The sequence below is a fragment of the Artemia franciscana genome, chromosome 4 (assembly GCF_032884065.1).
Source record: "Artemia franciscana chromosome 4, ASM3288406v1, whole genome shotgun sequence".
NCBI lineage: Eukaryota > Metazoa > Arthropoda > Branchiopoda > Anostraca > Artemiidae > Artemia > Artemia franciscana.
The window spans coordinates 15634619-15778797 of NC_088866.1; the positions used below are offsets into that span (position 1 = coordinate 15634619).

General features: G+C 35.6%; 2 protein-coding genes and 1 long non-coding RNA gene across 8 annotated transcripts; 2 read left to right on the forward strand and 1 right to left on the reverse strand.

Moving 5' to 3' along the window:
• Window positions 1-2713: 2713 nt before the first annotated feature.
• LOC136026048 (small integral membrane protein 14-like) lies at window positions 2714-31649 on the forward strand. 2 transcript variants are annotated; one of them, XM_065702223.1, is made up of 4 exons: window positions 2714-2855; window positions 11622-11714; window positions 18740-18931; window positions 27781-31649. In XM_065702223.1, the coding sequence occupies exons 2-4, from the start codon at window positions 11628-11630 to the stop codon at window positions 27820-27822; spliced, it is 321 nt and encodes a 106-aa protein (XP_065558295.1). In that variant the 5' UTR covers window positions 2714-2855; window positions 11622-11627; the 3' UTR covers window positions 27823-31649. The 2 variants fall into 2 exon arrangements, with proteins under 2 accessions (XP_065558295.1, XP_065558296.1); XM_065702224.1 differs by having other exon boundaries at window positions 2724-2775.
• A 20025-nt stretch (window positions 31650-51674) lies between these two features.
• LOC136026049 (uncharacterized) lies at window positions 51675-110536 on the forward strand. Of its 5 annotated transcripts, none has more exons than XM_065702228.1 (6): window positions 51727-51901; window positions 72701-72848; window positions 81236-81378; window positions 85673-85804; window positions 100589-104164; window positions 107183-110536. In XM_065702228.1, the coding sequence occupies exons 3-6, from the start codon at window positions 81288-81290 to the stop codon at window positions 107566-107568; spliced, it is 4185 nt and encodes a 1394-aa protein (XP_065558300.1). In that variant the 5' UTR covers window positions 51727-51901; window positions 72701-72848; window positions 81236-81287; the 3' UTR covers window positions 107569-110536. The 5 variants fall into 5 exon arrangements, with proteins under 5 accessions (XP_065558301.1, XP_065558300.1, XP_065558297.1 ...); XM_065702226.1 differs by having other exon boundaries at window positions 51860-51943; XM_065702229.1 differs by lacking the exon at window positions 72701-72848 and having other exon boundaries at window positions 51675-51901.
• Window positions 79452-100239, reverse strand: LOC136026052 (uncharacterized). Its single transcript, XR_010617193.1, has 2 exons — window positions 100098-100239; window positions 79452-79784 (listed from the first exon to the last, which is right to left on the reverse strand). It is a non-coding gene; the product is annotated as an uncharacterized LOC136026052 (long non-coding RNA).
• Window positions 110537-144179: the final 33643 nt, after the last annotated feature.

Sequence of the window (144179 nt, forward strand, 5' to 3'; positions counted from 1 at the left end):
TCCGCAGTCCCTCGCTCTTTACGCTAAAGTTTGACTCTTTGCCACAATTCCACTTTTTAAAACAACTAAAAACTTTAGCGTAAAGAGCGTGGGACTGCGGAGGGGACAACCCATTTCATATACGGAGTAATTTCTGTTCGTTTTAAGTTTAATGTCGCTCCTTACTTTCAGTTAAAAAAACTAGTTTTTTTATTTAATTTCTGAACGTTTTTGATTTAATGCATGCTTGATTTTGGCTCTCCGCACATAAATTATTGAAATGAAATTAGTATATTAATTTTTTTTTGGCTAAATGGCTTTCTCTTAGTTTTGATCAGACGATTTTGAGAAATAAGGGGTGGGGAAGGAGGCCTAGCTGCCCTCCAATTTTTCGGTTACTTAAAAAGGCTACTAGAACTTTTAATATTCAACGAACGTTTTTATTAGTAAAAAATATACGTAACTTAAGAATTAACTTACGTAACAAACTTTTATATTCTTATATTTTTATTATGTGTACGAGGGGGTTTGTACCCTCGTTAATACCTCGCTCTTTACACTAAATCGTAAGTTTTGTTCCAATTCTTTAAGAATGACCCCTGAATCAAATAGGCCGTAGAATAAATAGTTGAAATCACTAAAAATATTTTAGCATAAAGAGCGAGGTATTTATCTCCTCCTAAATACCTCGCTCTTTATGCTTAAGTATTTTTAGAACCCTTCATATGCGTAATAATCTCTGTTTGTTTTAAATTTCAATGCTATTCCTTACTTTCATTTGAAAAAACGTTTTCATGTTTATTTTTTCATTGTTTTTTTTTTTATAGTAATGCTAGAAAATCCTGCGCCCTTTTCATTGAATTTTTTCCCCCATGGCATATTTCTCCAATGAAAGATCCTCCCACATAGCCCCTCCCTCAACCCTACCCCCAAAACCAAAAAATCCCCCTGAAAACGTCTGTACACTTCCCAATAACCATTATTATATGTAAACACTGGTTGAAATTTGTAACTTGCAACCCCTCCCCCAGGGACTGTGGGGGAGTAAGTCATCCCCAAAAACAAAGTTATTAAGATTTTCGACTATGCCAAACAAAATGGCTATCTCAAAATTTTGATCCGTTGACTTTGGGAAAAAAATGAGCGTGGGAGGGGGCCTAGATGCCCTCCAATTTTTTTGGTCACTTAAAAAGGGCACTAGAACTTTTCATTTCCGTTAGAATGAACCTTCTTGCGACATTCTAGGACCACTTGGTCGATACGATGACCCCTGGGGAAAAAACAACAAAAAAAACAAACAAATAAACACGCACCCGTGATTTGTCTTCTGGCAAAAAATGCAAAATTCCACATTTTTGTAGATAGGAGCTTGAAACTTCTACAGTAGGGTTCTCTGATACGCTGAATCTGATGGTGTCATTTTCGTTAAGATCCTACGACTTTTAGGGGGTGTTTCCCCCTATTTTCCTAAATAAGGCAAATTTTCTCAGGCTCGTAACTTTTGATGGCTAAGACTAAACTTGATGAAACTTATATATTTAAAATCAGCATTAAAATGCGATTCTTTTGATGTAGCTATTTATATCAAAATTTAATTTTTTAGAGTTTTGGTTACTATTGAGCCGGATCGCTCCTTACTGGATTCGCTCCTTGAATATTTGAAAAAATATTCATCAAAGAACTGAAAACACGGAGCCTCCAAAAAAAATTAGAGTTCTATCCTTTATTCATGGCTTCTAAACAAAACAAAAAATCAACCACGATTAACTTTTAAACAACCAGTTAAAGAAGAGCAAGCAAACGGTAATTGCTATTATTGACTATGTAAAACTTATAAGTAGACAAGATGTTGGTTCTTGACCCACTGTAGAAAGGCCTCACACATTCAACAACAAATCCATAAATTATGGTAATTTTTTAGAGCTAATTATTGTACTTAGTAAAATGACTTTACACTAATAGATCTTCTAAACTTGATCGCTTGGAAAAGTGAAGGATCGTTTCTGAGAAGAAAGCTGAAATAAAAGAATATAAAAAGATGAGTGAAGCACTGAACCAAAGATGATTTATTACATTGCTAATGAGCAACAAAGGACCCTCTCTGCAGTTTCTCAAAGTCGGCGGAGACCGATACAGCTAAACACGCTCTTCCTCCATCCCAGCCTTTTCAAAGCCTCCCTCTTTAGACCTTCTCAAGAAGTTTCTGTTCCTTGCAATATACTACCACCCATGTCAGTTTCCGTTTTTCTCTAGACAGTTGGCTAATAGGAAAATCTTTAAAAATCAGTCATCCGAAATCGACAGAACGCGAAACGTCTTAGCTTCCCAAAAAGGTAGTTACCCGTCCTAAACTTCAGCTTTAAATTAACCCCATACGGTACATGATGACGATCTTTACTTTTAACGTAAATAATGGCATCCAGATATACCTTTATATTTCGTATCAATCCTGACCTTCTTTGGAATACAATAACATAATCAATAAAATTATCTGTTTTACCATGATGTAAATATCATTTTAACTTATGGGCTACTTAAGAGTCTGGTTCTGATGAATTCTTGTTGTTAGTATTTATCATTAGTTAAATGGCGAAATGTATTGTTTTGCTGAACTAACAATCGACCGTGTAAGGAAGAGAACTGGGGTTTTGTTTTTCCTCTAAAGATTCACATTAATTCAACTGAAAAACGGGAATATGGACTAAACTGTTGTTTATTTTTGCTGCAACGCTGTACATTACGTCAATATCATCAATATTTGTGTGATTCATTGAAGGAAAAGTAAATAGGATATAGGTAACAAAACTAGTAATAGTTTTGGAAGACGAACTTTGCGTAAACATTTAGAAACTATAATAGGCCACTCTTTCATACTGGTATGTAATATTGGTCTAGATTTTTTCGTATTCTCAACTTATTCGTTAGTAAAATAGTAGACTACTCCTACACAACAAGAAATGCTAGGCTAGTAAAAAAAGAGACATTTTTAGATTACTGATTTCAAAAAGTAGGCTATTTATATTCACAATTGAATTGTCCTCACTTTAGCAAAGCAAAGTTTCCTCAGGTTGATAACAATAGAATCCAATTTAATAAATAGGTTTTTCACCACAAGCAACATAACTATGAAACATATTACCTGGGCTTAGGTACATCTAGGACAATCATTTGGGGGAAGGGGGAGGGGGACTAAAAAGGGACCCACCATAAAAGTAATACCTTGTACCATCTTCTCCAATTCTTGGTCAATTGTCCTTTTATCTGAACAATTGTTCAGAGTCATGAAACTATTTGTTTCTAAACTATTAGGCTACAGATTTGTGATTTCAAATATCTGATCAATGAAAATGGAAATGATTGCAATTCTATATGTATAAATACAGGATATTTGGGCTGGAATAACTCCATAATGGTGATTTTGTGGTAGTTTTGCAAGAGAGAAAAGATGTTCCAAAAATCAAAATGCATCTATTAACAATAGTTTCATGAACCTAAACAATTGTTCAGGTAATAGGAACATTGACCCAATTTTCTAGACCTAAATGATATTATTGCTGCTACTACTAACAACTCACCACAGCACCTAGCTGCCTGAGGCCAACACAGCTACACATGCTCCTCTTCCACCCCAATCTATATAAAGCCTCACTCTTAACACCCTCCAGGAAGTCCCCATATCCTTTAAACATTTCTTTATGACATCCTCCCATCCTAGAAAAGGACAACCTGCTTGTCCTAGATGGTTAGCTGAAAAGGACAATCTTTTCATCCTTCATTCTCAGAACATACTCTAGGCATCTGAACCTTTCGCTCATCATAGTCCTGAAAAATAGGATTGAACCACATTTTTTGTACAGTATACTGTGTGAAATATGGTCAATCATCCAGGTACCCTGAACAATTTATAGGCAATATCTCAGGAAAACATCTAGAAATCTTCATCCACTTTTCAGAGCACCCATGCTTCATAGCCATATTTGACCATTGTCATCTTTATACCTTCCATTATTCTAATCTAGGTTTGCAGACTTATGTTCCTATTCTTCCAAAAAAATTTAACTATGAAAAACATCCTGAGCCTTGACCATTCTTCTTTTAACATCTTCACTGCTCACACTGTCTGTACTAATAATACTACCAAGGTAAGTGAAGCCACCCACCTGATCAATCTTTTTTTTATCCAACATCACCTTTTAATTTTCACTTATTCCTAGCCTTAGTGACTTAGTCTTTTTAATATTAATTTTCAAACCTATTCTAGCACCCTGAACTTACAAAACCTCTAAAGGCTCATTTATTTTGCTCACACTTTCATCTAGGATGCTTAAAACATCAGCATAATCTAAGCCCAGGGGAGTTTTTCCTCCTAATTTGATTCCATGATCTCCTGGTGCCTTTCCTGTACTCCTTAAGACAAAGTCCATCAAAATGACCCATAGAAAGAGGGATAGCACACAACCCCGTTTAAATCCTGATTTAATACAAAGCCAGCTACTAACCTCATTTCCTTCCTTAACTGCAGCAGTTTTATGCTTGTACATAGCACTAATCACCTTGTTGTATTTGTCTGGTATATCATGCAAGGATAAGACCTTTGCTAAAGCTCTTTTATCAATAGAATTAAATGCTTGCTCATAATCTATAAAACTATGACCAAAGATGTTTTACAACTAAGGCACTTCTAAAGCTGCACTGTCCTCTCTCAAAACTTTGTCTATAGCATCTCTCAGTCCACCATTTCTAACCTCAGAGCCACCATATTAAAAACTCATTTATCAAACTATCAGCACCTGGAGCTCTATTATTATTTTTTAATCCTTTTAGTACTGTTGCTAATTCTTCCTCACAAAAACAAATTTTCCTTCACATCCAATGCATTGTAAAATTTTTCATTTTCCTCTATATCTTCTCCTGCAACTATATCTATCTTTAACACATTCTCAAAACATTCTGTCCATCTCTCTTCAACTCTTTCTTTATCCCTAATTGTGGTCTTGTTCCTATCTTTAACTGGGACATGTCTGAATTGACTGCTCCCTCTCAATTTATTAACATGCCAGTACAATATTTTACCATTATGCCATCTAGCTGCATCTTCCAGGTCTCCAATAATTTTATCCATGGCCTTCACTTCACACCTCTTTAGTTCATATTTTAATCCTTTCTCTACCTTCTTTACATTCCTTTTGTTTTCATATAATCTATCAGTCATATAATTCTTGTACAAGCCCCTTCCTTTCCCTATTACAGATAAATATTTTTTGCTGATTTTCCCAGCTGCAGTCTTAACTTTTTTTGTACCATGTCAACTTATGGGCCATTTTATGACCAAACACAGTATTGGTTATAACTATATTGTTAAACCTGTAAAATTGCAGAAGTGTATAGCCATTACTGTTTTCTATTATATTTCCTTATGTCCAGTGACCTGGTTTATGTTGGAGTTCAGAGAGGATGCTGTTATTAGTTTTGCCCTGGGTGTCACAAATTCTAGGAATGACCCTGATTGTGGTATCTCATCTGTAAACAAATTTATTCTTAAAATAGTTGACTTACAATATTTTCACCAGAACCAGTATTTAGATTCTAGAATCATTCCTACTACTTTAGCCTGTTATAGAATAGGGAAAGACTGTTGCCTTCTCTATCAATAAAGATGATGTAGCTGCCTTAGAATCCATTCAACAAAAGGTCACAAAATGTATAGAAGGGTGTAAAGGTCTGGAATATCCAGCAAGATTAAAAACCTAAGTTACCTTCACTATTTTATAGAAGACAAAGGGGAGACATGATTTTGACTAGACACCCTATAGAGGACTAGAGACCACTCATTGAAATTGTTGTGGAAGAGAGCCCAGGCAGATACAGCAAACCACTGCTTCTCCAATTGAATTGTCTCATTCTAAAATCCTTTAACTCATGAGATGGTAACAGCCATACCTTCAATGCATTAAAATCTGGAGTTGATTGTGAATGCCTGAATCAAGCATGGAAAACAAAATGGGATGCTGCAAATTGGTATCATTGTCATTGCTCACTAGCAACATCACAGGATTTACCTTAGTTGCTGGACAATGCGATTTAAAGTAGTTAGTTGTAGGTCAATGGTGGAGAAAGGATTAGTTTTCCAGTCACAAAAACCCATGTGGGGTAGTAATCCTACATTGAAGTCTGAAGTCTCCTACTATTGCTGTTTTTTGATGAATGATCTTAAATAAAAATTTCTGTTGTGAATTCCTTATCTTCTTGGTTACTGTTAGGGTTGTAAAAGGAGTATTTTGTCAGTGTTTCTATATCTTTAAGACTTGTTTCAAATTCAACTACATCAGCTTCATTAGGGTAATTTTTTGGTATTAAGAACATATATATATATATATATATATATATATATATATATATATATATATATATATATATATATATATATATATATATATATATACATATATATATATATATATATATATATATATATATATACATATATATATATATATATATTGAACAGTTTAGGTCCTAAGACACTACCCTGCAGGACACCACTAGTGACTCCACATCTCTCAAAGAGGATTGATTCTCCTTTGCTAGTAAAAAGCCTCTCTCTCTCTCTCTCTCTCTGTGTGATCTATCAGTAAGAAAAGCCAAGATCCAGCCCACAAGGTTCAGATAAATTCCACATGAGATGAGTCTTATTTTCAGGTGCAGATGTGGAACTTTGTTCAATGCTTTTGCCAGGTCAAGCAGCAGGATATGCACAGGTCAATCAGGTCTATTGTTACTTCATAAGCCTCCAGAAAGTTGGTTTCTACTAACCTTCCGAGTTGAAATCCATGTTGACTGGGTGATAGTATTCTATTAAGTTTAAGATGCTTCATGACAGAGCCATTTACCAATCTTTCCAGCATTTTTCCAACAACAGAAGCTATACTTATGGGACAGCAGTTTTCTGCTCTGGCTTTATTTCTCTTTTTGACCAAGGGGTGACAAATGCTGTTTTTAATCTGTTGGCACTTCCTTGGTACATTGAGAAACTTTGAATAACTGGGAGAGTGGCTCAGGTATGGTTTCAGCAATTTCTTTTAGAAGATGCACGCTATAGAGCTGATCAGAATCCCTCCCTGTTAGACCTTGTCATTTTGCGTGATACTGATTCCCTCATTCGTAATGATTATTTACTGCCAATTGCTAGTAGTGACCACCTAGTTATTCTGTCTGTGTTGTCCCTAAATAGTCGTCCTCAACCTAAATTTCGTCCTCAGACTTTCACCAACTATGAGGCAATACAGCAGGAACTTTCATCTGCAAACTGGTCAATGCTTATCACCAGTGACATCAATGAGTCATGGCTAAATTTCAAAAAAACTCTTCTTGCTCTTGAAAAGAAACATTTCAGGGTTATTTTTAGGAAACAGCCCAAAACACTTCCCTTCCTCACTAAGGAAGTTAAGAAGCTGATTAACCAGAAATCTAGAGCTTGGAAACGGTATATGAAGAAGAGGAACCAGGAGACCCTGTCATTTTATAAGGCAGTACGGAATTGTGTAACAGATTCTGTAAAAAAACTGAAATCTGCCTATGAGGAAAATTTGGCTTCTGAGATCAAGTTAAACCCAAAATCTTTTTGGAGACATGTCTCTTCTAAAAACCCAAATCATCATACTATTCCTGACCTTGTTGACCACAGTGTATTACACTCATCTCCAATAGAAAAGGCTGACATTCTAAATGCACAATTTGCTTCTGCCTTTACCCAAAATTCAGGCACCTCCTCACCAGATCCTCCATTGTATGAAGTGCTTTTCCCTATGCCTGATCTGTCAGTAGATGAATTAATGGTTTTCAATAGCCTTGAGAAGCTTGATGTAAATAAGTCAAAGGGACCAGACAGTGTTCATCCACATCTTCTTAGGGAGTGTCGAAAAGCTCTCAGCTACCCCCTGTGCATGCTGTTCTGGTTATCTCTTCAAAATGGGGAACTACCGCATGATTGGAAAACATCTTATATAACCCCGATCCATAAAAAGGGACCAAGAGACTCAGCAGAGAATTACCATCCCATAAGCATCACCTCTGCAGTTGTTAAGGTGCTTGAGAGATATGTTAATAAAGCTCTAATTGAACATCTTGAGGTCAATAATATCCTTTCCACATCACAACATGGTTTCAGATCTGGTAGATCTGTGGACACTAACCTTATCCAAACATATGAATTAGTGACTACACTGCTTGATGAGGGTTTTCCTGTCGACATGATTCTTCTTGATCTGTCCAAAGCATTCGACAAAGTTTGTCATGAATTCCTCATAATCAAATTGAGGGCTGCAGGTGTCAATGAAGGTGTTGTACAGTGGATTATGGGCTTCCTTTCTGAAAGATCACAGAGTGTCAGAGTTTTTGATTTGCAAGGAACTCCTCATTTCTCTTCTCCCACAACTGTATTAAGTGGCGTGCCCCAGGGCACTATTCTTGGACCAACACTTTTCAACTTCTTTATTAACGAATTACCCAACCTTCTTTCAAATCTTATTACCCTTTACGCTGATGACTCAAAACTAGTTGGAAAAGCGGCAACTCCCTCTGACCAGCAATAAATTCAAACAGATCTTGATAGTCTAGTAAGATGGGCTAACATGTGGCTTCTGACTTTCAATGTTGACAAATGCCATGTAATTCATTTTGGCAAAAATAACAAGCATCATAAGTATTTCCTTCAAGACAACTTCCTTTCTGCTGTTTCTGATGAAAGAGATCTTGGGGTTATTGTAGATCACCAATTAAAGTTTAGCAGCCATGCTAAGTCTGTTTCATCTTCTGCAAATAAAACCCTCGGTATCATAAAAAGAACCATCTCCAGCCGACACCCTAGAGTTCTTATGAAGTTATATAAGGCGCTTGTACGTCCACGCCTGGAGGTTGGAATGTCATTGGCAGCCCCTTTCTTCAAAAAAGATAGGAAGTTGCTTGAGGATGTCCAGCGTCGTGCCACTAAGATGGTTACCAACATGAATAAATTTCTATACGAAGAAAGACTACGTCGTTTGAAGCTGCCAACGCTGACATACCGACGGAAAAGGGGTGACATTATTTTAACCAAAAAAATCCTCTCTAAAAATACCCTTCCCGGTCTCTTTGCACAGCCCTTGCATTCTGGTACTAGAGGACATTCTTTGAAGCTCTCCATGCAGCGTTCCACGAGTAGACATAGAAGCCACTTCTTCAGCCAAAGAATCATCAATATGTGGAACCAGCTCTCTGAAGAAACAGTTTCTGCTACTTCAATTGACATGTTCAAGTCCCACCTTGATAGGGAATGGCTCTGCCAGGAGTTCCTTTACAATTGGGAAGCTGCAGAGTCCTCCACAAGAGTCTAATCTAACAGCCACAATCTACACCAAACGAATTCTTTTTTTTCTCATGGAGCATCACAAGGGTGGATAATCCTTATATCGCTCCAAGCTGCGATTTAAGGTAATTTAAGGTAACCTATCTGGCCCAACTGATTTGTTGAAATCTAGGAATTCAAGTCGTTTTAGGATGTTCAAACTATGGATCTCAATAGGCTCCATTGGATGGTAGATTAGTGTGAGTTCAATAGTGGGTATTTTTACTGTGGAGTTCATATCTTTCTGTCCATATGTGTACTTTCTTGGTCAAGGTGGGTTTTTTGGAGGCAGATAGCAGTGTATTTTCCTTCCATTCATTAAACATGTCATGGATGGTACAATATTAGTAAATATGAAACATTGAGACTTTGCAAATGTATATTGAAAGTGTTTCAGTCTTGAGTTTTAGCATACTAGAAGTCAAATTTCAGATCTCCAGATAGAAAGCAATAAGAATTGAAAAAGAAGCCCAAATGTAGTCTTTCAGTATCTTTCAGTAAGCTTTTATCAAAAATGTTCCTTTAATCATTTACAAAAAAAAAAAACGAAACAACAGAATAGTATAATTTGGTAAAAAATATCTCTTTTTCTTTTTCTGTATTTGTATGGCATGGATTACAAGAAGTATGCACTATTTAGTTTGTCCACTCTCTAGCTAATTTTCAGTAGCATATCTTTGAACAAAGACCTCTTGCTTATTTTTTCATGCATCTTTACTCCCAAGTTTCATTTTTCATGGCACAATAAGCAAAAAGGTTGAAATTTTGAAGATGCAAAACTTTATTTTTGCTTTTATGATAAAACTGATGAAGAAATGCAGCAGAATTTTCAGTATAATAATCTGCAATATTTAATTTACAGTGAAATGACTTCACTCTCCAGCCAATGCCCATCTCAACTTGCAAAATTATTTTAGTGTCTTTGTTTGTTATAAAAAGAATAAATATTCTTGTGAGTTACTATTTTCCATTTTTTCCCTTTTTTAGTTCCAACTAAAAACATGCAGGAATTACAAAACTCAAGTTTAATATGCATCTTGGATTATGTTTGAGTAAAAAATTGTGGATATTCTTTCTGATTATTGAAAAATTTCTTCAAAGTTAAGAGTTTGTTTGTGTCAATTTTTTTCAAGCTGTTCTGTTTGTTGCTAAGGAATGTGTATGATGGATAAAAAAAAATCTAAAAACGATAATAAATTATGATTGAAGATTGTCTGATTTCTATTGACAGCTTGTTCATTTCCATGGTAGGCTACTTTCATTTATTTTTTTTTGTCCCATATCTTGGGAAATAATAGTTTTTATGCAATTTTTAAATTTCTCTAATAAGAATATCTAATTTGCAAGTTAATTTGTAAAAGAAATTTAAATTTGCAATGCTCAAATTGCAGATTGTTGACTAAACTTGATTTCATTTGGAAAATTTAGAAATTCATGTTTTATTTATTAATTTTTTTTATCCAAAGTGAATGTTGGTTTGCAATTGATTAGTCCAATTTTTTCTGTAAGTCATTTTTTTCTGGTTTAAATGATTACTTTAGTTTATTTGTGCCTTGTTTTCATATATATATACATATATATATATATATAAATATATATATATATATATATATATATATATATATATATATATATATATATATATATATATATATATATATATATATATATATATATATATATATATGTGTGTATATATATATATATATATATATATATATATATATATATATATATATATATATATATATATATATATATATATATATATATATATATATATATATATATTTTTCCTCTTTTATTTTTCCATCTTAACACTCTAAAGAAGGGATTAACATCTGCTACTGCTTACTGGCAGCATTCTTGTGTTGTTTTTTTTTTTTTGTTTTTTTTTCTCCAAACACTAAATTTTTGGTTATAATGCCTCTTTTGCATTACACTTTACTGTAAAGATGTTGCTATCATTGTAAAATCACATTACAAGGTTTTCAAGAAATCAAGCATAAATTTTGCACCATCAACATATTTGGCTCAAAAATTAGCCAATTTCTGGTTTCTTTCAAAACTCATAATATTAGGTGCATAAAAAACCTCATAATTTGGATGCAGATGTATGTATCACTGAGTGTATGTATGTACGACAGTTTGATTCACTGAGAACCAAGCATTATGAATAGCTATCTAAATGTTATTTTTTCTTGTTGGATTTGAAGCATATTTATTGATTTATTCTTTAGCTTATTGTATTCTTTTATAGGTTAAAATGGATCCAAGTGGAGGCCCAGGAGGCTATGATCCTTGTGAATGTGTGTGGAGCCATGAAATGGCAATGAGGAGGCTTATCAATATGGTATGTTCACAAGCTGTTTAATTTTGTCTTAACATTGGTCCTACTTAATTTTCTCTGCAAGAAGGTAATAGTTAAGAGAAAGAGTCCCAAAAACCGAATAACAATTGCAGGAGTAAACTTGACACATTGCAAACACAAATGAACCAAATAGCGGAGATAATCCTGTATTTAATGATATAACTCAATACGTATATTTAGCACTTGGTCACACTAAAAAACAATGATCTTGTATTGTTTAATTTTAGCCTCTAGGCAAATACTTCATCACATCATCAACTAAAGCATTACAGTATTACATATGCTGTAAAGGATTACATATATTAGCAAAAAGAAGGCTACTAAAGCATCTGATACCAAGGTAGCATTTTTTTTCTGTAATCTTAAATCTTCTTCTTCAGAATCACTAATTGATACTTCATTATTAAGTTTTTTTTACTGAAAATGTCATTTTTGGGGACTGGTGATATATATATACTAACAGGCCACCTTCCTTTTTATTGCCTCTCTCTGCTTGCTTGGCCTTTTGCCCCTCACAGAAAAGCTTGGGCCTTTGGCTCTTGAGCACTTTTTATCATGTCATGCATGCTTTGCTTGAATATTCAGCCCTTGCGTGCTGTCATTTTCTAGTCTTAACAAAAAAGATCCTAATACCTAGAACAATATGTCTATGTGTATATGTTTCTCTTAGTATCTTAATATTTTTTCTGCATATGACAATCATATTTATAAAACTAGGGAGGTAATAAATTATGTACTTAAACCCGTTTCTTGGTCTAGTTCTGTTCCTATGATCATTGATGACAAAGCTGTGGAGGTTGAGCTTAATGTTCAAGAAACATTCACTTCATTTTCACTAATATTGGTATGAATACTGCTCCTAGATCTACTGTGTCTTCATCTAAACCGATTTTAGATCTTATCATGGGCCACCTGGCTTTAAGTCCATGTTTTTAGAGGTGGTATCAGTAAGTGAAGTTACTTAGATTGTTACTTAGATTGTTAATGCCTTAAAAATCTTATCTTGGAGCACCTGGCTTTATCTCCATGTTTTTAGAGCTGGTATCAGTAAGCGAAGTTACTTAGATTGTTAATGCCTTAAAAACTCGTCGTTTGGCCCAGGCTCCATTCCTACTAAGATAGTTAAATCCATTTAATAATATTGCTTCTAATAAAACTTGTTTATCTTTCATTTGAATGTGTTCCAAATGCCCCGAACCTTAGTCAGGTTGTTGTTTTATCTAGAGGTGGACCAAAAAATAACCCAGCAGACTATCAACCAATTTCAATGTTATGAATATATAGTAAAATCTTTGAAAAGGCTCTGCAATCTCATCCCATTTCAGTTCTAATTTCTAAGTATTTTCAGTGTGGTTTCTAAAAGAAGAAGAATATGAATCATGAATAGGATTCGTATTCTTCGAATATGAATCTGATTTCTGAATCAGTGCTTTGGTCAAAGCTAGGAAATTTGTTGGTTAGAGTAATTCTGTGGTTTGATGTTAACCATCTCACGCTAAATTTTCTTTAAGTCAAGATTTTCATTTTCTCATGTGTTTTTCAGACTCCTCGGTTATCTGAAATTCACCTGTCAAATGGGACTATCGGTATATCTAAAGATCAGAAAGTTCGTTTGTTTTTGCATTCTTATTTATGAAAACCTGTCTTTCAAATGTCACATTGATTTAATTAAAATGAAGATATTCAGGAGTCTTGGCATTTTAAGAAAGCTTAAAACACAATTTTCCTGGATCAAATTTGAAAGTCCCTTTTAACTGCATGATCGAATTTTGTTTTTAAATGTCCAAAAATACGAATATCAACTATGCCTTCTCTTTTAAAGTCGCTTTCTATAGCTTACAATAAAGCTAGAAACCTCGTTCAGGAAACTAATCATTCAGGAGTTATCCATTTACTTGATCTTGGATCACTATGCATTCTTTAATGTGTATGTTTCACTTTTTTCAGCTTTAGTGTGATCCCCCTGCTTCTAGGTATTCCGCCGTGTTTTACCTCTGATCAAAATAATTATCTTCTTCGCAATACAAAAATCATAATTCAATGTCTCTTTGCTCCTTCTGTAAGGTCAGGTTCTAATCCTGTAGTGGCAAGTCATGTTGTGTGGAATATGATGCTGAAATCAGTCACTCTTGATGCTCAAAGGTGCCATTCTTTTAAGTTGTTTTTAAGTATTTTTTCATTCAAAGATAACATATGTTTAGCCAGGGTTTCAAACAAACAATGGAATCAATGACCCATGCACCTACAAAGGAAGTTGGAGGGGGGGTCATGATATTTCAGAGAGGGACAAAAAATACAAATAGTCAATTAATGCAGAAAATTTCAGAAACTTTGGGTTGGGGGGGGGAGGGTGTAAGACCCCCTCTTTACTGGTGTGCGTCTGATTAAGACTTGCCTATATAAGTCAAAAAGATTTTTATGGCACTTGGTATTAACCAAGTGACATATAGCAATCACAAATTCTGTCAGTCTGTCGTTCTGTCAGTCCCGGTTTTGCTACTTTAGGCACTTCCAGGTAAGCTAGGGCGGTGAAATTTGGCAGGCCTATCAGGGACCGGACCAGATTAAAGTAGAAATAGTAGTTTTTCCGATCTGACCATCTGGGGGGGGGAGTGGGAGGCCCGTTAATTCGGAAAAATAGGAAAATTGAAGTATTTTTAACTTACGAATGGTTGATCAGATCTTAATGAAATTAGATGTTTGGAAGGATATCGCGTCTCAGAGCTGTTATTTTAAATACAGACCAGATCTGGTGACATTTGGGGGTTGGGTTGGGAGGGAGAAACCTAAAACTTGGAAAACACTTAGAGTGGAGGGATCGGGATGAAACTTGGGAGGGGATAAGCACAAGTCCTAGATACATGATGGACATAACCGGAACGAATCCGCTCTCTTTGGGGTAGTTGGAGGGGGGGTTAATTCTGAAAAATTAGAAAAAATGAGGTATTTTTAACTTATGAACGGGTAATCGAGTCTCAATGAAATTTGATATTTAGAAGGATATTGTGTCTCAGAGCTCTTATTTTGAATCCCAGCCGGATCTGGTGACAGTGGGGTTGGGGGGTTGGGAGGGGGAAACCTAAAATCTTGGAAACACTTAGAGTGGAGGGATGAAACTTGGTGGGAAAAATAATCACAAGTCCTAGATACATGATTGACATAACCGGAACGTATCCGCTCTCTTTGGGGTAGTTGGGGGGGGGGGTTAATTCTGAAAAATTAGAAAAAATGAGGTATTTTTAACTTATGAACGGGTAATCGGATCTCAATGAAACTTGATATTTAGAAGGATATCGTGTCTCAGAGCTCTTATTTTAAATCCCGACCGGATTTCCCGAGGGATAGGGATGAAACTTGGTGGGAAAAATAAGCACAATTCCCAGATACATGATTGACATAACCGGAACGGATCCACTCTCTTTGGGGTAGTTGGGGGGGGGGGTTAATTCTGAAAAATTAGAAAAAATGAGGTATTTTTAACTTACGAATGGGTGATCGGATCTCAATGAAATTTGATATTTAAAAGGATATCGTGTCTCAAAGTTCTTATTTTAAGTCCTGACTGGACCTGGTGACATTGGGGGGAGTTTGGGGTGGGGGAACCTAAAATCATGGAACACGCTTAGATTGGAGGGATCGGGAAGGAACTTGGTGGGAAAAATAAGCAGAAGTCTTAGATACGTGATTTACATAATTGGAACGGACCCACTCTATTTGGGGGGGGGGGAGTTAATTCTGAAAAATAAGAAAAAATGACGTATTTTTAACTTATAAAGGAGTGATCGGATGTTCATAAAACTTCATATTTAGAAGGACCTTGTGACTCAGATCTCTTATTTTAAATCTCAATCGGATCCAGCGTAATTGGGGGAGGGGTAGTTGAGGGGAACCGGAAATCTTAGAAAATACTTAAAGCGGTGAGACCAGGATGAAACTGGATGGGATGAATAAGAACCTGTCTAAGACACGTGACTGACATAATCGGACCAGATCTGCTCTCTTTGGTGGAGTTGGGGGGGGGTTAATTCTGAAAAAGTAGAAAAAATGAGGTATTTTTAACTTACGAACGGGTGATCGGATCTCAATGAAATGTGATATTTAGAAGGATATCTTGTCTCAAAGCTCTTATTTTAAGTCAAGAACGGACCTGGTGACGTTGGGGGGAGTTTGGGATGGGGGAACCTAAAATCATGGAAAACGCTTAGATTGGAGGGATCGGGAAGGAACTTGGTGGGAAAAATAAGCAAAAGTCTTAGATACGTGATTTACATAATTGGAACTGATCCACTCTATTTGGGGGGGGGGAGTTAATTCTGAAAAATAAGAAAAAATGACGTATTTTTAACTTACGAAGGAGTGATCGGATCTTCATAAAACTTCATATTTAGAAGGACCTCTTGACTCAGATCTCTTATTTTGAATCTCAACCGGATCCAGCGTAATTGGGGGGGGGGGTAGTTGAGGGGAACCGGAAATCTTAGAAAATGCTTAAAGCGGTGAGACCAGGATGAAACTTGGTGGGAAAAATAAACACAAGTCCTAGATACATGATTGACATAAACGGAACGGATCTGCTCTCTTTGGTGGAGTTGGGGAGGGGGGGGGTAATTTTGAAAATTGAGGTATTTTTAACTTACGAAAGGGTGACCAGATCTATATGAAATTTGATATTTAGAAGGGTCTTGGGCTTTAAAGCTCTAATTTTAAATCACGACCAGATCCTGTGACATTAGGGGGATTTGGAGGGGGAAATCGGAATTCTTGGAAAACGTGAAAATTGGGGTATTTTATTTTACGAATAGGTGATCGGATCTTAATGAAATTTGATATTTAGAAGGAATTCATGTCTCAGAGCTCTTATTTCAAATCCCGACCAGATCTTTTGACATTGGGGGGAGTTGGAGGGGGAAATATTGGAAAACACTTGGAGTGGAGGAATCGGGATGAAGCTTGGTGGATAGAATAAGCAAATGTCCTTGATACGTGATTGACGGAACCGTACTGGATTCGCTCTCTTTGGGGGAGTTGGGGAGAGGGGTTCATTGATTTGGCGAGTTTGGTGCTTCTGCACGTGCTAGGACCATGAAAATTGGTGGGCGTGTCAGGGAGCTGCACAAATTGACTTGATAAAGTCGTTTCCAAGATTCGACCATCTAGGGGGCTAAAGGAGAGAAAAAATTGGAAAGAATTAGGTATTTATAACATGCGAGTGGGTGATCGGATCTTAATGAATTTTGATATTTGTAAGGACATCGTGACTCAGAGCTCTTATTTTAAATCCTGACCGGCATTAAGCCTCTTATTTTCCTTTTAATCAATCTATTGATTCATAGAATTTTGCTAGAGCTCATACCATATGATCTCTTGGCTCCTAGCTCTTTGCCTCGTCACAAGTGCCATAAGCTCTTAGCTCTTTTTGAAATTATGTGAATGATAACTAAGTAGAATCATTATGGTTACTTCACCGTTAATATGTTTCGATTTGTCTGATATCTTTTCTCATGAACTCAAAAGAAATAATTTTCTCGTAGCCATATAGGTAAGACACATGAAAACATGAATCATTTCTGTTGTTATTAAGACGCTGAGATTCGCGAGAGTGGTAAGAAGGACATTTTGAGAATCTATTTCTCAAATAAACTTCAATTTCACGCTTAGGGAATATAAGCTAAGAAAAGTGGTTTTTATTATTATTATTTTTTTACGAAAATACAAAGGGTACGGTATTTTCAAATCTAGGGGTCAATTGGCATCCCTGGTAAGTGACGAGGCTGGAAAATCTTATTCTGATGCTGGGTCGCTTATAATAAATGTCATGACTTCAATGACTTGATTTGACTTATTGACAAAATAAAAAACAATACATACACCTATTCCCGTACTGCCAACATGCCAGAGGCTATAAACGGCCAATACGGGGATTGGAGAAATCAATCATTTGATAAAAATATCTAAAAAAAATGGACAAAAATATCATCAAACAAAAATATCTTTTTTTCTATTATCCATTAAGCAGAAAAACTAAACAAATAAACAAAAACTAAACAACAAGAAATTTAAGCGTTTTTTTTTCATCTACTCAATAAGATATTTTAAATTATTTTTTTTCAGAATGAGATTAATGAAATCAATTCTTCTATATATTTGGGCAATATAAGAATATTCCACACATGCAAGGAAATAAATCACTTCACAAGATTATCGCATATACCTTATCGCATAGAAGAAGAGAGGGGGTTTTACAAGCGATAAGAATAGAACCAAACCAAAAATAAAAATTTTCATAGTGTGAGTAAATTATTAAGACAAAGTAAATATCAATGTATAGTTAAGTGGTACGATGTGTTGTGATTTTGTCAGTAATTCTTAGGAAAATCATTTGGTGTGTATTTTGGGAAATGTATGAATAGGTAATGTTGAAAGTGTTACTTCACAGATGCTATTCGAATTTTAGACTGTCTACTAGTAGGTAGGAGAGGTAAGCAAGTATGGACGTCTGCGGCTTTGTGTCTGAAGTACAGAAAATTTTAATATTTTGACGGTTTTACAAGTGATACACCCGGTTTTTCATATAATTCCCTCTTTTTACGTTTTTTTTTTCAGATTTGTTTCGGTACTGAATTGTTTGACGGACAATTGTTTTAATTAAAGGACCGTGTTCCAGATTGCCTGGCACTTAGGATGATTTTGACGAAGTGAGGGTGTCAGGAAATGTATACTTTGACAGAAAAGTTGATTTTAAATAGTCTAGGAACTCTTCTTGAGGAAAAACAATAATTGAGTTTTGAAACCAGCTGCTAAAATTATTTCAGGTTTAGCCATGACGGAGATATTGACTGGAAGCTTTAAGCATCTCAGGATATTCAACTCTCTCGGACCTAGAAATTTATTTAGGAGGAAGTCGAAACCAGCGGAAAAGGCTACTGATTTGTTTTTTGTTCTCGTTTCTTGTACTTATGTGTAACATATTATCTCACGATCGGCAACTTATTATCCTGTTTTTGTAGCTTCGTGATTCACAGTCTGCGTGCACTGATACTGAATGTTTTGATAGCCTTCCATTGCAAAGACCACCTTCCGAAACCAGTGATACAGGCTTTATGGGGATCATTTGTGTATGGCTTCTGCTCGCTTTGGCCTTGTTCTTTGCTCGTCCTCGTCGACAACCCGAACAACAAAAGGAATCAGATGATACTCAGGTTAGTTTTTGTCTATTCTTGCATACATAGGTGGGTGTCCCCCCCCCCGACGACATGAGAAATTTTTTCCCAAATTATAGAAAATGTAAATGATCGATTTGTAAAAATTCAGTTGTCTGGGTTTCAAATTCCTCCTACCTCATTTGGAAACTATAGGTTATATCACTATATTAGCTCTATGACTATCTACCTTGGTTCTACTGCCCCAGCAATGATGCATGGACGGTTAATAGACAGACATATCTATTAACAAATGAACTAACCTCCTTTTTATACAATACTAATAAGGGAGGAATTAATGCCAGGCTTTTCTTCTCACTCAATTGGACTATCTGTCTTGGCTTTTTCTACAATTAGCCATGGCTTGATGCCCACAACTATTCCATTTTAATTCAAAAATCCACTTTCTAAGCCCGGTATCTATGATGAGAACGATATACTAAGCGCCTTGGTGGAATTTTTGAGAACAATTTTTAAGCACACATTTTAGTAAAGAGGTGCCAAACAAAAGAGGCGATTTGATGTGCACTCAGTATGTATAGCATGAAAGAGTGGCTAAGAAAATTTTACATCTCCTCAGGATGCACAAAGACTGTCATTAGCGTAGTTTTACCATATAGGAGGGAGGGAAGGGGCACTTATAAAGTTGGGCAGCCCAATTTAAGGTAGAATGAAACAATAAAAGACAGCCTAGAATCTTAATATATTCCCTTGTAGGCAACTAAATCAGGATGGGACATAGGAGGAGGGATCACCTGTGTGCTATCTTTAGGTGGTTATTTGGAAATCCGAGCATGCTTGTAAGCGAAATTATGAATGGGTGCACGCAAACAGTCTATCTAATTAGTAATGAAACTATTAAAAATGACAACCGAATACATCAGAAATTTTAATCTATATTAGCTGAAACTAGTCCTCCTGAAGTCAATTTGATACTAAATTGATCATAAAGATGGAAATACCAGTAGAAGTTCCAACCGTTTAACTTGTTTAGCCTCCAAGTCACGCTGTTTTGTGTTCATAACTGTAAGTGAAGCATTCTTCTTTCAAGGTAAATTTCACCTTGAAGAGAGGAACAAAGAACTTACGAGGTTGTTGATTACTCGAACGCATGTCATCGATCTATTTGAAACTGATCTAGCGCATAGTGTGATGAATCTTTGTTCAAAGATAAAGGAGCCAGAATACAAACAGACTCTATTTTCTCTAGAATATGAGCATCAAATCCTTTACTATATGGAACAAATTCTCTATAATATTTTTCTAATCTTTGACTCTTGATTAATACAAAGTGTACTATTTTTAGGTATTTTTGATGAAGAGCTTTTGAACGGTAAAACACAAACTGCAATCACAATCAGAGAAATGTGCTCAGTTTTAAAAATTGTCAAGAAATGTACTTGCTTGGCACTATAGTTTCCTTCCCTCTGAAATAATCCTTCTTCCCTGTTCTTTAAAAATGCTGGTTATGTTCGCATATGATTCGAGGTGTAGACTTTGGACGACTTAGTGCGTTATTCTTCATTAAACAACTTAAGAAACTCATTAAACAACTTATGAAATGTACTTGCTTAGCACTTTAGTTTCCTCTCCTTGAAATAAACCTCTTTCCCTGTTCCTTTAAAATTTCATTAATGTACACGTATGATTCGAGGCATAAACTTTGGACGACTTAGTGAGTTAGTGGGTCGATTCTGCTTATTTTTATATGTATGATTTTTAAATCTATAATATACTAAATTTTCACAAAAATTATCATACTAGGATTTACGTTCAGCTCAAAGCTAGGTTAATGTTTATGCAATAATTTAGTTGATAGTTGTTCGTATAATTTCAAATTGAATCCACTCTGAGGTTCTAAAATTGTTTTTGCTACTCTTTTTATAGTCTGTTGAGATCTTCATATCGCTACCTCTTTGTTTTTTGTTGTGAGATTTGATATGCTATTTTCACACATTCGTACTTTTAAGGTTACCAGACAAAAATAGCCGAGTGAGTATACTTGAAATCTTAATTAGTGATTGAGGTAGATATAGGGGTCAGGTATAAGCTGTTATTTGTAATTTAAGCTTGATATCTTTTTGAAATTCAATTCCAACCCTTAACTTATTCTGTTCCTCATATGAAAATTGGTATGACGAAATTACTTATATGCTATAAAAAATGAATTATTTTCTAATGAAAGTAAAGAGTTACACTAAAACTTAAAACGAAAAGGAATTAATCCGTATATGTGTGGGCCACCCCCACCTCAACCTCCTGCTTTTCCTGCTAAAGTTGTAAAACGCTTCTCATTTAAGTTGAAGGGTCTTGTGTTTGTGTAGTCGTTCTTGGAAAACTGGAACAAAAAGTTTAGCCGTAGCGTAAAGAGCGGGAGCTTGAAGAGGGGAAAGCCCCCCTCGAGTAAGTAACAATTTTTGTGCTTTGTAAGTTTAACGTCGCTTTTTACTTCCATTAAGAAACGTTAATTTTTAATAGAATAACCAGGGTTACCCAAAATGCAAAGAGGGCTTAACGCTCCTTACATCTCACTCTTTAAATCAAAGTGTAACTTGTGCACAGCAGTGCTTCGAGGAAAATGGCTCGTATGTGTATTTGCTTTCTGAAGCAGAGAATATAATTGTTCAAAATAAAGAATATATATATATATATATATATATATATATATATATATATATATATATATATATATATATATATATATATATATATATATATAGAAATAACCAATGCAACAACACAAACACAGAAATAAACACACACCATAAGAAAAATAAAATTAAACCATATAAACAAAAAAGAAAGACAGAAGGAGAAAGGAAGACTGTTTTCCTACTTTAGTAATTAATATAGATGAGTACTTGAACGAGGCCTTAACCCTACTCATCCATCCAATTACATAGGTCAAAGAGCATAACCGTACACAATCAACCGTAAAGAATAATCCATGGACAGGCAGTCGTGTCGTAAGTAAGTATAAGTAGTCATATACCAAATATTAAAACAATAAAAAAGACAAATAATTCAAAGGTGACAACCCAACACAAGGGCTCATCAGGAGAATACACACTTTCCTATAGGATTTGGGCTCTTTGTGAAAGTGGAGGAGGCTGCTAAGCTCTCCTTTAACCCCCAACTTTTATATTCGAATTTAATGTTCGTATAATAATGCTTCAAGAATGATAACACTGGATAACAGCCAAAAAATCGCAAGGGGTTTCTAAACTGATTTAAACTAATTTTGGTGTTCTGAGTCCGAATATCACATTCATTTTGCTCTATCAGGTCAATTTTTGGAGATACAGCCATAGACCTACCTGACCAGCTATACATGTGCTAATAACAGGTTTTTGTGTTCAATCATATTTTCCTTGAAGAATATATGGAATTACAACATTATTTTGTTTCTCTAAAGTAGCTGCGTACGTGCATGCGTGATTGCAATGTTATTTAATTAACCCTTAGCCGATCAAATTGGTTCTAAATTTAATTGCCTGACTCTAACCTGCGTTTTTCTGGGCTTTTTTTTCACTTGATTGATATGATTTCCGTGCGACGGTCAAGCAGGAATATTCCTAACGTTTTCTTCTATATCTGCAGAGATTACACGCTGTCAGTGGACAGAAGGAACATCACAGGATTTGCAAGGCGCGCCTACGAGGCTTACTTTGAAGTCAAACTGGGTGATGTGTGTGGAATACCTCCGGCGGTGGACGAAGGGCGCGAAAACTTCACTGAGGGTTGGGATTCCGATGGATTGAAGTGAGCCGTTAGACCATGCTTTGGGTTACTACTTCTGTGCCATAATACTACTGGCGTCAACCGGAAGAATCGACACAGCCTCCAGTACCGTGACCTTCCATATGCCAGCCATCCAGTTGCTCACTGTGAAGAAATTCCTGTACCAGTGTTCACAGAGTTTCCTGACAGCAAAGACAAGGCCACTAGTGGAGATGAGGGAAGATATACAGAAGAGGAGCATAAAGCACAAGATGATTTGTAGCTGTTTTCACAATGTGAGCTTTATGATCTGGTTTAGGATCTCAGCTTGTTGTTGACTTCCTCCGAACTGTTGGCCTCCAGACTCATAGAGAAAAATTTACTTGGTGAGAACGCGCGTATCACTTTCTTTCGTAGAAGTCATGAGGAGTATACGGGCTACTTCCATCAGGAGGAAGACCTCCTGTACTGCCGAAAATTTTGTCGGTCTTCTTGGTCAACTCGGGGCTCCTCAATACGATCCGAAAGATTGGTTACTGTTCATTGACAGCAACAAGCACTCTTTGACGTTTGCGCTCCTCCACAACGGGAACCAGTTCCTCAATCCCTCTTTTGCACTTTATAATTCTCAAAGAAAAATGTGAAGCAGTGAAGTACGTGCTTGACAAAATCCAGTATGAACAGCACCAATGGATCATCTGCATCGACTTCAAGACGGTCAACATTCTACTTGGTCTGCAGTCTAGGTTCACAAATTACTCATGCCTTATTTGTATGTAGGACAGTCAAGACAAATCCCTGCACTATGTAAAGAAAGAGTGGCTGGTGCCAGAGTAGTTACTATCTGGGGCAAGAAATATGATCAACGAACCTCATATTGACAGGGAGAAGATATTGATCCCATCGCTACACATGAAGCTTAGATTGATGAAGCAGTTCACCTGTACTCTACAATAAGGATGGGAGGTGCTTCAACTACCTGTGCCGAACCTTTCCTCGAATGACCATTGAGAAATTGAAGCCGCGTGGAAATCGGTTATGCAGGTGGTGAACAACTTCCTGGGGAACACGAATTCACTGCCGTTATTACGTCGTCATTGTAGCGTTGCCACTGAGGTGGAGCGCAAGATCAGGACTGTCTAGTGGATAGTCTAAAACTTTCCAGCCGAAACTGTTCGATAAATTCCGGTTCTGACCTGCAGTGTGAGGTCTTCCATTGTCATGAAAAGGAAAATTCACTTTGTCAGCATGCCATTGTTTCGCTCTGTGGAGCTTTCTGAGGATTTGGCAGCATGTTTCTGCATTGATAGTGGTTCGTCTTTGCATGTAGTCGAACAACAAAACACCACGCATATTCCAAAACACCAATGCCATGTGTCTGTGCTGGGACAGACTCAGTTCGGCCTATAACTTTACAAGGGAGTGTGTCTATTTCCATTCCATGTTCCGTTGCCTCGATTTGGGCGTGATATGCGAGATCCATTTTACGTCTCCAGTTCAACCGGTTGCCACCTAAGTGGTGACGGTTACAATGATGATGACGACGTTAAAATGGCAATGAACTTTTGGTTATCGGAGCAGGCGACAGAGTTTTATGAAGAGGATACTTAAAAATTAATTGAGAGGTATGATAAGTGTTTGTAAAAACTTGGTAACTATGCAGAAAAGTAGAGTAAAGCATGTACTTTCTGAAATGTAAATTTACTTTTTAAAATAATGTTTCGTTGTGTACTTATGTTCAAACGGATTTCGTTTAAAAAACACCCCTCGTATATTGTCTATGAAAATTTCCTTTCAATTTTCCTGTTTAAAATTGGTTGTATAGTTTTTATGAAGCTGACTATTTAAAAGTTGAAACTTTCCTATTGTGCATAGAGTAGTCATTACAATTTTTCTATGGAGAGGGGCAAAAGCGAAAAAAAAAAACTAAGAAGGACCTAATATACAAAGCAATTTTTTACCAGTTACAATTAATTTCCCCATTTAAAAAAAATGTTTTACTGATTTCTGAACTTAGGGAGCTGTGGTTTTTCTAGCCTGCTCTCAAGTAAGCTCGTAAAATGACCGACTAAGTAAAATATACATTAGCTATACTTGGTTTTATGGAACCTACTAAAGGACACTTATATTGCACGATGGATATGTGTACATGAAGCTTGTTGCTAGGAATTACATTGGACAAAAGCATTTCTCCTTTTTGTACTTTTTGTTTTTACTTCATTGGAAACTCCCAGGGCTGATTCCCTAAGTCTCGCCCTTTACTCTAAAGTCTTGGAAGTTCTTTAGAAAATACTGCTCATTCAAATTGAAAAGGCCTTGTATTTTAGCAGTTTTTCTTAAAGAATTGAAACAAAAATCTAAAATATTTGGCGCAAAGAATAAGGGACAAGGTAAGGGCGACACCCCTCACACACGGAATAATTTTGTTTGTTTCAAGTTTTAATGCTGCTCCTTACTTTCAATTGAAAAGAACTTTTTTTTAAAATTTAATTCCTGGCATTTTCTTCAAATTGTACCAGGAAATCCCCCACCCCCTTTTAAAATTTCCCCGGAAGCTTTTTTTATTAATGACGATTCTCCCCTTGGAAAATCTCCCTGCTGAAAATATCTCTTGAAAAATTTTCGGGAGTGGGAGGGGGCTCCTGCTATTGGGCCCACTCGCCTCTTGCTTACAGTTTGTTACCATGAACTGTTTGAATAATTCTAAATAATTGAATACATTTTTATCGTTTTTCCGTTAAAACAAATTGTTCTGGAAAAATATGTATTCATGCCAGACAAAATTGTTTAATGTTCTCAAACAGATGGAAAGAATATATTATTTGGATTTTCTTATTTTTTGTGTTTCATTGTTTTGTTTCAATAAAAAAAAAGATTTATCGTTATGAAGCTGTAAGATAATACGAAGTTTGGCTAGTGAATTTTTCTGGCAAGAGTTTGAATGTTACAAATTTCATTTCCCTATTTTCACTTGAAAACAGGCTTATGTAATGTAATCCTGTTTTGTTTACAGTTTCAGATCCAAATTGTTCTATGAATAACATTCAATTTTGACGGTATTTTATCGGAAGTAATTAAATGTGAAGAGGAGAAACAATTATTTATGACATTTAATATGCTACAGTTGGTATTCGAAATATTTATATAAATTAATTGTACTAAATTGTTATTGAATATTACTACTAGTTACAAAATCATTGTGGCAACTAATCGCGTGCAGCTAACACAGCTTGGGGCTAAGCCAAGAAAATTAAATCTTTAAATCTTTTTATTAAAATATAAATTTCTTTGACAATGATCGTAAAAATCCATTTTTAACTCGTTTTGAAGAGGGTAGAATCAAGATGGAAGTTTTTCTGAGCAGACAAAAGTATTTGCGACCTTCCATGAAATAGGTAGGTGTACCTGGTAAACCAGTCGAAATGCATAGTTGCCTGATTTTTTCAGGCAAATTTGAAATGGCATTTCTCTGCCCTCGTGTAAACTCCTTTTTCTGTGGTCATTTCAAAGCATTTAGATCTTTCCTGTCTGTGCAATATTGCGTGTAAGGGATCTTTGATCGGCTTTTTGACAGTTTTATGTGAATAATGCTTGGGTTTGTTTCTTCAGCATTAATTAAGCGTCGTAGTTGTTGACTCCTTGAATCTTTTAAAATAGTACTTCTGAAGAAGAAATCTTTTCTTAAGATAAATGATGTCACATCCCTTAAAAAAGGTCTCAAGAAACGCTGTTCCTGCTTAAAAACCCAATCAGTGTCATTACTTTTCAAAGAGCTACATGTGAACAAATTAATGCTTCACCTCCTCCTACCCCCCCCCCAAAAAAAAAAATATTATTGTTTTCGATTTGTTTACTGCTAAAAGCAATTTGATTCCAGAAACATTTTTTAAACTCCATATGCGCATCAGAAACCCGCAATTTGTGATTACCACAAGTATCCAGCTCTTCTTTCCTGTTTTTGGACGATTGTACGATTTTATTGTGACTACCTCTTGCTTAGTTCGTGCTTACTAGTTACTCTTGATGATGAAGAGGAAAGCAAATACTTGTTAGCTACAAATATATATTAGAAATCAATACAAGGTTTAGTCCAACACCAATATGGACCTGGTGCTTACTTTGCTTGCTTTCTAAAGCGGCTTTCCATCCGATAGCAGAAACATGGTTCGAATCAGTGGCGGATTCATTCCCCCCCCCCGTCGCGTTGGTGGATTTGTGTTTGTGACCGCTTGCTCTGATTTGGGTTGGGACAAAAGTTTTTTTTTTGTAATTGGTTTTTATTAGTTGAATTTTTAATTATTAAGACTGGCTCTTTTTGAAACAAGGTTTTAGTTAAGTTTGAAACAAGGTTTTAGTCACTTTGCGCGGTCTCTGTTAGATTATACTAATGTCGCATACCACCAAAAAGTATTAAATTGAATTTAGGTTTCTCAAGCGAATCTGCCCGTATTACCACAAAAGCAAACTGTGAGGTGAAAATCTTCATTTCGTAATAACAAGGAGGGGTAATTTAACATCTTAACTTCTTTTTCACAAAAGCAAACTGTGAGGTGAAAATCTTCATTTCGTAATAACAAGGAGGAGTAATTTAAAATCTTAACTTCTTTATGCTGTTGAAATGATATTTCAGGATTGATCTGTCACAAAGAGGATGAAAAGCAAAATATTTACTTCTTTTTACTGTCAAAAATTCGTTTTCGAGTCTTGCTATGGCACTGGGACGAAAAATTGATATCTTTATTTATTTTTTTTTGTCTGTCTTTCTTGGTTTTTTGATTTGTTTTTTGCGAAGCGGGGTGGTTTTTATAACATTGCTGTTTTTAAAGGGATTTTTATGATAAAAAAGTAAATGTGTGAGAGTTGCAATATCTTGTGACTGTCCTCATATTGTCCCTCTAGTTCCGACTGAATTTGCTTCTTATTATTGCATTGAAAAATTGGAATTTTGCCCAAAACTTGCTCTCCCACTCCCCAAAAATCAAATTCCCAAGTTTCAACATTAGCGACCTTGAATTCTGCTTGAAGATCGGAAACTCTAGCTCAAATATTCAACTTTTGTCTCGTGGCTATATTTTGTATAAATTTGATGGTCACTGTTTTTTAATGTTTATTGATGCATTTTTTTTCAGGGAAATGGACCGAGCCCACCTCCACCTCCGATGGTTAACTAGAAGTCGTTTCATCTAGTGGCAAACCAGTCTTTCCTTTGTGTTGTCGGAACGTGGTGATTAATTATAAAAAGAAAAAAAATGTATTGCCTTTGATAATAGTACCTTTAAGTTATATGGTCGATTATTATTTTATTTTTATTTTACTACAGCTATATTCCATCTCAAACAAGTCATCTTTCCTTATTGTAATGTATACCAGTTTAGGTAATTTGTGATTAGTCAAAAATGACTTTGAACAGGCATTGATATCTAGCTGTGCATGAGTGTGAATTGAGCGGAACAATTTTAAAACGTCATCTGTTATTTCATATATAGATGGCGATAAAAGTGTTTATGTAAAAAAAAAGTCTTTCTTACCCCCATTGATGTTGAGAAAGATAAGAACGTATGGTGTCCAACAAAGAGGCTCCTAGATTTTAAATAACGTATAAAAAAATAAAATTGTCTTATGAATCTGGAGATAGTGTCAGTTGTTAGCCTCTCCGAATCCCTAACACACTTCCAACTATAAGTGCTTTATCCATTGTTGTCGGCCCTACTGTATTGATTGGTTGTGTCTGAAAATCACCCAATGTGTTATTCTTGTTTGACACATAGTGTTTGTAATAATTTTCTATTCAGTCTTATGAATGGCTGAATGGAAAAAAGGCTGTTGTCGTTCAGTTTTCTAATAGCACTTGTTCAAATTCAGTTTTGCTGTGAATGTGCCTTTATCTTTGGGGGTCGAGCTATAGGCAATTGAGAACTTTAGTAACATATGCCAAAGAGTATGGGTCACTTACAGGAGTAGAAACTGGGGCTAGTGTCGACAAAAAAGCTGTCACTGCCATGTAGCGTTTGGCGACACTCGACATGTTCTCAAGCTGTACTAAGAAAATTAATTGTTTTTATTACACTGAAAAATGCCAGGTGTCGCCATATACTTTTTTGTCGACACTAGCGCCAGTTTCTACCCTTATAAATTACTTGTACTCTTTGACATATGCTTCAACCTTGAATTCTACTAAATGGTTGAATGCTGCGTTTTATTAGTTAGGATTCCTCATTTCTAACTGAGGATCAGCATTTGATCTTGTAAATAATTTGATTCAGTAAACTGATCTGTTGATATCTCTGTCATTTCTTTGCTGTGGTAAGACTTATAGTTCGGTGATTTTAGAGTTTGAGGGTGATTCATAGAAAGTTGCTCCCAAACGGGAAGAAATAATGGATTCTACGTTGGATAGAGGGGGGGGGGCTAAATTTGGATCAGTTTGGGCTAACTAGAAATAATTAGGTGACGCTGTTAGAGATGGAAAATTAATAGACCATATTAGTTTTAACTTGAAAGCATAGTATTTGAAAAGTAGGTACTGAAATCCGCATGAACCATTAATGCCTCAATGGTTTCAACTTAAATTGTAATAATTTTAAAGAATTTAAATTTTGCAAGTTGCTTTTTGGATGATTTACATACAAATTATCTTCAGTTATGTTTTGTATTTCAAAGCTATTAAAGGGAGGTCTTTATCCTTAAAGGAATCTTGAAATTGTACGTTGAATTAAAGCATACTGAAGCACTTATTATATGTGGATGATCACCTCTGCAAAGTAGATAGATATAAAGTGCTATGCATTGAATATGAATTGCATCAGTGTATAGCATTGAAATGTTATGCACTGAATTCTATTTTTTGCAATTCAGTGGTGGCGGAGGGGAGTAATGTTGGATTAAAAGTACCTATTTTTATAATTATACTATTTTTAAGTTGCGGCTTTTTCATTTAGTAGTTTGTTATTTTAGGTTGTGATTAGAGCATTGGCAGAGCCATTCCAACCCGTATTGTATCATTTTCTTTTGTTCTAATTCAGTGTCCCGGCACAATTTAAGTCTAGCTACAAATATAAACGGGTGTATTAGCGTAACTAGCTGGAGTCCTTAGGGCTAGGGGCTAATTTAAAAAGAATGGGCTACACAATCAGTAAAATCAGCATATGTGATGTCTGTTCAAAATTATAAACATTTTCATCTCTTTCTTGTGTATAGAAAGTTAATTTAACTAATGATAAGTCCATATAAGATCTAAAACATAAAATACGAAAATGTCACTGCTCGTTTTCTTTGATAAAAAAAAAGTTTTTTTTTATTTCCTGAAACAATGGATATTAAACCCGAAGTTGGAAATCATCCTTGAGTATTATCGCTCTCCAAACTCCTTATTATCATGTGGTAAAGGAAAATTTTACCTTAAAGTGCCATTTTTAGTAGCAAAAGCATCATTGTAAAGTAGCGTTTCCTACCTTTTTTTTTTCGAAAACTTCCATTAATTTAGTAAATAAACTATGCTGAATTCAAATGATTTTTTTTTTTCAAATGAATAATCTAATGGTTATAATCATTTTGCAATTCTTGATTATTTTTTTTTTTTGATTTTTTATTTAATAAGGTAGAGGCAAAAATTGTTAAAAATTTGACCCCAGAATTTCTAGAAGACAGGGAGGGGGCGCTAACCAAGATTCTACCCCAGACTCAACAGAGACCAGGGCCGCCACTAGGACAATTGTAGGCTATCAAGTTTTATTAAGCGTTTATTTCAATATTCTACCCAAGAAAAAATTACATTGTATTTTAAGTGATTTTTTCCACTTTTTTCATTTTTCTTTAATTTTTTCAAAATTTTGCGCACTTAATCAACTGATGTATACTCAGGCCTGAACCCAATAGCTGAGCAAGGGCAGAGAGGGGAGAGCTCAAAGAAGATTAGTATGCATACGTATAGTATGTATGAGTGTGGGGTATGGGCAGACTATGCCCACTCCTGGGATTTCAATTTTTATTACAGAGTATAAAAACAAACATAATAAGGAAAAATCTGTTTACACTAATACTTGGTCGCCATCATAATTTTGCTGAAAATAGGGTGGGGAACAACACTTCATTTTAAATTTTTTTTTTTGGTTTTTGTCCTTATTTGTAAGGTGTTATTTTCTTATAATCTCTATTAAAGTTTATGTTCTACAATTGTTATGGAGAAGAAGATAGTTGTTTTTTCAGTATATGCAATTTCCTTGGTTTTGTCTAATTTTTTTTTTTTTTACTGGTTTGAACATTAGTTTTCCCTCTAACCGTATCATTTTGTTTTAGCATATGAATCTGAGTCAAATGGCTTTGATGTGTTTTATAAACAGGAAAAAACGTAAAGGATGTTGGTTTGTTCCAAGTTAGCTGTAGATTCATTAAGTTTAATAAGAGGTGAATTGAAGTGACATCTCTAAATTAATTTGCATCTTCAAGGAATTAAGGTAAATCACTTCCAGACACTTTTGTGCTGGCAACTATATATACTCCAGAGTTTCCCAAAATCATTCTTTGTAGATTTGAACCCCATATTCTAAAAATGGTGCATAGTAACTAGATAACAATGCTGTAAACGAATAATTCCAGTAATATTCTATATTAATAAAGTACTAAATATAATCGCGTCATTGTACGTCCATATATCTTTTGTTTTCAATTTTAGAATCTAACTATTAACATTATTATTATTCGGTTTCAAATGCTAATGGTTTTTCTAATTCAGAATCTGTATAGCTAATTATTATATTTCTTATTGTATCAACTTGGGTAAAATAAGCAATTTCTTCTTGACCAGGCTTTTACAAGTATTAAATAGTTTAATCTATGGTTGTGTTTCAGATGATAATCTTTTTTTTTTTTTTTACTGCGTGTGTTTTACATTTTTTTTTTTTCTGTCTCTAAGGTACTATTTATCCTAATGTGATTTATTTTTCGCACATGATTTTGGATTTTATATATACGGGATTGAATAAATTAATGTTTCGGTGAATAGGTCAAGTTTGTTGTTAGTGTTGGAAACGTTAAGTAGGTAAAATTTCAGGGTATATTACTCGACTTAGTACATAGGGAAGCCGAGAAAGTATATAGGAAAGCTGGAGGACTGAAATAAGGTCGGAACTGACCGTAAGATTATGTTAATGCTTTTTTTATCTGCATGTAAAATCATGTTTTTGCAACATATAAGTAAAATTTCCCAACAAAAACAGTGATGAATGTTGAGTGAGCGGTTTTTTTTTTGTCGCCAACCGATCAGCAGTAAGGAAACGAAACTTAAATTCTTGAACTCAATAATTTGAGATAATTTTAATGAAGGGTGCTAGTTTGGGGGAGTGGCAGTTGTACTTACTAAATTATATTGTCGCCCCCCCCCCCCATAGATTTTGAAAAATAACTTACGCCATTTTCATTGAAAAAATAAAAGAAGAGCAAAATTGCCCTCCTAGATTTTGAAAAAGGTTTGTTATGGTATTTTGTTAGAAAAAGACCAAAAAATCCTTGCCTTGTTGCCTACCGTTCTGTGAACTGACGCCCCTGATTGTGACCTCTTTACTTACTTGACTTAAGGCTCCTGCCGCATGATATGTAGCGTAGAGAGTGTAGTAACTTTGCTCCTCCAGGTGGACCGCTCTGCTGCCATGAGGGGGCCTCGTCAGCAACAATGTCGGCCATGTTGAGAAACTTCTCTAGACTCTGCTTCCACCTGGCCTGAGATCTACCCCTCGAATACAATCAACCATATCAAGAGCTGGCTTTGACATCTGAATAACTTCCGTGGTTCGGCCGCCCAGTTCTACGTCTATGGAGCCATCACTTGGAATCACGGAGCCAAGATAGGTGAAATTAGTGACAACTTCAACATGGGCTTCACAAGTTGTAATGAATCCCGCGGGCCTGTCCGGACTTGGCTGTTCAACTGCGATAATATTTGTTGTTTTGCCAATTTACTTTTAAATCCGACTTTTACAGCTTCTTCCTGCAGGACATTCAGAGCAGCTGTGGTGTGGTACGGATAACATGCGCAAGGTCATCTGTGAAGTCAACGTCGATCAGGACTCGATCTCCAAATTATAGGCTAGAGGACTATCGATCGGTTTTCCGAGTCATGACGTGGTCTACGACGCAATTGAACAATTCTGAGACGACAGCAAACCCTTGTCGCATATCAGTTTTGATGGTAAATGACGAGCTCAGCCCCCCCATTCACTTCAATGCAGCTCTCGATTTCCTCTTATAGCTTCTCAAAGGGTAGACAATATTTGGCCGGTAGTTGGAAGAAACGGATCAGGGACAGACAAGGATATTCAGATGAAAGGATTTTGGTCATGCGAGGCAGTTACTATGCTATTCATCGCAATCAATTTTGTGCAGGGGGTTGCAAGCCCAACCGATGGATTTGATTAGAGCTAGGTTAAACTTTGTATTACAATCCTTTGGTTGGGCTCCGTCCGCCTCACGAGGTTTAGTCCACCTTTATAATTGAGTGTTTGGGTAGGAAAAATTCCATATCCAGAGGCACGTGGTCAGCAGATAAAATCTGCCTCATCCCGGAGAACTCCACTCACCTCCGATCTCTGGTTCTGTGCTTGTGATCTCTTGTTTAAATTAAATTAGATAAGCTAGTGCAACAGACAAGTAAATTCCAAGTCATAGTAATCTATCTAAAATAACTTGGACTCTGCACAAATGTTTTCATAATTTTCATAAATTTGCTGTTTTTAACGTGAGTATTACTTAGCGTTTCGGAAAACTTTTTTTCTATTACTCGATACCACTGATACCAGCAAGCTTAGCGTGAGCTACTAACGCCAATAAGCATGTTCGGATAATTCTGTTGTTATTATGTAGCATAAGCTACTTAAATTAATAATTTAGACAAATATATGATTGGTCCGTTAAATATAATTAACCAATCAGAAACAAGCTATGCTCTTAGGGTCTTACGTAAACCAGATTGGTATACCTACTCAGCCAATGTGGAATCATTATAGCTCTTCTGGCATTGAATAAAATTATGCTAACTATAAGATATTGCTGAAAAATGTATTTCTTGATTATATATAGCCCAAAGAGCATGAGAAAATTACTAGAGTGGAAGCTGGCGCTAGTGTCGATAAACTCCGGCCAACCCTATCTAACATTTAGCGTTTCTTGGCATCTTTCCGTGTAATTAATGAGGCGGAAGATGTGATTAGTATAGTTTGGCAAAATTAGCGCAGCAACAAGTGTCTGATGTCAGTTACAGAAAAAAAAATCATAGTTAGGAAGCTTGAGAATGCCAAGAAACGGCAAATGATAGAGGATGTTGGTGATTTTTGTTGTTGTTGAAACCAGCGCTAGTTGACACAACCTGTATTTTATTTTGAAAAAGTTAAATACAGCCTGGACAAATTGACTCTCTTCCAAAAAACTGTTTTACTTCTAGTTTCAAAAATTCAATCTGTTAAATTTCACTTCGGTTTTTCATCACCAACATCAATTAAGAGAATTTAGGTGAACATGTTCCGCTTACATGACGTTTGAAAAAAAAACGAAGAGAAAAAAAAACATACGTCCTCCATTCTTTGGTCGATCTTTCAAAAGAAAAGAAAATTTTACCACACAACCCTAGACTCGGCAATAAGCTGGTAGCCCCCCGATCACTTTTGACTCTTAAAAAGGGAGCTAGAAGTTTCAATTTCTAATCAAATGAGCCTCCTCCAAAGTTTATACAGCCACCCCTTCCGGAAAAACCTTATATTTTAACACTGTGCAACAAGCATAACTTATAGACCTTGTCCTGGTGGCCAGGGGGGTAGTCAACGAGATTTATACCAGCTTTAAAAATATGCAAACTTTAACAAAAATGTGCAAATTTCGATAATTTAGAAATAGAGATTCAACTGAGGTTTAAATTACATTAAAAGGCTTATTTATTCAACAAGATTTATCTATTTTGAGTTTAGGCTATAAGCTTTAAATAAATGGTATATAAATGAGGTAATAGATGATAATGAATGAATGAATGAAAGAACTTTATTACCCGTAAAGGTATAAAAAACACGAAGTACGGAGCATTATAAATACACAAAAACGATAAACAGCGAAAAAAATTCAAATTAACAAAAGACAACATGGACTAATTAATCAGTATCAATATGGAAAAAAGGCTGCAGAAGGTCGTAAACGTGAATAAAGTTGATAGTCTTTTTTATATAATCATCTCTGGAAGACCGAATCCGAGAAGGCACATCTATTAAACCAAATCGAGCAATTATTTTTCTGTTTCGGTGCCATCTAGGAAGCCGGAGGAGGAATTTGCAATATCTGAAATAAGCCGCACGTAGAGTATAGTGATCTTTCTTACGAAACAGATGAGCCATGCCTGATAAAAACAAAAGCACAGGGGCGCAATAAACGTAATAAATTATGCACAAACCGTTGCGATTGTAACGGCTTTGTTTGGGGATATTTTGCCGTAAGCGGCGTGTAAGTTTTTCACGGCTTGATTCGCTAGGGATGAACTGGTACTGGAAAGTGTTGGGCCGTAACACAGACAAAGCCAACCAACTAAAGAAGAACATGGTAGAACCGCAGTCCCAACAACGAATGGAGCGACTGCATAAGGGCTATTAAAACAAATAAACTCGCATTTACACTCGCATTGCAATATAGTAAAATTGGGAAGCCATCTACGGCGAGTCCGGGCAACAAGAAGAACGTTGTCTGCATATGCAACAGAATCGTAAACAAGAGCTAAGAGCTCATATGGCAATTGTGACGAGGTTGGAAGAGCCAAGAGTTCATATGGCCTGAGCTCTAGCAAAATTCCAAGAATCAATAGATTGATTTAAAAGGGAAATCACAGGCTTAATGTTGGTCGGGATTTAAAATAAGAGCTCTGAGACACAAAGTCCTTCTAAATATCAAAATTTATTAAGATCCGATCACCCACTCGTAAGTTGAGAATACCTCATTTTTTTCTAATTTTTCCTCTCCTTTCAACCCCCCCCCCCCTCGATGGTCGAATCGGAGAAAACAACTTTATCAAGTCAATTTGTGCAGGTCCCTGACACGCCTACAGATTTTCATCGTCCTAGCACATCCAGAAGCACCAAACTCGCCAAAGCACTGGAATCCCCCCTAACTCCCCCAAAGAGAGCGGATCCAGTCCAGTTACGTCAATCACGTATCTACGACATTTGGTTATTCTACACACCAAGTTTCATCTCGATCTCTCCCCTCTAAGCTTTTTCTAAGATTTCTGGTTTCCCCCTCCAACTCCCCCTAACGTCACTGGATCTGGTGGAGATCTAGCATAAGAGCTCTAAGACATGAGTTCCTTCTAAATTTCAAATTTCATTAAGATCTGATCACCCGTTCTTAAGTTAAAAATACCTAATTTTTCTAATTTTTTCGAATTAACACCCCCTCCACCGACTCCCCCAAACAGAGTGGATCCTTTCCAATTATGTCAATCACGTATCTAGAACTTGTGCTTATTCTTCCTGTCAAATTTCATCCCGATCTCTCCACTCTAAGTGTTTTCCAGGATTTCCGGTTTCCAATATTTCTGTTTCCCCCTCCAACCCCCTATGTCCCTCGATCCGATATGAAATGAAAATGGAGCATCTGAGACATAAGATCTTTCTATATATCAAGTTTCATTAAGATCCGACCACCCATTCGTAAGATAAAGAAACCTCAATTTTCACGTTATCCAAGATTTCCAGTTTACCCATCCAACTCCCCCCAATGTGACCAGATCTGGTCGTGATTTAAAATAAGAGCTCTGAAGCATAAGATCCTTCTAAATATCAAATTTCATTAAGATCTGATCCCCGTTCGTAAGTTACAAATTCCTCACATTTTCCAATTTTTTCCAAGTACCCCCTCCTCTCAACTCCCCCAAAGAGATCGGATCCGTACCGGTTGTGTCAGTCACTTATTTTGGACCTGTGCTTATTCTTCCCACCAAGTTTCATCCTGATCTATCCACTCTAAGTGTTTTTCAAGATTTCTAGTCCCCCCAACGACACTGGATCCGGTCGAGAATTAAAATAAGAGATCTGAGTTACGAGGTCCTTCTAAATATGAAGTTTCATCAAGATCCGATCACTCCTTCAAAAGCAAAAAATACCTAATTTTTTCTAATTTTTCAGAATTAACCCTTCCCCCAACTCTCCCAATGAGAGCGGATCTGTTTCGGTTATGTTAATCACGTGCTTAGGATTTGTGCTTATTTTTTCCACCAAGTTTCATCCCGATCCCTCCACTTTAAGCCTTTTCCAAGATTTTCGGTCACCCCCAACTCCCCTCCCCCCATGACACTCGATCCGGTTGGAATTTACTAATAAGAGATCTGAGTTACGAGGTTATTCTAAATATGAAATTGCATTAAGATCTGATCAATCCTTCGTAAGTAAAAAATACATCATTTTTTCTAATTTTTCAGAATTAACCTTCCCCCCAACCTCTCCAAAGAGAGTGGATCCGTTCCAGTTGTGTCAATCACGTATCTAAGACTTGTGCTTAGTGTTTCCACCAAGTTTCATCCCGATCCCTCCACTCTAAGCGTTTTACAAGATTTTAGGTTTCCCCTGCAACTCCCCCCAATCTCACCGGATCTGATCGGGATTTAAAATAAGAGCTCTAAGGCACGATATCCTTCTAGATATCAAATTTCGTTAAGATCCAATCACCTGTTCGTAAGTTAAAATACCTAATTTTTTGAATTAAGGCACGATGCAAGCATACATTTAAATATACTAGGAGACAACACGACACCTTGCCGAACTCCCTTATTAATTTTTACCGGATCAGATATTTGGCCATTCCAGGTAGCTTTAATTTTAGACTTTGAATACCAAAAGGAGAATAAACATAATACAGAAGGATTAACGCCTGAAGACGCGAGGGAAAATAGAGGCTGAGAGTGCACAATATTGTCGAAAGCCCGAGAAATGTCAACAGTAAGACAGTATACAGAAATTTTAGTTTTTACGGTATCTTTCATGAGTCGGCTTAAAACATGATGTGCATGGGAGCAACCAAAACTTTTCCGAAAACCAGACTGAAAAGGCGTGAAATCAAAATTCGACTCAATTTCTGGTAGTAACAAATGTTCAAGCAACTTACTTAAAAAACACGATACTGTAATGGGACGATAATTTACACATGACGTGGGGTCCTTGCCTCGCTTTTGAATAGACGTTACACGGCCACAAAGGAAACTATCAGGAACAAGCGACTGTGCTAAACAAGACTGGAAAAATATTTGTAGATAGTTAAGTAGAGCACGTGATCCAGGTTCGATTTTGAACAGCCTCTGTTATGAATATACGTAAATAGGAGGCTTTTATCTCCGACATGATATCTGCTAGGAAGTGATTCTAGCAAGAGGGTTGACCTATCACAGGTACCAAGAATGTCACAGTTAAGGTCACCAGCTAAAACCCAATTTAGGTCTTTTAAACGTAGACTTTCGAGTAGAGATTTCAAACTGGAGGAACATTTAGCGAAAGATGCGAACGATGCTATAGAACGTCGACCTCAAGGTAAGTAAATGTTTATAAAGGCAGTACTATCACATTGAATTGCTAAGATGTTATCATCACAATGAATCACAGAGGGCTTTGATGGGGACCGGAGGAAAATTGCTAGACCACCGGAAGGGCGGCCTCTAGTTTTCTTGGCCTCTTGCGAAAAAAATAGTGGACAGAAGATCACTTTAGGCTAGAAACGTTTGATTTGGTCAAAAGATGTTCTTGCAAGAACACTATGTCATGGACTAATAATTCATTAATTAACAAGTCTTTGTCTTTTGTGCCGTTAATATTGAGAGAAGCAAAACTTAAAATAGTGGATTGGTTTATTTTGGAGCAGAATTCAGAGCGCGTTTCATCACTGGGAAATTCAGACTATAGGCAATTCTGGGCAATTTATTTCGGAGCCTCTAAGCAAAGATTGTTTTTAGTATTGGAATGGCATCCAGAATATTTAGAGCACTTCATCTCATTCGGGGCACATGGGCAGTGAGCTAACGAATGATGGATACTTTGGCATCTAAGACACGGTCTGGACAGTTTTTTGTATTCCGATATTTTAAAAGACTCGTGAACCAAGCGCAGACCTGTAGATTTTACTGCAGCAGAATCAAGGAACTCAAAACGGAATGTATGAGAAGAGCCGATCTGGGTGGCCTCAACAAGACCAAGAATAGAGGCGATGAGTATATTGCTACAAACACGCGGGAAGGCCCTAATTACTCCAAGAGGCTTACGATCGATCACTTTAGCAAGAATATTTGGATAGCTCGCAACAGCAGATGCAGCAAGAGAATTGGCGGAAACTTTATTCCGCGTGACAACAACCCATCTTTTCCTTACCGGATCGGACTTTACCGACATAATTCCGTCATGTCCGGTGAAAGAATTAAGCTTTTCCTTGCGAGAAACGGGGTCTCTTATTTCTGGAGGCGGATATATAAGAACGACGGCGTACGAGGGTTTGCAATTGGTAGCCTTACTATCTGAGACCAAAGAACTATTTATAGACGTTGCTTGACTATTGAGGTGAGCAAGCGATTTTAGCTGATCAAGGCACTGGTTGACTTTGGCGGTAAGGATAGAATAAGCTAACACGGGAATACTAGGGACTTCAAAGGTGGATTTGGTCACGAACTCTGGAATATCAATATTTTATGCAGAGCATCGAGAAAGATTAGCGATAATGTCCGATGATGAACTATTTTTAGCACTGGGTCCCAAACGACGAGGCATAGGCTCTTCTGGCAAGCAATTGCTATATAAAAGTTTCTTAGCTCCAAGAACGTCTTCATACGGGAAAAAATCACTAGCGTATTTCACAATCGACTGATGGTCTAACCCCTCATCGAGATGGTGCTGAACAAAGTTCAAAACTGGGCAATAACAAAGCGTACTGGTATTCCAATTGTCCATGATATGGAAATTTCACTCACGACGCGGCATCAGTCCAAAAACAATTAAGCCAAAAAAAAAAAAAAATATCTACAGAGAAGTTCTCGATAAACACAATTATGAAATGATCCGTACTGGCTATTTATTCTCCACACTGGAGAATAAATAATAACTTATCTTTGAGTGAGGCAAGTAATCCAAGTGTTTCAATGCACGACTCAGATGATAGTAGTGCTGAATACTAACTCAGAGCCACGATCCATAAATAATCCTTAAGCCCTAATTGCATATAAGTTTAAAAATTTATCTTACAAGTTTCGATTACAAGTTCAAAAGTATTTCACTCGTTATTTGTTCCGAACAGGTACAGAGTTAATCCGATTTAAATTCAATTAGTTGTTCACTGGTCAAATAACAAAAGAAAACTGATCTTTTTCTTTTTGATAAATGGCGTAATCTTTCCGCTTCCTTCAAAAAATGAACTAAACTTTCAACATTTGTTCAATTTCGTGAAAAATGAAAACTAACCCTGTTCTGGTAGTGGCGTATATAGAGATCTGTGTTCCTGTGAGAAATTTTACATTGAAAGAACCGTCAACAGTTAGGAGAAAGGCTAAATGAAAAACGTTTGCATATTTCTTAAAGCTAATATACTTTCAACAGATCCCTAAAGTCTAATAGGAAAAATGACGATTCTGCTTTAATGTTCACCGGTAGTTTGTTTACCACAATATTTTATGGAGGCTATAGAAGATAAAAAACACATACATAGAGACCTCGCTTTAAAAAGAGGTACTGGTATATTTTTGAACAAATAAATTTTCAAATGTAGATAAATCCATTTAAGGTGTTACGTCGAAGGTACATTTTTGTAAATCCTGTTTATAATAATTTAGTAAAAAGAGATTCAGCTGACGTCCCTTTTCTTTAAAACAAGATCATTTATCTGTCTTAATACATATCAGATCAATAGACAGGCTACAGTTGTTGCTAGGTAAACAGTTCTTGTCAAATCTAATCTTTGAACTTTTTTAGGGGGGGGGTGGGGGGTGGGGGAGGGGAGATAATTTTTTTTTCATATAATTTACCTTGGAAGAAAGTAATGCATCACTTGATACCTTTTTTATGTTCTTTTCAAATGTAATAATCACTTCTGGGGCAAATTGGATTTTGAGGCATTAATGGAACCCCAAAAGCTAATTTATTACCTTTTCAGTAGGTTTTAGATTATGATGTAAAGTTAAAAAATTTATTAAAAACTGATTAGATATAAACATTACTTTTAATCGGCCCTTAAACAACTCTATATGATGTTTCAATGCCCTCGTAGCAACAAAGAAATAAAAAGAGAACACATCAAGGCTCCTCATGTGAAAAATATGATTTTCCTTGTTTTTGAAGCTGGCGGGTATAAGTTTTCTGCTTAGGGTTTTCAACAATGGTGGTTTTCGAAGCTGGGGGGGGGTGGGTATAAGTTTCCTGCTTAAGGTTTTCAACAATTCTATATAATATTTCAGTGCCCTGGTAGCAACAAAGAAATAAAAAAAGAAAACATCAGGGTTCCTCATGTGAAAAATTGGATTTTCCTTATTATCGAAGTTGGGGGGGGGGTAAAAGTTTCCTGCTCAGGGTTTTCAACAACTCCATATGATTTTTCAGTGCCCTGGTAGCAACAAAGAAATAAAAAGAGGACACATCAGGGCTCCTCATGTGAAATATATGATTTTCCTTGTTGTTAAAGCTGGGAGGGGGGAATAAGTTTCCTGCTTATGGTTTTCAACAACTGTATATGTTGATTCAATGCCCTGGTAGCACCAAAGAAATAAAAAGAGAACACATCAGGGCTCCTCATGTGAAAAATGTGATTTTCCTTATTGTCGAAGTTGGGGGGTATAAGCTTCCTGCTTAAGGTTTCCAACAACTCCATATGATGTTTCAGTGCCCTGGTAGCAACAAAGAAATAAAAAGAGGACACATCAGGGCTCCTCATGTGAAAAATGTGATTTTCCTTGCTGTCGAAGCTGGGGGGGTATAAGTTTCCTGCTTAGGGTTTTCAACAATGGTGGTTGTCGAAGCTGGGGGGGGGTATAAGCTTCCTGCCTAGGGTTTTCAACAACTCTATATGATGTTTCAGTGCCCTAGTAGCAACAAAGAAATAAAAAGAGAGCACATCAGGGCTCCTCGTGTGAAAAATATGATTTTCCTTATTGTCGAAGTTGGGGGGTATAAGTTTCCTGATTTTGGTTTTCGACAATGGTGATTCCAATGATGTACTTTTCGTTTTTCTGCGACACCGCTTTCGAGGTGTTTTGGCCTCTTTTCAGAAATTCCTGCAAATTTGTTTCCATGTATTCGCGTCATGCGTTGATATTAATTGTGGGATGTTTATTTTATTTTAGACGTTTAATGCCATGAAAAGTAATCAAGAAGACATGCACTCTCTTGTATCCAAAAATGAACTGTACACTAAAAAATAAACGTTTACACAACGTACCGTTTCAAGGAAGTCCATTAATCGCAATAAATAGTACACAATCTTAATCAAACAGCTCGTGGTAACGAACTGTGTAGTTAGGAGCGACCCGGCTCAATAGTAAACGAAAGTCTAAAAAACGGAATTTTTACTGAAAATCACACCATCGCATTCAGTGTATCAGAGAACCACACTGTGGAAATTTCAAGCTCCTATCTACAAAAATGTGGAACTTCGTATTTTTTGCCTGATCACGGGTGCGTGTTTATTTGTTTATTTTCTTTTCCCAGGGGTGATCGTATCGACCAAGTAGTCATAGGATTTCGCGAAAGGGCTAATTGATGAAAATTAAAAGTTCTAGTGCCCTTTTTAAGTGACCAAGAAAATTGGAGGGCACCTAGGCCCCCTCCCATGCTCATTTTTTTCCAAAGTCAATGGATCAAAATTTTGAGATACCCATTTTGTTCAGCATAGTCGAAAAAACATAATGAGATGTCTTTGGGGACGACCTACTCCCCCATAGTTCTCGGGGGATGGGGCTGCAAGTTACAAACTTTGACCAGTGTTTACATACAGTAATCGTTATTGGGAAGTGTACAGACGTTTTCAGGCGAATTTTTTGGTTGAGGGGGTGGGTTGAGGGGAGGGAGCTACGTTGAAAGATCTTTACTTGGAGGATTTTGTCATGGGAAAGAGAAATTCCATGAAGGGGGCGCAGGATTCTAGCATTATTAAAAAAATCAATGAAAATATAAATATGAAAAAGTTTTTCAACTCAAAGTAAGGAGCAGCATTAAAACTTAAAACGAACAGAAATTATTACGCATATGAGGAGCTCATCTCCTCCTAAATACCTCGCTCTTTCTGCTAAAGTAATTTTAGTAATTTCAACCATTTATTCTATGGCCTTTGTGATTCTGGGGTCATTCATAAAGAATTGGGACATAATGTAAGCTTTAGTGTAAAGAGCGAGATATTGACGAGGGGGCAAACCCCCTCATGTATGTAATAAAAATATACAAATATAGAAATTCGTTGCGTAAGTTAATTTGTAATTTACGTAGATTTATTACTAACAAAACGTTCGTAAAAAAAAACTAAAAAGTTCTAGTTGCTTTAAAAAGTTACCAAAAATTGGAGGGAAAGTAGGCCTCCTCTCCCACCCCTTTTTCTCTAAATCGTCCGAACCAAAATATGAGAAAGTCATTTAGACAACAAAAAAAAAATAATATGCAAATTTCGTTTAAATTATTCATGTGCGGTGAGCCAAAATCAAAACACGCATTAATTTAAAAACGTCCAGGAATTAAATGAAAAAATAAGTTTTTTTTTCAACTGCATGTAAGGAGCAACATTAAAACTTCAAGCGAAATAGAAATTATTCCGTATATGAAAGGGGTTGTCTCCTCCTCAACGCCTCGCTCTTTACGCTAAAGTTCTTTTTAATTTTAAAAAGTAGAGTTGTGACAAAGAGTCAAATTTTAGCGTAAAGAGTGGGGCGTTGTGGAGGGGACAACCCCTTTCATATACGGAATAATTTATATTCGCTTGAAGTTTTAATGTTGCTCCTTAGTTGCAGTTAAAAAACATTGTTTTTTTTTATTTAATGTAGGTAAAAGCAAAACAATTCGAATACAGTGTTTAACGATTACAAGACAGAACTTAGCTATTTATTATCAAAACAAGAGCTAAGAGCTCATATGGCACTTGTGACGAGGTCGGAAGAGCCGAGAGCTCATATGGTACGAGGTCGGAAGAGCCAAGAGCTCATTTGGACGAGGTCGGAAGAGCCGAGAGCTCATATGGTACGAGGTCGGAAGAGCCAAGAGCCAAGAGCTCATTTGGCACTTGTGAGAAGGTCAGAACCTAAAGTTAAACTTTATAGTACAAGATCCTTCTAAATATCAAATTTCATTAAGATCTGGTCACCCTTTCGTAAGTTACAAATACCTCAATTTTCAAAATTACCTCCCCCCTCCCAATTCCACCAAAGAGAGCAGATCCGGTCCAGTTATGTCAGTCACGTATCTTAGAGAGGTTTCTATTCTTCCCATCCAGTTTCATCCTGATCTCACCGCTTTAAGTATTTTCTAAGATTTCCGGTCCCCCCAACTGCCCCCCCCCCAATTACGTTTGATCCGGTTGAGATTTAAAATAAGATATCAGAGTTACGAGGTCCTTCTAAATATGAAGTTTCATGAAGATCCGATCACTCCTTCGTAAGTTAAAAATACGTTATTTTCTTATTTTCAGAATTACCCCCCCCCGCAATTGAGCGGATCCGTTCCAATTATGTAAATTACGTATGCAAGACTTTTGCTTATTTTTCCAACCAAGTTTCATCCCAATCCTTCCAATCTAAGCGTTTCCCATCATTTTAGGTCTCCCAACCCTAAAATTCCCCCAATGTCACCAGATCCGGTCAGGATTTAAAATAAGAGCTTTGAGCCACGATATCCTTCTAAAAATCAAATTTCATGGAGATCCAATCACCCGTTCGTAAGTTAAAAATACCTCATTTTTTCTAATTTTTCAGAATTAACCCCCCCCCCCAACTACCCAAAAGAGAGTGGATCCGTTCCGTTTATGTCAATCATCTATCTAGGACTTGTGTTTATTTTTCCCACCATGTTTCATCCCGATCCCTCCACTCTAAGTGTTTTCCAAGTTTTAGGTTCCCCCTCCCAACTCCCCGCCCCCATTACCAGATCTGGTCGGGATTTAAAATAAGAGCTCTAAGACACGATATCCTTCTAAACATCAAATTTCATTGAGATCCGATCACCCGTTCGTAAGTTGAAAATACCTCATTTTTCTAATTTTTAAGACTTACTCCCCCCCCCCCAACTACCCCAAAGAGAACAAATAAGTTCCGATTATGTCAATCATGTATCTGGGACTTGCGCTTATTTTTCCCATCAAGTTTCATCCCGATCCCTCTACTCTAAGTGTTTTCCAAGATTTTAGGTTCCCCCCTCCAACTCCCCCCAATGTCATCAGACCCAGTCGGGATTTAAAATAAGAGCTCTGAGACACAATATCATTCCAAACATCAAATTTCATTAAGATCCAATCACCCGCTCATAAGTTAAAAATACTTCATTTTTTCTATTTTTTCCGAATTAACCGGCCCCTACTCCCCCCCCCAGATGGTCAAATCGGGAAAACGACTATTTCTAATTTAATCTGGTCCGGTCCCTGATACGCTTGCCAAATTTCATCGTCCTAGCTTACCTGGAAGTGCCTAAAGTAGCAAAACCGGGACTTTAGGTTTCCCCCCTCCGACTCCCCCCAATGTCATTAGATCCGGTCGGGATTTAAAATAAGAGCTCTAAGACACAATATCATTCCAAACATCAAATTTCATTAAGATCCAAATACCCGCTGATAAGTTAAAAATACTTCATTTTTTCTATTTTTTGCGAATTAACCGGGCCCCCACTCCCCTCCAGATGGTCAAATCGGGAAAACGACTATTTCTAATTTAATCTGGTCCGGTCCCTGATACGCTTGCCAAATTTCATCGTCCTAGCTTACCTGGAAGTGCCTAAAGTAGCAAAACCGGGACCGACAGACAGACCGACAGACAGACCGACAGACCGACAGACCGACAGAATTGGCGACTGCTATATGTCACTTGGTTAATACCAAGTGCCATAAAAAGAGAGACAAAATCAATCGATAGCCAATATCACCTTTTCATCTTCACGTATTTGACAACCAAAGATGTTTGACAACTAAGGCACTTCTCAATTATTAACTTAAGAGTGAAAATTATGTCAACACATCCGATACCTTTTCTATATCCGCACTGTTCTTCTCTTAAAACTTTGTCACACCAAAAGCCTGGCTTGCGAGGGTGTGCTACTAACAAAAAAGAAAAAAGTTGAAGAAAAAAACAAAATAGATTTAGTTGTAGATTAGTTATCATTTAGCGGTCCTCTAATCAAACATTGGCCTTATAAATAATAGCCTACAATTATGATAACGCATATGTAAACTTGATACGGAAGGATAAACATTTATTACCCGCGACTTAAAGTTGCAAGTGTTGCTCCACCACTCTGACCCATAGGTCAAAGTTGCTGCCACTTCACAGGACTTTGCCACTGGAGGTCCATTTTTTCAGACTATGGTTCAAAGCATAAGAGGAGTAATTTGGGCACCTTAATGAGACTTGTGAATATACTAAACAGATTTGCCTTGCTGAAAGCCCAATGGGAAGTCTTGCCAACAGACGGCTGTTTTCACAAGACACGGGCTTGCTAATCCTATTGAACACTAATGCAGTCGTAGCAAGAGTCAACCGCTCGCCGTGGAATAGATATATGCCTTATTAATTATGTTGTTCTACATTTTTTTTTTCTCAAGCCGGATTTAACCACTACTGCACAACAGTCAGACGAATCCAACCGTATTTAAACTACCTAGATTCAGCATTTGGAAGCTTAAATAGATCTTGGACAGATACTCTTTGTACCTTGTTACAGTGTTATAATATTTCCTATTCAGTGGAAAAAGGTACTCTTAAAAAAAGCCCGAAATGAAAGGATATTTCCCTATTTAAAGAATCCATCTGGGCTTTTCAGAATCAGGCTCTTAAAATTTTTAGAAAGCCATTTTGTTCAACTTAGTTGGAAGACCCGAAATTTGTCTTTGAGGACGACATCCCCCCCACAGCCCTCAAGGCAAGGATTGTAAATTGTGCCCTGGGGTCATATAACGTTTTTTTTAGAAAACGTGATCATATAAACATCAAGGGGCTCATTGGTGATCAGAAGATCTAGTGCCCTTTTTAAGAGCCACAGTGATCGGAAGGTAGCCCCCCCATAGACCTGTCTTATTTTCCCGAAATGTATCTAATAGAAATTTTGAGACAAACATTGTGTTGCGAGAGCAACACTTTGGTTTTGTCGTGTTTTTTTTTTTTGTTCCTAGCACCCCGATTTCAGCTTATTCCTAGAAAGTGGTAAGGGTCTAACCTCTGCGGTTTTTACGAAAAGTGTGGATCTTAGGCCGGATTGATGAATATGACTTTACATTTTGGAAAGCTTCGTAGAACTCTTGCCTGAGGCCAAAAAGGATGGTTTTTGCTTGTCCTTGAGCCAGAGCCTATAGTGTGTGAAGTGAAGAGGAGTTGTATAGCCTATGTCAGAGAGGACTATCTGAAGTTATGCAGCCAAGCTTTCGTTTCATCAAACCATGTTTCTGCTTTCGAGTGGAAAGCTCCGTTCTAGCAGGCAAGCAGGCAGGCACCACTTTCAAATTGAAGATGGACTAAAATCTATAAGTGTTAAATATATGCGACAGTTACCCTGCCCCCACAGCCAATATATCTTCTTTGAGTGATAAATAGAAAAATTTAGAGAAGCAAAAAAGCGGCATTTTCCCACGGGTCCGAAAGTGCTGCCGTGATTTCGGCTGAGTTTATCATTCGGTTTTTCGCACTTGGGATTGCGGTAGAGAAATGGTATCAGATGTGCCTCTTAAACTTTAAAAGTTCTCTCATTGCTAAAGAAATTAGAGTTTATCCTTTGCTCCTTTCTAAGTGATGACGTTAGAAAGTTGGCCTACGGCAAAAAAGTCAACTTTTGAACTAAGACAGATAGATTTTTTTTTTCGACGGCAGTCGATAGCTTTTGATGAGCTGATTAAAGTATATGTCATCCATTTTTTTGTACAAAAATTCCTTCATGAGATATACCAGTTTGAAAGTTTAAAGGGGTTGACAACTTCAGTAGTAAGGTACACACTGAAACCAAAAATAGGCCGATACCAATTGTGAGACATATAGGGGAGTTGTAAGCAACAGTCGGCTGTTAGCTCATAATCATCCTCGGCAATGAGGGGTTCGCAACTCTTACTAGTTTCATTTGGTTTCATCGCCACATTAACATTTTGAGATTTTTGCAAATGAGCCTGCAACGCCTAAAAAAATCACTACCTAGGATGTAAGGCAATGTGGTAATACGAGAAATCGCAGAAAAGAGGGTTAGTTTACAGCCAGTAAAAAAAAAAATGTTTTGCTGAAAGCAAAATGTTTTGCCCAACCTTTGCTCATCTATCCTCAGTACAAAAAAGGTATATACCTCTAAAAAAAAAAAAAAAAAAAAAAAAAAAAAAAAAATCAAATCTACTAGAAACTGAATCACCTTCTTAGGGACCGAATAAATAGAAAAGATTTTGAATGGGCAGATCTAACTTTCATTAAAAAATTTGTTATGCATAAGACCATTTTAATAGCTAATCTTTGTCCAGGATTTAAGGTATCGTAATTATCATTTGTTTGTGGAACATCTATCAATGGAATAAAACCAAACACTGAAACCAAACATAGGACGATACAGAAATGGTATCAGGTGCACCTCTTAAACTTTAAAAGTTCTCTTATTGATAAAAGAAATTAGAGTTTATCCTTTGCTCCTTTCTAAGTGATGACGTTAGAAACTTGGCCTACGGCAATAAAGTCTAATTTTGAACTAAGACAGATAAATTTTTTCGTTCGGTGGCAGTCGATAGCTCTTGATGAGCTGATCAAAGTATATGTCATCCATTTTTTGGAAGAAAAATTCCTTCATGAGATATACCAGTTTGAAAGTTTAAAGAGGTTGACAACTTCAGTAGTAAGGTGCACACTAAAACCAAAAACAGGCCGATACTAATTTAGAGATATATAGCGGAATTTTAAGCAATAGTCGGCTGTTAGCTCATAATCATTTTCAGCGATGAGGGGCTTGCAACTTTTGCGAGTTGGTATACCTAGTATTTATTTTAAGATCCTTACAGATTAACAGCTTTAGCGTTTAATCGAAGCGAGGAAACAAAACAAAAGTGTTGCTCTCGCAACACTTTACTCGGTGAAGCCGAACAAAGGTTGCTGCAACACCTCACGTTGCCCATGCAACGTAGATCTAGTTTTATTTAAAATAGTCCGAATATCATATAGCAAGGCTTTTGGGGTTGATAAGAACCATTAGAGCCTGGGGGTGAGGTTTGTAAGTTATGCTGCAGGGGCATTTAAGGTTGTTTAATTTTAGAGGAGCTCATTTAGTTGAATTTGGAAGAATATAATTTGCACTTATACTGAAAAAAATAAATTTTAAATGATTCCACTTTTATAATAAATGAAATATTATTACTGTTTTAAGGAATAAATATCAGGACATATCTATTAAACTGATAATGCACATTCAGTAAAGTTTTTTTTCAGTAAAGTGCAAATTATACTTAGACCTCGGGAAAACATAAGGGTTTGAGCCCTACTCGTGTTAATTTCTGCTCGTTTTGAGTTTGACTCTGTTATTTATTGTAATTTCTGTTCGTTTTGGGTTTCATTAATTTATCGACGCCGATTTGTGGTAGTTTTACGCTTGGTAGATTATTTGACTCTATTTTTGCTAATTTTTGGTTTAATGGAGTTCTTTACTTTTCTTTGAAAAACTTATTTTGAGGGACAAGTTTTTTGTAAATTCATTAAGAGAAACATGCAAATTACATTTATGCATCGATATACATCAAGAGAAGTATAAATATTACATTTAACTATCGATAATCGTTAAGACAAGCATAAAAACTATTTTATATATCAACATTTCTTAAGTGAAGTATAAGAATTACTTTTATGTATTGATATTCATTAAGAGAAGTAAAAATTACATTTAGTTATCGATGTTCATTAAGAAAAGTATAAAAATTACATTTATGCATCAATGTTCATTAAGAGAAGTATAAAAAGTATATTTAATAATCAATTATCGTTAAGAGAATTATATAAATTACATTTGTATATTGATATTCATTAAAAGAAGCATAAAAATTACATTTAAACGTGAATATCGTCGTGCTCGAAACAAAATCTTATACATGACCACTTTCACGAAAGTAAGCAATTTCACTCGGAAGAGGTACTCGGTGGGTCATGGATTTGTCCTGAAGACCCTTGATAACTGCTAGTGCCCATGGTTTGCGGTGAAGTTAAATAGCAATAACAGCGAAAATTAATGTTTTTTTTATTTTAAGGCTACATTTTTAACATTCACAACTCTCTTGCGTATCAATCAGTTCGTGGTAACGAACTGCAAGCAAGGAGCGACCCAGCTCAATAGTAACCGAACCTCTAAAAGACGGAATTTTCATACCAGTAGATATATCAAAGCATTGAAATTCTTATGCTGATTTTAAATGTGTAAGTTTCATTAAGTTTAGTCTTACCCATCAAAGGTTACGAGCCTGAGAAAATTTGCCTGATCTTCAAAAAAAGCGGAAAACAGCCCCTAAAAGTCATTTATCCTTAATGGAAATCACGGTATGTTGTAAAGGTTTCAAGCTCCTATCTAAAAAATGTGAAATTTTGTATTTTCTTTCAGAAGAAAGATCAGGGATGCGTCTTCATTTGTTTGTTTGTGCTTTCCTCCTAGGGGTGATCGTATCGACCCAGTGGTCCTAGAAAATCGTGAGAGGACTCATTAGAACGGAAATTAAAAGTTCAAATACCTTTTTTGAGTGACCAAAAAACCGGAAGGCAACTAGGCCCCCTCTCACACCCTTTTTTCAAAATGAACCGATCAAAGTTTTGAGAGAGCCATTTTGTTCAGCATAGTTGAAAGGTTGAGTAACTATGTCTTTGGAGGGATCACGGCCCCCCACAACCAATTGGGAAAGGTCTTGCAAGTTACAAAGTTTGTCCATTGTTTACATATAGTATTTGTTATAGTATGCATAATATTTTCGGTGGGGGTGGTGATTTTCTGCTTGTGCATTTTCCACGGGGATAATTTTACATGGAGATGGCAATTTCAAGGGGTAGATTTTTCAGGGGAAATTTTACACTAGGGGTATTTGCCATAATTCCTATACGAAATTCTTTTTATGCAATGTTTTCTCATTACCGCCTCAATTTTACGCGTGGAGATGTTAAGGGTAATTGTCCGGGGTAAATTTTCACCAGGATTGAATTGTCTAGAGAATAGATATGTGGGGAGGACAGATTTGTCCGTGGAAGAGTAGCCAGATTTTATGGTATTACTAAAAAACGATCGGAAATTAAGTAAATAAAAATCAAGTTTTTTCAACTGAAAGTAAGGAGCAGCATTAAAACTTAAAACGAACAGAAATCATTACGTATATAAGGAGGGTCGCTCCTCATCAACACCTCGCTCGTTACGCTCTAGTTTGAATTCAGTCCCAATCCTTTGATACCCGAAACACTGTTCGTTTAATTTGAACAATAAGAAGCTTTTTTTAAAGTATTCATAAACCTTAGCGTAAAGAGTGAGGTTTTGAAGAGGAGCAACCCCCTCATATCCGTAATAATTTGTGCTTGTTTTAAGTTTTAATCCTGCTGCTTACTTTCAGTTGGAATTTTTTTTTTTTATTTTAATAGTCAATAAAGAGCAGCAAGACTTGAGACGATACTACGGCTGAAGGAAAACGAACGATGCTCACAACAAAATAAATACTTTCCATTACATTGAAATTTACGCAAGAAATTATAAAACATATCACCGAATATTAATTATTAACTCGAATTAGTGGCAATTTAAAAGCACAACTGGTTTTGTAAGTTGTTTTGAAGGTCTTTGCCCTGTCAAATATTTAAGTAATTACGCCCGGAATATCTCAAATGTTACATGAAATTGATACCAGAAATGGCACCCTTGCTTCACTTAAAGCAATTTGGGGCCTGATTGATAATTCTACTAATATACAATTATTAATATCTAAAGATGTTAATTTTATCTGAATTTGGACATAGTTGCAATGCCTAAGGATTGTAGTTGATGCCCTTGAGAAAGCCGTCTTACTTTTCGCATCATTTGCTCTGTCGCTCCTTTGAGAGGCTGATAGTTGACGGTAAGATGTTTAGGTGATATTTGGATACCTCTCATCATCGTCGTGAGTATTTTACCAGACCAGTATTTTTGCTCAAGAAGAGGTATTGCAGAAAAATACAATTAATAGCAATGGTGGATTTAGGGAGAGGGGCCCCGCCCCAAGATTTTTCAAGATTCCACCCTCATTCCTTGTTCTTTTTTTCTTTGCTCTTTTTTAGAGTAAATTGGTCAATTATTGACACCTTTCTCGAATTGCTCCTCCTCCAAGGTTTTGCTCATTGGCGCCTTTGTCAAATTGGGCCTCCCCAAGATTTTGCTCTAGATCCATCCCTGGTTAATATGCAAGTAGGTAGTTTTGTTAAATGACTCAATCAATCTATCAATTTATTTAAAGAAAACAGTGAAATAGTTACAAAGCTTTAAACCCCCCACAAAAGCTCTTCGGCCTGTGAGAGTGGGAGACTAAACATTATATTAAATAATAGCACTTAAATCAAACAAAAGGACCAGAAAAAAATTAAACAACAACAACAAAAAATACCATGCCAATCAAAATAAGCGGATTAAACAAATTGAAAAGGAAAGATAGAAGGAAAAAAAAGAAGGGAGTAGAGATCTAATTCTCTAGGCATAGGAGAGGGTCTGTTAGCTATTTATTAGATTGATCATAAGAATGACATAGCCGAATTTTAATAGGTAGGGAATTCTCATATAAAGGCACAACATAAAACTGGATTAAATCGACCTTATGGTTTTAGTTTTATGAATGAAAATATCCATGTCATTTCTAAGAGAAAAAGAAACACAGGATTCCATTCGTAGCTCAGAATTTAGAAGATATGAAGACTCCCATTCAGAACTAAGCACTATAATAATAAAAGAGAGCACTTAAGTATTATATCGCCAACACTAATCCTAATGAAAAATACCAAAGCATGAGGGAAATATAATACTTTAGAAAAAATTTGGGATATGCATTTGCACATTAAAGGGCGACCTAACCTAGCGCGCCCTCCTAGTGTGCAAATATATAACCCAAATTATATAAATCCAATGAAACATGTCACACACCACCGGTTTTCTACTGAACGTAAGCTAATTGTTTCTTTATACAGACAGATAAAACCGGTCCGTTCTCGAGTTTTACTCAGCGTAAACTTGAGTGTTGGCGGCACAATACATAAGTACCCAAAAGAGTACTATCGCCTGATTTTCATTCAAAACTGTTTCTAGATATAATAGTAGCTACCAAAACAAACATGTCTCAGTTCCCCCTATCCTGCCAAAATGGGCACAAAAAGTTCTAGCCTATATACAAAACTCTACTTTTTTTTCAATTAGCGTTATTTTTCCTGTGAACCTATTGTTGATGAGAAATAAGCACACAATGCAAATCAACAGAAAAACGAAGTTTTATTTATGACCTAAGGCTCTATCTGGTCCTGTTTGGGGGGGGGGGGCACACACGATAGCAACCACTATATTTGGAAATAATCTTGAATGGTGAATCGAACGGTACTGCTCCTTTGCCCCTATAGGGTTTAGTCAAAACGGAAAAAACTGTAAAGAAGAACAAGAGGATATTTGGAGCCAGTGAGACAAAGAAGAATAAATGTGCTGATATTTTTTTGTGTTTGGTATCTGGTTGTTTGGCGATTTTTTTCCTCAGGACTTTCATCCCTGTAGTTTTGACTCTCTATTTACTTTTTTGCACTGAGGATGATCGAGCAGAGCTCTCGAACAAAATACCTGCATATTTATCCTCTCTTTTTTTAATTCACTGGAAATATTTAGTTTTTTCTTCTTCACAATTTTATTCATTTTGTGAATCTCTATAAAAATTATTTATGGAGTTTAGTTCTGACTCCATAAATCACTCTGCATGATTGCCAACGGTTCCAATAAATCGCCAAATACCAAACAGTTCGTGGTAACGAACTGTAGTAAGGAGCCACCCGGCTCAATAGTAACCGAAACTCTAAAAATGGGATTTTGATATCCATAGTTGCATCAAAAGAATCGCATTTTAATGCTGATTTTAAATATATAAAGTTTCATCAAGATTAGTCTTACCCATCAAAAGTTACGAGCCTGAAAAAATTTGCCTCATTTAAGAAAATAGGGGGAAACACGCCCTACGATCTTAATGAAAATCACACCTTCTGATTCAGCGTATAAGAGAACCCTGCTTTAGAAGTTTCGAGCCCCTATCTACCAAAATGTGGAATTTCGCATTTTTTGCCAGAAGATAAATCTCAGATGCGTCTTTATTTGTTGTTTTTTTTTTTCCAGGGGTGATCATATCGACTCAGTGGTCCTAGAATGTCACAAAAGAGCTCATTCTAACGGAGATTAAAAGTTCTAGTGCCCTTTTTCAGTGACCAAAAAATTGGACGGCACCTAGACCCCCTCCCACGCTCATTTTTTCCCCAAGTCACCGGATCAAAATTCTGAGATAGCCATTTTATTCATCATAGTCGAAAAACCTAATAACTATGTCTTTGGGGACGACTTACTTCCCCGCAATCCCCGTGGGATGGGCTGCAAGTTACAAACTTTGACCTGTGTTTACATAGAGTAATGGCTACTGGGAAGTGTACAGACGTTTTCAGGGGGATTTTTTTGGCTGGGGGGGGGAGAGTTGAGGGGAGGGGTTACGTGGGAGGATCATTCTATGGAGGAACTTCTCATGGGGGAAGAGACTTTCGATTGAGGGGGCACAGGATTTTCTAGCATTATTTAAAAAAACAATGAAAAGATAAATATGAAAAGTTTTTTCTACTGAAAGTGAGGAGCAGCATTAAAACTGAAGACGAACAGACATTATAACGCATATGAGGGGCTTACCTCCTCGTAATACCTCGCTCTTTACGCTATAGAATTTTTAGTAATTACAACTACTTATTCTACGGCCTTTGTGATTCAAGGGTCATTCTTAAGGAATTGGGACAAAATTTAAGCTTTAGTGTAAAGAGCGAGGTATCGACGAGGGGTGAGCCCCTCATATACGCAATAAAAACATACGAATACAGAAGTTCGCTACGTAAGTTAATTCGTAAGTTACGTATATTTTTTACTTCTGAAAACGTTCGTAAAAAATTTAAAGTTAATGCCTCTTTAAGTAATCAAAAAATTGGAGGGCAACTAGGCCTCCCCCCTCACTCCTTTTTTCTCAAAATCTTCCGATTAAAACTATGAAAAAACCATTTAGCCAAAAAAAATTAATATGCAAATTTCGTTTTAATTATTAATGTGCGGAGAGCCAAGATCAAAACATGCGTTAATTCAAAAACGCCCAGAAATTAAACAAAAAAAAAACAAGTTTTTTAAATGAAAGTAAGGAGCGACATTAAAACTTTAAACGAACAGAAATTACTCCGTATATGAAAGGGGATTTTCCTCCTCAGCGCCCCGCTCTTTACGCTAAATTTTTTACTGTTTTAAAAAGTAGAGCTAAGAGAAAGAGTCAAACTTTAGCGTAAAGAGCGGGGCGTTGAGGAGGAAAAGCCCCTTTCATATACGGAGTAATTTCTGTTCGTTTTAAGTTTTAATGTCGCTCCTTACTTTCATTTAAAAAACTTGTTTTTTAACAAGTCTAATAATCAAGTTCATGTCCTTTTCTGGACTAAATAATGTAACAACGAAAGTTTTCCATTCATTTGAAATAAGTGAGTAGGTTCCACTGTGTCCCAGCCCCCTCTTTGACCCTGCTTTCTCTATTCCCAAACATACTTCTAGTTTCACATCGACTCTATCTCTGCTGGGTAGAGAGCTGTGTCTCTTCCCTTATCTTCTTCGTCCATTTCTTTCTCTTCTCCTCTCTTACATTGCTCGTCTTTACAGTCTCTCTGCATTGATCTCTCTCATACTGAATGAATGCATTTATTACCCATCAATTATAAAATAGATGGATTGCAACAAAAGACAAAAATAAACGCGAAATGCTTTTTCCTCTGACAACAACAAAGAAAAGTACCAAACACAACAACCAAGAGTATATACCAACTACTGTTGCAAAATAAAAGCCCAAGGATTGAATTCAATGACAAATTATAATGAGTAATCTGTGCTACGATTGCTTCATCTAGATTCGTACTGTCATACCAAGGCAAAACTTATCTGTTGCTTGTCCAAGGTGGTAAGCGCAATAGAAAATTTATGCATTTACAGTAGACAGAGTATATTTTTAGGTCTGTCTGTACTCCAAGGTATAAACAGTAGGGCAAAACCATAGAATCCTTCAAATAGGCCAACAGACGACACGCGAAGTTCCAATTTTTCATCACTAACTGACGGAATGTAAACGAATCCGTCTTTTAAAAGTGATAAAGTAGTAAGCACTACGTCTCAAATATTGACCGTCCAATAGGAAGGCCCTGGTATATGATTTTATCCATGAGCTCAATATCATAAACACCAAGATTAATGCTTTGGACAGCATTAGTTTCGATTTAAACATCAGAATTTCGTGTCTTCCAGCGTTAAAATGAAGTCCAACATCAGCATGCTCTTGTACTTGGATAAAGTTATTTTGTTGCCACCGTTTTAAGTGGCTCAGGCCACAATATCCGCATGACCAATCAAATAAAAAACGATAACAATCAGAATAAGTGGCGTAACACTTATCCGTCACTTGGAAAGAGTTTTATCGTGGCACTTGTGTCAGTAATATTTAAATAGGCATACATTTTTTGGGGTAATCATTTACTTTCCGGCCAAACTTTACTTTCATTAAACTTTCAGGATAAGAAGACGAAATCAAGGGGACCTTATCAAGGACACTTAATCTCGAAAGCAAAACGTTTCCAATGTTGATTCTTCGCTTAAAAATATCAGAATACAGACACTTCAAATAAAATTTCAAGACTGAAAGAACCTTACTTAAGATCAGATATTAAGAAACCCAATCTGGCTTGATTCATGACGTCTTCTTTCTGATTAATTAAAAAAACTAGTTTTTTTAACTGAAAGTAAGGAGCGACATTAAAACTAAAAACCTACTACTGCTCCTTAAAACTAAAATTACTCCGTATATGAAATGGATTGTTCCCTCCGCAATCCCTCGCTCTTTACGCTAAAGTTTTTAATTGTTTTAAAAAGTAGAATTGTGGCAAAGAGTCAAACTTTAGCGTAAAGAGCGAGGGATTGCGGAGGGGACAATCCATTTCACATACGGAGTAATTTTAGTTCGTTTTAAGTTTTAATGTCGCTCCTTACTTTCAGTTAAAAAAAAAACTAGTTTTTTTATTTAATTTCTGAACGTTTTTGAATCAATGCATGTTTGATATTGGCTCTCCGTACATAAATTATTAAAATGAAATTTGAATATTAATCCTTTTTTTTGACTAAATGGCTTTCTCTAAGTTTTGATCAGACGATTTTGAGAAATAAGGGGTAGGGAAGGAGGCCTAGTTGCCCTCCAATTTTTCGGTTACTTAAAAAGGCAACTAGAACTTTCAATTTTTAACGAACATTTTTATTAGTAAAAAATATACGTAACTTAAGAATTAACTTACGTAACAAACTTTTATATTCTTATATTTTTGATTATATATATGAGGGGGTTTGTCCCCTCGTTAATACCTCGCTCTTCACACTAAATCTTAAGTTTTGTCCCAATTGCTTAAGAATGACCCCTGAATCAGAAAGGTCGTAGAATAAATAGTTGAAATTACTAAAAATACTTTAGCATAAAGAGCGAAGTATTTATCTCCTCCTAAATACCTCGCTCTTTATGCTAAAGTGTTTTTAGAACCATTCATATGCGTAATAGTCTCTGTTCGTTTTAAGTTTTAATGCTACTCCTTAGTTTCAATTGAAAAAAAACTTTTTCATGTTTATTTTTTCATTGTTTTATTTAGTAATACTAATAGTAATAGTAATAGTAATACTAGAAAATCCTGTGCCCTTTTTATTGAATTTCTCTTCCCCCATGAAATATTCCTCCAAGGAAAGATCCTCCCACATAGCCCCCTCCCGTTAACCCCACACCCAAACCAAAATATCCCCATGAAACGTCGGTACACTTCCCAATAACCATTACTGTATGTAAACATTGGTCAGAGTTTGTAACTTGCAGCCCTCCCCCAGGGACTGTAGGGGAGTAAGTCATCCCCAAAGACATAGTTACTATGGTTTTCGACTATGCGGAACAAAATGGCTATCTCAAAATTTTGATCCGTTGACTTTGGGAAAAAATGAGCGTGGGAGGGGGCTTAGGTGCCCTCCAATTTTTTGGTCACTTAAAAAGGGCACTAGAACTTTTCATTTCCGTTATAATGAGCCCTCTTGCAACACTCTAGGACCACTTGGTCGATACGATGACCCCTGGAAAAAAACAAACAAACAAATAAACACGCTCCCGTGACCTGTCTTCTGGCAAAAAATACGAAATTCCACATTTTTGTAGATTGGACCTTGAAATTTTCGCTATAGGGTTCTCTGATACTCTGAATGCGATGGTGTGATTTTCGTTAAGATCCAATGACTTTTAGAGGGTGTTTCCCCCTATTTTCCAAAATAAGGCAAATTTTCTCAGGCTCGTAACTTTTGATGACAATGATTAAATTTGATGAAACTTATATATTCGAAATCAGCATAAAAATCCGATTCTTTTGATATATCTTTTAGCATCGAACTTCCGTTTTTTTAGAGTTTCGTTTACTATTGAGCCGGGTCGCTCCTTACTACAGTTCGTTACCATGAACTTTTTGATATTGAATGAAAAAAAGTCTTTTTTAATTGAAAATAAGGAGCAAAATTAAAACTTAAAACGAATAGGAATTATTCCGTACATGAGGGTGGCTGCCCCTTCCTCACTCCTTATGCAAAAGCCTTGAAGTTCTATAAAAACGCTTCTCGTACACATTCAACGGCCCTTGTGTTTTAGCAGGTTTTTTTTTTAAGAATTGCGACAAAAATTCAAACTTTAGCGTAAAGAGGGAATGTCGAGGAAGGGGCAGCACTCCTCATATATGGAAGAGTTTCTGTTCGTTGTAATTTTTAGTGGTACCCACTCCTTACTTTCAATTAAAAAACTTGTTTCTTTTTAATTTCTGACCGTTTTTCAAATTTTGCTAGTAAATTCCTTTCTCTTCTCTCCCATATAAAGTTTTCTCCGGAAAATTCCTCAGAAGCCTTCCTCCCCACGAAAAAGTCTTCCCGTGGGAAATCCCCCAGAAGAAAATTTCCCCGTAAAAATAGTAGATTTCCCGATAAAACTTCTATGTAAATAATGAAAAAAAAATGTATTACAAAGCGTATTACGCATAGCCCTTTTCCCAAGGGCAGTAGGGATCTTTTCATCCCTTGAGGGCAGAGGCATATTTATTGGACCTTTTAACTATGCTAAATCAAACCGTTATCTCAAAATTTTTAGCTGGATGTCTTTGAGGTAAAAGTGGTGTGTGTGTGTGAGGGGGGGGATAGTTACTCTCCAGTTTTTTGTCACGTAAAAGGCCACTAGAACTTTTAATTTAAGTTAGAATGAACCCTCTCTGGATCTTCTAGAGGCATTGGCTCGATTTGATCACCCCTGGGAAAAAACAAAACAAACGAATAAACACGTTTCTGCGATCTTTCTTCTGGCAAAAAAAAATATAGATATTTATCAATAGGAGCTTGAAATCTCTGCATTGGGGTTCTCTGTATGTTGGGTTTGATGGTTTGATTTTTATTAACATCACTCTTCTCTGTAAGGTAGTTTCTCCCCTTTTTTGAAAATCATACAAGTTTTCTCAGGCTCGTAGCTTTTGATGCGTAACATTTAACGCTATGAATTTCTCTATATTTAGAATCAACATAAAAACCAGTTCTTCTGACTTATTTAATTGTTTTCAAAATTCTTTTTTTAATAGTTTTGGCTACTATCTATCCGAGGCGTTCCTTAATTGTAGTTCGTTAGCACGACATCTTTGAACAAATTCTGAGGACTCTGATTTTACTTCATATACATTTTTATCTTTTTCCTTTTTTTCCAAAAAGTGGTCTAAACCACTTTGATGAGGTTGTCATCAAAGTTCACTCTTCAACGTTCTATTTGACAGTGAGTTGAAAGGTCTTAGCACTTTGATGAAGCAAAAACAAGGTCAAGTCTCCCTCCATCTTCATCTGCATAAAATTCCAGAGTAAAAATATCATTAAATATTTATTGTACAAATTCACTGTTATTAATCAGAAATGACTGGATAATACACTTTGTCCAACATTTAAATTACAATCCAACATTTTAAATCTTAGGCAGGAAAACTGAAAAAATAGGTTATTCCTTTCTTAATCAGTATCAAAATTACAACAATTTTTTGAAGCTGCATATAATTTTTGCCTGGGACCAAAAAGAATGGTTTTCCCTAGTGGGTAAGGGCGAGCCTACAGTGTGTGAGTTGAAGCGGCGTTTTATAGTCTGTGTCAGAGACACAGTACAGATATCTAGATATCTGTACTGTGGTCAGGGAGGATAGTGTGAATTTCTGCAGCCAAGCTTTCGTCTGATGAAGCTATGTTTCTGCTTTCGACTAGAAAGCTTCGTTCTGGTAGGCAAGCACCAGATTCAAATCGAAGTTGGAATAAAGTCGAAAAGTGCTGTTAATGTGTGATGGTTCTCCCTTTGCTCCTTTCTTAGTAGTGATATTAAACAGTTGGCCCCCGGAAAGAAAATATACTTTGCAACGCTGATCAATTATCCTTGATGAGCAGATCAAATTATGTGACTTCCTTTTTTTTATACAAAAAATCAAACCCGTGGTACACTATTTTAAAATAGTTGAGGGGCTGCCAACTTCAGTGCTGTGATACATATTAGAAAAAAAAAAAATCTGGTTTGAATATTGGGACGACGGAGGAACTTGTAAATAATAATTGTGTGTTATGCCTCGGTCATCTTGGCCATGAGGAGTTTGTATCTTTACCTAGTTGGTGTACCTATTATATGCTTGTGATGCACTTGAGGGTGTGAGTCGGTTTCAGAAAATTCTGAGTGCGATACTGAAACGGTGGTGAAGCTCAATATAAAAGACCTTTCACCAAAACGCTCCGAAACCGCATCAAGGTCTACTGAAAAAAACTAGAAAATCTTATAAAGCTACGAATAATATTGACAAAAGAGTTAAAAATGTTATTGAAATCATTAGTCCAGAAGACAAGAACCGTTGTGACATTCGTAATGTTGTGAGAAGAGAAGTTAACTATAAAGGTCCATCAAAGACACCGGCTACTGCATATACTAGTGACTATTATCAACTTTCGTTCCCTCATAGTGAAGATCCCGTCTCGCCGTACGTCCTACGAGCACATGATGTTTTATTGCCAGGTGAATAGGGACACTACAGTCATGTACATCATATCCTCTGCGTATAGTTGCATGGAATATCCATGGTGTAAAAAATAAGATAGACCATATATTGCAAGAATTACATGATTGTGGATATTATTGCTTTAATTGAGATGTGAAACAGTGAAGATTCAGTACCAAATTTCAGAGGTTATTCAGTAGAAAAAGTTACTAGAAAAGCGGCTGGAAATATGAGATATTATGGTGGTATTTTAGTGTTAATTAAGCAGGGTTGTTTACAAATAATTTATGTATTCCTAGCAATTCAAAAAACCTTGTATGGGTTCAAATTCCTATTAAAAAGGGCAAAATATTGATGCTTTGACTGGTATATATAGCTCTTCAGTACAGCTCATATAGTAATGAATCAACATGGGATCTGCTTGAGGAAGAGATAAGACATTTATGTTGTCGATATGAAAATGATTATTTTTTAGTTGTGGGGGATTTTAACGCTTATATTGGGTTGTGTAATTGAATGAATGAAGCTTCTTTTGTAGGAACGCCAGATTTGATACCTGATATTTATAAGACATCTAGAAGTAGCAAGAACTTTAAAAGAAAGGTTAATTTTTGCGGTAGGAGGCTTCTATAGCTATGCTCTGATAGTACTCTTGTGGTTATAAATGGACGATTTGGTAAGGATGCAGAGGTGGGTGAGTTTATTTGTCTGTCTGAAAAAAACACAAGTATAATTGATTGTATATTGGTTGGGCTCGAGCATGTAAAATACACAATGTGCGTTGAAGTTCTAAGTATCATAGGGTCAGATCATTTTCCAGTGGAGGTTAAACTAAGCCTTATAACGGGAATAATGGGAAAAATAAATGGTGTAAAGAAGAGTAATGACAATTATAAAAAAAAAATGTTTATTATTAGAACCCTTTAATGACCGAGTGGAGTGACGAGGTGTTGGAGGTATTGGGAAATGAACTTTTAAGGCCTGAGGCAATCGAATGGCTTGACGTTATGTGCAAATCCTCAATGGATATCGATACGACTCTGAGTGAATTGGGTTCAGTTATTTATAATTGTGCTCAAAAGTCTGAAAGGTTAGATAAGAAAATAAATGTAAATTTCTTTGACAATGAGTGTAAAGTTACGAAAAATTATTTAGAAAATTTACTAGAGGCGGTTAAAAATTACTTTTCATCTGAGGAAAACCATGAATTACTGTTGAGATTTAAAGAAAAAAGAAGCGAATATAAAAGGTTGATAAAAAGAAAAGAGTGGCAGAAGGTTAGAGAAGAACAGAAGGAGCTTGAGCAAGCTTTTAATCTAGGTAATACGAAAGATTTCTGGCCAAAAACGAAATCAAATGATAATAAAAGAAAAGCCCTATCAGATATTCCAGCGGCCGATACTTGGTCAAGTTATTTAGAGATTATAGAAGGGGGATTATGTGAAGATTATATGAAAATGGGAGCGATTTTGTTTGTTCCCCATGAGAGAAAAGGATTACGATTTGGTAAGAGAAGTTTCGTCAGAAGAAATTAGGAAAGTTGTCAGGAATATGACAGGAAGGTCTGGACCCAGAAAAGATGGAATACCAGCAGTTTTGTTAAAGAGATCACTTAATGTGATATTACCTGTGTTAGTTTACATGTTTAATAGAATTATTAGTGATGGAGTATGGCCTTCTACATGGAGGACATGGAGGACATCGTACCTATATTTAAAGGGGGAAGTGCCAGGGATCATGAGATTTATAGGTTGATAGCCTTAGCTCCTATACTTAGCAGAATCTTAGAGAAAATTTTAGACAGCCAGTTAAACAATTGGCTAGAGTGTATTGGAGCTATGAAAAAAGAACCGGGAGGTTTTAGAAAAGGTTATAGTACTACGGATAGAGTGTTTATTTTAACTAGATTAATTGAAAAGAATAGATCAGGAAAAAATAAGTTATATGTTGCATTTTTGGACTTAAAAAAAGCGTAATAGAGTTCTGCACAAAAAAAGCCTACATTATGTGGGGCAACCTACTTGTTTTATTTCTTTGGTTGTAAATATGTATTTTGAAACTAGTGCAACAGTAAGAGTACGTGGGTCGGGTATTTCGAGGTCTTTTAAAGTTAAGAAAGGAGTAAAGCAGGGAAACGCCTTGTCACCTCGACTTTTTGGTCTTTTTATTAATGATATTGTTGAATTTTTAGCCAAAAAATGGGCTGCTCCAACAGTGAGATTAGGTAATAGAAACTTCTCAGTGTTGTTTTTTTGCGGATGACATTGCTCTTGTGGCGAATTCGGCATATAATTTACAGAAGCTCCTGGATTTAACGGATGATTATCTAAAGATGAAGTGCCTGCAGGTAAATGTTCTGAAAACAAAAATGATTACATTTAAGAAGAGGAATGATAAATGTGAAAGTAAATTTTGGTTTAAGGGGGAGGAGATACAAGTTGTGGATAAAATTAAGTATCTTGGATAGATTTTTCAATGTAATGGAAGATGAAATTCTCATATAAAGGAAACGTTAAACCGGGGAAAAGCAGCAATGTTTACAATTTTCCGGAATAATGTAATGAGAATAAAAAAAATTGTCGTTACATAAAAGGGTCTTTTTATCGAGAATAATGCCCATTCTACATTACGAAGCAGAGATTTGGAGGTATAAGAGAGCGGCTGAGATAGAGAGTATTCAATTAGGGTACTTTAAGATATTGTTTAGGCTGCATAGAACAACTCATTCCCAGTTTTTAAATGGCGATCTAGACATATGGCCACTAATAAATTATAGACTAGTCTCAATGACTAAACTTTGGTTGAAAGTCGTCCTGTTACCGAGTGACAGGTTGCTTAAGGCTGCTCATGAAGATTTACTCTCGCAGGGAAAAAAACATCATGGCCAACTAAAAATAAAAGACATTTTAGACAAAACAGGGTTTTCCTTTGTTTAGAATGAAGGTAGAGGACCAATGGATATAAATACAAATTTGGAGAATGAGATTAAAATAGTACTAGAGAATCAAATGGTTCAAAAATGGAGTGAGGGGATAGAAAAATCAGAAACATTAAAGTTTTATAAGGATGCTAAGGTGATTTATGGCCAGGAGTTCTACTTTAAGCTGAATTTACCAGCTAGATATTTGACGTTTTGGATGCAGCTGAGAGCTAACTGCCTGCCAATAAGTGGAAGATTTATAAGATGTTCTAAAGAAAGATGTTCCAATGAAGACAGATATACTTGACCGCTTTGCAGAGTTTAAGAGGATTATTTAGTGCATTGCTTAAGCCGGTGCCTAGGGCTCTCTATGATAAGGGAAGGGATATTTAGAAATAATAAGTTAATACTTCTAGGTGTCTTAAATAGTATGTCGCCTCAGTTTATTTGTAGAGTAGCAAGGTATCTGGAAATCTTGTTAAATAAATAAATAAAAAATATCAGTATAATGTAAATGTAACGTTTTATTTATGTCTTTATCCGAGTGTTAAGCGCTCTTTTCAAGGAATTTTTTTTTCAAGTATTAAGTACTAGTATTAGGTTATTGCAGTGCAGTGTTTCATTTAAGCGTTTTATGATGATCACTGATCAAAGTTTATGTTATTTGTGTCTTTCTTTTATGTTATTGTACTATGTTCATGGCTGTATTTGGCTTAAAAATACACTTATCTATCTATCTATCTATTGTATTTTATTCACCGTCTTCTGAAGACCTGCCATAATCTATCTTATGCAGTGTGATCGTCGTCATTATTCAAATCATCAGTCATGTTTACTTTTCCTTTTTGACAAAAAAGTTTAGCCCATGTTTGAATCAATGGCGACAAAAAAAAATCTAAGCTTGATGAATGTGACCAATCTTCCGTCCTGTTCAAGATAGAAAAAGAGGCAAATAAGGTGAAAGTGTTGCAATTGGAAATGCAGAGAGACAAAATCTAGGAAAGCAATTGCTGTATTGATTCGTGATGCCCAAAATTGGCCCATTGTTATTTTATTTCTCTCTAATTGTTTAGTAGCTTGAATACATTGAGATGCTCTCTCTTTGCCTATAGGCCTTCCACCTAAAAGTCTAGTCCAATCTGTTAAAACGACATTTTTGGCCGAGTTTTATGTGTTATATGGAGATGCAGCAAATCTTCGAAGTGTCTTTTGGTTTCATTGAGGTCTATCCAACCCTTTCTTCATGCCCTGTAAGCTACAAGCTTATCGAAGAGGAAAAATTTTTCGATCTTTGTCTGGTGTCGAAACTAATACGGCCAAAACTAGTTTCAATTTCTTTTTTGCATATGAGCCACCTATCCAAGAAGCTTACGTATATCATTTTACATCAGATAGGAGAAGCGAAATTTAAGGATAGTTTTTGTGCATCCCGGCTCTTTTAGTATTATGGCCTGGAATATCAAAAACATTCGAAGTCAATCAACTGAGTCAAACAAAAGAATTACTAAGTCTGACCGGAAAATATTTCTCTGCATGTGTTTCTCCTTGTGCCAATAGCTTACGTATGTAAAGCGTCGAAGGAAAATCGTTGATCTTGTTTTCGGATGTACCGATATTTAGGAGAAAAAAAAATGTTTTGGCATTCTTAAATAACACTTAAACTACCTGTATGTTACCGTGAATGTTTGCCCTCCCCAAACATTCACAGATATATTGGCTGGATCTTTCAGTCGTTCAGGGACATTACGGGTGTGCTGTTTTGAAATTTTGAGGAATATACTATCTTTCGATTTATCTCCCTACACATCGTGAATAGATTCAAAGTTAAACTTTGGCTAATAATTGCGAAGCTTTTTAAACAGATCAGAAACGCATTTTGGCTTGTCTTCACATTCCCTTCCTCTAAACATAAACAATTAAGTCTCTTTGCCTCCTCCCTTTAAAACTGGAAAGTTTTTGCCCGATCCCCACAATTCTCGGGATATTGCTGATATGGCATTTTGATAACACATATAAATTTCAATTCATCTCTGTCCATCCGCCCAAGTCAAAACTTGAGGTCCCATTGGCCCCAAAACACCCCTGGAAAATTCAAATCGACCCCCCTAAGCTGTTCCTGACATGGCGTGGGTACACTATTTTATTAAACCTGGTATAAGGATTTTATTTTCTATCTAAATGGCATGTTCAATTTCAATTGATTCTAGTCCAAAAGGTAAATTATGTTCCTTTCCTCCCAAGGACTTACATCTGCTAGTTTCAAACTCCTTGAGTTTTTTCTATCATTCTCTCCCAGTAGTGGTGCATAGATGGGTCCGGATTGAACGTTTGATGCTCTAAAGATTAAAACCTAAACCTCACTAGAATATTACAGAGGGAACATACAGCCTATATTAAAACAGAAGCAAAATTTATATATTTAGGTCATGTTACGCATGAAAAGAATTTTGAAATACTCGTTGTATTGACATGATTTTTTGTATAAAGGCCCTTGAGGATGATAAATTATTATTAGTATTCATCCAGCGCTTAAATTGTAATGAGTAAGCGAAGTAGGCCTAAACATGTATATACTTTTGAATTCATAATCTGTTAGATTTATAAAGCCTTACCTTTAGTTTTTTCTTTAAGGTTTACAAAAAATCAATTTTTGTACGAAATATATAAATGTGCTATACTTACTTCCTAGTTCAATCACCAGTGATAAACTAAGCCGTGTTTGAAATTACTTCTGAGCACTTAGTTCTGATCAAACAATCCCATCGGAGGGGCTAAGAATTTTAATTCTGATTTGAAAGTTAACGGGGGATAATTATATTCTGCTTATATAGAGGGAGGATTAATATCTGCATCAAAAAACGAATCAAAATTGCTAAACTGATTTATTTTGATCTCTGAGAAGTTAGTGTAGATATAGATTTCAGCTCAAGGATACTGTTTGAGATATAAATGTACATTTATAGTTTCTGAGGAAATTAATAAAGTCGAATAAATTTTAAGCGATATTACGGCGGTACAGTCGTAAACGGTTTTAGCTGGTTCAGAAGTTTATAACTGATTCAAAAGTACTTAAATAATTTATTTTGAATTGTGAAAAGTTAATCTAGATATATCTTTTAGCTCAAGGATGCCTTTTGAGACATGAAGGTACATGTTTCGGAAAAACTGATACTTAAGCTTCTTAAATGTTCTAAAGAAATTAGTGAAGTCGAATAAATTTTAAGCAATATTACGACGGTACTATGAGGGACATGAAAAAAGTCACAAACGTTTTTAACAGGTTCAGAAGTGTATAACTGATTCAAAAGTGATTAACTGGTTTATTTTCGACTGGATAATTTTCAACGGATTCAAAAGCGCTTAAATGATTTATTTTGAACTTTGAGAAGTTAATCTAGATACAAGTTTTAGCTCAAGGATACCTTTTGAGAAATTAAGGTACATTTCGTAGAAAAACTTATACCTAAGCTTCTTAAATATTCTAAAGAAATTGATAAAGTCGAACAAATTTTAAGCAATATTATGGCTGTACTATGAGGGAAATGGTACAAGTCGTAAACGTTTTTAAATGGTTCAAAAGTTTATAAATGACTCAAAAGTGATTAACTGGCTTATTTTCGACTCTGAGAAGTTACTGGAGATGCAGGTTTTAGCTCATGGATATCATTTGAGAGATGAAGGTATATTTTTCTTAAACTGAAATAAGCTTCTTAAAAAAACTCTAATGAAATTAATTAAGTCGAATAAATTTTAAGCAATGTTATATTTTAAGCAATGTTACAAGCAATGCTGAGGGAAATGATACAAGTCCCAGACGTTTTTAACCAGTTCAAAGGTGTATAACTGGTCCAAAAAGTGGTTAAATGGTCTATTTTGAGCTCTTAGAAGTTACTGGAAATATTGGTTTTAGCTCAAGGATACCTTTTGAGACATATGGTACATTTTTCTGAAAACTGAAACCTAAGCTTCTTAAAACGTTGTAATGAAATTCATAAAGACGAAGAAATTTTAAGCAATGTTATGTCGATATTATGAGGGAATGAACACAAGTCCCAAACGTTTTTAACTGGTTCAGAAGTGCATCCGGTTCACAAGCGCTTCACCGGTTTATTCTGAACTCTGAGATAAATAGTTTTCTGACTTAAGTCATATTGGATATACACTTTAGCTCTAGGATACCGATTGAGATATGTAGATAAATTTTTTCTGAAAACTGAAACCCAAGCTTTTAATGAGATTAATAGTTTTTGTTTTTTCTAGTGGTACAACTACTGCGACTACTACTTCTAATACTACTTGTACTACTACTACTGCTACTTCTTCTTCTTTTAAATATTGTTAAATACTATTTTCTCTCTATGCATTCAATTTTGTTTCGTTTTTATAGATGATGAGAGTGACATAAATGAATATTAAAACATTTTTCTTATTCTAGGTCAATGAAAATTAAACATCACCGAAAGACAATGGAGAGATAAGGAAAGAATTGTGTTGAAATGATATAATAAAGCCTTATGAAAAGTGTTGTCTGGTGTTGGGGTATGCATGTGTCATAGTTTCTTACTGTGTATAAAAAAAACTAATAAAAAAAGCCCTATTGCATACAAAAAATTCAGCTAGTAGGCAAATCCTGAGTGTCTTAGTTGCTGACTGAACGTTAAAAATTTAATGAAAGCAGTTCTGACTACAATAAGCTCGGGTAGTTGACAAATTCCGAGTGTTTTAGTTGCTGGCTGTGTACAAATGATAAAGCACTTCTGACTACAACAAACTCAGCTACTTGGTAAATTCCAAGTCTTTTAATTGGTAACTAAGTATCAAAAAATTAATAAAAAAAAGCAATTTTGCATAGAAAAAGCTCAACTAATAGGTGAATTTTGACCGTCTTCCTTGCTGACTGAGCATCAAAAATTTAATAAAAGCACTTTTGACTAAAATAAACTCAGGTAGTTGATAAATTCTGAGCGTTTTAGTTGCCAGCTGTTTTAACAAAAAATCAATAAAACCACTTTTGACTACAACAAACTCAGCTACTTAGTAAATTCTAATTCTTTTAATTGGTGACTGAGTATCAAAAACTCAACTAATAGGTGAATTCTGACCGTCTTCCTTGCTGACTGAGCATCAAAAATTCAATAAAAGCACTTTTGACTAAAATAAACTCAGGTAGTTGATAAATCCTGAACGTTTTAGTTGCCAGCTGAGCTACCAAAAAATCAATAAAACCACTTTTTACTACAACAAACTCAGCTACTTAGTAAATTCCAATTCTTTTAATTGGTGACTGAGTATCGAAAAATAATAAGAAATTACTTTTGCATAGAACAAACTCACCTAATAGATAAATCTTGAGTGTCTTAGTTGCTGACTGATCACTGAAAGTTTAATAAAAGCCCTGTTGACTTCAATAAGCTAAGGTAGTTGATAAATTCCGAGTGTTTTAGTTGCTGGTAGAGTACCAAAAACATTAGTAAAAGTGCTTTTGACTACAACAAACTCAGCTAATATTTAAATTTCGAGTGTTTTAGCTACCAACAGTGTAAAAATGGCCCTTTTGAGTGCAACAAACTCAACGACTTGGTAAATTCCGAGTCTTTTAATTGGTAACTGAGTATCAAAAACAATAATAAAAGCACCTTTGACTTCAATAAAATCAGCTACTAGGTAATTTCTGAGTGTCTTAGCTGCTGACTAAGCATAAAAAATTTAAAAAAAAGTACTTTTGACTACAGTAAACTCAGGAAGTGGATAAATTTTCAGTGTTTTGGCTTCTGGCTGAGTACCAAAATAATTAATAAAAGCACTTTTGACAAAAGCACTTTGCAATAAATCAGCTAGTTGGTAAATACCGATTATTTAATTTGTGACTGATTATCAAATAATTAAATAAAAGCTCTTTTGCATAGAGCAAACTCAGCTAGTAAGTAAATTCTGAGTGTCTTAGATGCTTACTGAGCATCAAAAATTTAATAATAGCACATTTGATTACAACAAATGAAGGAAATTGATAAATTCCTAGCGTTTTAGTTGCTGAGAGAGTACCAAAAAATAAATAAGAGCACTTTTGACAACAAAATTAGCTACTTGGTACAGTTAATTGGTCTTTTAATTGGTCACTGAGTATAAAAAAAAAATCATAAAAAGCCCTTTTGGGTAAAACAAACTCAGCTAGTAGGCTAATTCTGAGTGTCTTAGTTGCTGACTGAGCATCGAAAATTTAATAAAAGCACTTCTGACTACAAAAAAGTCAGGTAGTTGATAAATTCTCCAAAGTTTTACACTTTGGCTGAGTACCAAAAAACTAATAAAAGCACTTTTGACCAATTAAAAGCAGTCTTTTAATTGGTGAATGAGCATCTTTTGACTGCAAAAACTCAGCTAATTGGTGAATTCCCAGTGTTTCGCAACGTTGTTGCCGGAATTTAGCCATCAGCTGAGTTCGTTGTATGCAAAAGTGATTTTATTTAATTTTCGATACCCGGCCAGCAACTAAAACACTCAGAATTTATCAACTACCTGAGTTTGTTGTAGTCAAAAGTACTTTTTCAAATTTTTTGATACTCGGTTAGTAACTATGACACAGCACTAGTATGCAAAAGTTTTTTTTTTTAACCCAGTCACAAAGTAAAAGACTCAGAATTTACCAAATAGCAGAGTTTGTTGTATCCAAAAGTGCTATTATTAAATATTTGATATGCTTTCGGTAACTAAAACACTCGGAATTTACCAGCTAGCTGAGTTTGTTGTAGTCAAAAGTATTGTTATTAATTTTTTTGGTACTCTTCCAGCAACTAAAACACTCGGAATATAAAATCTCCCTCAGTTTATTGTTGTCAAAGCTGCTTTTATTTAATTGTTGTGGCTCAGTCAGAAACTAAGACACTCAGAATTTACCTACTAGATGAGTTTTTTCTCTGCAAAAGTGTTTTTTTATTAATTTTGATTCCCAGTCACCAATTAAAATACTTGAAATTTAACAAGTAGCTGAGTTTATTGTAGTCAAAATTGCATTTATTGTCTTTTTTGGTGTTCAGCCAGCAACTAAAACACTCGAAATTTGTCCACTAACTGAGTTTATCGTAGTCAACACTACTTTTATAAAATTTTGATCCTCAATCAGCAGCTAAGACACTCGAAATTTGCTTGCTATATGAGTTGGTTGCATGCAAAAGTGCTTTTTTAAATTAATTTTGACACTCTGTCGCCAGTCAAAAAAACATGGAATTTACCAATTAGCTGAGTTTGTTGTTGTCAAAAGTGGTTTTATTTTTTTTTTGTACCCAGCCAGCAACTAAAGCCCTCGAAATTTATCAGCTATCTGAGTTTATTTTACTTAAAAGTGATTTTATTGAATTTTTTGGCACTCAGTCAGCAGCTATGATACATGCATACCTCAACATTAAGCAATACTTTTTATAAGACTTTATTATATCATTTCAACACAAATTCTTTTCTTATCCGTCCTTGGTCTTTTTTGTGATGATGAATCTTCATTTACCTCGAATAAAAAAACGTTTTGATATTAATTTAGGTTTCTATCATCATCTATGAAACTGAGAGGGAACTGAATACATTGAGAGAAAATAATATTTAACAGTATAAAAAAAGTAGTAGCAGTAGTAGTAGTAGTAGTAGTAGTAGTAGTAGCAGTAGTAGTAGTAGTAGTAGTAGTAGTAGTAGTAGTAGTAGTAGTAGTAGTAGTAGTAGTAGTAGTAGCAGCAGTAGTGGTAGCAATAGTAGTAGTAGGATTAGTAATAGTAGCAGTAGTAACAGTAGTAGTAGTAATAGTAGTAGCAGTAGGAGCAGTAACAGTAGTAACACTAGAAAAATCAAAAACTATTAATTTCATTATAAGCTTAGATTTCAGTTTTCAATAAAAGTGTATCTGCACATCTCAAACGGTATGCTAGAGCTAAAATTTATATCCCAAGTAACCTAAATCATAAAACTAGTTAGCTCGGAGTTTAAAATTAACTAGTTAAGCACTTTTTAATCAGTTAAACACTTCTGAACCAGTTAGAAACGTTGGCGACTTGTATCATCTCCCTCATAGCACCGACGCAACATTGCTTAAAATTTATTCGGCTTTATTAATTTCATTAGAATGTTTTAAGAAGCTTTTTTAGTTTGAGAAAAATGTACCGTCATGTCTCAAACGGTATCCTGAAGCTAAAACCTAGATCTCCAGTAAATTGTCGGATTTCAAAATAAACCAGTTAAGCAGTTTTGAATCAGTTATACACTTCTGAACAAATTAAAACCTTTGGGACTTTTATCGTTTCCCTCATAGTGCCACCGTAATATTGCTTAAAGTTTATTCGACTTTATTCATTTCATAACAACGTTTTAAAATGCATAGGTATCAGTTTTTCAGAAAAATGTACCTTCATGTCTCACAAGGTATCCTTGAGCTAAAATCTATTTATACAATAATTTTTTCAAAGTTCAAAATAAGCTAGTTAAGTACTTTTGAATCTTTTTTTTCTGTGGAAATTGTTTGGGACTTCAATATTACAGTTTTTCTTTAACCTTCGCTCTCTATAAGCAGAATATAATTATCCCCTGTTAATTTTCAAATTTAAATTTAAATGTTTACTCCTTCTTATAGGAATCTTTGATAAGAACTAATTGTTCAGAAGTAATTCCAAACATGGCTTGGCGTATCACTGGTGTTTGACCTGGGAAGTAAAAATAGCGGATTTATATATTTCGTACAGTGTAAAATTGTTTTTTTTACCTTAAAGGAGAAATTAAAGGTAAGGCTTTATAAATCGAATAGATTATGAATTCAAAAGTACTTACATGTATAGGCTTATCTTGACTTAGCTTATTCAATATAATTCAAGCGCTGGACAAATACTAATAATATTTTCTCATCCTCATGGGCCTTTATACAAAAAATCATGTCAATAGAACGAATATTTAAAAAAAATTTGCAAGTGTCGTCTTAACTAATATGATCTGAATATAGGAATTTTGTTCTTGTTTTAATATAGGCTATATATTCCATTTGTAATATGCTAATGAGGCTTAGGGTATAGTCTCTAGAGACTCAGGCGTGCAGTTCAGACCCATTTAGGCACCGCTACTTACCCCGAAGAGTGATCCCTGAAAGCTTTGAGCTAATCGCACACCCAACATCAAACGAGCATCGCTGTTCCTTTATAGAACCTATACGTAAACAATTGACAATTTACATTATTTTCTGCCCTTGTCCTGAGGTTTTTGGGGGTTTTGCTATCCCTGAAGGTATATTTATTGGATTTTTTTAATATTTTAGATAACATCTTCAAATTGTCTGGTCAAATTCATATCTCAATTTCTCGGATATCTCGGGGAATCTCTGAGGGCCGTTTAAATCTCTGAGGGTTTTCTTCCAATCACTTTTGACTCTTAACAAGGGCACTAAAATTTTTGTTCCCGATTGAAATATTCCCCTCTGAAGTTTCTACAAGCACCATACGAAGTGGCCGGGTAAAAAAACCTTCAAAGCATTTGGTTCTTCAGTTAGACAGCGTTAGGGTCCTTCCTTTGATTTCCGATCGATCTGAATCCCACCCGATCTCCAAAACCAATCTCTGCAACATGAAAACTTCAAACAACTCAGAATAAAGCTGTTGTGTTTATGCAAACAAATTAATCTGCCATATGAATTAATCTGCCTATGAACAGATAATTAATCTGCCTATGAACAGACGAGTCTGTTCATAGAAATCTAAGTGGGATAGAAGCCTTAGTTAAGCTATAATTCATGTCTTAATATTTTGATGATGCATTCTGTTTATAGGTTTAGTTTCGTAAATGAACACAAATCATGAATTAAAGTATATAGTAATGGTATAAGATAGTAATAAAAATTGTATCTCATATATTGCAACTTAATAAAATTTTTGCATTCTGAGTCAGGAGGATTAAATGTGGACTGATCTCTAAGTCGGAAGGCAGGCACGTACTCAGGAATTCGTTCAAGGAGGGGGATGAAAGTAAAAAAAAAAACAGTTAAATTATACGAAATGATGATGTTAGGGAGATCCCAGGTTCTGCAGCCCCCCATCAATCACACCTGCTAACACGCGAGACCAAATGCGAGAGATAACTTAGTGAGAATAATTTAAGCGAGGGATATGTCTGTTTTCTAGTTGGGGAGTTTAAAAAGTATTTGCTGGTCCATTTTATAACATTGCCAAAAGTGAGCTCCCCTCCTAAAAACAGAAATAGCCCTTCGTTTGCCTCCAAGTGTAGGCATGCCCCCAAGACCAAAGCGGGGATGCCATTAATTTATATCGTCACCATCACGGCTTAAGGTCATATCTAGCATCTTCAAACTTATAATATAATCGCCAAAAAAATATTCTGCTAACCTAATCGAAGCGGGGAAATGGGTAAAATCAGAAAGAGTAGAACGCAGTAGAGTATAATCCCTCTCCTCAGCCCAAGTTCAACTGATAGAGTTGCCCCGGGGAATCTACTAGTTTAAATGAGTTGACAACAACGGTGGCTCCCGTTTTGTTGTCAGTCGCATAGATAATTTCTTCAAGGACATTAGAATATTAAAAGTAGGCCGAGGTGTATATAAGATTGAATCTTTTAAGAAGGCTTATTTTTACACCCGAATTCTCTGATTATCGTGGAACCTAGCGTATTTGTTTCGAGATTTTTATTAGGGCCAATGCTAGGAGCAACTAGTCCAAGAACTTACTCGTGTGGAAGAGCTTGGGAAGTCACAATCATTTTTCTCTTTTTTCATCTTTTCAGAAAAGTGACCAGTCTTCCCATTGCCTTAAAACTAATTACTCCGGAGTATGACAAAACATTGCAACGTGTCTTCCACAACCATATTATTAATTACAGTTCTTTTAAAGTTCAGTAACCCTTGCAGATGAGCTCGTGCAACTGCTATGCCAAAAAGCGGGGTCTTATAATTCAGAAGACCTTTGACTTAACTCCCACAGATTTATTGCGCAGAATTGGTGATTAGGTCGTTAAAAATGTAAAATACAATGGCTTGTCTTTGCGCGCCATCCTCGTGCTATTATCCTCAGCTATCTTTAAAAGGCTAGTAAACAAGCTCGAAATAACAAGTTTTTGCTAATACGAATGCGTTTGATAAAGGCTCTTTTTTAGAATGTTTTTTTTTTCTATATTTAAAAGCAGAAATTATTTGAGTAGTTTTTGTTTCTTTCGAAGAAAACTAGGCTTGAACCAATTAACGTTCTGGTACCATATCTGCTTACTTGGAAGACGGGGATTCCCCTTTAGATGGATCTCAATATAAAACCTGTTACATTATCAGTTTCTTTAAGAGCTCTGTTGATATTTTTTTGAAAATGATAAGTTTAGGCACAAAGCAAAATTGTCTGATAGTCTTTTAACTCTGAGGATTTTGGGATAGACACAAGCCTCCAGATGACATCAGGGTTTAAGTCTCAGGGAATATAATCATCCTCATGATTTTTCTCTCTGTTTTGACCCCATGTTTTGGTTATTTCGTGCTCTGCAAAAAATTGTGGGTCCAAAAAATTTTGCGCAAAAAATTATTGCGCAGAATCTGTTGGGGTTAACTTTAAAACAGCTAGTGATTTGATTTAAACATAGTTAGAGAAGTGTAACACAGGAATTAAAACACAAAGAGTATACTACTTGAAGAAGAAAGAGAAGAACAAACGAAGGAAAAGATAAAAAAAAATCAGCTGTTTTCTTTTCTTTTCTCTTGTATAATGTTTTAAAGTAGTGTATTTATCTTTTTTTTTCGTCACTTCCAGATATTTCCTTGACAAGTGAAATATTCTATAAATACTTATTAATGTTGCCTACCTGCTGCTTATAATACCATTTTATTGAAAGCAGTTTGTCAATAATGTTAGAGCCAACAAATATTTTCTAAGTTCTGGAATATACGCATAAACTTACCTCCAGGTGATGGACATATTAACAAAACCTGAAATCGAGCAATACATTTGAAAAAATCATATTGCAAAAATCTATAAATCTTTAGGGTAAAGTCTCTTTAACCCCATAGTGCACATAAAAGTTGTATTTTAAGGATTACAGATTTTAATGGCTTTGTATATAGCTTTATTCAAGATGGCAAAAAAAATGCAGAAAGAACAAAATATTCCAAAAATAGAAAATTAGAAAACTGAGAGACCCCAAAGCTGTAGACTCTGTCATCCTACTTCCCTTGCCCATAGTGCCAGCTATAGTTCGCCATCTTCTGATGTCCTTGTTTGTTTTGCTGATTATAGCACACTCGGCACTTCGGGGAACTGTGAGTCCGAACTTCGATTAAACTTAGAATACTTGTTTGAGAGAGTAATTTCATGGCTTGATGCTAATTTTCTTACCCTAAATTATTCAAAATCCAATTTTTTGATATTTTCGCATGTTTCTCAGATCTATCCCAAGTTATCAGAAATTCATCAGCCAAATGGGTAATTCACAGATCTAAAGATCGATATGTTCGTTTTTTGGGCATTCTTGTTGATAAAAACTTGTCTTTCAAGCGTCACATTGATTTGATTAAAATGAAGATATGCAGGAGTATCGGTATTTTAAGGAAACTCAAACATATTTTCCCTGGATCAATTTTGGAAATCCTTTTTCACTCCTTGATCCGATCTTACGTTTCCTACTGTCCATTAGTATGGATGTCAACCTTTCCTTCACTGTTAAAACCACTTTCTAAGGTTTATAATAAAGCTAGAAACCTCATTAAGGAAACTAACCGTTCAAGAGTTATCCCATTACTTGATCTCGAGTCACAGTATATTCTTTCGTGTGCATGTTTTACTTTTTCTCAGCTTCATGGTGACCTCCCCCGTCCCCTAAGTGTTCAGCCATCTTTCACCTCTGATCAGAATAATTATAATCTTCGCAATACCGAAAATCATATTCAAGTTCCTTTTACTCCTTGTGTAAGGTTAGACTTTAATCCTTTAATTGTGAGTTATATTGTATGGAATAAGTTGCCCGAATCAGCTCGAAGGTGCCACTCATTCGGTTTGTTCAAAAAAATTATTAAAAATTCATTGGCTTCTTAGAAATTATTTTATCTCTTTTTATATGTGTATATGCGTGTACGTATGCATATATATTTCCTTATTATTTCATTGGAGTCTATTTTATCTACAGATCTACATAATTAATTTAGTCTATTCAATCTATTAGTCTATTTAGTTTTGTTTTCTATAGTTTTTCATTTTATTTACATTTTCCTCTCTTCTCCTTTTTGCTCTTCTCTCTGTGAGTAAGTGATTATTTTTTTTTCTTCTCTGAGTAAGTGGCTCGTTATTTTCCCCTTTTTTACAGGCCAAAGAGCCTTTGGGGAAATAGTAAAATGTAATATTGTATGTGTGTTTCGTGATGAATAAATCTTATCTTATCTTACTGTGGAAGAGACGTAGCATACAGGTGAAGCATGTGCCTACCTGAGCCCGGTTAGAGGGAGAGGGTGAGGGTAAGAGCAATTTTCTTATTAAAAAGAAATGTCGTTACAGATGTTAATGAATTTATATAAAGCTTTATTCAAGATGGTGAAAAAAAAACACAAAAAACACAAAGAATATGATTGTGTGGGTATATGCGTTAAGAGGGTATTTATTTCTAGATGTGATGCTCCTCTGAAAGGTACTAATTTATTTTCATCGTTCAGATTTGTTTTTCATTCCTTGTCTCGGGTTAGGTTTTACACAACCCTCCTCAGAAAAAAGTGCAATGACATCTCCAAGTGATTGTGTGTCATGGTATATTTGTCGGTTGGACATGTTAGTTCATCTTAGGTTAAGTAGCCCCTAGAGAGGTTTTCGAGTTAAGTCATGGATCCCAGGCACAAAAATGCCGATTGCAAGTTAAGAATGAATCCGTATCGTGATATCAAAATGGCTCTAGCCAAGCTTTGTTGTACGATTTCGCTTTGAGTTTGCTTTAGCGGCTAAGAAATCAAAGAACGAATATCGCTCTTGAAACTATTGATTAAGCTTGAATATCGAGTCTTTGCTATAACCCTGTATCTGTTGGACATAGCATGAAAATCGCCATTTTGTTGGTTATATGTGTTAAACAAGGTGACCGGTTGCACTAGCGATGATTACACGTTTCGTTTTCACAGAGGACATTATAAATCAGTATTTTACCATCTTGTCTCATATCCTGCTTCAGAATTTCTTTGTGAAATCTATTCAACCATCTTCCATTCATGATGTATGACAAATGTGTTTCTAAATTTTGGTAGTGTAAATGTTCTTTGCACTTTACTTCATGTAATAATGTTAAGGGGCATGCGTTTATCAAGATAGTAACACGAAGATCAATTTCATGGAAGATTGGATTTCAATATGCTGTCCCAGTGAAATTTATATCCATACAAATTAATTTACCGATGGGAGGTCATACCCTTTGAAAGATTTCGTGGTATATGTTTGTAGTTACGTATTGTTATTTATTTAATATTCATTATGTTGCAAGACTGAGTTTCCTAAGTAGAGGACATAGTAGTGACGTGAAACAAGTCCAATGTGCTCAACAAGCGTTGGGGAACAAGGCTTAAAAATTATTGATGATCTAGAATATAGCCCTGAGGAAACAACCAGAATCTTTAAGCTTTATGTCAAACCTCAAGTAATTGACCTAAAAATCTAACCTATAACAACTTGTAGATCGAAAAGGAACGCACCTCGCGGGTAATCCTTACTATCTCAAAGGTCATTTCCCCGCCTCTCTAGTTACCGTTTCCAGCTTCATCCCAACTGCCACCATTATTGTCATGAGGACCTAAATAATGACCATCTTCCTCACCGGCCACACTATCTCCACCATCTTCACAGCCTCTACAGTCAGAGCTACCACCACGTAACATTCGGATTGCTCCCTCTTGTTACTCGTTTCCATTATTTCCCTACTGCAACATTTACTACCTTCTCTACCACTGCTATAATCTTCCCCACCACTGTCACCAGTCACTGAGGCTGATGACTCTGTGGGACCTACCGAGTGTCCCCTCTAGATCCCTAACCTATACAGGTTTTCAACCCCACCAAGCCCATGTTGTGATAAAATATAACACGCCCATATTTCTACTGCCATCATCCGGGTGCTATCGTCCCTTGGTACAATTGTTTCGGAACTATTGAGTTGTTCATTTTGTACTCTTTGTTTGAGTCCTACATGTCTAGTAAATAAACAGCTGAAATGTAAAAAATCATGATTTGGAAAGGGTTGTAAGGAGGGTGGACGAAAACTGTAAAAAAGACAAAACAAAGTATTTTTTTATTTATTGTTTCGATAACAGTTTACAAGCCCCGTGCTTAATTTTTTGGAAAGAATTTACATAACACGTTATTCTTAAAGTGGTGAAAGGAGACTTCAAGGACAATATTTTTATTTTCTCAACTAGCAGCATAACAACCCATTAAAGTACAAAGCCACATGAGGTCATTACGCAGCTGGACAAGTTGCTTCTCCACAATTAGCTCCTTCTCGTTTATACAGGATGATGCACTTAAACCGACTTACGACCAAACAACACAAAACCCCTGGAAAGTATGGGCACATCCTGGTTGTCGAAGGGCTTAAAGAAATTGACGATGCTCTCCAATAAACTGTCACCGTCCTGTCCCAGCACTTTCCAAGCCTACTTCCTCCGGCTCGATATATTTCCATTGCCTTTCAGCATTAGATTATGATTGAGAGGCAATCTGAAATGAAATAGAATAGTAAAAGGAAGTTGACCAGCCCAAAAAAAGCCACCAAAACAACCAAAGACCAGAAAGGAAACCAGTGTGAAGTCAAGCCGTTCAATTCAAACAAACCAATTATAACCTGCGATAGTTTTCTCGGTTATATTTGCTCTTCTAGGGGTAAAGTCAGTTAACTGAGCTTGAGGAGGAACAAGCACATATCGCATGAAAACAGCTCCAAGCTTTTATGCCCCATCTACCTTTTTCGGGGTAATAATAAGGGTTAGGGTATCATTTGAGAATGATGAAAAGATTTTTTCTGGTGTTCTTGAAAAAAATATGATAGAATTATTATCAGCATAAAATATAGATCTCCCTCCCACTCTTTCTCGTGCTTGTCTTGTATCATGGTCAGTTTCAGCATCGTACCTTAAATGACTAATTTCAAATTTTTTTTTGATCTCAGCATTGAATTTTAAGGCTAAATATTTATGATAATTCTATAGGGATTGGGGATATTTATGATAATTCTATACGAATTTGGGATATTTATAATAATTCTATACGAATTGGGGGACTGACAAATTCGAGTACACAATGCATCTGGAATCGTGCCTTGTTTATGACCTTTTGACTCATTAATCGACTCAATATTTATGATAATTCTTTAGGAATTGGGGATTTTTATTACAATTCTATACGAATTGGGGATTTTTATGATAATTCTATACGAATTGGGAATATTTATGATAATTCTATACGAATTGGGGAACTGAGAAATTCAAGTACACAATGCATCTGTAATCATCCCTTGTTTGTGACCTTTTTGGCTCATTAGTCGACTCAATATTTATGATAATTCTTTACAAATTGGGGATTTTTATGATGATTCTCTACGAATCGGGGATATTTATGATAGTTCTATACGAATTGGGGATACTTATAATAATTCTTTACGAATTAGGGAATTGACAAATTCAAGTACACAATGCATCTGGAATCGTGCCATGTTTATGACCTTTTCGACTCTTATGATAGTTTTATACGAATTGGGGAATTGACAAATTCAAGTAGACAATGAATCTGGAATCGTGCCTTGTTTATGACCTTTTCGACTCATTAGTCGACTCAATATTTATGATAATTCTATACGAATTGGGGATATTTATGATAATTCTATTCGAATTGGGGAACTGACAAATTCAATTACGCAATGTATCTGGAATCATGCCTTGTTTATGACCTTTTTGACTCATTAGTCGAAGTTATTCTTATTGACTTGTTTCATTCATACTACGTCTGAGTTATTCTGAATACTGCAATTATCAGCTCTGCTTATTTTTATTTTACCCCCCCCCCCCTAATCTATTTCATTTTAAGCTATGTTTAGTTTATAATTATTGTTGCACTCCGGAAGAAAATATTCTATAGTTTCTTTTTTCTTACTTGGAGAGTTTTCGCTCTTGCAGAACTACAAGCTTTACTTCATCATGAATGGGAGAAAGTTGAACTAGATTTCACATGAAAATTCTGAAGCGTGATATGGGAGAAGCTGGTCAAATACTACTTCATGATATTGTCTGTGGAAAAGAAGTGGACGATAAAGCTTCAGGTTTGTTTGTTATAGTCTTATTTGTTTTTGAGGTAGCCGGCCACCAGGAATGTCTCCAGTCTCTACGGGGGGAGGAGCCTCCAGAATAAAAGACTTTCCTTCAGAATATGGTTGAACTTCGCGTTTATATCCCACTGATTTTCCGTGGGTAGAGCTTTTATAAAACTAAAAAATTGCCCACTCTTAGTCACCCGGTGTACATAAATTTCAGAGTGTCGCTTACTCCATGTTGTGGAGCAAATCCACCGTCTCTTTTCGGGCCAAGACTGCTAGACTTCTACCGTGAGTGGAGTGTACTACCTTGTGTATATAATTTTGAAATCGGATAATTCCTCGTATGAAACCTCGTGAAGCCTATTCATATCAATACTTGCTACTACCAAAAAACCACCCGTTCAGGCCCATTTCATGATTTACCATGAGATTCTGCTAAAATTGAGGTTTAGCTAGCGGTAATTTGACGCAATCAGTATTATGATAAAACTTTTTGATTGAATGATGCCCATCATAAAAATTGTCAGTTAAAAAAGTCTAATACTTTTAACGCTTGTGTTAAGTGGTGTTAATGACCAGATTTTACCATTCGCAATTGTCGATTTAAACACAGAATTCAGCTAATACCGAATTTGCCCAATGTATTTGTCTTTATCTCAGAGCTAATATAGTCCTTTTTTTTGCCATACAAGTTTTCTTTGAGATTTGACAGGATCTAGTAGCTCCTCCCAATATTTAACTTCTTCTTTATTCTACTGTTTCATTTCTTATAAATTTTTAGTTAAAATTTGTCTCTGCTTGAATAAGGTTCAGACATAAGAAATTCTGATTGGCTCGCCATTATCGAAGTTCAAATCGATTGGAGTTCAGTTTTTGCTTGATCCAGATCTGGACGCTTGCTAAATCTCTATTATCAATGGTTGGGATTTCAACTTATTTCCGAAATGAGTGCTAACTAAAAGATGGTATGAAAAAAAATCTCATTTTAAAAAGTTAGGATTGGCTCGGGCCGATTATAACCATGAAATAGGTTGAAGTTCAGTTTTTGCTCGATTTAGTTCTGGACGCCAAAATGGGTCTTCTTATACTTTTCAAAATGAGTTAGGTAACCAAATTTTCTAATTTTCAAAAATAGTTTAAAATCAAACTGTTTGATTTAATATTGTTGATATCGTACTTTAGAACGGCTAAAAAATTCTTTCCTTGTAAAAATTTGTCGGTAATACAATTACAAAAACGTTAACTCTCCTTTCAAATTTGTACCGTAAAACGTAACGTCTTTTGAATTTGTACAGTCGAAGTATACTCGCGTTCCAAATTAACAAACATGTCTATGCAGCACTTACTTTCAAAATGAATTACAGAACAATTGAGGTCTAGTTCTTTTTTGGATACCTGAAAGGACAACGACCATATTTGATCACAATCAAGATTAAATAGCCCGTTTAGTTAACTGGAGCAAGTATATATATGATGCTTTGTTAAAATTTTTCGCTTAGTCATTAAAAATTCTATCCGCCTGAAAAAAAAAACATGACTCGCGGGTTTGTTGATGTTCATAAAAACGTGACCTGTCAGAAAATAATTTAAATTCAATCTGCAGTTCTGTTATGCATGTAATCTTATTTGTCCAGGGCTGAATCAATCGTTATACTTTTAGATATGGTTCTTCTCTTTGAAGATAGACTTAACACGGTTTTATATCTTGGAACTAGCTTACCCGTCGTGCGGTGCTGTAATCTTAAAAGAAACGAAAATTCACCCTTGCGAAAAACCAACTCTTGCGGAGAACTCCTCCTCCAAGAAAAATGTTCCCCTTCCCCGTGACAAATCTCCCTAGGAATATTCCCCCACGGACCATTTTCCTCCCCCCGTGAAAAATTCCCCTTCATTGGGGAAAAGAGTCCATAAATCGGAAAATACGGTAATGTACCAAATCCATAAATAGGAGCATAGATTTTTTTTTTTCAAATGCCATACTTTTCACAACAGAGTTAATCCCAGACTGAAAAATTTTTCCTTTACCCTAAATTTATGTTAATTGCCTGATTAATTAGTTATGAATACATAAGCTAAGATTGTCAGGATATGCAAATTGATTCATTTTAATATGACAAATCCCTTCTCCCTGCTAAATTTTCCCCTCTGAAAATTTTCCGCACATGTAAAATGCTGATAGTATTTTTTAATTTGAAAGGTGTTGTTGAATGCTGAATTAAGAGAGTTTACTGAAAAAGAAATGTATAATTCCGGAAGTGTGTTAGATGACAGAATACATAACTAACCAACTCGTTCATTAAATATCCAGAAAATGTGAATAATTTTAACGGAAATAACTGTCAGTTATTTGTATTGACGGTCAGTAATTTTATCAGCGCAAAAAGTATTAAGAGGGTCTTGGGGGGGGGGGGACACAGACAGACACAGACACAGACAGACACAGACACAGACAGACACAGACACAGACAGACACAGACACAGACAGACACAGACACAGACAGACACAGACACAGACAGACACAGACACAGACAGACACAGACAGACACAGACACAGACACAGACACAGACACAGACAGACACAGACACAGACAGACACAGACACAGACAGACACAGACACAGACAGACACAGACACAGACAGACACAGACAGACACAGACACAGACAGACACAGACACAGACAGACACAGACACAGACAGACACAGACACAGACACAGACAGACACAGACACAGACAGACACAGACACAGACAGACACAGACACAGACAGACACAGACACAGACAGACACAGACACAGACACACACAGACACAGACACAGACAAACACAGACACAGACACAGACACACACAGACACAGACACACACAGACACAGACACACACAGACACAGACACACACAGACACAGACACACACAGACACAGACACACACAGACACAGACACACACAGACACACACAGACACAGACACACACAGACACAGACACACACAGACACAGACACACACAGACACAGACACACACAGACACAGACACACACAGACACACAGACACACACAGACACAGACACACACAGACACACAGACACATAGACACATAGACACATAGACACATAGACACACAGACACACAGACACACAGACACACAGACACACAGACACACAGACACACAGACACACACACACACAGACACACACACACACAGACACACACACACACAGACACACACACACACAGACACACACACAAACACACACACAGACACACACACACACACACAGACACACAGACACACACACACACACACACACACACACACACACATATTAAAACCCACAGGTGGAGCAGCAATTTGAAATTATCAAGGCTAAATTTGATAATATGAAATGAGTGAATCTGAAGAAAAATATTGTTCGCAATTTTCATTTAGTTCGCATTAATAAAATTCTTTCGTTTTTCTTTAAATCCATTTATATTTTGAAACTCGCTCTATTCATTTCACCAATTGTTTCAATTGCATTGCTTCATGTCAATCAAAATATTGCTAACTCTGTTATTTGCTTTCAGACAACACGTAGCAGGCAGAGGGACCAATTTTTAGTAATAGGGGGCAATCACTCTCTGGATTGTATTGCCCTCCGAGGATTTGAAAATATATTTGCATTTCCATTGGAATAAATTGCCTTCCCTAGATTTTAAGACTTACATCTTTTCTGTTAGGCCTACTTGATATTTTTTTTAATTAAAAGAATCCTTGTCCGCCCCTGCATATTCGTGAATTAGCACCCCCATAACAACAGGCACGAACCCACGAATTTATATATAGGTGTATTTAAAAATGTGAAAAAATAGGTTAATTGTATCAAGAACAATATCGGAAACCACTTGCAATTTGTAGGAGCCTTTCCTTCACACGTGTCTGATGCATTTTACGCTGTCACGCCATGTTTCTTGCGTTGGAAGGAACCTGCACTTCGAGAGTAGCTCCCAAAATTTAGTGGATTTCATCATTAACAACGAAAAAAAAACTATTTCCAACCTCACATAAGTAACCACCCATCTCAGCAAACCAAAATTTAGTTAAATCACATGTTGAATTTAAGGCCACGACTTTTCGTTCACTTTTTCACGGAAATTAAGAATCTGCACAATCCCTGCTCTCAAACATTCTCTTAGGTTCTTGTACTTGTATCGTGTTTTGATCATCCCTGGGTCCTTAAACCCATTATAAGTATATACTTTGAATACAACTGGTATGAGGCATATCAATATATTAGTATTCGCAAAACCTGTTTCTTTTTTTTAGATGCTCAGAAATGTAATATGAGTCAAAAAAGCGAGACCATCAGCATTCCTGACGTCATACTGGAAAGCCTGAAGTCTGACTATAATTCAACAATACCTAAAATTGATGAATCCTGTACGATGTCCATTAATGGTAAAGACCTTCATTAATTTGTGAGGTGTGACAAATAATTAATTAATTTTTCATTGAATAATTATTATAAAAATTCACTTTACAAGCAATCATTCCTTTATGAGTTTGAATAACTTAAAACCCAATCTTTCGAAGAACTTAGTTTCTAGGAATTAAAAAGTAAATGGGATTTAAATCGCAACCAACAAGAGGAAAATGAATCAACCCAGCTGGAGTTAAAAAAGCGATAAAAACAACTCCAGATTTTCAAATGATAAAAGAAAACATTCGACGGATATTGCTATTGGTCTCCATTTTATTTGCCAAAATATTATTGACAGTGGTAAAATAAATAATAACTAATAATTCAGAAACCAATTTCTTTCTCCGTTTTCACGAAGCAGAATAATTTCTATTAGTATTAAATCGATAAATATTTTGCGGTTGACCACATCTGAAGGAAATACGCTAATACAATGAAACACAAACCATTAGATTCCTTATCTTCTGCTCTTTTCAGATACTATGGCAACATTTTGACAATGTACCGCAACCTCCTGACTGTCCCAGATATTGTCCAAGTGTATATAAGAAACTGAAAGAAAATACTCAAAACAGGGGTGGCTCGAAGGGGGAGGGGTGAGGGGGACAGCTTTATTGGTGTTTCCTTCTCCTGGAAAGACTTTTGAGTTTTCAAACTTCTTGGTAAAGAAACGGCTGATTTTGACAAAACTCAGCCTCAAATGTAGATACGAAAAACCAAATTCGCATGTAAATAGAATAGAGTCGTTTTATTTTATCGTTTGATTTGAATTTTTTAAATTTGTTTTTAAATAGACTCGTTTAGAATAAAACAGGCTTAAAGGGACTGGACTGGTGGTGGTAGGAACTCATGCTTTAAAATCCTCCTTCTGCTCGAGCATGGTTTGTTTTTGTTTGGTTGTTCTGATCAAGCCCTACTTTTTGAGAAGTCATTTAAGTCGTTTATTTTAGCCTCGTCCAGTTCCCAGGCGCTCAATTCAGTCTGAGATAGTCTACCTTGTATTTCTTTCTTCTGAAAAGACTTTGAGATTTTCAGACTTCTCAGTAGAGAAGAATTTGCATGTTAAAAGTATAGAATCGTTTTGTTTTATCGCTTAACTTTTATTTTTAATAAATACGGATTTAAATAGATTCATTTAAATTATACCAGTATTAAAAAGACTGGACTGGTGGCCTAGCCACTCTTCTTAAAAATTTATTTATGCTCGCATATGATTTATTTCTGTTTGATGGTTCAGTATTTTGGAAATATTCCCCTTAAACCTGACAAGATAATATCAGCAAACCAAAACCAAGAGCGAGGTTACGTGCATGGAGTGTCGGTAAAGCTTTGACTACGAGTGGAAAAAAAGGCAGGAAAATTAAATTATAATTTAATAAAAGAAGCCTCACGAGACCCCTTCAAAGCAAGTGTTTCCAAGACAGTGAAAAAACTCGATTATAAAAGTAGGTTGAGACGATACAACGCTTGAGAAGGAGAAGCAAGATTTGGCTGTGCACCCAAATTTTTTTTCCTCTGGATAGGAGTGCTTTTGAAGACGCTGGGATAGCTCATTCAAGTCACGAGGTAAGTTTTTGCCCGGGACGAAAGTAATGAGCAACATTAAAAGTTATAACGAATAGAAATTAGATAAAAATTATCCAAACGTGGGCATCCGGCTCTTTACGGTAATTTTTGATGTCAAGCCATCGATCGGCAAAAATGATGAGAAGGAGTCAAATATAAGGCAAGACATTTCCGATCAAAGACCCAGAAAGGTATTTTTTGACATGTGTTACCGAGTTAGAATACATTATATCATTAGTTACTGGTTTCAATGATATTGTTGAGACGGCTTGAAAAATGATGCGTTGTATGCAAAAGACATCTCGGTGGAAATCCAATCTGCACCATCTTCTGTGTTTGAGCTATGTAAAAAGTTAAGACTCAATTGCACAGAAGAACGTCTTAACACTGTAATAATTAGTAGAGTTGTTGTAAAAGTTGCAGCGACAATTTTGAAAGTATAGTTTACAAAGGCCCTGGAATAAGGAATCAAATCTCTAAGGAAAGCCAAAGGATTTATTTTATTTCGTAATGTCCTAATCAGCCAAAGACGAGTGTATTCCCGGTTGATCCTTCAATATAAACAATGAAACAGTGACGTTTAAGAACAAAGTATCGAGAAAGATGCTGCCTTCCGCTTCGTGTGTTTCCTTTTCTCTAGTTGTTCCAGGAGCGACCAATCCGAAAAAACAACTCGGGTGGAAGACGGTCTGCCGCAATGGCACAAAAGGGAAGGCAAGTCGTTTCTCTTCCGAGTCACACAAAGCGGCTTTGTCCTATTTTTTCACTTCGTCAATAACAACAGTCATGCGGATTTCCTACTTGATAAAATCACTGAAACTAAGGTTTTGTAGAGCAGTGGCTTTAGGAGAACTGAAGAACAAAATGGCAAATTTGTTCAAATTGTTCAACTTCTAGGGAGATATGGCGCAGCTCTTGATATCCGATATAGACTATAAGAATTTACCTATTTACACACTGTTCCTCAGAACGAGCTCATTACCTTTCTTTTAGCAGAAGTCAGGGAGAAGATCCAACGGCGAAGTCTTGGATTCAAAATTTTATTTTGTGATGGCGGATAAGATAACCCGATGCTTCATATTCTGGTAAGCTTGCGGTCATAATCCACAATATCCAATCGGAAGGGACAGCTAAAAAGAGACTATTAGATGTTATCAAGGCTTATGATAAAACCGAGCAGGACATGGCAGAAAGTATAATAGTAACAGTGTCAAAGAAAGGGACTCTTCTGGATTAACTACCTTTCCAGTCTTATGACTATGCAAGTTCAATGTTTGGTCAATTTAATGGAGCCCAGCAGAAAATATCTGAACTTCTGGTTCAGATATTGTGAACAAGAAGTTCAAAATAGCTGTAATTAATAGAACATAGAACATAGAGAACATAGCTGCAATTCATATCCAGCAATTTGATAGTCCAGCTTTTCAGCATCCTTGACGACGTATACGTGTTCTTCTCTTTAACTACAAAGCAATTTGCCACGCTTAAAGAAAAACTCTCTTCGATTGAAAGCAGCCTTAATTTCCGAAACTTATCACGGACTTTGTGAACAGCAAGGACTGAAACCATGCAAATAGTAGTTACTTTGTTTGAAGCAATAGTTCCAGCCACTTATGAGACACTACAAATAAAGAACATCGATGCAAAGACGAAGGCACAAGCTACCGGCCTTCTGAAAAGGATTCTAAACTTCGGACTAATCGCTTGCCTCATGTTTATGAAAGAAATCATGTACAAGATCAGAATAGCACCCAAAAAACTTGAAGAAAAGAAGATTAACATCATTGATGCAATCGATATGCTTAAAGCTTCAAGCATCTCCCGAAAGAAGAAATTTTCCGAAAGAATGTTGGAGGATGAAATGAAAGATTTTTCATTGACAGTGAAAAAGTGTTTGGCAGAATGAAAGACGTCTTTCCAGAGGCAGGTTTCGTCAGACATCATCGTCGGTGACTTGGACCGTCTCGTCTTGACAGCCGAGCTCAGAGTCAAGTCGAGATCTCAATGCATCAGTTTTATAGACGACATTTAGAATTTTGCTTGAAAGGTTCAATTTTTTGCCATTATGTTACTTAGTTCAGCCTCCTTGTAAAAATAGGGTTTTAGTCAGACATTGAGTTAGAAACACCATTTTTTCTAAACAAAGAAAGAAGTAAGATTCTACAGCTTTTTAAATAGAGCTTGAAGTTCTGTTTCAGTTTTGACACAGCTCTACTTGCTTCAGAGAAGTCCTAGGTAAAGGAGTTCGCCAGCAGCATCAGCTTAAGCTTAATGTCCTTTGCAAATTGGCTGTGACAGTTACTGTTGCAAATAGAACATTTAGCGAGCTAAATTTTGCATAGAATTTGCTGAGAACTGCCATATTTGATTCTTTACTCAGAGAGGGTCCACTCTGAAGAAGAGCCGAATACAAATTTAGCTGTTCTTAGTTACGCATTTAAACATGAGGTATTCTTTTTTAGCTTCTTGTTTGTCTCCGTTGATAAGTTTCTGGCCAGAGTGATTTGAGCCACCCCTGACTCAAACTATGAAATTCTTTCTGTATAATATGCAAGATGTTACTTTTAAATAGATTGCCACGTTTCCTTGCATCGTTATCCACTTTTTAAAATCAATTCGAATAATATTTTCCCACAATATTGCAGTCAATTACAGACGAAACTAAATCTCGTCGATCCGAGAGTGTGGAAACCCGTTTTCACAAAAGTCCTATGACGTATCAAGAGTTTTAATTAACGGAAAAATATATTATTTAGGCTATATATGGGAAAGTCAGGGAGGGGCGGGGGTAGGATTTTTAGATTTTATACAGCCGGATTCAATAAAAGGATTTCATCGAAGCAATTTTTCCAGTTTCTCTCTTGTTATAGCCAAACAAAATTCTAACTTAGTTTATGATAACAGTTGTCGACACACCCCTTTTGCGCGTCACTTCAATTTTCTTAACAATCCGACAAGCTCCCATTGTAAAGCAATTATGCTCTTCAGTTATATCTTGGAGGAAATCAAGTAAACTGCAACAATTACAACTGGACATCATACATTTTAATTTAATTGGATTAAGAAAATCAGGTACTAACTTTAAATCAATTTATGTTTTTTTTGTTTAATTTGACAAAAGTGTTTGGTAGAAAGTGACCTATATGCTATTTTACATCATGGCGATAGATGGCATGATACAAATAATTAAGTAACAATATCGTTTCAATCATTTACGAATTTATCATATATGAATGAGCGCATAACGCGTAATAGTCTCAACATGCTCCATATTACCACTGAGGAAACTTCTCGGCGCCCTAATATTACTTTAGCTCTGATATTATTATTATTATTATACTAGCTTAACTAATTATATTTAACACCGCTACCTAACATTATTTTTAATAACTACACATGTGAGTTCTCTTAATCATACACACAAAGATTTCACCTCTTACTCCTCTAAATTTTTGTATTCATACATCAAATTAACACTTTGACACACGGACCTATTCAGTGGCTTAATTTCTGTCAAAGTCCTATGAGGGGGGGGGGGGGGGCAAAGCTGGAGCCGATTTTCCCGAGTCAAGTGAAAATGGTGAAGTGAAAAATGAAAAATGAGCCATACAGCTCTATGATTTAAGACAAAGATATACTAAAAAAAAATTAAATTTTTTTTTTAATTTTTGCATATCTTAGTTTTGACTAGATTTTTGAAGACGCTACATTTCAGTTGGAAGGGGGGAGAGGGTACTCCCCCCTGTCCCATAACAAATTACTCTCTTGTCTGTATGGATGGGTCATGAACACCCTTTTCTCATAGTGGCAGCAATGGTAGCTGCAAAAGTTATAGGTTAAAAAAACGGTCTTGTGAGAATTTTTTTTTTTTCAGAACAGATTGAGGAAAAGAATTTATCTTAATAGTAAGATTTTATTGCGGTAACAAATCCTTGAGAAATTGGAGTAAGTGCTTGACCCATCAAAAATTGCGGTGGGTTGAAATGAAAAGTATATCATTAGAATCATCATAGTCGGAAACCTTAAACTTGAAATTTTCTGTGGCCGTTTTGAAAATCCAAGAAGGTCATATTTTAGCCTTTGTCTCATCGATTTGCTATTTAATTTTCTTTCCAAATATAGCAGTCATTGTCGTTAGAAGTTCGGTTTAAGAACCTTAAAGGGACTGAACTCCATTTCTGTTACGCTCTCTTGAGGATTTTTCCCTGATCCAGTTGAAGCTCTAATAGGATATTACCTCTGGTCTAAAATAGCGTAAAATCCAAAAACAATTAAAAATAGGATTTTATCTTGGGAGGAGATTCAGGGTTATATATACGGCACACGAAATTTGGATGCTGCTGAGCTCCGGTTTGACGTATTGATCATCGACTCTGCAGACTAATGGACATGTTGCCACAACTCAAGACTGCTTATTTTACTTCATTTAATAAGAGCCAGTGTACTTTACCTTCAGTTCTAACAGCGTAATTCAATTCATGAATGAAAGTTTGTAAAGTTAAACCATATGCCTCTGAGGATTCAAAATCTCTACTTCGCATATCTTAGCTTAAGAGGTTGGCCGAACAAATAACTGTTTAGGATTCGCTAATTCAAATATTGCTTCAAGAACTTTCAAAACAGATATGCTTCAAAAATTACTCAACGCTTGTTTTAGGGTTTTATTTTTATATCAACTTCCTAGCTTTCAATCAAAACAGGATCTAGAGATGAAGTATTGAAAAGAGTGTTCTTTTAAAATAGTATAACTAAATTGTGATTCACAAATGCAAGGGCGTATCCAGGAGTTTTGTTGGGGGGAGGGGGTACATAAAACCATATAATAATCCAACATTAAAATGATTGAAATTAATATGAAGGAGAAAATGAAACCCCACACGAACGAAACCTAACATGAATATTGAAACTAAATATAAAGACAGCTGATACTGCTAAGAATGAGTAGATGGGACTAAAGCCAACATAAATTCAAATACATAAACAACTCAAAGTTTGGGGACGGTGTGAAGGATTTTACTGACTGGCGGGTCATTTTTGCCGAAAGTGTTTTTGATACTTGTGTATTATTCAGAACACACTCAATAAGTGAAGTTAGGTTCTTTCGTGAAACAAACTACGATGCAGGTACTTTCTGATAAAATATCTTATATATGGAGGTGGCTAGATTAGGCTAATGCACACAACCCCCCCCCCCCTAATGTGCAAATATATTGCCCAATCTTTTGATTAAGTTTGTCATGTTGTGTCTATTGACGCACTGTTTTGTTGTGGGCAACAACCCCCTTATCCTGGAAAAATGTAATTGCCTCTTTTTCAGTCTTTGACAAATCCCAAATCTTCATTGCAAAATCCATGTTCAGACACTATCTTATATCACTATGTGTAGCAAACTAAATTGAGTTTTGTCTTTGTGGCCATGAAACATGATTTTCTCAGCAAAATTCTTGAATGTGTTCTGAATTGAATTGAATCAATTGAATAATGAACAAGTACCAAATATTTTATTAAAATGTACCTATATCGTACTTTGTTTCACGAAAAAAACCTAATTTCACTTATTGAGTGCGTTCTGAATAATACACAAGTACCGTGTTTTTTACCGGTATAATGTCCGTTCCGAATACGAAACTTGAGAGGACAGTTTAGCCCAAAGAATCGTATAACCTGAAGAATAATAGTTCATTTTCTCACATGAAGCATATGAACAACTAGTTGGTAATCTGGTGAAGAAACGAGTAACACATAAGGAAAAAAGCGATAATAAAATTTATATACAAACACAATTCAGAAGTGGAAATTATCAATGAAAATATACGGATTAAACTCAGAATGAAGAAGATGCAGCCAATTCAGTTAAAAGTCAAATGTCTTGGTTTGGCAGTCTCAAAGTAAATCATAACGAGGTGATCAAAATGGCTATCTGTCCGTCGTTTCACGTAAACGTGTCATCACCAGTTTGAGTTTGCTGAAACTTCTTTTCATCATGGCCAAAGTTAGTGATGCTACCACAATCCACTGGTAAACTGACCAGAGAGTTAGGACTATCGATTTGACTGCATAAATTCCCAGAACAGGGCCTCAGAGGAAGTGTGATTAATGAATTTACAGCTTTTGATCTTGGTTCTGGTCAAAAGCTCTAACATAAGTCCCGTGAGTTCTAGGTCTTTTTCCAGAAATATCTCTGTGACTCCGGGAAGGCTTTCATGGGTATCGTCCATTTTCACCAGTAGACTTCGTTACGCTGGCTCCAGAAAAGAGGAGTTATCATGGATTGCATCGTCCAAGCCGTTCACTAGGGCTCTGAGGACGCCGCAAAGCTCCTTAACATAGAAAAATTTCGAGTCATCCACCGTGTCGGCTCAAGAATTAGAGATTGCCCCTGAATCACTAGCAGGTGCATGCCTAGGATCTTGTTTAAGTTGGAACTTGTATTTGGCTATTGAGCAAACTTTTTTCCACTGCTGTTTTTGATGCTCAGATTTCCTTCTCTATCTGATCAGTCTCGGAGGAGATTATAAAATGTGACGTGTCGCCCTGAGTTTTATATTCTTAATCAACGCAGTTCAGATCACGCAGTTCAGTCTGAAGCGGTTTTGCAAGAACCTTCGTCTTAAACATGACTTGGTGTATGAACATAAACATCAGCATAAAATCAAAGCAGGTTATTTGGCGATGCAGAACCCGGGCTTTTTCTTTTATTATCTTATTCTCGTTCTGTTCGACTAGATCTTTGATAATTTAAAAAATAGCGTCAAAGCTAGTCCACAGTGCTGTCAAACTCTGCGAACTGAAAGTCCATCATGTTAATTAACAGATTCTTTAGGGCTGATTCAGCACTTTCAAATGCTCGTTTTTAAGCAATAACTCGTTTCATTCCACCCGTGCATTTATCGACCTAGATTGAGGTTTCAGTATATGCCATGTCAGTATTTTCATGTTCTTTATTCAACCGAATGGAAAAATTTGGAGCCATCCGTAAAATAACGGCTTGAGTCGGTAAAACCGTTGCGTTGCCGACCAAAATAAAGATCTTGGTTGATGTCTTTTGTGTTCTTTATTTTACCAAACAAAAATCTTTGGCGGTATTTGTCTTTTTTTCTAAGTGACCAAAAACAATGGGGGTGGCGGGAATTTCCCCCTTTCCCCTCCCCCAATAAGTAACGCCAGAAATCTTGTACCGATGCGGAACCCTGTTATTCTTAGTATTGACATCTATATATATATAAAATAAGTTGTCTGTGTGTGTGTTTGTGTGTGTGTGTGTGTGACGTCATGTCACACGACGTCGAGTGACGTCATGTTTGTGTGTCGACTGACGTCATGTTTGTCGACTGACGTCGTTATAAGGATTGAGCTGTATGCGCCATGAAGTTGTTTGTCGACTGACGTCATGTTTGTCAACTGATGAAATTACACACCGGGACAAAAATGACGACCGGGACACAGGGAATATAAATGACGACCGGGAACCTCAAAGAGTAATTACAGACTGGGACATCCGGACACAAATCACGACCGGGACACAGGGAATATAAATGACGACCGGGACACAGGGACACAACTACAACGGGGACGCCGGGGGCACAGGCGGGATATATAAATAACGACTGGGACACAGATTGTTCGAATATAAATTACAGACCGGGACACCGGGACACAAATGACGACCGGGACACCGGGACACAGGGAATATAAATGACGACCGGGACACTCAAAGAGAAATTACAAACTGGGACACCTGGACACAAATGACGACCGGGACACAGGGAATATAAATGACGACCGGGACACAGGGACACATCATTAGAATAATGAGGTATAGATCTGAATACGGATTGTTTTTCCCATGGACAATTATCTGTTGCATGTTCAAGAGTCAGTAAACCTGACAATCTATTTATATGCACCGACAATGGGAGAGCGAAGAATGTTGTATATTCGCATGTTTTACGTAGTTAAAAACACACACACACACACATATATATATATATATATATATATATATATATATATATATATATATATATATATATATATATATATATATATATATATATATATATATATATATATATATATATATATATATATATATATATATATATATATATATATATATATAAATAAGTTGTCTGTCTGTGGATCTGTGGATCAGGTGACGTCATGTTTCTGTGTCGGCTGACGTCATGAAATTAGTTGTCAGGTGACGTCATGTTTCTGTGTCGGCTGACGTCATGAAATTAGTTGTCGTCATTTTTGCTTTGACGGTGACGTCATTCAAGTTATATAAGACATATGTTCACGTAGAAATCTATTAATGTTTAAGTTTACAATGACTGATGAAGATGCTCAAAGAGTCTATGCCAAAAAACTTGCTGCTGATAGTTCCTCGGCACGCTTTCTTTTCTGACTTTCTCTATCAGCAGCAAGTTTTTTGGCATAGACTCTTTGAGCATCTTCATCAGTCATTGTAAACTTAAACATTAATATATTTCTACGTGAACATATGTCTTATATAACTTGAATGACGTCACCGTCAAAGCAAAAATGACGGCAACTAATTTCATGACTTAATTTCAGAACTTAATTTCTGTGTTGACTGACGTCATGAAATTAGTTGTCGTCATTTTTGTTATGACGATGCTTAGTATATTGTAAAACACATTAATTTGGTTAATAATATACCATTTAAAACACCAAAATGAACATGCTGGAGTAGTCACTCGGTGAGAGAGGGTGTCAGAACGGAGAATGAAGGTCCCAGGTTCAAATCCTGGTTAGGCTAAAAAAGGTAAAAATCTAAAAACTAAAAAAAAACTGAAAAAACTAAAAAAGGCAAAAACTACAAAAAAAACTAAAAACTACAAAAAAAACTAAAAACTAATAAAAAAAAATTAAGAATAAAAATAAAAAAAAATAAAAAAGATAAAAACTAAAAAAAAAAGTAAAAAGAAAAAACGAAAAAAAACTAAAAAAGCTAAAAAAAAAAGGTAAAAACCAATAAAAAACTGAAAAGAAAAAAAGGAATAAAACTAAAAAAATTTTCATCTAAAAAACTAAAAAAAACTAAAAAAGGTAAAAACTAAAAGAACTAAAAAGAAAAAAAACTAAAAAAAGGAAAAAAAACTGAAAAATAAAGGAGAAAAAGAAAACTAAAAAAATATAAATAAAAATAAAAAACTAAAAAGATAAAAACTTCAAAAAAAACTAAAAGGAAAAAAGAAAAAAACTAAAAAACCTAAAAAAAAGGTCAAAACCAATAAAAAAAAAACTAAAAGGAAAAAAAGGGAAAAAATTAAAAATTTATTAAAATAAATTTGACCGGGACACCGGGACACAAGGAATATAAATGACGCCCGGGACACTCAAAGAGAAATCAGAGACTGGGACACCGGGACACAAATGACGACCGGGACACAGGGAATATAAATGACGACCGGGACACAGGGACATAACTACAAAGGGGACGCCGGGGTGCACAGGGGGATATATAAATGACGATGGCGACTCAGGGAATGGTCGATTAGCAATCACCATCAACAAAGCTCAAGGGCAATCATTAGAATCATGAGGTATAGATCTGAATACGGATTGTTTGACGCACTGAATGACAATTTCAAGTTTAATTACTCATTCCTTTAATTAAAAAAAAATTGGCGCTTGTTTTTCTGATTTCTAAATTGGCGCTAATTCTTTTGTATCAAAAAAATATAAATAACTGGATTTTAGATTTTACACCTTAAATTTCTTTTTTCTTATTTTCTTTTGTTCGTTGCAATATTCTAGAAGTAATTGTAGCGAGAAATCCCAACAGAAATCGATGTGTCCTTTCTTTAAATGTAAAAAAACAATAACAAAAAAAAAAAAGAAGAAACGAGGGGAGATTGAAACAAAGGAGAAAATGCAAACTAACCAAGTGACAGTGATAGTAAATTAATATGAAATAAAGGAAAGATTTAAAGGAAAACATCCAGTGAGCAACTTAGACCAATATTGGCAGAAACGGAATTTTGATATCAAGTAAAACGTACATTTACCAAATTTCTAGCCATCGAGGTTGACTTTAGAAAACCTAGAAATAACACCTGAAGTCGGTACACGATCTAGGTATTGAACATTAGTAGGTTTCGGGTTGTTAATATATTCACCAAGTTAGTCATGCAAGTTAGTCTTTGAAGCCGTAGTCAATACAAGAAACAAGATAAGCATGCAAAGTAAAAACCGTTTCCAGAGCCGTTCAAAAGAGAGCAACTTCTCAGGATGCTGTGCCTGGGGGACGGCTGGGGACTCCTTACTTGTATCAAATTGTTCACTGATTAAGATTTTTTTGCTTATATTTGAGTCAGGAGGGGGTGCTATAATTAATTTTGCCCCAGGTACCACCAACCCTAGGAACGGCTCTGACTATAAGTAAAGATTGTAAAGTAAGGATTATAAATGAGCACAGTAATTCACCTCCACTATTTAATTACAGTGGTATATGAACTGTTGGCTTTTCATCAGAGGACAAATAGGTCATTCATGTAAAAGCAGGTCATTCTCGAATGGTGTCGGAAAAAATCCATAGACAAAGGTTAAACGAAAACTGGAACTTCATAGGAGGCAGGTTAAGAGCGAAATTTTGAATAAGGATTTGAATAAGGACAAGCGCAATTGCATTGACCTCAGACATATTGGACTGCAATAAGTTGCTAGTAGCAGTATTAGTTCCGTAGCATGCAGGATTTTTTCAGTCTAACCCTCATAAAATTGATTCTTCCAATTTTCTCCGTGAACTAATCCCCTTCCACAAATAAATATACACGTATGTGCCTATTGTTAAATACATGTATGGTAAATGAAATTCAACTTCAAGAAAAGTCAATAAAGAAGAAAAGTCCACGTCCAGAAACTCAGGAGGCTTAGTATGTGAGGGGCCCAAGGCCCATGCCCTGTGTACGTCTATCGGAATTTTGTGGTTTTGGCAATTATTTTACAAATGTTTAGCTTTAACCAGGTTGGTCCTTTCACGCTCTGGTCTTCTAGCAGAGGTGGTTTTTTGGGTGGGTAGAGAGCGCAATGGTCCTGGGCAGAGAAATTTTAGGGGCACAGATTTTTAAATGAATACGCTTACGCTTATAATCATTTTGTAGTTTTGAAAATTTATTTGTATTGAAACAAAACAGAGGGCTTAGTTGGCAAATTTTATTATAATTGGAAATATTAAAATTTGGCCAGAAAACTTTTGGGAGACATGGGAAGGGGTGATAATCAAGATTTTGGCCCTGGCGTTAGAGATTACAGAATTGCCATTTTTTGTCTTTGTTTCACTTTTTTCCTCCTTCTTTTATTTATCGCTGTCCAAACTTGACAATACACTAGGACACCCGCGGGAGACTGCAAGATGACTGCTCCTTCTTCAGAATTCCTTAAATCCACTGAGGCCATTGCCTCCCTCCCACTCAAAAATCAGAAGGCTCTTCCCTCCTCGTGAACACAATTGTGGGTGTTCTAGGCGACAAAGTAACTGAGAAATTCAGTTAGCTATTATGAATTTTCCGGTTACATTCCGTAAAAAATGGGTCTCGTCAAAAAATATACACCGTTGGTCGTCAGAGATGATACTTCAAACATAAAAAGCATGACGAGACCTTCCTTTCAAGCTGTAGACTCCTAAACAATTGAATAACAAGAGATGGTTTTAAGTTTCGTCATCATGACTTTTTGTTTTGAAAAAAAGGGTTATCCTTCTCTAACAATAGTATTCAGACGATCATTGCTACTGTTTAGTTGTATTTTTTGAACAATTTCTATTCAAACATGCTTATCAGAAAAGAATTTTAACTCAATAAAATCTGAGAATTGAACTAGTTTCAAGCCATAATATCACAAAATGACTCCAATTTTCTAGGAATTTGAAACAAAGCAAAAAATTATAAGCAAAAACTGAAAGAGTATCAGTTAAGTTAAGTTTTCATAAATAAAGTTTTACTTAGCTAAACACATTCCCAACTAAAACATTGACCTTTATCTATATTTTGTTGTATATTTTTATTGTTGTTGTCGTTTTTGTTCAGAACAGATAGATCGTATTATCTTATTAGTAGTGTACCATCGAGTATTGTGTTGGACGGTCGTGTTTGGCTTATAATAATGAAGTCATTCCTTTATCTATGTAAATTCTGAATGTAAAATTGTAAGCTGTGATATTTAACAAGCTATATTTCAGAATTTAAGGAATTGTAGTCGCGAAGAAAGCAGCTACCACATAAAAAAAAAAACTATATAAAATACGAAGTCTTATATTTTAGTCTTATGTTCTTATGTTTGTGCGAAATTTTAAGAATTTCAGTAATACAAAGAAATTAATACAAACTTATATGCATAATAAGACTAAGTCAATTAAAACTAAAAAGATATAGAATTTAAAATGTAGCGTTTACCTATGAAAGTAAGAGCGATATTAAACTAAGAACGAGCATAGACTGACGCATAACAGTTTTAAAAGAATACAACGAAATATGGGTACTTGTCTATGACAGTGATCACATCCAAGAAGTGAAGTTAGTTTAATCCTAATGAAATATACCAAAATGTAATACTTATTAACAAAATTATGGAAACTGAAGCAGAGAATGGTGGAAAGCAGGCTGCCCAGAACGCATTATATTAAATACCTAACCTAATCAACTCTATATATTAAGTATTTAATTAAAAAATATCTACATAGTAGTTTATCTCACTCAGGCTAAGCTGATTATCTCCGAGTGCACACAGAAAACCGGTTTTATTACACATTAAGTTAGCAATGCCTGGTGCAATAGATATAGTTCCCAACTGCGTGCAAATGGAACACTGGTCTTTAAGGCTAGTTAAACGGGGTAGCCGCTCCCCTTAGTAATGTATATTGGTTTTCAATTTGATTTTGCAATTCACCGGGATTACTACAAAGTGAAAAGTGTAATTAGCTTTGGGATTTTACTACCAGCTCATTAAGTATGAGACTCTGTATTAAGTCACAATAAGAAATAAATTACGAAACAATGCCCAGCAAAACAACGTGAAACCGGTAAAAGCTCGTGGTAAAATATCATCTCATGCTAATAAAAATTGCGTCGAAAGCCAAACCCAGTTTGAATTGTTATTGTTACCATGTCTGTTTACTGTGGATTCTAATGTTTTCTAAATTCTGCGATGATTTGTTACTGTACTTTCAGGAGGCCGACCGCTAAGTGACGTTACAAATAAGTCCGATAGTGGAGGGAGCAAAGACGAAGCCCGACGTTCATGGACCAATCTTTCATACCTATCACACTTCAGCACATCCAATCCCTTAAAATATGACAACTCAGTTTTGAAATCATGGGACTCGAAGGACTTCAGACTTCAACACCCCAAAAGTGTTGAACTTATGAAGCTTCTCGAAGACGAAGAAGGCCAATTAGAGAAGAAACGTACAAGTCTTCGTTATTCTAGTATCACGACTTTGAATAGTGTGGATGACGTGGAGCCTCGGTTTTGTACAACAAAAACTATCGAACTTGGTGAAAATAATGGTATAACAATTGAGATTAAAAACCGAACGATTTCGCCTTCAGGACAAAGAAGACATAAAAATGAAAGTGGAATTGATAGGAGTAACAGTCCTTGCAATTTAAAAGATAGATCTTTTGGTAAATTGCCAATATCAAGTCCCGTACTTTCTATTTTTAAGAGTAAAGACCACTTAGCTAATGATCAGTCTATCAGTTTTAGAAAAACTGATACAAACAAAAGTGAAATTATCGCAAAAGGAGTTAGGCATAACAATCTAAACATTGGTACATCCCTTCGTCCATTAGATAGTTCTTGTTATGGCAGCTTCATAAAGAATTCAGGGACAGCGAGTACTCCGCAAGCCATTTACTTAAATGATAAGGAGAACCAGTCCGAAGATTCATCTAATCTATTAGCTGGAAGACCTGAAACGAAATTATCAGTGTGCCATGGACTTCAAAAAGACGAAGTAAGGTCTTCTGTCGTTGAAGCACACGGAAAAGTGGATTCTAGTTGGAAGCCTATTCAAGCAAGAAGAAATTCTGAAGTTTTAAAGCAAGTTACGAAAGGTGCTGACTCAAATGCGTGCCTAGCTCCAATCCCTAGACCTCGGACATCTCTTTCTAAGCTTTTTGGAGCAACTGAAATTTCATATGAGTCAAATTCCGAAGAAACCAGTAGAAAGATTTCTTTAGAAAGAATTCTTCGTCCTACTGCTCTTGCCATGCAATCTGAAAAGAAAGACCTTACACCACCATGGAGAAAACCAAGCGTAACTTTAGCGTCAGGTGAAAGTCAAACTAATAGCGCAGAAAGTGTCAAGCCCAAGCTAATAGATGAAAAACAGCAAGTAACGTCTGAGGTCAAGGTATTTATTACACCATTTGATCAACTAAAATACAATTCAACAACGTGCTCTTCCAACCAGTTAGTATACAGGTCAGGTAATAAAGAAATTTCAAACTTAGCTATTCTTCATGCTGTCGGAAATCAACTAAGTGATGTTAGCGAAAAAGCAAAAATGTTCGATGATAAAATATCTGAGAGAGATACACAGACAAGTGTCAGTAATAAATCGACCATTCGTATAATCTGGCCTCCCATTGAAGAAACAAATTTTCTGGAAAGTAGCCAAAAGGATGTTAAAATGCCACCAAATTTAAGCCAAGTTAGATCTCCTAATTTGTCACATTCCATTCACTCCCTTCTTAAAAACGAAAAGTTGCAAAGGTCACAAAAACCCGTTGTATCAAGTCGAGTGACGTATCCACTTCAAACCCAACAAAACGGGGATTTCAAGTTTACTTCTCAAAGAGATGTTGAATCAGATACTCTGTTGTGCCTTAATAAAACAAAAATAGAAGCACATGAAAATTTTCAGAATTCGAAAACCGATGACAAAAATGACCTTAAAGAAAATATTCGAAATGGCCTTAAATATAGTCAGAACGTCTTGCCCCCACCGCGAAAGAAAAAGGTAGCTTTTAGATTCAGCAACTCAACAGCATCACCAGTAAATTCGCCTCCTGTTGCAAAAAGAAGTGACAATGTAAGGAGTTCAATACAGGCGATACATTTCGGGGATATGTCTGGTGACCTTTTGTGGGAGTTAAAGGGGTCAAGGCAAAGTCCTGGCTTGACAAATAGCACAAAAAATATGGAGGGTTTAACTTCCTTTGTTTCTAAACATGATGCTAAAATGACAAAAAAGATGAAAGATAACATTTCACCGAAAAAATACTTAAGTACGGCCAAACCTGAAGCTGATTGCTTAGAAGAAAGCTTTGAAGCAGAAAGCAACAAAAAGAAACTTGTGACTTTAAATACGGAGGAAGACACTGATGCGCCATTTTTTACTAATAGGACCATGAACAACACAAAGTCTGAGATAGAAAATTGCTACGAAATATCTAAAAGTGAACCAGCTGAAAGGACTTTTATGGCGACGAGTAGATCGTTCAATCATCGAAATTCGAAGGTAAGAGATGGCGAAGAACCCTTACGAGAAATTAGCAACAATAATGAAACTCCCACTGAAGAGGGTGCTCATAATACAGCAGAAGCTACAACTTCGAAACCACTAGTAAAATCTCGTCTAGGAAAGGGCAACCCCAAAATAAATAAGAGTGGTACACGTTTTGACAATGAACTACCGAAGTTCATTCTGAGTCAAAGCCCAAAAGAGTTTTTTAGTGTCAGTGGCTGTGGCACTGAGTCTGGAAATGGTTCTGTCAGTAATGCTTTTCGGGAAATACTGTTGCACAGAAAAAACCAAAAAGGAAACTCACTACCAGATGATGCTATATATACGAATCAATCTTTAACTTCATTTTATTCAAACGATCAGCTTCCTGCGTCCGAACCAGCATATTCAGTGTATGAGTCGAACAAAGTGTTATGCCCAGTACAGAGAAATGATGATCAAGACATATACGAAAACATACAGAATAGTCCAAAAATGCAGAGCGTAAATTATAACAATGGGCACAGATTTGGCAATAATTTTGAGAGCCCGGCTGATATAACAAAGGATAGAAAAGGACAGTGCGGTATTATGTTGTACGAGCACCCCACTCGAAAAGCCTCTATACTTGGTTCGACTTTTGAAAGGTCAAAATCCCTAGAACATCATAAAGTTGTTCGCAATGAACAGGAATTTAGAGTCAGATCTTTACCAAAAGACGGCAGTGCTTTTGAGAAAAGGTTTGCCCTTTCCATAGTTGGAGCCCCTGAGGAAACCTGCCAACCAAAGAAAAAGTTAGATTCTCCCAGTACACCACAGAGAAAAAGATCAATGGAGAGAAGGTCACAAAAGTTTCGCAAGAGTCTTCAAAACGATTACAAACTTGATTGTAAAGCAATTGAAGAGGAAAAGAATATAGAAAAAATAGTCAAGGTAGATGGTGCTGATATAACAACTTCATTAGAAACACTTATTGCCTTAAACAAGAATGAGACTGATTGCGAGGAACGACGAACGTCGAGCTCTTGTTCAATAGCAACTGTAAAGGAAAAAAAACCTCCAAAAACATACTTATCAATTGTGTCAGCCATAAGTCGTCCAATGGTGAAAGCACGTCGGAAACCATTCACCAAACAAGAAAAGACAAAGTTTGTGGAAAGGTTGTCACAAGGAAGCTCAGCCGATGGCTGGTCGGAAACTTCCAGCATTGTTCATACAAGCTTTGCTGCTGGAGAGGGAAGGTCAGACCGACAAAGCAGTGTTTTTGAGATGCCACCCCATAAGCTTTGTAAAAGTAAGGAGTTTCGTTTATTTAATATGGGTCATACTAGTCTAACTGCCAAAAATTTAGCAATGATTGTAGAGCCACCTGAAAGATAGCCTCATAGCCTGAACTTAGGTTTCGCTCTAACTTTCGTTAATTTCACCTTGCTAAGGGTGCTCTGCCAGGGAACTATCCTCAGGGTTTATTATGTATAGCACTGTAGCAGGTGCTAAAGGTTGCTTTAGTAATGCTAAAATAGCACTATTACAGTCATCTTTTTACTACAAAACCGAAAATCACTGTGTAGCACGCAAGTTTGGGCAATCGTATCACTTTAGGAACTGACTATGGTGACAACCCGGATTATGCTCACTCTATTGGGGTTTGTTTACCATGCATTTGCAGAGAAGCCAACCAAGTTTTTAAAATTCAAGTAGCCTCATGCTCCAAATCGTTCAGTTCAACAATATTATGTACTGAATAATTATAGTATATTTATCGAATATTTTATTTTAATTGTCTACAGAAGCTCGCTCTCCTTGTAATATTTGGATTTCTGGATGTGCTTCCTTTCTTCAACTGGTATTAGGCATTTTATAAAGCTTTGAAAATTTGTCACTTTGTGACAAACTGATGCATCAATTTTACCTTTTGGTTTTAGATATCAATTGAAAAATGGACGGCCTGTCATTTTTATCTTTTTAGCCAGATTCGTAACCTTGTTTACCCCTTGATGATATGAGGGCTATTCTTGGGAATTGTCTTTATTATGGTAGGAAAATGTTTAGGCTCGCTTTTCGTGTCTCTCTAAAAGTAAAACGGTGACCTGACTTTCTTCACATATGCATTGTGATCCCGGTATGAAAGCTGAAAATAGTCAGTAACCTCGAAGTTAAGTCTGATTTTCCAAAATTCCTACCATAAAATACTATATCACAGGATAAGACCTTAGATAATTTATAGAATTTCTCAGACCATACGACATTTCCATTTACAAATAAAATGAGATGAAAATATAGAAAAATGGGTATACAATTTTTCAGACAAGACAGTGAAAGATAAAAAAACAAACACCGTTTTTCAATAATAATAGCACACATCAGAATATTTCGGCTTCACGTCCGGAATCCTTTACCAACGGCAAAAAAAAAATTAAACAAAGCACAAACAATAAAAACACACTAATAACTAATTGTATCTGTGTTGCTGCTTTATTACATTTTGACATACCAGAGAGACAGCCTAATTTGTTCTATTTATGTTTGTTTTGTGTACTATTGCATGGTGAACATTTTCGTATTGGACATTAATAACACATGTTTTATTTATTTTTGTTTTTATGGCACTTGTAATTTACAAGGTGACATATAGCGATCGCAAATTCTGTCGGTCTGTCCCGGTTTTGCTAGTTTGGGTACTTCCAAATAAACTAGGACGATGATATTTGGCAGGCATATCAGGAACCAAACAAGATTAAATTAGAAACAGGAAAATCTTTTCCCCGATTCGACCATCTGGTGGGAGTGGGGGGACGGTTTATTGGGAAAAATTAGAAAAAATGAGGTATTTTTAACTTACGAACGGGTGATGGGATTTTAATGAAATTTGATATTTAGAAGGACCTCGTAACTCAGACCTCTTATTTTACATCCCGACCGGATTCATTGTCATTGAGAGGAGTTGAGGGGAGGGGGACCGGAAATCTTGGAAAACAATTAGAGCGGAGAGATCGGGATGAAACTTGGTGGAAAAAATAAGCACATGTCCTAGATACGTTACTGACATAACCGGACCGGATCCACTCTCTTTGGGAGAGTTGGGGGGGCACCTAATTCGATAACTCGGAAAAAATAGAAAAAATGAGATATTCTAACTTACGAACGGGTGATTGAATCTTAATGAAACTTAACATTTAGAAGGATCTCGTAATCCGACCGGATCCACTCTCTTTGGGGGAGTTGGGGGGATTTACTAGTTTGGGCGCTTCCAGATAAGGTAGGACGATGGAAGTTGGCAGGCGTATCAGGGACCAGACTAGATTAAATTAGAAATATTCTCTTCCTCGATTTGACCATCTGGGGGGGGGGGGGGGAGCGAGCGAACAAAATAGTTGAGGAGAATTGTATTTGTGAATAAAACAAATAATTGTTCTCCTTAGTATGGTTGTGGTCTTGGAATATGATTCTCGCTTAGGGTACGAGAGGTCTCAAGTTCGATTCTTGGACCAAGCTGTTTTTACAACTAGATATGTGATCAATGTAGCGATCGCTGAAAGTTGACAGGCATATAAGGGACCCGATCAGATCAAATTAGAAATAGTCGCTTCCCCAATTTGACCATCTGGGGTAGTGGAAGGACGGTTAATTCGGAAAAAATAGAAAAAATGAGATATTTTTAACTTACGAACAGGTTATCGGATTTTAATGAAATTTGATATTTAGAAGGATTTCGTATCTCAGAGCTCTAATTTTAAATACCGACCGGATCCGGTGACACTGGGGGAGTTGGAGAGGGAAACAAGAAATCTTGGAAAACGCTTAGAGCGGAGAGATCGTAATAACACTTAGTGGGAAGAAGCTCTTGGCGCTTCCGACCTCGTCACAAGTACCATATGAGCTCTTGGCTCTTGTTTTTTTTCACTGATGAAGGCATCCGAACGTGAATACAAAATATTCGGACTTAAATTATTATTATTAGTGAAAAAAGGTTTTTTTTTTCTGTTATCTTCCACTGTCTTATCATAAATATTATATGGTTTTTCTATATTTTTATTTAATTTTGTTTGGTGGATAAGACCTTAGAATCACATAATGTGAGCCATGAAGTTTCCAAACATCCAGTGTTGTAATTCCGTAGACTATGGAATGGAATATATAAACATTATGCCAGATGTTCCGCCTTATCCCCAACACTTATTATAGTATAATTCCTACTCAAGAACATTAAAAGGTTTCCTCTAGCATATTCTGGTGAGCATGTTTTCTGAGTAAAAATATCTGTGTCTTCTCAACTTTAGTCTATTGATAGTTGAAAGGCTCCTTTTTTCAGGTATCACTACTCCAATGCCAGTTGCTCCACCACGAAGGAAAGCTCGTAAATTCACACCAATAAAAGCAGCCAACGGGAAAAACGGACTAAGATCATACCGATCAACAATAAGCTTGAGTCAATCAGATAAAAGTGGTAGTTTACGTGGCTCTCAAAGCTATTCAGATTTGAATATAACGCCATATGCTAAAAAACTAGAAAAGTCACCTATTGACAAACGAAGTGTATCCACTATTTTTCCAGAAACAACTTGTGAATCGAATAACAGTACAAAGGGCTCTATACCAAGTGTAGCAGGTGCACAAGACGATTTTTTGAAGTCACTGCAGCAGCTTGCTGGTGCACTTGAGAGTTGCAACAAGAAATGGGGATTACAAGAACAGTGATTTCGTTATTGCTGGAATTATATTTTACGCGAAAATATACTACGTCAGTGTAGTCGGTGCCCAAGATGATTTTTTTTTTTATCCCTACAGTAGTTTGCTCGTGTACTTCAGAGCAGTAACAAGAAATGAGGATTACAAGAACAGTGATTTCGGTATTGTTGGAATTATAATTACGCAAAATATGCTACGCCAGTGTAGATGGTGCCTAAGACGATATTTTTATATCCTTACAGCAGCTTGCTCGTGCACTTGAGAGCCGTAACGAGAAATAGGGATTACAAAGAAGTGATTTTAGTATTTTTGAAATTAGATTTTCAGTTATGGCAAAAACATTTTGACTATTATGTCACATAATTTTTTTGTGAATGACAGAAGCATTGTACCAATGAAAACCTAAATCAAAGAAATGGGAAAAATTTTATTTAAAATTTTACAAATGGGGATTGCAAAAACGCGATTTTGGTATTTTTGGAATTATATTTTCAGTTATGGTAAAAGCATATTGACTGTTATGTCACATACTTTTTTTTTGTGAATGACACTCACATTGTACCGATTGGAAAACTAAATCAAAGAAACGGGAAAAAAAAAATTATTAAGATGGTGTAAGAAAAATACAAAAGAAAATCAAAATATTCGATTGTATAATATTTGTAAATAGACAAATGATAACAAAAGTGAAATAATTTAAATAAATCATTTACAATCATGAGCCTGACCTCAACTTTAGGGACACTAAAGTCAGAATGAAGAAAGCCCTGTTCTTCACAGAAACAACAGCGTGGTCTTCACTGTTGTTGATGATACATATCAAAGATTTAAGGATATGGCTCAATATATTTAAAAAGGTAATTAGGCGGAAGGACATATTAAAAAGAGCATATATATATATATATATATATATATATATATATATATATATATATATATATATATATATATATATATATATATATATATATATATATATATATATATATATATATATATATATATATATATATATATATATATATATATATATATATAGTCTTTTAGTCAAAAACATTGCGAGAAAGACGAAAAATATTAAAAGATTGGTGCGTACCCACGATTTTTTGTTCGGGGGGGGGGGGGGTATTTTTCGGGGAGGTGGTAAAAAAATCCTTAAAAACGCATCAAAACTGTGTTTTCATGCATTTTTATTATGTTTTTGGATCGGACAAACATTTCGAGGGGGCGGGTCAATTTTTAGTGATGGAGAATTACATGCTACGCCTTTTTGGTGTGCAAATTCAATTATACTATTAGTTTTTCCCTATCAAGCCTAGTTTGGCACGGTTTTTTTTCTAAAGTGCGGTTATGTAGAAATTCGAATGTTTAGAACTTGAAGAAAACACTGATTATAAGTGAATACTTTATGTTAAATCTAAAACTTTTTTATGTTGTTTGTAACATCCATCCCTTACACTTAAATTATTTTTTCCTTTTTCATAATACAAAGATTTCCAAAATAAAACTAAAAATCTGTTGGTCGGAAAAAAAATACAATTACATACAAGCAAAGAAATTATGCCGGAAAACAAGCTTAAACACCAAAAACCTTTTCATAAGTACAAGAAACTCGAGACTTACTAAAAAAAAAAAATTCTGAATGAAAAAATGGCTAATGGAAAAATTTTTGAAAACAAATCCGTAAACACCATAAGAATTCCGACAACAATAAGTGACAAGTCACAAAAAGTCAAATTTTGTTTTCGCTACTGTTCCTTTATATTAAAGAACATTCTATTAAAGATACAGCTTCAATATGGTCCTTAAATAGCTATATTTTTGAGAAACAGATTTTTGTTTCCAACATTGAAAACCGTGTATAAATGTATATTGTAGTTGTTTAATGGCTAAAAATCACCTTTTAGCCCCTCACAGAAAGTGACTTAAAGCCTTCCCAAAACAGATTACACAGTTTGTCAAGAGGGCGTATCACAAATGCTTCAGGAACAGTCGATGGTATTAAGTTGAAACTTTCAGCGGGTGTTGAACGGGATATCGAAGAAACCAAAGGTGCTAAGCGCCATTGGTGCCAAAGGCGCTACTATTGCTACTACGCAAGCTAAGAGTGTTAATATTATCTTCACTGATAATGTATTAGTAGGAGATACACGGCAGGAAAAGCATTCGAGAAAATTCTAGCAGGGAACAACATAATTACTAGCTTAACCCCATATAATTTTCAACTTGATACAACATTTGGGGGAAGAATAAATAGATAGATTTCTGAGAAGAAGATTTTTGTTTCCAAACATTGAAATCTTTGTATAAATGTATATTCTAGTTATTTAATGGCTAAAAAGCACCTCTTAGCTCCTCCTAGAAAGTTACTTAGACCCTTCCCAAAACAGATTACCGGGCTATTCAATAGTGTCAATTAAATATAACGTAAGATGAAAAGTAAAATATTCCAGTGAAACATGCCCTTGCTGCATAATATTTACACCTAGTGATAAAAAAAAAATCCAAATGCATGAATAGAATGTTGTTTTCCTTGATTTTAATGTCAAACTTGTACTACAGAAGAAGAAACTGAAATGTCAAGAAATTGATTTGAAAAGCTTGTATTAGCACTAATTTATTCCCAGCTATTGGCTAATTATTTTGTTTTTTTTTGCCAAATTCATCGTACAGAAGAGACCCGTAGTTCACAAATTCCACCTTTTTGAATTCCAGAAAATTATACATTAAATCTTTACTCGGATAGGTCACTCATTAATTTTTAACAAATTGGGAACGGGAAACATAATTGGTGTTGTGGTCGTGTGTAGTTTTGATTTTATCCACGAACCTGACTATAATGTGGCCCTTGCATAATACGTCGAAGTGGACTACTTTATCCCTTTTTCGTTCGAGGAGAGTTCTCTCTTTGTAGAAGTTTTTTAAATGTAAAAAGTTAGAATACTTTTAATCTTTCTAAATTAAATTTTAGAATGAATTTACACTTGTTGTGATTCTTCTTGAAGGTCAAACGTCAACTTTAACTACAAAATCGAATTAATGGGAAGTTTCAAAATTGCAAAACCTTCTCAAATTGACTGCAAATGATTTCTAAAAACATACTGTATTTCCGTAATAAACAGAAAAAAAAAGAAAAAACAAGAGCTCATATGGCAATTGTGACGAGGTCGGAAGAACCAAGAGCTCATATGGCATGAGCTCTGGCAAAATTCTAAGAATCAATAGATTGCTTTAAAAGGAAAATCAGAGGCTTAATGCCGGTCGGGATTTAAAATAAGAGCTCTGAGTCACGAGGTCCTTCTAAATATCAAAATTCATTAAGATTCGATCACCCACTCGTAAGTTAAAAATACCTCAATTTTTATAATTTTTCCTATCCCTTCACCCCCCCCCAGACGGTCGAATCAGAGAAAACGACTTTATCAAGTCAATTTGTGCAGCTCCATGACACGCCTACCCATTTTCATCGTCCTACCCCGTCCAGAAGCACCAAACTCGCCAAAGCACTGAACCCCCCTAACTCCCCCAAAGATAGCGGATCCAGTCCGGTTACGTCAATCACATATCTACGAAATTTATAAGCGTTTTCCAAGATTTCCTGTTTCCTCCTCCAGCTCCCTCCAATGTCAACAGATCTGGTCGGGATTTGAAAAAAGAGCTCTGAGACATGAGTTCCTTCTAAATATCAAATTTCATTAAGATCTAGTCACCCGTTCTTAAGTTAAAATACCTCAATTTTCTAATTTTTCCAAATTAACAACCCCCAGCTCCATCAAAGAGAACGGATCCGTTCCAATTATGTCAATCACGTATCTATAACTTGTGCATATTCTTCCCACCAAGTTTCATCCCGATCTCTCCACTCTAAGCGTCTTCCAAGATTTACAGTTTCCAAGATTTCAGTTTTCCCTCTCCAGCTCCCCAAACGTCACCGGATCTGGTCGGGATTTAAAATAAGAGTCCTAAAGCACAATATCCTTCTAAAGATCAAATTTCATTAAGATCTGATCACCCGTTCGTAAGTTACAAATACCTCATTTTTCTAATTTTTCCGAATTACTCCCCCCCTCCACAACTCCGCCAAGGATAGTGGATCCGGTTATTTCTGTCACATATCTTGTGCTTATCCTTCCCACCAAGTTTCATCCTGATCTCTCCGCATTAAGCGTTTTCCAAGATTTTCGCCCCCCCCCCAAATGACACTGGATCCGGTCGGGATTTAAAGTAAGAGATCTGAGTTACGATGTCCTTCTAAATAGGAAATTTCATTAAGGTCCGATAACTCCTTCGTAAGTTAAAAATACTTCATTTTCTGTAATTTTTTTAGAATTAACCCTTCCCCCCAGCTCCCCCAAAGAGAGCGGATCCGTTCCGGCTATGTCAATCACATATCTAAAACTTGTGCTTTTTTCCCACCAAGTTTCATCCCGATTCCTCCACTCTAAGCGTTTTCCAAGATTTTAGGTCCCCCCAAACTCCCCCATTGTCACCGGATCCGGTCGGGGTTAAAAATAAGAGCTCTGAGACACGATATCCTTCCAAACATCAAATTTCATTAAGATCCGATCACTCCTTCGTAAGTTAAAAATACCTCATTTTTTCTAATTTTTCAGAATTAACCCCCCCATCTCCCCCAAAAGAGAGCGGATCTGTTCCGGTTATGTCAATCACGTATCTAGGACTTGTGATTATTTTTCCCACCAAATTTCATCCCGATCCCTCCACTCTAAGCGTTTCCCAAGATTTTAGGTTCCCCACCCCAACTCCCCACAATGTCACCGGATCCAGTCGGGATTGAAAATAAGAGCTCAAGAGAAAATAAATAAGCGTTGTCCAAGATTTTCGCCCCCCCCCCCAACTCCCCGCAATGTCACCGGATCCAGTCGAAATTTAAAATAAGAGATCTGAGTTAAGATGTCCTTCTAAATAGGAAATTTCATTAAGATCCGATCACTCCTTCGTAAGTTAAAAATACTTCATTTTTTCTAATTTTTCAGAATTAACACCCACCCCCAACTCCCCCAAAGAGAGCGGATCCTTTCCGGTTATGTCAATCACATATCTAGGACTTTTTATTATTTTCTCACCAAGTTTCATCCCGATCCCTCCACACTAAGCGTTTCCCAAGATTTTAGGTCCCCCACCCCAACTCCCCACAATGTCACCGGATCCAGTCGGGATTGAAAATAAGAGCTCTGAGACACGATATCCTTCCAAACATAAAATTTCATTAAGATCCGATTACTCCTTCGTAAGTTAAAAATACCTTATTTTTTCTAATTTTTCCGATTTAAACGTCCCCCCACTCCCCCCCCCCCAGATGGTCGAATCGGGGAAAGGACAATTTCTAATTTAATCTGATCTGGTTCCTGATACGCCTGCCAAATTTCATCGTCCTAGCTTACCTGGAACTGCCTAAAGTAGCAAAACCAGGACAGTACTCGCAAAACCCCACAAGTTCATTCACTTTGCTCCCACTTTCATATAGGATGCTTAAATCATCATCATAATTTAAGTCCAGGAGAGTTTTTCCTCCCCATTTGATTCCGTGGTCTTCAATTACCTTTCCTGTGCTCCTTAAGACGAAGTCCGTCAAAATTATAAAGGGGGGTTGAACACAACCCTACTTATCTACTGATTTAACACAAAACCAGTTGCTAACCTGATTTCCTACCTTAGCCGCAGCAGTATTATTCTCATACATAGCACTAATCACTTTAATGTATTTGTTTGGTATACCATACAAGGATAAGACCTTTGCTAAAGGCCTTCTATCAACGGAATCGAAAGCTGGTCATAATCTATAAAACTGAAGACCAGAGCTGTTTGACAGCTCAGGCACTTCTCAATTATTAATCTAAGAGCGAAAATTTGGTCGAAACATCTTCTACCTTTTCTAAAACCACACTGTTCACTGTTCTTTTCTAAAACCGCAATCTTTTATGCCTGGGAGGAACATAAAATCTTTCGTATTTTTATTTATTTTTTGTTTTGTTTTACTGGTCGTCAGCGGTGCTCAGAGCTTGTACTTCAAAAATTTTCCAGACAAAGATTCGGGGAGGGAAAGTTTATCTGAATTTCGCGAAACTTCCCGTATTTTATTTCAACCTGTCAAGTGTGACAGGTTGAGATGGCTATTGAGTAATATCAGCTTGGGGTGGTTCTTAGCGAGGATTTTGACCGGAAGAACTTTTCTAGGCTGTTCGAGAAGCCCATGTCCGTTAAATATAAAGTTTTCTCATAAATAGCGGAGCATACGCCTCAGTAATACTGTTAGCCCCCCTCCCAGCCTCTTAACAGATGTCCGCTGTTTCCCGCCATTGAAACTATTCTTCAAGCCTTTTAACCCTTTGTTTTTATTGAGAATTTATTTCAAAACCAAACTGATCAAATTGAATTAAGCATAAATGTATTTCAACTCCACAAATTTCACAGGATATCTACAAACTAAAGTCAGAACTCAATAAAAAATGTACCACAGAAGTAAGATGCAACAGAATCCGATCAAAGCACCAACAATAATAGCGTCTCGTCGCGTTCGAAGATTAATCTTCTGCACAAGGTTGTTGATGACAGGAAATCTGCTCGACATGTCGGCCAATCTACTTCGCATTCGCTTTGAAGCCTCCCTTTGATTGATTAAAGCATCTCTTCCTTCTATGGTGATCTCAATCTGCTCATCAATCAAACGTTCCGAACTGAAAAAAGGAAGAAAATGTAAAAATAGCTACGGTAATGAATCCCGTCCCGTTTTCCCGCACCCTCAGTACTGGCAAAATAAATAAGTGAGCACCAGAATTTCTACACCAAATAGTAATAGCTAGTTCGATTTGATGCATGCACATAAAGACTTATGAGTTCTTACGACAGTGAATTTTGTCATAAGAAGGATTTTTCTTACGACAGAGAATTATGACAAACGAAGGATTACGACAAAACACAGCAGAAAACAAACAAGGCTGCATGGTGCGCATACCCGGAGGTTGACGAGTCACAATACGTGGTTCTGGGTCCCTCCGGGTGCGGACGACAAAAGCAATGCTAGGCCGATCCCTGGAGAAGATTGTTGCGTTGTTTAGATTGTTAGGGGCAGATTTTTGATTTGCAGAATTGGAGGGGTCATCGCGAAGAAACACTGTTGACACCTTATGTACCAGCTAGTCCAGTGGCGCTTTTGGCCTCTCTTGCACCCGGGGTAAAATCCTGACCCCCCCCCCCCTGTCTGCCACAAAATTATCATGTCAAATTTTAACAAAATTTTTATGTATAAACACAATTATTTTAAATGTATTAATGATAATTTTAAATTATTTAAATTATTTATTTAAATTATTTAATTATTATTAATTGTTTTAATTATTATTGCTTGTTTTTTTTAAATATTTATTTATTTTGTTAATTAATTAATAATCTATCTACTATTTTTATTTAATAACTGCATCTCATACTTTTTTAAAAATAAAACCAAAATTTCAGAAATTACAAAATGATTATAACCGTTAGACTGATTATTTGAAATTTTGTGCCTCTAAAATTTCTGCAACTGTGGCATGTGCCCCCTCTGTCCCCTTCCCCCACAAGCCACCTCTGAGCTGGTGCTGGAAGACAAAAGTACTAAGTAAGTTCCATTTTGCACGTACCTTTGTTTTTTTCCACCACATACTTACCATTTCTCATTGTAAGTAAGAGAAAACCAGCCCCTTTAGTTTTCAGTTCTTAATTGTGCATTTTCTGTTACAGTCTCATTGTTTTGGCTTCTCGTAGTGTTTCGTTTTTTTTTCAACTTTAGTTCCAGCTTATGCTTTTTTTTTAAAGCTAAAGACGGATTAGCAGAGGTTTTTGAGGAAAACATGAACTTTCATTAAAATTTTCAGGGCTGTAGGTTTTATTTTTGTGCTTTTATAAATTTTCTTTTTTATCTTTCGTTTTTTTTTACGTTTTCATCAAACTTGTTTGTTGCTAACAATAACTAGCACATCTTTGACCTTTGAACTAGTTCAAATGTGGAGAGACATTTGAAATAAAAACAAATATAAAGAAATTTTGTAATACATTAGCCTACACACATATGGTGTTTCATAATCTCGTTAATTCAAGTTCATTTCATAGAATTATACTTCTTATTATAGAATTATACTTAAGTATATTTTATAGAAATATACTTATTAAGATGAAAAATGAAGACTGAACTGCGTTGAGAGACATAGAAAAAGTTATCAGAATAAGGAAAATCTATTCTGTGGGCTAAGAAAACTTACTCCTTATAGGAAATATTCAAACTCAGTGTCTATTTGCTTTTATGAAACAGAAGAAATAGAAATACATTGATTGAGCAGATAAAACTTGACAAGTACCTTTCTTGCAAATTATCCAGTAGTGTAGGAGTTCATATTAATTGTTCAAATGAAAACACATCATCATGAAAAGATGCAAAAAAAAATACATAATGAAAGAACAACTTTTTTTATTTAATAAAAAAAGCAACTTCCGTTTGAGCCATCAACTTGTCAAAGCCATTAACTCCCTAAGACAACAGACTAAATTTATAAATCAAACAGTTTAAAAGCCTAGTTTCGAAACGTCTTAATAGCATTTTCGGATTAAAATTTCTCTATTTTCGGATAAAAATTTCGCTATTTTCCTTGCCAAGCCTCTCTCCTCCATTATTAACCAGTGTTTCTAAGAGCAAGTGCTCTTAGAAACACTAGTGCTTGGAAAAGAGCGTACGTTCGCGTCATACCCGGAGTGAAGACTCCCATATCTTGCGACCAACTCCAACCTATCTCAATACCCCGAACCTGTCTAAGGTGGCAGAAACATTTATATACCACGAGCTGATGTCACAAGCTTCTCCTTCTCTTGACCCATATCAGTACGAATGCTTGAAAGGAAGCAACTATTTAATGAGAATGTATCACCTTATTGTCGAGTGGCTTGACCGAGGAAGTGCGATTGTTGATCGTCGATTGTCGATCGTTCCGGATTACCGAAAAGTCTTTGACCTTATTCGCCCTTTTATAGCTGTGACAAATTTACACGCAATTGGTGCACGCAAGCATATTCTCCTTTTACTGATCGATTCTTTGCAAGACCGTTTCCAATGTTTGCCCTGTATGGGGCCCTCAAGTCAACAACACAAGTTGTTGATTTAGAATGAATAGAATGGTATAGTTGTGGGCATCAACAATAATTTTTATTAAAATTTGTGGGCATCAAGTCATGGCTAATTGTAGAACAAGCCAAAACAGATAGTCCAATTGAGTGAGAGGCAATTCTGGCATTGACCCCCCTTATTAGGATTGTATAAAAATGATGTTAGTTCATTTGTTAATATATATGTCTATCTATTATCTACCTAAGCGATCAACTTGGTTCACTGCAAAAATAGCCTTTAAAGTTATTCTTTCAGACGCATATGTAAGTTATGGATCGGCGTTATCTGTCCTACAACTACCATTCCTTCACGAATGTCGTTTGGGTTTGATCAGCAAAATTTGGCCAATTTCTTCTTAGCAGTGAAAAACATAGAGATTCTACCACCAGTTATGAGGAATAAAAGAGACACAAGGTCAGCTAACAAAGTGAGACTGGAATTGCCTTCTCTAAGAGCAAATCGTTTTGCCACTTCGTTCGTTCCTTTTTACATGTCAGCGTTTAATAAGTTACAGTCTCGTGTTTTTTTTTCTTTTTCTTGTTTTCATTGTAAGTACTAGCGCCACTGAGTTGGAATTTTATTATAAACTACGATGGCTTGCATAAATAAACTATTCTCTCTCTCTCTCTCTCTCTCTCTCTCTCTCTCTCTCTCTCTCTCTCTCTCTCTCTATCTCTCTATATATATATATATATATATATATATATATATATATATATATATATATATATATATATATATATATATATATATATATATATATATATATATATATATATATATATATATATATATATATATATATATATATATATATATATATATATATATATATATATATATATATATATATATATATATATATATATAAAATATCTATAATTTGACCAACATTCGTTAAATGTGGAAATATTAAGAAATTTGCTCAAGATCAAATTCCCATTTTTTTTAAACCCGTTTTGAGAGTACCATCAACTGACAATATGCCAGTCATTATTCACCTAAGAGTAGGTTCTTGCGGGATAACTATGTCTTAAAGATCATTACACATGGTGACAGTACATCGGCCAAAACCCTCTTTTCAGTATTTCTGGCAAGGAGATCCATGCTACAGGTAGTCCTGACGAGGAGGTATAGCGTGTGCACGCATTATTTTAGCTCTCACAGGCATGAGCTTTGACGGTTCAACTGAAAGACGATAGTATATATACTTGTAAGGCACAGGCATAAACGCCGCGTGATGAAGCTCCGGTAATGGTTGAGAAGGATTGGTAACGCATTTATGGGATGATCATGCTCCGACTGCTCGACTTTAGATTTGCTGTAGAAAAATAGAATGTGTCTTTGGGCGCACATACAAAGAAGAAAAATAAACAATAATAGAAGGACGGATTGATTAGGGAGAAAGTATACAGTTCAAAATAGGGATGAAACCTTTTAATCGACTGTGAACAGATTTTGAACTGTTATACTTTCGTCATGGAAAGGCAGTGTGGTCTTCGAAGTTATCTAAATTAGGGAGAAGTTTTTTGAATCGGAGAATAAGTCCTATCTACGGGAGCATTCGGCACATGCGCATTCTGTCAAAATTTTACTCCTATCTGATGAATAATGTAAGCTCTCATTATTTCAAGATTCTTCTCAATTTCGTTTTCCTTATAAAGAAACACTTTTGTACCGTGATTTTTCTGTAAAATAAAATTGTAGCGAGGGTTAGTGCTAAAAAAAAGATAAAGCACGATCAGCAGACTCCTCGACTTCTGGCTTCAGTTATCTCACGCCAACCATCTGATGGAAACTAATTCACGATTAAAATTTAATCTTTTCTTTAATTTCCATTTTTTTTATTCTTTGGTTGATGTCTATGACAGATACGGGACTAGAAAATCTCATAAAAAAATAGTTTAAAAAAAGAAAAAAGAAGTAATTAGCTCATTCTGGCTGCCTTAATATGAAAGGTGTTATATTACAAGACACAAATCTTACAAGAGAGCAGAGATACTGAAACTTTTTGTGTCTGTTTTATTTGAACTATTGAATAGGTTTTTATGATTCGTAAACAAGGCAAAAATAAATTTGTACAAAAACCAAACGAATACATCATCGAATTTTGCACCTAGTCAGGTGTCACTTTCTTATTCCTCTAGGCCCTTGTTTTATAAGCAACATTATAGCTTGTTTTTACATTTCTTCTCTTGTTTTTCGCCAGACTGAAATTAATACGCTTAGCATTAAAATGTCAATTAAGTAGAGCCGAATGCTTCATTTAATTCATATTTCTGCAAGGCAAAGAGGGAAAAGGCATAATGCATTTTGGAAAGAAAACTTGTCAGATTTGTGCCAAAACGAATGCTAAAATCAGGAATATACCCCTGGATCCATTTATGAAATCCGTCTAGGCACTGAAAAAAGAAGCCAAATCATATAAAAGCTGTAGTAAATAATGGCTAAAATCACGTATTTTCGACGTAATACTTTAAATTAGTTATCCTTTTCCCAGACCACACCGCCTTTCTATGACAAACCAAATAAACGTTCAAATAGAGATGAGCCCACTTATTTAGACAGTGAAAACAGATAGAAAAGTCTAGATATTTCGGTCAGATATACAGCAATCGTTATCAGTAGAAATACTAAAGTATTAAAATTAAACTAACGTATTTATATAAAACGAAATAATTAACTTCATTGGAAATACATTTTACATTTAGGTAGTATTAAAGAAAGCATTTACATCTCCATAGTTTGAATGAACTCTGTCAGTAAACTCTCTGAGAAAATCTTGGGAATGAACCAGAAGTTAATAGTTTTGTATAAATATGCTAGTTTTAATTTTAATACTTTAGTATTTCTACTGATGACGATTGCTGTATATGCGATCGAAATATCTAGAATTTTCTATCTGTTTTCACTGTCTAAATAAATGGACCTGTCCCAATTTGATCCTTCATTTGTTTCGTCTAAAATCATACAAATCTTGGAATTTTTAAGGTCGAATATACTACATAATTTCAGAAACGAATTTAATTCCTTTAGAAAGTGCCTGAAAGGGATACAGATTCGATCCTGCTATCAAGCGATCTTATTTTGAAGGTAAAAACCTTAGAGCATGATAGACTACAAATAACGGTGTCCTAAAGGAAGTCAAAGCTTTTTCTTTTCTGGGCAGATTACACCTTACGGGTGACAGCTCGATGAGCTCAAGCTCAACATAAGTAAAGCAATAAAGGAAAATTTAAATCTTTGCCTAGGCGAACCCCAATTCTTTTCCAGTTTCTCGCCACAATTTTTACTGGCCTCTGGAGTACAACAATATCGTTGTGATATTCCGTCGACCTGACATTCTGACTGTTCTCGGGTAATTTTCAAAAACTGTTTAAAAAAAGGTAATTTTCAAAAAACCCGAAAAGGAGAATCAGGAGCGTAATGCAGAACAGCAGGGTCGAAATGATGATGAACATGCACTACCCTGCTCATCTTTCCTTTGCGATCAGCTCAGCAAACAATTTTGGTAATTATTTCAGAAGTTTTAAAACATCAGATACGGCCTTTAGGCATAACAGCGGCGATATGTCAGGTTTTGTACAATTTTACAGTGAAATGAGAACGGTTTTGGGAAGCTATTTGTTTGATTTTTTTTTTTTAGGAATTATGTAGGGAAATGTTTATAAAAAATACACCGTTTATCCGATCAATTGGACTTCTTTTTAGAAATCTCGGACACTGATCTGTATTTTAAAAAAAGACAGCGTAAAAAATCGCTTTCTAAAAAAAAACATTCTTTAATATTTTAAAGCTGTTGAACACGGTGAATAAAACGTTTAGAGATTTTTAGGATATGGTATATTTTTAGTCATATTTCATGGATCTTGAAAGTAATTAACAAATCTCTGCTGTTACCCCTAAAGGTAGCTAATATTTTTACACTTCTTAGGTAATTGCTAAAAACTGTTCTCAAGAGGAGGATCAGATGCGTAATTTACATCAACAGGGTCGAAGTGCAGTTGAAAATACACTAATCGGCAGATCCTCCCTTTGCGATCAGCTCAACAAACGATTTATAGCAATTATTTCAGAAGTTTGAAAACGTCAGATATGACCTTTAGGCGTAAGTGCAAGAACCATCTTGTCTAGAGGGAGGCAACCGACTCTGTGATGGAGGGGGGCTTCTAAATGCTTCTCAAGGTCCTTTGAATATAGGTCTTTAGAAACTTGTCATTCTATAATTCGCTAAAAATCTGCCTTTAGCATTTTCCATGTTCTACTGTTCTGAAATGCTATAATATAACTGACCTACTATCCTACTTCCAATTTCCATAAAACATAAACACCATAAAAGCGATCTGATACAAATCACATTACGGTTAGATAACAGCTTCTTTTTCTAAGAATTCAGTACCTAAGTTTACAGTTGGGCAAAATTAAATATCAAACTTGGTATAGGGGAGAAAGCTACGGGGACTCCTGGTGGATTAGAAAAGCTCTGACAGATGGCAGTGTATGTTATTAAAATGTCTGGCCTTGATTAATCACGTTTTATGGTGATTTAATCTAGAATTTTGTTCAATTTTTGTACTAAATCTAGGATTTTTTCCAATTTTTGTCTGAAGGCCTACGTCTAATTACGAATTCTAGAAAAGCCGTAAACTCCTGTTGTATTCTCTTCACAGTGTAGCAGCTTTCTTTAACAACCTGGAGCGAGGCCTAGATAAACACGTATTCACACTATAAGACATTTGGAATGTTGACGAATCGGTTCTGAAAAATATCCACAAGCCTAGTAAGATTATTGCACACCGAGGCCAGAAGCAAGCAGGGAAGGTCGCGTCACAAGAAAGAGGTTAGTTGACCATGATTTGTACTGGTGTAAATGCATTGAGAACACAGTCACTCCTCTGCTTATTTCGGCTGGAAAACAGTGCCTGGAGATTTTACTCAAAGGAGCTTTACCAGGAGCCATCATGATCGGCTCAGAAAATACTTCTGGCTGGATGACTGCCTCTCATTCTTTGGTTTACTTGCAGCATTTTATCAATCAAGTCAACCTTCCAAACAATCACCTGTACTTCTGAAAATATACGACCAGATCAGCCAATACACCATTGAACTGCTTGGCCTAGCTAAAAATAATGGCGTTGTACTTTTAACCGTCCCTACCCACACTACTCACAAACTACAGCTTCTAGAAAGAATAGCCAGGGGGCGCCTTAAGGCCTACTATAACCAGGAAGCCACAATTTTTATGACTGTCCATAAATGCAAAACTATATCAGTGTATAATATTGCTGAGCTGCTGGGGAAAGCATACCCAAAGGCTATCGCTCCTGAGAATATAATCAGTGGAATCAGAGCAAGTGGGGTCCACCCCACCAACAGAGAGGTCTTCAAGGGTTATGAGTTTCTCTCGTCATATGTCTTAGATAGAATTCCTACCAAATCTAGTGAAGCACTTACCAGGAGAGTTTCTATGCTCAGCACTAGTCCTGTGCGAGATATAGACGCTTTCTTTAACATAGACCCCGAAAGGTACGCAGCACAGATTCTGTCTCTAAATGAGAAGCAAAGGTCAGCAGGTGATTCGTTGAAATAAATCATACATGCAATCCCCTTTCCAAGAGACTCGACACGAAAAATCAACAGGAAAAAAATACGGAGAGGTCAGAGGTGCTCACTGACACCCCCTGTGAAAGGAAGCATTACTGTAGGGACAAAAGCTGCATCAGCCAAGAGGGCCTTAGTCCTGGAAAGAAAGAAAGTCAGAGAAGTGAAAAGGCTAAAAAGCATGTTTCTCGTAAGAAGAGTTGCAATTGGAGTGACGTTTCTGACGTAGATGATCCTGTATACACAAACTCTTCAGACTCCAGTATGGAGGTTAATATCAACTTCCTATCAGCAACGCCTACCAGAAACTTCCAATTCGACCCTGAGAAAGTCAAGGCTGGTGATTACATTCTGGTTGAGCTGAAGAGAAGAAAGTGAATCCTGTTCACTATATTATCATAATCAAAAAAGTAGCAACCAAAGAACTTAAGGACAACTTTCTGAAGGCGACTGGAGCAAGAAACTTTGAGCTAACTGGCGAGACGGATAGTTTCTTTAAAGAGAGAAGTTGAAATGAAACTGTAGCCCCTGAGAGGTTAAACACCAAGGTTAGAGGAACGGCTTACTTCTGGTGTTGATCAGTCAATTTATAATTTGAAATTAATACTCTTCAGTGTTTTTTAAATCTTATTGTAATTAATTTTGCAATTTTCTACACTGAACCTATTCTTTCTTAGTTTTATAGCTCCCTTGGCCACTTTTCTGTTTCTTTTGTCAGGTGGCCAAACGAAGCCAGAGACGGCAGAACCAGTACTCGGGGGTCCCAGGTTCAGCACTCTTGACCACTTGGATAGAGAAGCATCAATGTGGAAAAATGGTGGAGTATTTCTAATTGTCTTTTTACAGGATGGTATTGAATATGTTACCTTTGCTATGGCATACCCAGAAACTTCTAATCGCTTGAATCAACTCTGGGAATTAAGAAAGTCAAAACCTGCCGATCGTGGGCCAGTCTCCTATCTATATATCGGACCCAGAATCAATATTGAATATCGAAATGCAAATAAAGATACTGGAAACGATATTTGGGAATTTCTGTTTATTTTCAGTTTTTAACCATCTACCAGGTAACATCCAACACAAAAACTCCAATATACAAAAAGTTCTCGTTAATATCAAATGTAAATTTTAATTTCTAGGGGGAGAGCAACTGCCCCCCCCCTTCCCTACGCCCATGCCTTTAAGTATAACAGCGACAATATAAGGTTGTTGGTTAAAGGGGATTGGTTCCAAGAATATGGGTAATTTACAAGAGTTTAAACTGGCTTGTGCGTTGACATAAGAAACGCTACGATCGCCATCTAGCATGTGGCGACATTTGTCATTTTTCAAGCTCTATAATCATTTTCTGTAAGGAATCACACATGATTTCACGTGATATAACACATTTATTACTTCCCTAACTTTACAAGTTACACTAATTAAATTAATTGTGCTTATTATTATACAGAAAAAATACCAAGAGTCATCAACGCTAGATAGCGTTTTTTTGCAGGCACTAGCGCTAGTTTTCACTCTCAGAAGTTCCCCATACTCTTTTGATTGTAATTAAATATCCTCGTTCGACTTGAAATGACACTAAACACCTTTCTATTGACTACCGAAGACAAAGAAATATAATTCTTACGTTTTTAAAAAATCATGTTCCTTCATGTACATTTCATTTCTTCTATTCAATCCTGAATTCCCTTGACCAAAAGAACTAAAAAATAAAATAAATTATTAAAACAACTTTTCAGAGAAAGTCCAATATCATTTGAACGGTTTCAGATTGAAGTGAATTTTCTTATATTTTCAGTGTTAACATTCCAGCAATTATAAATGCCGATTACTATTTATTTATTGACTAAAATTACGCCAAGTCAAATAAACTCCAAAACCAACATTTTTAATTCTTTCCTTCAGTGTTTGAACATTGTAACAAGGCTCATAAGACTGTCCTGTCCATTGACTATTATTTGCGGTTGAATGTGTATGGCTATGCTGTTTGATCTATGTAATTGGATGGGTGTGGAGTGGCGTCTGTTTGTTCACCCCAAAAGCTTCATAATTTTAAACCAGTTAAAAGAAAAATAATATAGTCTCGGTTTTCAGGTATATTTACACCTAAGATGAGTTAAGGGGGGAAGGGGGCTAAAAATAAATTTATTTGACGTTCTTGGCACTTAAGGTTGCAAAACATTCTTTTTAATAATATGAGGTTTTAAGATTTTGATTAATTAGGAAACAACATTCTTATTCTTCAGTTTGAACAAATGTCTTTGAAGTAAATGAGATCTCTGATCTGTTTAGAGGTTCAATGACAATTTCATTACATTAATTAAAAAGTTAAAAGCTTACCATAGCAATTGGTGGTGTAAAAACTTACCATCAAAAGTTGTTGGTCAACTACGCTACAATAGGACATAAATTTTGGGAAGGTGTTGTCTTTAAAAAGCAATGCAACGAATCTTTTCTGGTCACCTATCATCGCAGGATCTCTAGTTACTTTTTTACAGGTACATTTTCAGAGTCGATGAATTTTAGAAGCAGAAAATATGTCCTACCCCGTAGTATGTGCTTCCCGAGGCAAAACATTTATTAGCTCTTGTTCTATTTGAAAATAATTTAAACTATTTATATAAAAATGGCCAACTGAGGAGTATCACCCATACCGGTTAATCCGTCAAGTTGCAGTGGAAAACAACTGAAGGGTCAAGAATAACCGCAGTCGATTTTAAGCTGTGAAACTACATCAGAATTCACTGACCCATGTCTACTCGTGATCGTTTTGCAGAAAGTCCAATAAATTGAAAATAAAACATTATCTCACCTTCGTATTTAAAATTTCAATATTTGCAGTTTCTGTACTTTTAATTAATTTAATGTTTACAAGAGTTTTTTTTCCGCAATCAAATTTGAAATATGAAAAGCTGCTATCTCAGCTGCTGATTGAACATTTGATGCGCATTTAATTGAAATTTTATCAAAGAACGCCAATACCAAAGAAAGATAAATTCATAACCTAGTGCCCGTCGTTCTGCCCTATAACATAGGCTACTACCCGTTGGTTCCTCAATAAAGCACACGACTCAACTCCTAATAGATCATATTGAACGTCAAGTCAGGCTGTCTTACGCATACTTTGTCATAAATAAGCTACTCTTCAACCACGGTTTGCTTTCGAAACTTTTTCACTCCGTCGTTCTACATTATTTCTAAATAGCACTTGGAAAATGTTTTAAAATTCAGATAAGTTAAATTCCACTCAGTTTTCTTTCGTTTTACAAAATATCTTCTATGTTTCCCCCTATGGACTCACAATTCTCATCTTATCAGAAATGCAAGTCAACTGACCCTGTTATCTCTGTAGAAAAGCAAGTATCTACATGTAATACTCCTCCGTCGAAGCTAATCCATCTTCGGTCTTCGGTACCGACCCAATAGCTTACTGAAGCACTTGTTGCGTTTTGTAATTGCTTGTTCTTGTGTTTACTGTGATTTTTCTTTCTTTTTACCTCTGTTTATGCTCCGTCTTTCTGATGGGTTTGCAAATAAATAATAATAGCAATAGAACGTCAATACAGTAAGTATCTCCTATTAGTCGTGATGCTCCATATCACAATTTACACATTGCTTGAACAACTTAGAAAAGGAAAAGATATCATCAGTGCAGGCAAGGGACCATAAACAAATTAAGCCTAAGCAAAGTGCTTAAGCTGGCTATTTCTAACTAAGGGTCCCTGGAATTTCTTGCAGTCTGGTCTTAAGCCGGCTTAAATGCTGTTTGTAGACTTGAGGAGTGGTTTAGCACAAAACTGGTGTAACACAAAGGTTTAAAACAAAACTGAAGCGACTACTGGCCTGATATTCTGTTGCATACTGAATTTTATATTTTACGTCTGTCAATCTAATTTACAGATTTTGGGATGTGTATAAGTAAGTTGTGGAAGGAATTATTTGGGATGAATGCGTGGGATAGATATCTTTGCTACGTTATTAATAAGAAAAGTCTGCTTGACAACACTGGTAATAGCAGCAAGAATCCTCTGTCACCTTTTCTGCCTCAAAACAATTAAGAAAAAACCAAGATCCCGCCATGAAAAACAAAAACAATCTTCACCGACGTCATTATTCCAACTTATTTGAACAGATTTAATTTTTTAAACGTAAGTTTAAAAAATTAGCGCTAACGCTATAACGCTATTAAAACGTTAGTGTTAGTTTCAATTTTCGACTTCGCATTTCTTGGACTAATTTCCTTTTAACTGCTTCTCAATCGGCTTGTTTATCTATTGTTAATCGGAAAAACAATTTGCTCCAAAAACCAAAAAGGTATTAAACGATGACTTTACCTGCTCCCTCCTTCAAAAAGTCTATTTCTTTCTTGTTTTTTCACGCAGCGATCTCGAACTCTGAAAAATTCATTACGATAGTCTTGTAAAACATCACTGTGCCTTTGAAAAACCAAAGATGCTGAAGTTGACGAGTTCTGAGCATACTCATCTCTCAACGACGAATTTATAGCTGTTAGCTAGAAAGAAATTATGACAATTGCTTAACATGATTCTGGAATGTGTTATCTTTAAAAAGTTCAGGGATGCATAATAGACATTTTTCATTTGAATCACTTATGGATACTATTTAATACTCGTTTGACCAAGTGTCTATTCTGCAAAAAAATGTATAAAAATGGTTTCATAAAATTGTTTAACCAGAGCTATTTAAAGGGGGGGGCAGCAGGGTCAGCTGTCCCGAGCGCGGCAGCTGGGAGGCGCTACGTCTGGGTATTACCAACTTTGATTATATTTTTCATTTGATTCTGCTTTTTAGCTTATATTTAAGTCGGGAGGGGGCAATGTAATTAATTTTCCCCAGGCACCATCAGCCTTAGGAACGGCTCTGTGTTTAACTTTATAATGAATGAAAAGTTAAGATGATTGGGACACTTCTATAGAGAAGTAGAGCTAGACAGTCTAATACTTCTACCTTCTAGCAATCTAACTTACAACCCATGTCCCCGAGTTCTGCCGGGTTGTGTCAACCCCGGAGGCATTGTAGTATGATATTTGGACAATTTTGAACTGGGACCAAAAAGTAAGACCTTCTTAAATCGTTAGGAAAGAGTTTATTGTCAAGGAATTTTAACATTCTCAGATATAATTGCATAATCGTTTCCAGGAATATGCATAGAAACTGCATTGAATACAATAAAAAAAATCTAGTACTAACAATGAACTTTCCATGAATTCAGGGCTTCCAATTGTGACAGTATTAGAAATCAATAAAGACCTTTGAAACCTTAGAAAAAAGAAAAAGGGTAGAATTGGTCGAAGTGGCCTCTAAGACAATTCATTCTTCTTGTATAGACGATTAGCCTTCCTCACATTCATTGGTACTGTAAACAAAATTTCTTGGCATAACTTTTTCAGTTGAAAATTTTCTCGAGATCCAGCAAAAAAAATTGATAAGATTTGGCTGAACAACCCAGACTGCTCGCAAGCAGCCAACTGTTACATAGATATTTAACAATTAGACCCAATAAATAAACAACTAAATATTCATATATTTATTATAAATAAATGCCAAGGGAGCATAAATGTTAGCCTCTTCGACCTATTCTGAAGATATTTGAGGGCTAATCTGTTATTTGTTAACAAAATTTATGAGCTTTAATGACATCTGGCTTCTGTCTTAGATGGGCACAGTTTAATTTCCTTTAGAGCACCATGATGTACTTTATTCCAACAAGTAGAAAAAGCCTCCTTGTCTAAAACTTTATACCCTTAATGAATATCTTCAGGGGGCCGATAAACCTTAAACTACTGCTAAAGAAGCTAAATTAGACTTTCCTGCTTGGTTTTTGCTTTCGGATTCCTCTCCGGCTTTCTTCCACCGCCTTTTAGGAATCTATTCCGTTCGGTATCTGAACAGCATCTTCCAATTACAAGACTATCTGCACAGATCCATATTCGACATACGCCAACAGTGAGGTCGGATTTTTCGCCTGACATCGTCTGTGTTAAGGCTTACAATACCCTACCGCTTGAACTGAGAGGTAGGAGCTCCCTTGGTTCTTTCAAAAAGAGAATGAAAAATTATCTTGTTTTGAATTAGTTTAACTTGAATGAAGATTCTAAATAGAAAAGCGATTTTAACCTTTACTGAGGTTTTTTGTGTGGGAATTGGAGTGGTTTCCTCCAGGATGAGGAGGTGGGGACTTGTAAGGATAGTTTTGTTGGTAGGGGCCATGGTTGCATCGAGGAGTGGAGGGGGAGCCATAGTGTGTTTTTATTTTTGAGGTGATAAGGGACTCAGCACGCATTTTTTGCATAGAGATGAGAGACTATGTATGTTATGACTGTTATAAATTTTTTTTTTAATAAACCCGAATGAACTGAACTGAACTGAACTTAACACAGACTAGAGTAAGAAAACTAAAAAAAAGCAAGCCTGCTAATTTATTTTTCAGAAGTGAGTGGATTGGGTGCGCTGGATTCAGGATCCTTTGTCTGAGAGGACGTGGGTTCGAATCCCAGTGCACCCAATTTTCAGTTTGGGACGGGGGTCAGTGGCGTGACTCTGTAAGCTTAGCCAGAGCCCACCCAGCCCCAAATGGGTACATGGAGATATCTGGGGAAGGTAAACAGGAAGGGTGTGCGAAAGCACAGGATGGTTAGCCCCCAACCCCCCATTGCACTTCCTGGCTGAAGTGCCAAGAAACGGAGATCAGCACCGCCGGTAGGAAGTGTAAAGTCTAATGCGGTATCCTTTACTTTTACGTCATATGTAGTGTACTTGTAGTCATGTACAGCGCATTAGCGTTACGTGTAGTAAAGAGCTATAAACCTTCGATATATTATTTATATATTATATTTTATCCCCAGAGCCACACCACAAGAAAGTGCTCCTCATAGAAACTTTGGAGGTTTTTCATTCGATTGGAAATCAAAATTTCTAGTTCCGTTTTTATGAATCACGAGTTGTTTAAGGTTAATCGGCGCTCATGCTCTTTTTGCTGCCCTACCCGCAAAAACATCCGTTCAAAATTGTGCCTTTGTTCAAAATAGTGTAGAAATTAAATATAACTATACCTCTGGAGATGATATGACCCCCGAAGGTCCAGGAGGCAAGGATTTATGTAGGTGGTCGATTGTTTACATATAGGGTTTGTTTTTGGAAAAAGGGGCATGTTTGAACTGGGGTCTCCAAAAATGGCTTAGGGTATTAAGGTGAAACTTTCAGGATACGTTAAGGTAGATGCTGAAGAAAAAAACAAAACACACTAAAAGCATGCTTGTTGTCAAAAGAGCGCGTCAGCAATATCTCAGGAAAGGCTGAGGGCATTAAGCTGAGGGCATTGGGGTATGTTGAAGGGGACGTTGAAAAGCGATCGAAGGGCAACCATTCACCCTCGGCCTTTTCAGGTGTCAGCCAACCCTCAAAAGTGATCAAAATTTCGAGATAGCTAATTTGCTCAAAATAGTCAAAAGGTCTAATAACCCTGCCTCTGGGGATGTCACGGACCCCCAGAGCCTCTGGGGCAAGGTTTGTAAATTATGCAGTTTGCCTATTGTTGTCTACATATAGGGCTTATTATAGGGAAAGGAGGGAATGTTTGATCCTAAGTGTTTTTGAAAACATCAGTGGTATTAATGCGAAATTTCAGAGAATGTTCAGGAGGATGTAAAACTAAATAAAAAGACACTACGTACATCCATACTATCAACAGGGCGTATCAAAAATATCTTAGAAACCACTAGGATTAAATAGAAATTTCAGGGCATCTACTACTGTAACTGACTGCTTGTGACTACTTGTAATTGCGACTACCCATGACTGCGACTACTTCCGACTGCAACTTCAACTATTTGTGACTACTAGTGACTGTGACAGCTTGCGACTACGACTGGTGACAACGAGTGCTTACGACTGCGACTACTTGCGACTGCAACTATAACTAGTTGGGTCTGTAACTACTTGTGACTGCGACTACTTATGACTACTACTGCTATTAGTCTGATTGCAACAGCTACTGCCACTGAAAATTTCAAGGAAAGTTAAGAGAGATGCGGACACAGATCTCTGATATCTCGGGAACTGCTAAGAGTGTTAATTCGAAACTTAATTCGAAGGGAGGGGGTTGAACTAAATCAAAAGGGGCATTATGTGCATCCAAGTTGTCAAGAGAGAGCATATGCAATATCATAGGTGGTCCCAAAAAACTGCACCGAAAAAATTTCGGCGGCGCGCCATCAATTGATCGGCATTTGTTCTATTTTTAGAATTTTTTGCTTTTTTTAGATTCCGAAACAAAATTGGGATAAGTTCTTTTTGGAATTCCTTCTAAGCAAAAGTTTTTGGGGGTAAAAATTGCTTTTTAGCTTCATTACCATAAACGATCCCCGGACAAAACAACGACAAGACATCAATCTTAGCATCTCCAAAAATTCTTTTAATTCAAAAGGTTGACAGGGAGACTGAAAATTGAATTAATCTGAAAAACAGAGAATTTTAAATTTAATTTCAATTAAACTCTAAATCTTAAAACAAAATAAATTTACTTGCACAATAAATTCTTTTAGACCTTGAAGAAAGGCAAGGGAAAAGCCCCTGTGGGAGAGGGGGGTGGGAGTGAAGATGATCAAAGGACATTTAATGAGAATGTTGACATGTTGTTTTAAATTCAATACAAAAGTCGTTTAAAAGCATTCTTTTCTGTGTGCTCCATAATATACCAAGCCCAAAATTTAAACGCTTTGTCAGATAAAATCTAGGACTGCAGCTTCCCATCATTTCATTGGCTATCAGAACAACCTATCATGTACACTCTGCCTTCTGGAATCCTGGATCATCTTTGATTTTATCCAGTAATTTTACTAAAGATAATCTCAAATAATGCAAGGGTTTTGACTTGGGCACAATTCTGGTATAGTATCTTTCTTTGTTTATGAAAAGGGCAGTCTACGATTAAACTGAAAGAGATGGTGAAAAACCAGAGGCGTCGTTTGGGGGAGTCAAGGAGGGGGCAGTTGCTCCCTCCAATAATTTGGAAAAAAATAAAATATGACCCACGTCTCTTCATTTTCTATATCTGGGCCCCTCTCGCCTCCCCTCCCGCCAAAAACATACCTGAGCTACGCCACAGGTGAAACTGTAAAACATTCATTAATGGATTTAGATCTAACTACTATCAAACTGCTTACTACTTCGTGGCAATTTTTCTTGTCAACAGTTTGAAAAAAAAACTCAGGGTACATGCCCACTCTGTGGAATTGGTGGAGATGGGTAAGTCAGTTTATTTATTCTTCAGGTGGAAATTTAGCCAATTATAGGTGTTATTTATTGAGCATTGCCTTGGATACTTTTACACAAATTAAATAAAAAAGGCAAGTTTTTAAACTGAAAGGAAGGAGCGACATTAAAATTTAAAACGAACAGAAATTATTCCGTGTATGAAAGGGGCTGCCCCTCCTCAATGCCTCGGTCTTTACGCTAGGGTTTGACTCTTTGTCACAACTCTATTTTTTAAAACCATAAAAACTTTAGTGTAAAGAGCGAGGTGTCGAGGAGGGACGGTCCCTTTCATATACGTAATAATTCTGTCAGTTTTAAGCTTTAATGTCACTCCCTACTTTCAGTAAAAAAAAATTCATTTAATTTCTGAACGTTTTTCAACTAATGGAGATTCAAATTTGGTTCATCGCACATAAAAATATAAAAAATTGCATATTAATTTTGGCAGATTTACTCCGTATATGAAGGGTTGTCCCCTCCTCGATACCTTGCTTTTTACGCTAAAGCTGATAAGAAAGCTTCCTATTCTAATTAAACGGTCCTCGTGTTTCAGTAGGCGCTCTTAAGAAATCAGGACAAATAGTCTAACTTTAGCGTAAAGTGCGAGGTATTGAGGACGGGACAACCCTTCATAAGTGGAATAATTTCTGTTCGCTTTTCAAATAATGCCGGTAAACCTGGCTCACCCTCTATGAAATATACCCCTCCCCCTTGCGGAAAACTTCCCCGTGGAAATTTCATCCAGCGTAAAATGTGTACCCCCCGTCAAATTTCCTCTGCACAGCTCCATCCTAGCTGAGAATTCTCCCTCCCTAGAAAATTGCTTACGGATGATTCAGCCTGAAAAATTCTCCTTAGCATTCTTTAATTTGAATAATACTATAATCTCTAATCGGTTTCTCTATCACTCCAGAAATGCCCTCTTCCGTGAAAATTATTTCCCAGAAATCAAACCACGCGGAAAAAAGCCCCTAGATAATTCCCCCAGAACATCTACACATGCAAAATTTGGCAAAGAAAATGTAAGACAGTTAAAAGGAATTTCGTATAGTACTTCTGTCAAATCCCTCCAGTGAGACATTTCTCCTGGAATATCCCATAAATTACAGGCCTCTTCCCACAGACTCTGGGGGATATCTTACACCTAAATACATAATTATTTGATCGTTCAAGTATACTGAACTAAATGACTAGCTAAAAATTTTAATCAGATAATATTAGAAGAAAAACAGGAGTAGTAAGGAAATTTCGTATAGTAATTCTGTCAAATCCCCCCAGTGAAACATTTCTCCTGGAATATCCCCCCACCAGAAATCCCCCTCCCCAAGGAATATTCTCCCTGTAAAAATCCAACCCAAGCACAATTCCTCCCCTAAACAAAAAAAAAATGTCTGTATACTTCATAGTAATAAATTCTATATGTAAATAATGGACGAATTTCATAACTTACAGGCCTCTTCCCACGGTCTCTGGGGGATATTTTATACCTAAATACATAATTATTTGATCGTTCAAGTATACTGAACAAAATGACTATCTAAAAATTTTAATCAGATAATTTTAGAAGAAACAGGAGTAGGAGGGGCCCCGTTTCCCTCTAATCTCTTATGACCTAAAAAGCGCACTAGAACTTTGGATTTCCATTTGAATACACCCTCTACCGATCGTCTAGGACCATTATTTTGACACAATACCCATGAGAAAAAAACGCAAAAAAAACGAATCAGTGATCTGTTTTCTGGCAAAATAACAAAATTCCACATTTTTGCACTTTGGAGCTTGAAATTTCAACAGCGGGATTCTTTGATATGCTGAATCTGATGGTGTGATTTTTAATTAAGATTTCCCAATTTTAGAGGGTGTTTCTGCCCTGTTTCAAAAATCAAGCAAATTTTCTCAGGCTCGTAACCTTAGATTGGAAACACTAAACTTGATGAATCGTATATATTTGGAATCAGCATATTAAGCTGATTCTTTTGATGATTTATATTAAAATTCCGATTTTTAGAGTTTCGGTTACTATTGAGTCAAATTACTTCTTACTTACAATTCGTTACCACGAACTGTTTGATCTATCGATCTATCGGTCTAAGGTACTGATAAGAAAATTATACTATCTAGTCTAGTAATCTCAGAATAGGGAGATGGGGCACCGATATGAAAAAAACCATCAATAATACCAGCTGATACCACAGCCCAACTTTCCTGCAAAAAGTTACTCCATTTTCAGCGACCAAGGTTTTGAGGCGAAGTAATTTAAATGTTCGACTATTTTCCTTTCATCAATCATCATTTTACTTATAACCCATGATAAAAAACTGGACAAAAAGTCTAGAAAAAGACAGAGTAAAAATCAAGAAAAGAAAAAGAACAAAAAGAGACAACAGAAATAAAAACACGCTTTGACAACTACAAACAGAAATGTCCAAAGATGGGAAGACTTCTGGCATTCGGTAATGAAATCACAAATACGCTTCTCAACAACTCCAGCTGGGTTTACCAAATGATACTTTCTTTGCAGAAAAGAGTTACTTGTCCAAGTAGGAAGTTCCATTAAATACTTTCAAATTTAAAATAAAGTAGATGAACTTGCTTTCTTTTTCCACAATTAAGGAAAGACCAAACAGGAGCAAGAACAAGTAAGTGAGGAACTGTTAGGCTATTATATAAGTGAGAACAGTGAACTCAACTTAGATACGAAACGTTTGAAGCCAGGGAGCCATACGCGGCCCGGATCTTACTGGCATAATTTCTAATTGCCAGGTCAACAGTTTCTGTCAGGTTTGGTGAACGGTGAAATGATATACAGCTGACAATACCATTTTTTAATAAATTGTTTCAATTGCCTATGCCTAAAAATAATGGAAAAAAACAAATTAATGCATAAAATAATTTTTATTGAAAAAATTGGCATGTAAAATGTCATCATAAAAAAATGAATGGTTTGAGTCCATTCCACAAAATACTTCATTATGTTTTCTCTTGACATGGCATCTATTCAGTTTTAGTGTCATACACGAGTTTTGGCATGATTCAGGTACAATCGCATGAAATTTTTCATCATTGTTATTATTGGATTCATTGACTCTATCTGTTGGTAAACTGTCGATGATGTTAGTAACATTCACTGATGCTTCACTTTTCGTTGAATTTTCATTAACATCCCTGATGACATTATCTGCCAATGTCCTTTTTATTTTGCCTTCAATTTCACTATTTATCACTAATTCATTTTTTAACAGCTAACAATCTTGTCTCTGAGATATGATATGTTTAATGACGCCGCTGCAGCAGCAGTACGCCTGTCTTCTTTATACCTTGCGTTGAATGCTAATACCCGAAAGATGTGAATATGATTCATCAAGACGTAACATGTAACCCAGACTACAAGCAAGAAGCTCACCCTCATTGTCAGCTATTACTTTTAGGTATCCAATATGGTTTGAACACTATCATCTCTGGAAATGTTATTCTAGTATATCCGCCATTACTAATGATGAATTTTTTTGTTAGTTTAAGGAAATTTGATCTCTCACTGTCATGACAATGCTCTTATACATTTCCAATGGTACCATTAGTGCTTTTTTGTAGTTCAAATGTTTGTCTTTGTCAGCGTTCAATGCTAAGGTAACTCTATTATGTGAACATACTTTCTTAAAATATTTCATCTTCTCTTTTTCATCATTGCTATTATTCTATTCAATGATGGTATCTAATGGTAAACTACCAATGACACTTTTAACGTTCAGTGATGCTTTGTTTTTACTGAATTGTCTTTAATTATCTTGGTGAAGTTACCTGCCCTTGCCGTTTTAATTTTGGCCTCAGTTTCACTGTCTATTACCAGATTACTTTTACTTAGGTTGCAGATCCAATATAGATAAGATACGGTTTATGACATTGATATTGGAGTATGCCCGTCTTGCTTTTACGTTCCGTTGAATGGTAATACCAGAAAGATGATGATGTGACGATTAGCGGGTACTTTATTACCTGTTATATGAGCAAGAATTTGGCTCCCATCATCAGTTATTAGTTTTAGGCTTGTATTATTTCTAGGCACCATTATCTCTGGAAATTTTACTCTGGCCTATCCACCACTATAACCATTAAATTTTTTGGTACTCCAAAAACATTTAATCTCTTACTACCTCAACAACACTACTTATACATTTCCAATGATGTTATCTTTAGTGCTTGTTTCACAATTCAAATATCTGTCCTTGTCAGCATTCAATGCTACGATAACTCTATCATTTATTTATTTATCTATATATATATAAATAAGTTGTTTGTCTGTTGACTGACGTCATATTCGTGTGTCGACTGACGTCATGTGTGTCGACTGACGTCATTATAAGGATTGAGCATTATGCCGTCATGATGTTGTTTGTCGACTGACGTCATGTTTGTCGACTGATGAAATTACAGACCGGGACACCGGGACACAAATGACGACCGGGACACAGGGAATATAAATGACGACCGGGACACTCAAAGAAAAATTACAGACTGGGACACCGGGACACAAATAACGACCGGGACACAAGGAATATTCGATTAGCAATCACCATCAACAAAGCTCAAGGACAATCATTAGAATAATGAGTTATAGATCTGAATACGGATTGTTTTTCCCATGGACAATTATATGTTGCACGTTCAAGAGTCGGTAATCCTGACAATCTATTTATATGCACAGACAATGGGACAGCGAAGAATGTTGTATATTCGCAAGTTTTACGTAGTTAAAAACATATATATATATATATATATATATATATATCTATCTATATTCACAGGTGGGACACAGGGACACAACTACAATGGCGTCTAACGACTTACGCGCGCGGGGGGGCTTGGGGGGTGCGAAGCATCCCCACCAAACAGGTTTTGGGGTGGCACGAAGCGCCACCCCAACAGCTAGTTTATTAATAGCAAATACGGTAAGCTTTCAAGCTTGTATACATGAAAGTATGTCTATCATTTAGACATACTTTCTCGAGATATTTCATCTTTACAAAACATTTTAAAACAAAACATATGTTAATCCTTCTAGTCCACAATTAATATTGATCTAAAACAATAAATAAAACAATTGTTGTCGATGACTAACCATAGAACATCACTGGGGCGGCCGCATAAGAAAAAATCCAAAAACTATTTTCACCAAAGATTGTATGTCATTAAAAAATTAGGACATGTCAATAAGACAGATTTCGTTAAGATATTGAAAAAAGTAAATAACTTAAGTCTAAGAAACTCGAAGTACAAAAGGATTGGGGGCATGGAACCCTGGGGGACACAGGGCCCTGGAAGAGGATTCGAGGCACTAGGGGAAATATTAATCCCTGGATGGGAAAATGGGGATCAAAATTCATGCGCAAGCCCTGGTAATGGTAAACCACTCTGCTCAGGACCATTACATTACAAAAATGATAACTGGATGGTTGTAATCGTTATAGTTTTCAGAGATCGAAACTAGTTTCTTTAACCATCAAAATAATATGTCAGTACAGCAAGTATCTCAGATCACCCTGGTGTGCCTACTCTAGGGATGATGCCGATAAAGGCACCTGGAAACAGATTACTGATAGTACTAACCAAAAAATTCAATTGAGAAATCAATTCTGAAGATAGCTTGATACGATATTCTGACGCTTAACATCAGTTCGCCAGCGTCTCAGAGACAATACATAGATTGTCTAGAATGTATTTATAAGAATACAATATAACAAATGACTTGTTAGCTTAGTCGGGTAAAGTGTCGTTCTTTTACGATAAGAAATAATGGGTCTCACGTTTGATTTACACATAAATTTCATAAAATCAAGGTAAAACTGCTTAGAAGCTAACAATGTTGTTGGCTGAGTCATTATCTCAAAGGACCAGGTGGGAGGGCTGTCAGAGAGCGTATTCTATTGTTTTACTGACAACATGAGTGATTATGCAATACCAGATAATGCATAATTATTAAAATTCTTGGAAGAATGCCAAGAAACTCTAGAAAATTAGAATATGGGCAGGCTTGTATTCACTGTATTGTTTCACCTAGAACATGAATGATTGCACAATTCCAGATTAGGCATCATTCTTGAAATTCGCAAAATTCTCGGATACCGGTTTGCATATTCTTGGAATGACGCCAAAAAAAGGTGTTAGCAACTCCAATGGTAAATCGGGGTAAAGCTGTGACCGGATCCAAAGAAGGGATACTACTCTTGTTTTTATATCTTTTCGTATTTTTCTATAAGAATCAAAAGTTTGCTATTTGTATGTAAAAGAAACTTTTTTAAAACAATTATTAAATCCTGACACAAATAGTAGTGTTTAATTTAATTTTATATCTCCTCAACTCGGTCTGAAAAATAAAACTTAACATTATTCCCAAAACAATCTATCTTTGCTGTTTGACAACCTTGATAAGATTACATTATTTTGATTTATATATTTTGTAAAAGCAGGACAGTAATAGCAGTAGCCCCAAAATTTTCAACTTAATACCCCCGGTCGTTCCGAAAACAACAAACTCTCATCAGCATCAGACTAGTGGCTAATCTCAATACAGTCTATCACATATGCTGGTGTGTATTATATGACTGTTCTAATTGTATTATTATCAAACACAATTAACAAATCAATAAGACACAAAACGTACAGAAATTACAAAAAGTAACTGGGTGAAACTCAAAGCAAGCAGGAACTAACAGAACCAGAACATAATTTGCACTTTACAGCAAAAAAAACCACACGAATCTGAATTGTCAGTTTAATATATATATATATATATATATATATATATATATATATATATATATATATATATATATATATATATATATATTATATATATATATATATATATATCTTCTATATATATAAAAATAAATTGTCTGTCTGTCTGTCTGTGGATGGATCAGGTGACGTCACCTGAAAAAACTGGATCAGGTGACGTCAAAACTGAAAAAACTAAAAAAAGGCAAAAACTACAAAAAAAACTAAAAACTAGTAAAAAAAATAAAAAAGCTAAAAAACTAAAAAAAAACTAAAAAAAGGCAAAAACTACAAAAAAAACTAAAAACTAATAAAAAAGCTAAAAAACTAAAAAAACTAAAAAAAGGCAAAAACTACAAAAAAAACTAAAAACTAATAAAAAAATAAAAAAGCTAAAAAACTAAAAAAACTAAAAAAAACTAAAAAAAGGTAAAAAACTAAAAAAACTAAAAACTAAAAAAAACTAAAAAAAAGGAAAAAACTGAAAAATAAGCTAAAATAAAGGTAAAAACCAATAAAAAACTAAAAAAAAACTGAAAAAACTAAAAAAAGGCAAAAACTACAAAAAAAAACTAAAAACTAATAAAAAAAGTAAAAAAGCTAAAAAACTAAAAAAACTAAAAAAACTAAAAAAAGGTAAAAAACTAAAAAAAATAAAAAATAAAAAAAAACTAAAAAAAAGGAAAAAACTGAAAAATAAGCTAAAATAAAGGTAAAAACCAATAAAAAACTAAAAAGAAAAAAAGGAAAAAACTAAAAAAAATTTTCATCTAAAAAACTAAAAAAAACTAAAAAAGGTAAAAACTAAAAGAACTAAAAAAGAAAAAAATAAATGACGAAACTCAAAGAGAAAGCGACCAGGACAAAAGGAATGTTCGATTAGCAATCAACAAAGCACCGGGACACAGGGAGTATAAATGACGACCAGGACATAAGTAAAAAAAAAACTATCTATATATATAAAAATAAGTTGTCTGTGGATCTGTGGATCGTGGATCAGGTGACGTCACCTGAAAAAACTGGATCAGGTGACGTCAAAACTGAAAAAACTAAAAAAAGGCAAAAACTACAAAAAAAACTAAAAACTAATAAAAAAAAATAAAAAAGCTAAAAAACTAAAAAAACTAAAAAAAAGGCAAAAACTACAAAAAAAAACTAAAAACTAATAAAAAAAATAAAAAAGCTAAAAAACTAAAAAAACTAAAAAAACTAAAAAAATGTAAAAAACTAAAAAAACTAAAAACTAAAAAAACTAAAAAAAAGGAAAAAACTGAAAAATAAGCTAAAATAAAGGTAAAAACCAATAAAAAACTAAAAAAAAACTGAAAACACTAAAAAAAAGGCAAAAACTACAAAAAAACTAAAAACTAATAAAAAAAGTAAAAAAGCTAAAAAACTAAAAAACTAAAAAAACTAAAAAAAATTTTCATCTAAAAAACTAAAAAAAACTAAAAAAGGTAAAAACTAAAAGAACTAAAAAAGAAAAAAATAAATGACGAAACTCAAAGAGAAAGCGACCAGGACAAAAGGAATGTTCGATTAGCAATCAACAAAGCACCGGGACACAGGGAGTATAAATGACGACCAGGACATAAGTAAAAAAAAAAACTATCTATATATATAAAAATAAGTTGTCTGTGGATCTGTGGATCGTGGATCAGGTGACGTCACCTGAAAAAACTGGATCAGGTGACGTCAAAACTGAAAAAACTAAAAAAAGGCAAAAACTACAAAAAAAACTAAAAACTAATAAAAAAAATAAAAAAGCTAAAAAACTAAAAAAACTAAAAAAAGGCAAAAACTACAAAAAAACTAAAAACTAATAAAAAAGCTAAAAAACTAAAAAAACTAAAAAAAAGGCAAAAACTACAAAAAAACTAAAAACTAATAAAAAAAATAAAAAAGCTAAAAAACTAAAAAGCTAAAAAAACTAAAAAAAGGTAAAAAACTAAAAAAACTAAAAACTAAAAAAACTAAAAAAAAGGAAAAAACTGAAAAATAAGCTAAAATAAAGGTAAAAACCAATAAAAAACTAAAAAAAAAACTGAAAAAACTAAAAAAGGCAAAAACTACAAAAAAACTAAAAACTAATAAAAAAAGTAAAAAAGCTAAAAAACTAAAAAAACTAAAAAAACTAAAAAAACTAAAAAAAGGTAAAAAACTAAAAAAAATAAAAAATAAAAAAAAACTAAAAAAAAAGGAAAAAACTGAAAAATAAGCTAACATAAAGGTAAAAACCAATAAAAAACTAAAAAGAAAAAAAGGAAAAAACTAAAAAAAATTTTCATCTAAAAAACTAAAAAAAACTAAAAAAGGTAAAAACTAAAAGAACTAAAAAAGAAAAAAATAAATGACGACACTCAAAGAGAAAGCGACCAGGACAAAAGGAATGTTCGATTAGCAATCAACAAAGCACCGGGACACAGGGAGTATAAATGACGACCAGGACATAAGTAAAAAAAAAATTAACAAAACTAAAAAGAAGGTAAAAACTACAAAAAAACTAAAAAGAAAAAAAAAATAAAAACTAATAAAAAAACTAAAAAATCTAAAAATCTAAATAAACTAAAAAAGAAAAAAAAAGGAAAAAAATAAAGGAGAAAAACAAAACTAAAAAACGAATGTATATACAGACCGGTACACCGGGATACAAATGACGACCGGGACACAGGGAATATAAATGACGACCGGGACACAGGGACACAACTACAACGGGGACACAGGGGGATATAAATGACGACCGGGACAAAAAAACTAAAAAGAAAAAAAAAACCTAAAAACTAATAAAAAAACTAAAAAATCTAAAAATCTAAATAAGCTAAAAAAGAAAAAAAAAGGAAAAAAATAAAGGAGAAAAACAAAACTAAAAAACGAATGTATATACAGACCGGGACACTGGGGGAAACAGGGGGATGTAAATGACGACCGGGACACCGGGACAGGGAATGGTCGATTAGCAATCACCATCAACAAAGCTCAAGGGCAATCATTAGAATCATGAGGTATAGATCTGAATACAGATTGTTTTCCCATGGACCATTATATGTTGCATGTTCAAGAGTCGGTAAACCTGACAATCTATTTATATGCAAAGACAATGGGACAGCAAAGAATGTTGTATATTCGCAAGTTTTACGTAGTTAAAACCATATATATATATATATATATATATATATATATATATATATATATATATATATATATCTATATTCACAGGTGGGACATAGGGACACAACTACAATGGCGCGTAACTATTATGGCGCGTAACGACTTACGCGCGCGGGGGGGCTTGGGGGGGGCACGAAGCGCCCCCACCAACTAGGTGTTGGGGTGGCGCGAAGCGCCACCCCAACAGCTAGTATATATATAAAAATAAGTTGTCTGTCTGTCTGTGGATGGATCAGGTGACGTCACCTGAAAAAACTGGATCAGGTGACGTCAAAACTGAAAAAACTAAAAAAGGCAAAAACTACAAAAAAAACTAAAAAAGGCAAAAACTACAAAAAAAACTAAAAACTAATAAAAAAAATAAAAAAGCTAAAAAACTAAAAAAACTAAAAAAAGGCAAAAACTACAAAAAAAACTAAAAACTAATAAAAAAGCTAAAAAACTAAAAAAACTAAAAAAAGGCAAAAACTACAAAAAAAACTAAAAACTAATAAAAAAAATAAAAAAAGCTAAAAAACTAAAAAAACTAAAAAAACTAAAAAAAAGGTAAAAAACGAAAAACACTAAAAACTAAAAAAAACTAAAAAAAAAGGAAAAAACTGAAAAATAAGCTAAAATAAAGGTAAAAACCAATAAAAACTAAAAAAAACTGAAAAAACTAAAAAAAGGCAAAAACTACAAAAAAAAACTAAAAACTAATAAAAAAAGTAAAAAAGCTAAAAAACTAAAAAAAATAAAAAAACTAAAAAAAGGTAAAAAACTAAAAAAAATAAAAAATAAAAAAAAATAAAAAAAAGGAAAAAACTGAAAAATAAGCTAAAATAAAGGTAAAAACCAATAAAAAACTAAAAAGAAAAAAAGGAAAAAACTAAAAAAAAATTTCATCTAAAAAACTAAAAAAAACTAAAAAAGGTAAAAACTAAAAGAACTAAAAAAGAAAAAAATAAATGACGAAACTCAAAGAGAAAGCGACCAGGACAAAAGGAATGTTCGATTAGCAATCAACAAAGCACCGGGACACAGGGAGTATAAATGACGACCAGGACATAAGTAAAAAAAAAAACTATCTATATATATAAAAATAAGTTGTCTGTGGATCTGTGGATCGTGGATCAGGTGACGTCACCTGAAAAAACTGGATCAGGTGACGTCAAAACTGAAAAAACTAAAAAAAGGCAAAAACTACAAAAAAAACTAAAAACTAATAAAAAAATAAAAAAGCTAAAAAACTAAAAAAACTAAAAAAAGGCAAAAACTACAAAAAAAACTAAAAACTAATAAAAAAGCTAAAAAACTAAAAAAACTAAAAAAAGGCAAAAACTACAAAAAAAACTAAAAACTAATAAAAAAAATAAAAAAGCTAAAAAACTAAAAAAACTAAAAAAACTAAAAAAAGGTAAAAAACTAAAAAAACTAAAAACTAAAAAAAATAAAAAAAGGAAAAAACTGAAAAATAAGCTAAAATAAAGGTAAAAACCAATAAAAAACTAAAAAAAAACTGAAAAAACTAAAAAAAGGCAAAAACTACAAAAAAACTAAAAACTAATAAAAAAAGTAAAAAAGCTAAAAAACTAAAAAAACTAAAAAAACTAAAAAAAACTATAAAAAGGTAAAAAACTAAAAAAAATAAAAAATAAAAAAAACTAAAAAAAAAGGAAAAAACTGAAAAATAAGCTAACATAAAGGTAAAAACCAATAAAAAACTAAAAAGAAAAAAAAGGAAAAAACAAAAAAAAATTTTCATCTAAAAAACTAAAAAAAAACTAAAAAAGGTAAAAACTAAAAGAACTAAAAAAGAAAAAAATAAATGACGACACTCAAAGAGAAAGCGACCAGGACAAAAGGAATGTTCGATTAGCAATCAACAAAGCACCGGGACACAGGGAGTATAAATGACGACCAGGACATAAGTAAAAAGAAAAATTAACAAAACTAAAAAGAAGTTAAAAACTACAAAAAAACTAAAAAGAAAAAAAAACTAAAAACTAATAAAAAAACTAAAAAATCTAAAAATCTAAATAAACTAAAAAAGAAAAAAAAAAGGAAAAAAATAAAGGAGAAAAACAAAACTAAAAAACGAATGTATATACAGACCGGTACACCGGGATACAAATGACGACCGGGACACAGGGAATATAAATGACGACCGGGACACAGGGACACAACTACAACGGGGACACCGGGGGAAACAGGGGGATATAAATGACGACCGGGACAAAAAAACTAAAAAGAAAAAAAAACTAAAAACTAATAAAAAAACTAAAAAATCTAAAAATCTAAATAAGCTAAAAAAGAAAAAAAAGGAAAAAAATAAAGGAGAAAAACAAAACTAAAAAACGAATGTATATACAGACCGGGACACCGGGATACAAATGACGACCGGGACACAGGGAATATAAATGACGACCGGGACACAGGGACACAACTACAACGGGGACACCGGGGGAACAGGGGGATGTAAATGACGACCGGGACACCGGGACAGGGAATGGTCGATTAGCAATCACCATCAACAAAGCTCAAGGGCAATCATTAGAATCATGAGGTATAGATCTGAATACAGATTGTTTTCCCATGGACCATTATATGTTGCATGTTCAAGAGTCGGTAAACCTGACAATCTATTTATATGCAAAGACAATGGGAC

Coding starts and splice junctions, on each gene's coding strand:
- LOC136026049 (XM_065702229.1), top strand. CDS start 81,288: ATGAAAATTCTGAAGCGTGATATGGGAGAAGCTGGTCAAATACTACTT. Junction 85,805..100,588: donor CTGTACGATGTCCATTAATG/GTAAAGACCTTC, acceptor CTGTACTTTCAG/GAGGCCGACCGCTAAGTGAC. Junction 104,165..107,182: donor ACCCCATAAGCTTTGTAAAA/GTAAGGAGTTTC, acceptor TCCTTTTTTCAG/GTATCACTACTCCAATGCCA.
- LOC136026048 (XM_065702223.1), top strand. CDS start 11,628: ATGGATCCAAGTGGAGGCCCAGGAGGCTATGATCCTTGTGAATGTGTG. Junction 11,715..18,739: donor TGAGGAGGCTTATCAATATG/GTATGTTCACAA, acceptor CTGTTTTTGTAG/CTTCGTGATTCACAGTCTGC. Junction 18,932..27,780: donor AGGAATCAGATGATACTCAG/GTTAGTTTTTGT, acceptor ATTTTTTTTCAG/GGAAATGGACCGAGCCCACC.